The sequence below is a fragment of the Oryza glaberrima genome, chromosome 5 (assembly GCF_000147395.1).
Source record: "Oryza glaberrima chromosome 5, OglaRS2, whole genome shotgun sequence".
NCBI lineage: Eukaryota > Viridiplantae > Streptophyta > Magnoliopsida > Poales > Poaceae > Oryza > Oryza glaberrima.
The window spans coordinates 9158840-9300929 of NC_068330.1; the positions used below are offsets into that span (position 1 = coordinate 9158840).

Below are 142090 nucleotides of genomic sequence, written 5' to 3' on the forward strand. Positions count from 1 at the left end.
TCACCATTCAGTGCTCTCGATGAGGATCCCCTCCTCCTCCTCTCGTATTAGCCCTCACCCACGCCCTCCGCTTGCATCACCTCCGCTCGCTGCTAGTTATCCACCATCTACTTGGCCCAGCCGGTGAGTCGGCCCTCTTTTCCCGCAGCCGCCCGATCTCCTTCAGCGAGATTGTTGGTATTTCTTAACGATATTACTAGAAATATAATTCCCAGCAATGGCGCGGAAATACTCCTGGTATATTATGGTTACAGAGTTTATCCGCAAGCGCACGGATATAACATTGTAGCATTTCACCCGAGAGTATTCCAAGGGTATCGTATTTGTTTGATCCCGTGGGAAGATTATAGTAGAGAGAACCGTACTAATAATTTATATGTTACTTGTAATATTCATAGTCTAAGCAGGGGTTAATATAATCCATTGGGTAGAATGACACACAAGAATAAGTCTAATCATTCTCATATTAAATTATCTAAGCTAAGTGGAAAGAAAATAGAAAAGAATATATTCCTATACTTCTAGTATACATATTATACATACATCCTAGTTATAAGATTAACTAGCTAATATCCTCTTTCCGATGCCCTCCTGGTACTTCGAGAAGCCACCCCTGACTGTCGACTTCCTTATGACAACCCGTCATGAGCAGACAACTGGGGCTAAATACGGAGGAGTACCCTCTCTAGGAAATTAACTTAGGACTATATACACGCGCAGAAGAATACCCGTACTGAGCTGTCACCATCAGCGGTCCACCTCTCTTCCGCAGCATATAACCCCAAATAATGATACCCAATAATCTAGACACCACGTCTAAACTACCAGATACTACTCTAATATCATCGCCATGACATAGAGTAATTGCATAAGCAAACATTATACCCGTACCTATGCATCTCTTAGATAAGCTAGCAGTATAATCAATATAACTTGAATATGAAGTAAAGTTAGCATTCATGTACTCGGAAAGTATTTCTATACCAGAATTATATAAAGAAGAATATTCTAAATAAAGTACAAGTCTTACAAAAGAAGAAAGGAGAGCTACTAGAGCCATACCCGAACTCTTCCGAAGACTTCCGGACTCCGATTTCTATTCTATTCCTATTCCATTAGCTTGAGAATACTAAGCTAAGCTTGAGAGAATATGAGAGAACTTTACTTGAGGTGTGTAGAGAAAATTAGAAGAGGAGCTCCTTAAAAAGGCTGCCAATGACGGTTGTGGCAATTGGAATGGTCGGAATTGCCCTCCAACCATCATTGGGGAGTGATCCACACCGTACATCCAAACCCTGCATTGAACGGAGCCACGGTGGGTTCGGCCGAACCATGGGCTGGGCCGGCCTAGCCCAAATTCGGCAGGTGGCCTCCTCTATTGCTCCTCTTCGCAAACTTGTGAATTTTGGCCAAATTCGTCGTGTCAATTCTGAGTTCTTGGCCCATTCATGCATAAGTCTAGCTCTCAACATCGTCCGATTGATTGATCGTTTGATTTGATGTCGATTCTCCTCCATTTTATGGTTATTCTCTACAAAGAGCTTAGTATCCTAATACTAGTGGAATATTATTATTCTAACACAAATATGCATTGCAAGCATAACTAGTTCTCCTTGATTTTGGTAGTATTGACGGTCGAATCTGATCGCTAACGACCGTCAACAGAGATCTAGGCCCATCCATGTGGTACCCGCCATGGCCGCAAGTGGCTCTGCTACGTTGGCACCACGTTGGCGTGCCCGTTCCACGTGGCTGCCCTGGTGCTGACTCCCGTGGTAGACGATTGGTCTGGCCATGTGTAGACCCGGTCTACCGTGCACCCGTCTCCCTTGGGTCACTTATGGTGGGACCCGCTGATCGGCACTGCTTCCCTCCCCCCCTACCTTAATAATTGCGCAATAATTCGAGTTAGTTTATCAGAAATATATTTAAATGTTTTAAAACTTTTAAAATTCATAACTAATTCATATGGACTCCAAATTGAGCTATTCAACTTGCAAAATTCATCTAAAACTGAGCTCTACATGTTTGTTTACTTTCCATGTATTGTTTACTTGGTTTTTATTAGGGTTTTTCCTTGTTTTATGTGTGATTGCAAGGAGAAGAGTTTGGAAGATTGATTGAGAAAGCAAGGCAAGTCACACATTCATCCATGAGCATATTGAGTCTACTTAGAATGAGGACTACCTATATGCTTGCTTAGACCAAGTTCACTTGATATCTATTCTTTGTCAAACTTGGATGATAATTTGATTAGCTTGTGTCTCTTATGTGATCTAGCTAGAATTATGATATGCTTAGCCATACTTAATTAACACTAGCTCACTTAATTAGGCTGTGTTCTAAGTCATGGTTCCCAACTTCACCACCTTTGTTTTTTGCGTGCACGCTTCTCAGAACGTCAAATAGTGTATTTTGTGCAAATTTTTTCCATAGAAAAGTTTATGTGAGAAATCATATTTATCTATTTTTAAAGTTTTTTTAGCCAATACTTAATTAATCATGCTTTAATCCATCGCTTCGTTTTGCGTGCGGAGGGGAGGAGTTCCCAACCCCTAAAAAAACACAGCCTTAATGAGATAATCACACAATGCCAAAATTTAAAATTTTAAACCTTAATTTTAAGTTGATTATAAAAATATATTAATAAATTATTTTAGGTGCTTCATTTGTTTTTCTATGGTTTATGACTCATAGATCAAAACGAAGATCGATAACAACAATATAGGAGTATCATCCATTATCTTTCTTTAATTTTTTTGATTGGAATGATTTTTATTGCTTTTTTTCCATTTTATTGCTACAAATATTTCAATTACAATAAAGATTAACAAATCTAGGCTTCATTTTGTACTTTTGTAGGCGCATCGGGCATGGGCTTGCCCTGCAAGAAGTGCTTAAAGAGTATGAGCGCCTGGCGCGGCCGGTGTAGCGGCACTTCGTGCCCTGCGCCTCGGACGGTTACCAAGCTCAAGCCCTTGTACACTTGGCTCCACCCACCAACCTAATCACATCAGATCAACCATAGTGGCCATTAATTAGTTACTTAATCTCGTGAATTCTTCGAACAAACTTAATTTAGTTTGAGCTGGAACCTTAATTGGACAGATTAAGGTGATCACAAAACTGATATAAAATAGATTTTAAAGAAAAGGTTATATATTCAATTGAGGCGTAAAGGTTTTGCATGTTTGAGAGAGAGAGAGAGAGAGAGAGAGAGAGAGAGAGAGAGAGAGAGAAACATTAAAATGCATATATACTTGTTGACTGAAATGAGGCTGACCTTCATGGCATCATACCAAGGGTACCAACTAACAGTAGTTGGAAGGCCGAGAGCATCGATGGAGTATCTGGTTGCTGTCAAGGGGACGACAGCGTCCGTGTCTCCACTGCCAATAAACAATAACAAGATATATTCTTGTCAATCTTCTACATTATTAGAGTAACATCGTTGCATAGTTGGCAGGACGGATTTTGTAGAAATACATAGTAAGTTTTATTTATAAAAAAATATAAAACAAATGGAATATGTTTTTTATATAATTTGATTGGATGTCTGAGAACCATATATACTTATATAGTTGGTTGTCTTGAAAAACAATTTAATAATATCACAAGTTTATAGGGTATTGTATATATATTGCTATAGAAACCAGTGAAAGTTGTATACTGTCACGGTGATGACCAAAATAAAATATTCCTGTGAATACATAGATATAGAATCATCTTCAGTTGTAGCCTACATTTATCTCAGGACCTCCAACAATAACCCTCATTTCTCTTTATTTTTCCATTTCAACGTACACCAACTATACCGGCTACAAATATTAAATATTAAAGACAACAACAAAACCGATCTAATTTCATCTCCCTCACGTGTAATACAAAGATATAGGGTGTGTTTGGATGGTGCCTTGCCAGGCCTGAGGGCTCTCGACAGGCATGTGCATCTAACCACAGGCCACTAAAATTGGACGCTTCAGAATTATGCTTGTCTCAGACGTAATTCTTAAGGTGTGAACCAGGTCTATAGTCCATAATAACCTAGCAATCTGGTTCAACTCCCCGAAACAAGCAAAACCGCACCACAGCGACAACACTATTCCGATCCACAAGAACTTCAAAAAATAAAAAATAACATAAGAGTTCAATTTTCGGAATGGTGGCAGAATGGGGCTGAGTGGGCTCGGTGGTGGGCAGAGCGAGAGCGGAAATGCTACTGGGCGAAGAGCGATCGATTCCGCCCACCCCCCCCCCCCCCCCTCCTCCCCTTGGATTCCTTTTTTGACACCGTATTACTTTCCTATTTTAGTAAATTTATGCACCTAAAGTTTATACACCTCAAGTTTATACATCTAAAGTTTAGAGACCAAAAGTTTATAAGTTAAAAGTTATATATCCGATTCAAATTTGAATTTGAATTCAAATATTTTTTATATATAGTATTTCTATACATCTAAAGTTTATAGACCTAAAGTTTATATATCTGATTCAAATTTGAATTTGAATTCAAATATTTTTCATATATAGTATTTCTATACATCTAAAGTTTATACACCTAAAGTTTATAGACCTAAAGTTTATATACCCGATTCAAATTTGAATTTGAATTCAAATAATTCAAATATTTTCTATATATAGTATTTCTATACATCTAAAGTTTATACACCTAAAGTTTATAGATCTAAAGTTTATAAGTTAAAAGTTTACATACCCGATTCAAATTTGAATTTGAATTCAATTTTTTTATACATAAATTTTTCTAACTTTTTGTTTTTTAAAATTTTTTTGTGGTGTACTATAATAGGAAGAGAAGAAGGGGAGAAGGGACCGCGGGGGGGGGGGGGGGGGATATTTTACATAAAGGTTCATCAACCATCAACCATCAACCATTTATATTTATTTTCGAGAGAAATGGACCATATACATAGACTACGCGTTGCTTCGATTTTATGATGGATACTATTCGATCGTATCCTACCATAACAATGATTCTATCTAATCCTTGCCACATACTGATCTATAGTAATATTATCACTTCAGTTTAGGAGTTCAGTCCCATCAAGGGAAAACATATATCCCTAATTCACAAAAAAATGGTCCCTAGCGGGTATCCAAAGGTTTTGTTGTTTTCCTTGCATGACGACAAATTTGCAAATGTCAAGCTACTTACAAGAAATGAGGAAAAGACATCGATTCCTCGCCTGGTTGGCCGAATTATGTCGTTTTATGGCTATTTCTTTTGAAAATGATGGATCAACAAGGGAATATTTAGCACATGGACATACTTTATATGTCCCTTAATAATTCTTAAAGAGCACACAGAAGACCTCTTAACGGGTCGTTTAATCAAAACATTTCACGTGACGGATAATCTGGAATTTCCTCTTGCATGTTTACGACCAACAGTTTGTTATGTGCACCTTTCAGAGGATTAATCAATTTCATCCCGTCCAGGGCGGCAGAATTATCTTGACAAGTGTTTCTAGAAATTGTACAGTTGAAAATTGAAACAATAGCAACTAACATAAGTTGAAACATTCGGTTTATGTGAAAATGGCACTAACATATTTTTTTAACGAAAATGACACTAATATATTTCAAACTATTACAATCATAGAAATATTACTTTGAAAAGGTAATGATTGGATTTTACATTAAGAGACACTGTCAATCTTAAAGTAATATAAAACAGAGCCACTGTATTAACTCTCACGGCCTAAAATTCCCGCATTAATTAAAAAAGGAAAAAATAATCCATGGAAAAATAAAATTTAGCGAAAAAGAGAACTTGGATTAAAATTTAAATATAACTAATATAGAGATAATAGTCTAGGTAGAAATATAATTTAGAACAATCTACAATTCGATTAAAAATAAATAACATTAAGAGAAAGAGTTCAAATATAAATATAAATACCTCAACTTAAAATTAAAATATAAATATTACGGAGAAAAGATTTCACCTAGGACCACAATTTAGAAATATTATAAATTTAGAATAGAAATAAGCAATATTACTAGCTAAGAGGAAGAATCCATGTATTAATATAATTTTGAAATATTTTAAATCCAGGCTAAAATAAATATTACTAAGAATAGATTTCATGTATGAGTACAATTAGAAAAAAAAATAGTCCAAAGAAAAATAAAATTTGAAATATATGTATTTCAGAATAAGAAATGAAAAAAATTAAAAGAAGTGTCCATATAAATATGGAATTTATCAAACCTTAAATTCGGCTTAAAAGTTTAGAAATAAATAATAACGAGATAAGAATCCATGTAAAACACAGCTTAGGGACTATGAAATTGGGATTAAAATTTTGTTAGTATTGATAGAAGAGTCCATAGAGAAATACAATTTAGAAATGTATAAAAGTTATATATTGAAAAATAAATATTATAAATTAAAGAGTTGTTGAGAAGTATGATTTAGATATACTTTAAATTCAGGTTAAAACAACATAATATAAAGAGAAAGGGTCCACGTAGAAATAAAGTTTAGAAATATCTTTAGTTTGGGTTAAAATAAATGTATTATTTAGAAAAGTCACATATTAATTGAAAATTATAGTATTCACGCGTTAATAAATAAACAAAAATAGCTTGATTGTTCAAACTACATTAAAAATACAACTAACAGATGAGATTAAATCCTTAATTAGTCATGTCCTAACGTGACAACGGAGTTCCTAGAGTCTAAGCCATGAGCAACAATAACAAAATATAATAATATAAAACTAAAAAAATAAGGAACTGTCAATGACAATGGATATTTTATATTTGAAGCAGGTTATGGACTATGACAGATATATATGTACAATATGCCATTATTAGTAGGTGAAATTAATAACATAATTAAACATAATAGGAAGATCCTATTAATTAATAGGATAAAAATGTAGGGAAGAAGTGAAATAAATATGCCATAAAGAACAAAATTTAAAATTATGTTCACATTTCAATGTTTTTTCTAGTAAAATGCGAAATTATGTATGCTATTATGTGACAAAAGATTATAAAAATACTATAGTTGTGCAATCGGCATGGATTATCACGCTAGTTACTATATATGATAGGAGCAAGTTTAATAATATAGTCAGCTACTAGCTCCAAAAATTAAAATATCATCAATAGCATCTATAGCCAACCTAATAGCTTACTACTCATACAATAGTTAGATGTAGATAGATACTACGTCATTAATATCTAATTCACCCCCATCTCTCATATAGTTTATTGAACCCTTCTCTCTCTGTATAACCACAAATGTGTTGTGGCAATTTGTACAACCCGTTTACATCATTTTATACCCTAAGTAAAAAATAAAAGAAGGCAATGCGTTGAAACGGCTTACTGAAAAGTATGTTTAATTGAGGTAAGAACATGCCTAAAAACAAAGACGTCGTCACACGCGCGTTAATTAGCTATACCCAAATCTCACTGAACTTTGACGAATATTTACAGATACACCATGTATATTCTTCACGAATTCATTTATCTGTCAGCATGAAGAATAAATAAGTTAAGAAAGGGGCAGGAAACTGACCTGAAGACCCATATTCTTAGGCCAGCTGCAATAAGCTCATGGTAGATAGGAAGCACGGACCTTGGCGAATCTCTCCAGTTGTCGTTGAGGATGTCACTGCCATACACTCAACAGTTTTACAAGCCAAATGAGCAGAGCTATCCACATGAACCTGGTGTACTACTATGTACAAACACCATGTTCGTGAAAATTTTCTTTTAAATTTCAGACTGTCACAATCTTGTTACTATATTATGCTGGAGTAGTTAATTAGGAAGTGATTGCTTCCTGTGACGTGTTGTGCTATGGAAAAGGACCAATTAGAAGAATCCCTCCGTCTCACAAAGACTTCATTTTTCAATTTTTATACAACGTTTGACTTTTCATCTTATTTTAAAAAATTTTATAATTACTATTTTTATTGTTTTTAGATGATAAAACTTGAATAATACTTTATGTATAATTATTTTTTTAATTTTTCTTAAAAAAAATTAAATAAGACAGATAGTCAAACGTTGGACATAAAAATCCAAAAGTAAAGCCTTTGTGGGACCGAGTGGGTAAGAAAAATAAACAGAGACCAATCATTGGAAGTTTCAGTCAGAGTATTCCTATTGGAGATCAAAAAGTTTAATCAAAAAATCTATAATAGAAATAGGAGTAGATAAGTACTCAATAAAAGGCTAAAACTTCATCACTTCTTTGTTGTGTAGCTGTCATGGCCACGTGGATTCTTTGTTTCCAATTGCGGATGGTTTATTTCTTTTTTAGCTGGCAAGGTTTTTCACTTTTATTTGTGGGCTTTCTAAACCGACCCTAATTAATTTATTATACGAACGTGAATGATTACACGAACCCTATTTGACAAAGAGACTCAAAGTTATATTTTCGTTATCTTAAAAAAGCATTAAAAGGTACTGTTGCGTAAAACAGAGAAAGCCTAAAACTCCATGGTCTACAACTACACGTACAGTAAAAAACGGGAAAACCCCACAGATTTGTGGGACCATTTGAAAATGTAAGAAACTTTGGGAAAGCATCGATGATGTGGTGACAAAGTCACATATACACGACCTTTTGTCTATCAGGTTCAAAATTAGAACATGTGTGTTTTTAATAGTAGAATTTTAGACGAGGAATTTGTCGTTGGTCTTCGTCTCTACGAGTAATTAAAGCATGTGTGTTTTCTCGTGCGTGTGAATGTACGTGTCTTCCATGTGTCAATGTAAAGAAAAAAAGGTATGAAACTTTTTGGCAAGCAGGCATGCATGCATGCACAAACTAACCTGCACGTCGCCCATGTGTAGTTTATGCCAGTGACGTTGGCGTGGAGCGCCCTCTGCACTTCCGGCCGGTTGTAGTACTCCGTTGAGTATCTCTCCGTGCACGGATCATACGAACCTGTCATCCACGGCTGCATATACACACACAAAACATTTACATTTCACATAACAAAACTTTCCAGAAAAATAAAGTAGAAAACAACAACGCAAATCGAGGAAAAATAAGGCTGTGTGCATGAGAGACCGGTTTAATCCATTATATAAAAATTGAGAAAAAAAATTAAACGCACATAGTGGCCTTGCTTGAGCCGCCGCTGCCTCGCCGCCGCCGACGAGGTGGAGGTCTCGTTGCAGGTGGGCGTGTAGAGGCTGTACATGTCGATGTCGCCCTGCTCCACCGTGGAGGCGTTGAGCGCGGCGAGGCACGCCGGTGCCGGGTGCTCGCCGGAGTCGTGCACGCACGACGCGTTCAGCAGCCGGTACGTGCCGTCGGAGATGATCCCGTGGTTCCACCAGTACTCGAACGTGCCGATGTAGTCGTGGTAGTCGTCCGTCACGGCGTTCCCCACCTGAAATCGTACAATTATTCAATCAAAGGCCGAGTTTAGTTTTAAACTTTTTCTTCAAACTTTCAACTTTTTCTTCACATCAAAATTTTCCTACACACATAAACTTTTAACTTTTCCGTCACATCGTTTCAATTTTAACCAAATTTTCAATTTTAGCGTGAACTAAACACACCTAAAGTCGCCGTTTGTACTTCCATTTTTTTCTATTTCTCAAAGTATATAAGTGAATTTGTCGGTCTTTATTTATTGGTACGAGTGCATGCAATTCAATATAGCGAAGGATGGTAAGGGAAGGGAAGGTGTATGTAATGTGTACTACGTACCATGAAGCCTTTGAAGTTGATCAGGGGCTCCTTGACGCCTTTGTTGTTACGGTACACAAGCTGGGACAACTGAGGAACATAGTGCCCTGCAGCATTTAAATTGTTATTTATAGCCTAATCCATAAACAATTAAGCAGAAAAAAACAGAGTAAAAAAAAAAACAGAGTAATGAAATGCCTGCGTAGCTCTCCCCGGCGATGTAGAAATCTCGGTATTTATACTGCGGGAACTTCTCGAACCATTTCACCAGAAACTTATAGGAATCATGAGCTGCAAAAATTTTTAAAATAATATATAAAATCCAATAACTTTTGAGTGATTTCATAAACAGAATTGATTACTAGTTTATTGTTTTGCAATTCACCAGTTCTCTTGTCTCCGGAATCGTAGAGGTCGGAGGTGGTGTTGGTGTATGAGAATCCGACGCCGGCCGGCGAGTCCAAGAACAAGATGTTCGCCACTGGCAGCCATTGAAACAAATTTCACAAATTATTTCATCTACATACCATACAAGAAATGATTTCATCTCCTGAATTCTGAACAACTCTGAATACATATATTTGCTGACCTTTGTTCCACCGGTAGTCGTTGAGGAAGAGGGTGGCGCCGTCGGGGCGGATGCGGAAGGCGCCGAGCTCCTCCGACGCGCCGTACGCGACGGAGGAGCAGCCGGGCCCGCCGTTCAGCCACAGCACGAGCGGCGCCGGCTGCGCCGCCGCCGGCGCCTCCTGCAGCCAGTAGAACAGCGACCGCCCCGCCCGCTTGTCCACCGTGACGTAGCCGGAGTACATGTCGAAGTCCACCGGCGGCTGCCCGGGTAGATATGTAACCCGTTCACCGGCAAGGCCACTCGCCGCCGCCGCCGCCGCCGACGACGACCGGAGCCCGCAAGCCAAGCCGAGCAAGACAACGAGTTGAGCTACTAGTGGCAGAGGAAGACGACGACTGGCCATTCTTGGGAGCTCCATTGGTAGCAAAATTCTGGTGCACTACAGTTTGTGCGTAGAATTTGATATAGTAGAGATGTTTAGAACGAAGAGTATAAATAGCGGAGGTTTTTTTTTTTTTTTGCGGGGATAAACGGAGGAGTTTGATGTCATTTTTGGTTTGGATTACACGCTTTCCTGATGTAACCTCTTTCTTTTCCACCAAATTTCGGTTTGTTCGGCAAATCTGACCACGAAAGATGAGACCAAACCCCGTCAAGATTGTGACAATTATCAGGTCAGTTACTGTATGGACAGAGGAGAACCAAACGAGAGGAGAAGAAACCGTGCAGATTTCTTGGACGTCATCCTTGCCAGGCCGGCAGGTTTCTGTACAAACCTGGAGCTCTTCTCGAGATACTTTATCTAGAGCTATATGATAAATCTTGGCACTTTATTATTATGATTTTTTTAATCAAGACAAGATATATCTGACCTTAGTTAATACATCAGGGAAAAAGAGGAAATGATTATTACACATAATTGTCCTTTTTAAACTTATTTGGTGTGCAAGCAAGAAATAAGGCTTTACCAAATTGGCAGCATCCTAACACATTAAAATGGGCCAATCTACTGTGGCGTACCAAATAAATTCTGTAAATCAGAAAAGTATAGAAATATATCGGGACGAATAAGCTATGGTATTTTGAATCTAAATATAAAAATAAAAAGATAAAACAGAAAACGATGTTCTATATGTGAATTATTATGTTAAGTTAAATCTCTAAATTCAAATTAAAGGGCATATGATTGATACACCTAACACGTCGTATATCTTATAGAATGCCCTAGAATGACATTAGAGTAATTTATTTTAATCATCATGTATTTGAGTACTGAGCATATCCGCGAGTAAAATTTATTTTCATCTATGGTGTGTAATGTATCACAACTCGTTGATGCGCGTGGTCTAGCGCCACCAATTAATTTATTGCCTAAAAATGTCAAATCCATCATAACAAATCAAATTGAGAATTTGCTGGTGAGATGTGATATTATAATTTAGGCAAATTTTACTGCAAAACGTCCAAAATTTATATAATTTGCTACTAATAGACATCGAAAAACGTGCCACAGCTGAGAGGCATTAAAAAACTGATAATTTGCTAAATTTGGCTCAATAGGAGAAATATTTTTTTTAAAAAAAAGACAAGAATGCCCCTAAGACCAGATGCTTCAAATATAGCTTTAGAGTGAAAATTCAAAAATTATGCAACTCTAAATTTGACATTACCCCAAGTATATCACCAGCATACATCGTATTCCATCTTTACTTCAGCCTTAACTCAAAGGCCTTTGACACTATGGACATTCAGTCTTTTTGAAGAGTTTCTTTATCCAATTGAGCCGAAAGTGTTTTCTATGAAATTATCCTTTTTTTAGGTGTCTTTCAATCATGACACATTTTTGCGATGTCTACCAGGAAATTACACAAATGTTGAGTATCATATAGCAAATTTTGCCTATAATTTAAACTTTTTGTGATGTAGATATAGAAGCAACCAAAAATGTTAATACCTACAGTTATACTACCTCCGTTCCAAAAAAAGACAAACCCTGGGTTTCCATGTCCAATGTTTGACCATCCGTCTTATTTAAAAAAATTATGGAAAAAATTAAAAAAACAAAAGTCACGCATAAAGTATTAATCATGTTTTATCATCTCACAACAATGAAAATACTAATTTAAAAAAAATTCATATAAGACGAACAGTCAAACGTCGTTGAACACGGAAACGCGGGGTTTGTCTTTTTTTGGGACGGAGGCAGTACATCTTAATACAGTAGGTGAACCTATTTCACCAATTACTTGCCTTACATGGCAAATAGGTGAAATGAAATAATCTTTATTATAAGAATATTGCCTCCAATATTTCAGGGGTGTTCAAATGAGGCTAAAACTTTTTAGCACATGTCACATCGGATGTTTGGATGCTAATTTGGAGTATTAAACATAGACTAATAAAAACTAATTTCATAAATGAGAGCTAATCTGCTAGACGAATTTTTTAAGCCTAATTAATCCATAATTATGAAAAGTTTACTGTAGCATCACATTGTTAAATCATGGCGTAATTAGACTCAAAAGATTCATCTCGCGAATTAGGCTAAGGTTATGGAATAGGTTTTAAAATTAGTATATATTTAATACTCTAAATTAGTGTCCAAATATCTGATGTGACAAAGACTTGGATTAAATCCTTGTTTCCCAAACAGCCCCGAAGATAGCAGGAAAGAAAGCTGTTTGATCCATATCAAAACGATGTGTACACAAACTTGGAATACCGTAATAAAAAAATCATAAACCTTGGAGTTGGGTCTGCTAAGTAATCATAAGCAGATCCTTTTGCAATTGCGATTGATCTTTGTAATCAGATAGATCACGCACAGCGGCAGCTGACTTGGTGCCAGTGCTTCTTCAGAGAGATTGTTTGGAGCCTGGATGTGGTGGAGTGGTATTTTTTCTTTTTTTCCTGATTATGACCTTCTTCAGTTGTAATCTTGTTTTTTTCCTGCTATATCAATATGAATCTTCGCATTATCTTATACGGATCATTCGAAAAAAGTAATCTGATAGACTGATATGCTGCAACAACTTTTTATATTTTGGTGTTTGGTAAACGTAATTTATGTTGCAACTGATAATACAAAGTAGTTGTGTTCTAAAATCATAAAATAAACAAATTGGAGTGACCTAAAAGCTGGATAACATTGTTTATGGTCATAATTAAAATTGTAAAACAAACTGAAAAAATTGTAGTCCAATTTTGGATGATAACTACTCCCTCCGGGCTGATAATACATGTCGTTTTAGACAAAGATGATGTCAAACTTTAGAATATTTGATTATGAATTACTTTTAAAATATTTGTCTTTCAAATATGATGACTACATATATATATTAGTCTTAAAAAGTACTTTAACAAAATCATATATATTTGTTAACACTTTTATACATATTATAATGGAAAATAATGGTCAAAGTTATTTTTTTAGAGACACTGCCCTTCTACAAAAGGATAAGTATTATTAATCCGGAGAGAGTAGTATGGCTCTCAAAGTTTTACTAGGGGATCAATTTACTCCTTGATGTTTCTTATATCTAATCGAGTCCCAAAAATTTTGGATCTGACATAGTATATTTCTTAAACCTACCGAAAATCACAAGCAAGATGAATGTTTAAATATCCATTTTACCCTCACATATGAGGGATGAATGTTTAAATGTCCATTCTACCCTCGCATTTGAGGAATTTTACGGTCCTTGAAAAAATACCTTGAGAGTACCTTGAGCACTTAGTACCTTTAGGTACCAAATTTTACACTAGAAATCTAGATACATTTTTAAGTAAATAGTCTAAATTCTCATTTTAAATTAAGGATGATAAACTTACCCCTCACATATATACCATAGAAAAAGAAGGGAAAAAATAAAAGAAAACATTAACGGAAAGTATTTCCAGCCTTATTAGCATCCCTTCCTACGCACATATCATTTTTTTTCTATGTCTGGTTGAAGGGGCATTTAAACGTGATCCTGCATGCAAGAATGACGGGCATGTCCACCTTCCTTTTTTTCGAAGACTATATGTTAAGCTGCATGATAAATTTCAAGCACTTGTTTAAATAATTTGAAATATCTAATACTAAATTAATCTGGAGCAAAACTTAAAGGATTATATTGGCTATTGACCCAAAAAAAATTAATTTCCATAGCAACATAAAAACATAGGTATACAACACAGCACAAACAATCACAAACACAGTTTTAGTCTGCTCTTTTTGAGTATATCTTTCTTAAGTCTTAGAGGATCTACAGGTAGAATAAGTTCTTTGTCTGTGGTCCGTTTCATGGACTCGAATTAGAATAGGGTCCTGTCATCCTGCATCTGTAGCGTTAGCACTACACAATCAAAATTCTGGGAAGACGGCAACGTGACAAGGCAGCTGGACGATAGACAAATGCAAATACTCTCTGACCACTTTTCCGCCATGGCACGGTGCTTAGTTGCATTGGTTTTTCCAAGTTGTCTCTATCGATGATTAGATTTTCCTTCAAACGTTTCATGCTTGTTGATTCCCCTATCATTTCAAACTTTTCAAACCGTACTATATCGACATGTAGGCACCTCAAGAAATATTGAAGCGTACATTCTACTAGTCATAATTGAAAGTACATTTCAGAAAACCTGATGTATATGACCAATTGTAACATCGACTTAAACATTTAACCCAGAATAGCATGGAGATTTCAAGCAAAATTTTCAACTCTTCGAAGTTCTACGCTATATGCACTGTTGTTTTTAAAAAATATCTACGATATATATGTATCATTTATCTGTAATATAATAGAATGATAAACGATATGCACCCAAGAATTGAATCCGATACTTCAAATTGTTTTCCCTAATTCTATATCTATTGAATTGGATCTCATATGTGCCTTCTTGTGACTGGAATTACAAATCAGTACAGTTAAAAGACACAAATATTAGGGTAGGACCTAATATTAAATATTAATTAGAAGGGGTGAGGCTTCGAAACCAAATCGTTTAGCTCACCACCTTATGGAGCTAGCCGAAAAAACCCTGGGCGTTTCTCATAAATCAGTACAGTTTTAAGAGTTATCTCTCTATATCTGTGTGGGGTGGGGCAGGGACAAAAGTTGTATCACTACGAGTCTCTGCATCAATTAAAAATGCACAAAATGAACCCTACCGGATGAAATTATTCTGACAACTCAATAATTATTCTTCCCCAACAGTTCTCTCTTGTCTCTCTTAGTTCACCTTTTTGTTTTCTAGTTGAATCAGCATTTACTATACATGGACAGCATCCTTGCTCTGCATAGAAGAGGCGCGATGTAGAGTTTTACGTTTAGTTGCACTAGAATTATGGTAATTCAGGTCTCTTAGAATGACAACCTCAAAAGAAGCCAATTATCCGGCTGCTTCTTGCCATGACGATGTTCCAACCTCAAGTAGTTCACTCATTAGGTCAATAAAGGTTTAAATAAAAACTTTTCTTCTGTCTGCAGGCGACATCGCAACACCGCAAACATACAAGAGACATCTAAAAAGGCACTCCGCACTTTGATGCTGTTGGTCGCTTCGCCTGGGAGATATGGAACGAAAGGAATCGCAGAACCTTCCAACAGAAGGAGTTTTCAGCTACCTCCCTGCTAGCCAAGATCAAGGAAGAGGCAACGAACGGGTCGTAAAAGAGTACATTGGCGATGTTTGACTAGACAATCAACTCTAAAATCTACTGAGGTCTAATTTTAAAGTTCTAAAAAGAATGAATAGAAGTAGTGGTAGATCGAGTAAGCAAATAAAGGGATGATAGATGAGTGAGGTGTAGCGACTGGCGTGACTTTTAAAAACTATAAAATTAGAAACACAAGAATAATAATTTAAAATAAAATCATATGTAAAAAATAGATAATTTTATATTAGTGCTAGCCCCGCAATTACGCGGGCCACCCAACTAGTTCCAATTAATGCATATATGTGTACCAAGTGGGTACCGATAGGTACCCTTTGGAAAATCTAGGATAAAAAATCTGAATTACGATCAGGACGATCAAACCTAGTGCATACAGCAAGTCATACGAGCACTGCTAGGTTGTCCAGGTACAACACGCACAAGACAGCGCGATGTTTTGTATTGATAGAACATGAAAAACTTACAACCCTACAGCCCTGAAGGCTATAGTCAGGAAAAGAAAAAAAAATAGCATCCACGCCATGCATCTATGACCAAAACCTCCATTGGAGAACACACAAAACACAACAATCAGATGGAGATGAACTTCTAAACGATGCCTCCAAGAAGGATGCAACACTGAGTGCCACTGCCGCTCGTCCTGAGAAGCCATGACATGGTTTTCACCTGAAGAACTCCTTCGGAGAGAGCAGGAAAGTTCACGCAAACAACGCCCCAAGGTGAAAACGGTGTCCGCGGGCGTCGCCTTTGCTGGCCTGAGGGCTGGGCTTTCACCCTTAATCTTGTCGCCCTCCTGCGTCGAGGTTGGTTGCAAATCAGTGGCCACCACCAACTGCACACCTTCGATGAGTGGCCACCGCGCCAGCGCTTCGTCGCCGGCAGGCCATCAAGCAAGAGCTCGACATCTGGCCGTGCTCCCAATCCTTCCACGCAGTTGGGTTGCCGAGGGAGAGGGCCAGAGAGAAGAATAGATCCCCTCTCCCCCACACTAGCCCACCCAACATGGCCATCTTGTGGTGGCCAAGCGCCGCCACAAGAGGATTGTTGTCTAGATTATTGGAGCTCGTCGCAGGCCTGCAACACCCACTCACAGCTCCACCGTCATTGTCGCCTCGACGAATAGCCCGCATCACCACCACCTCAGGTCCGTCCGTATCGCCGTTGCTAATCCCAAAGCCCCCTGCCGCAATTGCATCACTGCCGGCCACCGGCTACCACTCACCAGGCCACATCGACCCACTGCCACCGACAGTCGCATGTCCGCTGTGTGTCGGCCACCAGCCACGCGTCGCAGCGCCAGCCTCCCACCGTTGCCAGCCGCCCACCATCGCTGTCATCAGCCACGCCTCTCCGCGCCACGCGGCCTCCCAGCGTCGCCGACCACGCCTCTCCACGTCGCACAACCTCCCGCCATCACTAGCCGCACGGCACGGTGCCGGATGTCCTCCCACCGCCGCTGGTCGCTGCTCCACACAGCGCTGAGCCACTCCTGGTCCCATCGCCGGTGGCTCGACGGCGGCCAGATCCCATCACGTGGGGTCAGATCCGGTTGTGCCGTCGTTGGATTCGCGGCTACCCACACCGGGGCACGCTGCCGCTGCATCAGCTTTGCTCCGTCTCCCCCGCGCTTGAGGCCGAGTGTCGCCGAGGTTATGGCCCCGCCACCGCCTTCCTAGCATGCCGCTCGGCTTTCCAGCGGCAGTGCGGCGGAGAAGAATGGGGAGGGTGGTGACTAGTGTTTCTCCCTATGTCGCCCACGCGTGGGCGACGCGGGGAGCAAGCGCGTGAATAGTTATTTGTGAGTTCATATCATGTAATATATCTGACTAGAAAAAATACCCGTGTGTAGCAATGGGTGAAAGTTGTTTTAATCTTATTATTGTTATACGTTTTAGTTAAAGTGAAATTTACTGTAAGAATTAGCTTGGATATATATTTTTCTAGAAAATGATGAGCTATAATTAAGACTCCGATCATGCGAGTTTTTTAAAGTGATTTCTTATTCGACTCCTATGTTTCCAAAAGCGAACGAAGTTAAAACCCGACTCACACACGGATGTCATACCAAAATACCGGCAAAAACATCCTCAATTTTATAATAGAAGAGATAATGGTAGTAAACCATTAACCTCCACCAACTAAAGGCTGCACACTGCCATTTGCTAAACTTTTATCACGAAAAGAAGATCAAAACAAAATTAAAAATTGAATGGTGAATAAAACAAGGTAGTCCTGCCAAGGATTATTTCGACATTTTCACACGAATAGAATAATTCTGCAGCAAAGAGTTGTTAAATTTGCAACAAAAAAAAGAAAGAGAAAAAAGAAAAAAAAAGAGAGAGTTGTCGAATTTGCATTCTTAATACAACAGCATTAGCTGAAGGGCACAGGCACAGCTGTACATGCCTTTTAAATTACAACCTTTAATAATGATTGTTAATCAATCATGTGCAATCTTATATAGAGAGATGAAAACAGTCAGAAATTATTAGAAACGGTTTTTTTTTATGAGAACGGTCGAAAATGATTGAGAAATTTCCATATTTATGAAAATTTCAATGCGATGCTGACAAGAATTAAAAAAACTAAATTTAAAAAAAAAATAACAGTCGATAAAGATATCATTTTTATTATATTAGTTTTACAAAAAGGGGAAATTATCGTTCCGTTTTCAGCCCTTGTGAGTTGTGACATTTCTTTCTCCCGTTTTCGCTGCTTCCTCTGTTTTTCTCCACTTCCCCTGCTTTTGCTCTGTTTTTGTTGAGCAGGAGCTGGTCGTCTACCCTAAAAAGTGTTTTTCTTTAAAAAAAAAGGGTACGAAGAGACCTGCAACGCAAATCTGTTCATCTTCTCTAATCTGCCATTTCGGTATTGTTATTGTGAGCTGTCTGCTGGTCTTCGACGCAAAATCGAGTATATCTGACAATGTTATACTCCCTCCGTTTTTCAATAGACGACGCCGTTGAATTTTTCTTACATGTTTGACCATTTGTCTTATTCAAAAATTTTATGCAAATGTATAAGATATAAATCACACTACTATAAATGATAAAACAACTCATAACAAAATAAATTATAATTACGTAAATTTTTTAAATAAGACGAAGGGTCAAACATGTGAGAAAAAGTCAACGGCATCATCTATTAAAAAACAGAGATAGTATTTACTTTGGATCTGGCCCCTTTGGATCAAACTGATATGCTAACTGGGTCTTTTGTCTGAGGAAGTGTTTCATTGCCTCATATACTCAACAGAGATGCCGCTTGGCCTATAGAACCTAAGCTCAAGAAAAGAGGTAGCTCATACATCAATCAATATAAATTGAACTTATGGTTCTGCGTTACAGATACCGAGATACGCAAAACCTAGGATATCTGAAATTTACCCTATTTCTAGTTTACCATAAGCAAAAAAGGATTAATTAGTCACTACTAGTAATTAGCCCGTGCTAACGCTACGGTGATATTTAAAAACGTAATCAAACAAAAAAAATACAAATATGTTTTGTGATAAGACTACAATGCACAATATAGTTTTAAAATCATGCAAGAAAATGAGAGCACTGAGAGCTGTATAAACATTTATCAGCCTTTTGTATATACATTATAAATGGGTCCAAAATAGACGTGTCCGACAATATATAATAAATACCCTACAGATAATTACTTATCACCATCTTTGACCAGTAGTGAAACTCATACTGTTTGATCAATTCAATAATAACCATCATACACCATCATACTTCGAGCATCATCAATTCATTCGAGCAGACATGGTCAGTGCAAGGCTAGTTTACTCAAGACATGTTGATATCTAAAATGAGTTTGCACAGCCTCAGAAATATAGGAGAAAACATATTCACAAATCTTAAAGTACAAAGAAGGTAAATGGAATTTAATGGTTTTATAAAAATAATCTGATATATACAACAGTGTGAGGATGGCATCCAAGCAAGTGATGTCTAAATGCTACAAACAGGTTGGTGCAGTGGTGCAAAAGCTGCTGCAGCTTAAAACTTGAAGCACTTGATGTTTCACACATTGGCTCTAGAAACTCTCTGGCTTGTCATCGTCTACTGAGATTGAAGAGTAGAATCACAACATTGTAGTATTACGCTTCGAAGGAAGTGAAAAAAAAATGTTTGCTCAAAGTTTTTCCATATCAATGCATACCCAGTATACTTACTTACCAACAAAGATTGTTTATTCTTTGAGTTCGCATTGACGAACAGATCCTTATGAAATAATGAATAAATCGTACGGGCAAAATATATAAAAGGTACAGAAAAATGTTCGTTAGAAGTTTCATGAAAAACAATTATTGATACGTTCATATTACACACCATAATTTTATAATTTCATATAGGCTCCTAAAACACAATTTAGATATCAAATTAATAAAACAGAGAGAACTTGCAAAAAACAAGTAGAGTTTTCATCAAAGAAAATAATGAGGTCAGTGATTAGGAATAGAGGAGAAAACCATGCTGAAAATGTGAATGTAAGTTGTGATCACGACCAACCTTGAGTAGGCTGAGCTGTTACAGACCCATGGAAGATGTGCTTCAACAGGGAAGACCATGTAGTTATGTGTTTTCCGTTCAATTTACTGAATCCCAATTGCAGTGAGTAAAATCCATCAGATAAGCAAGACAACAGGAAAAGGCTACAGAAAACAAGAAAATTTCTGAACCACGCACCTCTTGTCAACAAGATCAGTTTTGTTCCCAAGCAGAACAATGATAGAAATCCCTTGCCCCTCTCAGTTCTAATTTTCTCTATCATTTTGAAGTGTCCAGGAAATACTGCCTGCATACAACATGTAAAATAAATTTAAAGGGGGCATGACATCTGATGGCATCGATCATAGAAATATCCCATAACAGATTCCGTTAAAAGATTCATTTATTTATATTATAGTTATGGATATCATATTGTGAACATCTGAACCCGAAACAATTTAATGTGGTTCCAGTCATTCAAAAATGCATATATAAGGGACAGGTATTTACAAATCAATCAGTACTGAAGAGTGTAACGGATTAAACAACCCATGCAATTTACTCTCAAAATGAGCTATATAATATATATTTATCTGGTGCTCATTAAGGCTATTCCCATAGGATGACTATTTTAATCAGGCATGTTTTGTCTGACAGTTTCTCAAAGTTGAGAACAATAAAACATCTCTCACCCGCTTTCTTCTTGATCACCTTTTTCCCTCTAATGGACCAAAGCTGTAAATTGCCCTTGTTCTGCACATGTGAAAAACACTTAGCAATTCATGCACATGCAAATCCATACGAATGCGAGTATCAAACAGAACATGTTAGCAGGGTATTTATTATAGAAACTAAATACAAAAACTATGAACTCATTCTGAGGTGATAACTTGTGTTTCTCTATAAGTCTTGAAACACATTTCTGAATATAATTGAAGATGACAATGGTTTATGAGTAAATATACTCTATCCAAGTGAATTAAATTAATATCCATTTAAATTAAACTAATCTTTTTTCTACAACCAGAGGAGCAGCACAATCTGAAGTTACATTTGTTGAATCCTCTCAGAAATCTAGGCATCAAACAAGAGTACTATGCAGACTGGCAGAGGGAGATAACAAAGCTGTATGACAACTTTACGAACTCATTATGCTACCCCCTCACAAAAAACTTTTCAGTTCACTACTTCAGATTGCAGGACACTAACAAAACCATATTTGTCTTGCAAGAATTTTAAGGATGACAAACTGGTCAGATTTGTGAACAATTCTGCATTATTATCAATGATACTTTTAAGGGCGATGCTTAGTCGCTACATTACCAATTGTAAAGTTAAATTCAGATCAAATATCATTAGGATAACTTCAAATAAGATTTATCTGAAACAATGTAAAACAATATGATTTGTTCAGCTTAATAGGCTAACTGTTTTCCCTCACGGTTTTAATATGAAGAGCGATAGTTGAATAGTAATGGCCGTTTGAAAATATAGGAGATATACTGAATAAAATCATAAACATGTTTGGCAGTAACACGTGTATAATTTGCTGATATGTTCAAAAATAAATTAATCAGAGACATGAGATCTAACAAGAAGCTACAGTCTATAAACAGTAAAACCAGGTTATGTCGGGAAAGTGAACATTAGGGGTTATTTTACCTAGAAAGAATATATATAGAGGTGCTGCACAAAGAACACCCAGGATGGCTGTAGCCTGCAAGAAGATGGGATCAAGCAAATAAATTAGACATAAATGTTTTAAATTCAAAATATCGTGATTAACAGAGAGAGATGGGATCTTGCCTTGACCAGCTGCGCGATTTCCTCCTTGCCTGCATCCGCCGCACACACCGTTCCGTCATGGTCCACGGGTATACCTCCTCATTACAGCCCCGCCCTTGGATATCGAGCTCACACCGTTCGCGGTCATCCTCCCTGGTGCACTGTACATTGTCTATATTGTACAATAATAAATCAAAATGTACAAATGATTAAGTAGTGGATGCACATTATTGGATGAATGGAATAGTACAGTAAACTTTATAATAATAGCCACATGTTTGAGCGTCAGATTAATTATAGCCACATGTTTGCAACGCACTTGGATGCCTTCTCAAATTCTGAGATAAAACTACCAGGTAATAAATTATTCTAAATCCAAACAGAGTATAAATTATTCTGAATCATCTTAAGTAATGTTGACTGAATTTAAAATCTGTTACAAATGAGATCCTTCAAGGTTAAAAGAACAGGAACCCTACACTGATACTCACAAATAGAGTTCGGTTCTTCAGTAATTTATCTCCAAGATTTCAGTCTCCATGTATTTCCCAATATTGTAGCAGCAGAAACACTCTGTAATAATGCTGTGAAAAGAAACCCTTTTATTTAGTATATAGAGCATAAACTATGTATAGTGTGAAATTGGATCTTTGCTTTATAGTTACCCCACCTTTTATATATGCTACTCCTTTTCTTACTGAAGCCTCAAACTTCAAACTTCGAGTGATTTTAACTCATCACTGACACTTGATGCAAAGGATACAAAACAATGCTATAAAAATCAAATGATATAATTCATAATTTAGATGGAAATTTGCGAAGTAACTGCAACCGATGTACTCGAAAGGACTCAAAACTAACATAGGAAGGAAATACCTGATGAAATTTCCTCGTTGTTCATAGGTAGAATGAATGTGGCTTACCTGAGGGAAGCAATAGAGAGCCGAGGTACTTGCTGTGAGAACTGACCTCCAATCAAATGCTCTTGAAGACGACCTCGCTGACGTTGCTGCCGATGGCGCCATGGCGGAGGGCGGAGTCTTCTCCCTGGCGGCGGTGGCGGAGAAAGCGAAGAAGAACGGCGGTGTGGAACCGGCGCTTCGTGGTCTTGAGGAGGAGAGGCGACCGGCGATGCAGCTCCTTTTCCTCAGCGCGGCAGCGAGGGAGGAGATCGGTGCGAGGAGGCGAGGGAGGAGATCGGCGCGCGGAGGATGCAGACCGACGGCGCGGAGGCAAGGGAAGAGATCGGCGAGGGCGGCGCGGGATGGGGGTGCAACGGCGGCGCGGGATGGCGGAGGCGGCGGAGCGAATCGGCGAGGGGCGGCGGTGCGGTGTTGGGAGAGTAGGGTTGCGTGATGTGCGGCGAAACGGATGCCGTGACAGGCAGCACGCGCACGTGGAAAAGGGGACGCGGAAGAGAGGTGGACCTGATTTCGATCGTTCGATCGGGGCAGAGAAATATGAGCCTTCAACATGAGCCTTCGGATTTGATGAATGAGTAATGTAGATATAAGAATAAGTTAGTGAATTATAGGGTAGATGTATTTCTCGCACATTATTTATACATATCCAATTTCTTTCCTTGTTTTGGCACTTAGCCTAACCGTGAAATTTTCCAAGGGATTGATTGACCAATTCCGTGTAAACATAAGTCCCTGTGTGACACAGGACTTATGTTTTTGTGAGAGGGACAAGTTTAGCCCCACTTTAGTCCCTCCAACCAAACACCACCTTATTTGTATTTTAATACTAGAAACAGGTGTAAGTTTGCACAAAGCACAACAACCGCATCGCACCAGATTGAAACGGTTCTGATTTGAAATGGATGTAGTAGCTTAAGACAGTAACGATATAAACAAAATGCCTAGCCTTCGCAACACACAGAAAAACTTGACCAAAGTACATAGAACTTCAGTTAGCAAACAATTTCAGGTCAAATTTAGTCTTCATTTCGTTCAACAAAGAGGTGTTCAAACGATACATATGACGCTAAAAGGTTCAAACGATACATAAGTTTAGCTGAACTGATAAGGAAATGCAACAGAGCTGCAACACACTGCATATGAGATTTAAAAGAGATTAGGACCGCACATGATCAGTAGAGATACTTTTCAACTCATCAATGATAAAACCGATGACATGAACTCAATTTTCATTTTATCACGTCTTCGATTTCCTTCTCCTGCCATGATAAAACCGATGACATGAACTCAATTTTCATTTTATCACGTCTTCGATTTCCTTCTCCTGCCCTTCCCAGACTTTTGGGGCTTGTCACTGCTTCCTGCCTCCTGAGGATCACTGTTGCTTGCTTCTTTCCTTAAACCTGTTCAAATATATGCTAGAAATGTTACCATGTTTTTTTATATATATAAAAGAGCAAATCCTTCAAGCAGATTAACAAAATCAAGAGAGAGCTATTACATGACGGATAGGGAGACACCAAGTGCGGTAAAGGGGGCACCACGCAAGCAATTGGAGGAGAAGATCCAACCTCCCTCCCAGCATTAGTCTGTGTTGTACAATTAAGAATTTGCTTTGTCTTCAGATCGATGTTGAAGAGGCAGTCCTGAGAAATCACGTACACACTGTGCTCATTCAATGGGTCAACCAAGCCAACTAATGGAACCTCATCCTCATCCAGCGAATAATCATCATAGCTTTCATCTTCCCACAGATCTTCGAAATCCACTTTGTATTCCAACACCCACTCACCACTGTTCCCACCTAGTGCCCACAAGCTCATTGACCCAGATTCTCCATCATCCTCATCAATGTCAAAGAAGCACAACCGCCCAGCAGAGACACCAACATACCTCATGTGGATCCATTCATCCAGGCCACGGGTGGGTCTTCCACTGGCCTCTGGCAGGTTGATAAAAAGTACAGTTGGTTCTGATGCAAATGGGTCACAGGAGAGTATGCCACAGTTGAGATCAACCCAATGAAGCATCCCACCAGAGGAGAATACCATGTCACCCCTGGAGAATTGAGGGCATACGAGAGGCTTCTCCTCCCAACGGCCATTTACTGATGAGAAGGAACGTAGACAGGACATCATGAGTTCAGCAACCACATACTCACCATCCCGAGCAACAATGCCCAAGCTTTCAGCATTGCGGAGTTGGGGCTTCGGAACTGGTAGAAGGAAAGTATCTCCAGTGAATGGGTTGCAGACATAGTAGTTATTTTCATTGCCAGTGAGCAGGATGAGGCCACCACTGTAGCTGACAACCATGGGTAGCTGGTCATAGAAGGACTCTTTCCGGCGAATGGAACACATGCGAGAGGAGGTGATGATTGATGAAACTTTTGGTGGTTCAGAATTGCGAAGCAGTGCACGTATTGGGCCTCGGGGTGTGGGGGCAGTGTCAATAAAGATTGTTCGGTCCAGGAGGAACCAGTTTGAAGGGTTGGTGGTATGACGTTCAGCATAGGCAGAGAGGAAGGTGGACGATGTTGTCCGCTCTAGCCATAGTTTGCATACACAGCGTAGTTGGCAGAGGGACCAGGGTGGCAGCCGAAGGAGGACCTCGATGAGGATGTCAGTGTGGTCTCGAATGCCAGTGAAGAGGACTCGTGAAGCATCACCAGCACTGACAGGGAGTGGAGTTGTCATTGTGGACTGTTTCTGCTTACACCAATTCTGTTGCATCAAAAGGTGAATTAGAGTCAGTTATCAATCTTAATTCCACAATTTAAATTAAGCTTTGAAGAAGAAAAGCAACAATGACACAAGTAGTAATGTATGCATATCAGCTCAAATATAAACAAACTGGTAAAAGAATCATCATGGTAGCAACATAGTTACATAGCTTGTAACAACGTGATATAACACTAATCTCTCAGTCAGAGCAAAAGGAAATCGCAATAATCAGAATTCACAAGATCACTACCAAAAAACTTATCCAAGTAATCTCTTTCAACAAATCAACACACAAAAATACATATGTCGGAATATTTCCCATTCAATTAATGAGAGGCAGTGGAACTGATAGAAAACCAGCCAAACAAGAAAGAAAAAATATAATGGAATCAGAAGGCCTAGATGCACATGAGAGTGAAGGGCAATACTAGTAAGTCCTAGTTCAGTTATGTGATATCTTGACAATTTTAATTGTCCAAACATGGGAATCATATTCTATGATCTGCTAGTGTTGTAGTCATTCCAATCAGCTTAATTCTCCATATTCCATCGCTTGATTCTCCACATGATCAGTGTCAATGCAAATTCAGAACAGAACAGGATACAACTACTAGCGCTTGTATGATTGTATCTGTCAATCAGTGTATTCAGGTCTACAACAATAGAAATTCCTCTGAATTTATCTGAACGTGCAGTTGGCTGACAATAGAATTGGCAATATTCTATCTGAACGGCTGCTTGTTTGTTTAATAAAACCATAGTTTGAAAATTTCAGATAAAGGTTCAATGCACACTAGTCTGTACATCACTAAACAGGAAAAGGGATACTAGATAATTGGTCTCTACTTCTCAGGTCTGATATTTCACACACATAAAGGACAGGTTTCCAGATCTGATCATTTCACGTTTGAGCATTGCATAATAGCAACTAATCAACAGAAATATTCAATGAATCACACTGAAATCATGCAAATTTGAAGGGAAGAGGTGGGGGTGGAATTTTAGGGTTTTGGGGAGGGGAGCGGGGATACCGTGTGCTGTCGCTTGGGGTCTTCGTGCGGAGTCGTCAGCTACCTTGCGCGACGACGTGTGCCGACGCCCTCAGCCGCCGGTGCGTCTCCTTGCTCGCCCGCAGCCGCCTCCCTCAGTCCCCGTGTGCCGGCGGCGTTTGCTCGTAGGGATGGGGAAGGAGAAAGGAGGGGGGGGGCGATACAGAAAGGGGAAACCGGTGCGCCGCCACCTGTTTCCCGCCGGTGCACCGCAGCCGCCGCCGCTGACGACGACGACGACCGCTTCCCCCTCCGTTGCGCACTAGGTCGCGCGGGGTGTCGGGGTGAAGCGGCGATGCGGGGGCGTCGGGGGATGATGGAGTGAAGCGGTACGGGAGACTGGGAGAGGGAGGGACTGAAGTGGTAGTGCGGTGGCATTTACGGGTAATTTGGTCGAAAATTTACGGGCACTTATCATAGTTCCAGTATTGTGTAGTAAGCTGACATGTATAGTCGAATCTTATATTGTTATTATATTTTTTTTTATGGAGAGAGGAGATTGTGTTAGAATTAATGAATAGGTCGTAGCCCATGCGAAGATTAATTCTTTGGAAAATCATACAAATCCACCTCCTCATAGGATGGATGCATGGGGAGTTCTAGAAGAGGGATATCTACTTATTGGCGAGGATGCTATCCTAGTCACTTGAGGCATATAAGGTGGAGAGAATAAGGGGAACACATGCGCGCTCGCCTCGCCTGACATGGCGGCGTGCGTATACGACGTGCGCGTCGAATGGTCTGCTAAAATTGGTTCCTCACCCTTGCGCACATGCGGTCTCCTTTTGCAGTTTTGTTTTGCTGTAGAAAATTCGATTTTGTTTTTGGAAACACACCGAATAATTCAATGCATGGAACGGCGTGGAGTCCAGATAAGTTACGCGTGACTTACGCAGAGTGGAGATCATATAGGTGCACTGATCAAGCATTTTGATATCTCTATATAAATAAAGTCCCCTCCTCCACGCAACACATGCGGAATCAATCTAAGGCTTTGTGTCCTGTTCTGTACTGCGTCATCGCTCGTAGTATACTTTATTCCGCTCATCGGCGTGCATCGGTGATCGGGAGAGGAGGTCTCTAGAACCTTCATTTTCGACGTCTTACACGGGAGAAGACGGCAATAAGGTTTTTGGAAGCGCTTTGCACGACTGCTTGCTGTTCGTCACAACGGCTCGTCTAACTCTTTGCCCGGGTGTTGCGCGTCATCGTCAATGCCCGGTACAGCGAGTCCTTCCTGCTGTGCATTCAATATATTTTGCATATTCAATATGTTCATGGTTTACTGTCTAGTTTACATATATAAATCGTATGATGCGATTATACTAGTTTACATCTACAATGCCATGATTTATTTATGGAATAAATTAAATAAATATGTGCTTATATATTCAACTGAGTGAATCTATGCCATTATATTATGTTATATAGTTTTGCATAGTGATATAGGTGCATTCCATTCATAAGTTTTGGTTGGATCTATATTGTTTCTGATTGGGTTCAACACTATTCAACTAAACTGACCTTAAGTACCATACATGGATGGTAGGTAGAAAGAAAATAGGAATGCAAAACGTGGTCAGCTGATAATGTAGCATTGATCTCTAAATTCAGAGAACGGACATAAAAGAATCACAAGATAATTAGAACGCGGAAGGTTAGCAGCTAAGAGTAATCTTCTCTCATTAAATCAGCCCATTAAGAAATGATATAGTTGCTACTCGAAATATGATATACTACAATACATCATCACTAGGGCTCAAAATCAAGAAATTTTTCTGGTCTTTTAGTTTCTTGCAATAAAACGTGCACATAACGACTCAACAAGTGATAGGGCAGAGGGAATGGGCACACAAAAGTTTAGCTGGAAGAATTTTGGTGGAAGGCTTGGAGGGCCATCCTAGGAGGTAAGAGGCTAGAGATCAGAGGAGCTAGGGATGCATGATCACCGATGCTAATCAGGGAGGCAACAATCACCTTCCGTTGTAGGGTTCTGTGGTTGTGTCATGTCTTCTAACCTATATTGGGTTTGCGAATGTGGGTTTCTCAGTATATCTGCCTATTCCCATGGAACATACATACTCATATTTGTTTCCTTGGGTCAAGTGAAACAATGGTTTAATTTATAAATATGTCGGTTGGAGTAGTATGGTATCACCCAAGGTATTTTGTTTTTTCTGAAAGCTCAGAGAGTACCAGTAGAACACAATTTTAGGTTCTTGTATTCTTAGAATTTCCCTTGTTATCGAATCAAACAATTTTCAAAAATAAAGATAACATAGAAATTTAGAGCACGCATCTAAACATCATGTGCCAAATGATACAACAAAAATCGAGTGCCCTTCCTATATCCCGGTTTGCATGGGTTGGCTGCTGTTGCGCACTATATTGGTCAACCTTCCCTATCTCATATCTTTCCAGTCAAGTCTGAGCTATGCATCCAGTTAAAACGTTGTTTCTCCTAATCATTTTGATCTGCTATCTGATTGCACAATTGTATTGGTAGCAATTAAATTTTTACAATAGGATCTCACATGATTGCTGAAAAAAAATATATGATTGAACCATTGAAATTTGATGACTTGTGAGAATGGAATGCTCACATTGAAATTCTCTTTGTTGTACATTTTGTGTTATGATTATATGAATTTTCTCGATGTTTTGGTCGTTGGGACTCAATGTTTTAATGCTTAGTCCATTTGCAGATGTGTCTATACCATCACGTTAGGTGCCCGATGGAACAAAAAGATTAGGCAGGTCTGCTCTTCTCTTCCGTAGTCCACATCGTTCGCGCATGAGCTCCAAGGGCTGCAACTTCTGCCGCTATGCTGCACGGAGTCTACAAAATGGATTTAACGGAACATCTATATATGTACATATCTACACGCGGTAGAAGAACAACTTTAGTTGAGATATTATTTGGCTATACGTCTCTTACACCAACCTTTTTAAAATCGTACAGTGTACAGCATGAAAATCAAGTTACTGAAACATTATTCACTAACATGGAAATATGCAAAAAAAAAAAAAAGGAATAGAACACTGCTAAATCTTAATTAAAACATTTTTATATCAGACACAAAAATAGAACAATCGAGTTGTAACATCGAAACATCATAAAGACTTGCTAAAAATATCAAAATAACATCACGTGAAACATTTGCAAATGAACTAGTGACACATTAGAAAATATTTTTTTAATCATCCTGATAATACCTTGTGCAACATTAAAAAATATGCATTGCAGAAAAAACATAAATTATGCAACATATATAGTCGAATATATTCCGGCCAGTTGAAAGATTCATTTCTACGTACTGTATGTAACATCAAATATTAAAGGTCAAAATATATATGTTTTTCATCATAATATAATAATATGAGATATTTTTTAAAAGATTTAATTCCCATGAGACAACAACAATGGGATTGAATTGCATATTGGATAAGTAATTTGGAAGAAAACAATATTTGAAGATCAAATTTGAAGACTTCTCTCATGAATATATCTAAGATGAGAGGATTAATTTGCTCTGTTTATATCACCACACATTGTTATGTTTCATCCATACAAGTACATGCGTATTTCTTTTGGTTGCATACATGCATGTATCAGCGTCCGATGCTTTGATGCCTCCCGTCGTGAAGCATTTTTAAAATTAGATGAATACCCCGTCGCGTTGCTGCGGAAAATTAAGTTGTATAGTATGTACAAATAAGCTATATTATATTTTGTAAACCAAAATAAAATGAGTTCCGATGTTTTATATAGTTAACACATGATTGCAAATATAATGCAAGGTGAAAATATTTTATGTAATTGATACTTATGAATTTTAAATAAAAAACAATTGAGATTGTAGGGTTTTATGAGAGAAGAAGAGGAGACTATTTGCACCCTAGATTTATCATCCAAAGGCTAAAAAAAATTACGATGATGTGGTTTCATGAGAGAAGAGAGAAATAGCATTAACTACACTTAGTCCACTTAGTGGGGATGAACTATATAAGTTATATAAGTATGTAGGATTTGGATTCTCGTAATACTAATTGGAATTTACATTGTTATTAATATAAATCAGGGGATTTTTCAAAATAAAAATAAACAAAATCACTCTATGCTGATTCTGGCTTATTAATTAACCAGTGTTTCTCCACCGTTGCATAATTGTCACTCTGTTAATCTTTACACACACGAAGATACTATTGATCCTGTGAACGCATCCAAGGGCACCATCACTGACGACGATGCGCACGGCAATGGATCGTCGTCGCCGTGGGGGAGCAGGTCGCTTGTTCTGATGGCCGTGCACACCACGACGGCGACGGTGACGACGACGGAGAGCGCCGACAGCACGAGCACGAGCACGACGGCGGCGTGGTCCTCGACCTCCCTCGCGTACTCCACGGACGCGACGGCGAGCGCGGTGAGCGGGAACGGGAATGCCCACCACGCCACGCTGAAACGGCGCATGGCTCTCCTGAACAAGGTTGGCCTCGACACCTACGGGACCAAGCAGATGATTTGTGAGCGACAAAAAAATATGTGTAGGAGAATAAATTACAATGTGATGCTGATGCAAACTGAGTTATTTTGTCCTGAATTTCTACTGCAACAATTTCTTTAGCAGTGTTGAATAGGCATACGAAACACTTTATATTTTATTTGAAAAAAAATGGAAGGATTATATACATCTATCCTGAATTTCCAACTGTTTATTTGTCACTGAAAAATTCACACCATCCTACGAATTTTAACATTATATTGGTGTCTCAAGGGCATGTGGACGAGCATGCATGTAGGTGAGACAATGACTGCCAATTAAGGTATTTGGTGAAATTGTAGTGGCGTGCCGTGCAATTGGTTTATCTACAAAGTGGATAAATTGTTGTTTTAAACAATTGTGTTAATATATAATCAAGTTATCCCTCCCTTACTTAGTAGTTAGTACCTGATAATTAACGTAAAATTAAAACTGAAAACTGCAATCTTAAAAGCTGTAGTAATAAACATGCCAAAATGTGCATAGCAAGCATATTTTACCATGCACCTCAGACCTATCTAGGTTGAGAACTTGAGATGTCAAATTCAAGTCCCTGTGCACAGTCAAAAACACAGGTAAGTATATATACGAAAATAAAGCATCAGTTCTTTTCACATAACATCATAATTAGAAGTATCATAACAGACAAGAATTGAGCAATTTATTTTCCTATCATGGAAATTTGATTGCAACAGCAACAGAGAGAACCATCTCGCTTGGAATTGCTGCTGCATCGCTTAAAGAAAAAACATGTGAGCATAATGGTTAACATATACTACGAGAGAATTTTAAGATTGTGAAGTAAGACTGAATACAAATGTTATTTGTGTTTCTTCAGTTTGTAGTATGATGTGGCATGTATAGCCTCATCAAAACCTATGACATTCTAATTAACAATTTAACATGCACCAAAGAAAGTGTTTCTGATCAGAAAGTGAAACTAAATTTGGAATTTTGTGTTAGTGACATTTCTAAAGAAGGGAAATAAAAAAAAAACACTTTGTTTAAAAACTAGATGGATATATTCTATTCATAAAAATATATTTTTTGGGGGAAAAGAATAGTAGTTTGTTCATTACCAGTGAGGCAAATAGGAAGAGGGAAAGAAAGAATAGCATCTTGCAGGCGGTGTCAAAGGAGGAGGAGATTGCACCCCACGCGAGCGACGCCATGCTCGGCGCCGCGAAGAAGAGGAAGAACACTGGCCGGAGCATGGCCGGCAGCGCGTTCGCTCCGAGGAGCCTCTGGTACAGCGTGACGAACAGCACGGCGTAGTGCGCGACGGCGACGGCGAACACGGCGACGGCGCCCTCTCGCCACCCGAGCTCCGCCGCCGCCCTCGCCGTCACGAGGTTCGCCACCACCGTGATGTGGCCCGTCGGGTTGGCGGCCATGGACAGCGCCGTCCGGCCCTCGGTGAACCACTGCCCGTACACGGTGACGTCGAGCGCGAGGACCGGCGCCGCGAAGGCGCACCACAGGACGCGGCGCGGCGCGGCGCCCGGGCGCAGGAGCGACGACGGCGCCGACTGCAGCAGCAGCAGCCACGAAGCCCACGGCGCGAAGAGGTAGTTCACGGCGACGCGGTGCCGGAACTCGGCGCGCACGGCCGCGAACCGGAGCAGGCAGCGCGCCGCGTAGAGCGCGGTGAGCGCGACCAGCGAGAGCAGCGCGAGCGACCAGAGCAGCACGGACGCCGCGGGGGGAAGATGCCGAGCCAGCGCGCCCAGAGCGCGCGGCTGCACGTGTTCGTCGCCGTCGCCGTCGCCGCCGCCGCCGCAGAGCGTGCGCCAGAGCAGCGCCTGCCCGCACAGCGAGAGGCTGATGCGGAAGTAGCCCGCGTCGAAGTGCGTCAAGATCGACGAGAAGCCCTCGAACGCCGACGGCGGCGGCGGCGCGTCGGCCGGCGCCTGCGGCGGCAGGGCGTGGAAGAGCTCTAGCGGTTTATGGCTGGTTTCCATCGTGTGCTGCTGCTTTTGTGCTTTACTCCATTTATATAGAGCGACGACGTTGGGTTTGTTTCTTTTCATCGCTTAGATGTCCAAAAATGGACCCTTGCGAGTGAGGTGGAAACCGAGGTGGGAGATTAATGACGAATGCTGTATTCTTGCATGTTCTGATTTTGCTGACGTCGTTACCATAAACGTGTACAATATTTTACTGGTTTTACAATGTTATTTTCAACTTTTTCTTTGTATCTTTTGGAGGTAGTGTCATGGATTTCTTTTGGGGATTGTCTAGTTCTCATCTGACTGAAATGAGAATGAGAAATGCAAAAAGTATATGATCAAATGGTATGCATTGAATTATGATAAGAAACGTTGGAGCCACATTCTAACTAGGTAGGTTAGAAACGTTGGAGCCACCTACCTAGTTAGAATGGAATGCTACCTAGTTAGAATGTGGCTCCAACGTTTCTTATCATAATTCCTGCAAAATCAGAACATGCAAGAATACATCATTCGTTAGTAATACGGAATATTTTTTTGTACTTGTATAATACGGAATATTTTTTTGTTTCCTGGCATCTAAAAAATATTTCAAATTCCGATCTAAACCAGAAGTGGTAGTAGACCACAAATGATTTTTAAGCCGGTAGTAATAAACATATGGGTATCACTGCCGGATGGGTAGCTGTTGTGGTTAAGGGCTCCTTTGAAAAACAATTTTGAAAAATAAGTAGAGTAATAGAAAAAACATATGATTTTGATAGGAATACAAGTACTCCCACTAGAAGGGATACCCTCATCTCAATCGGGCACAACGTCCGTCACAGGCTATCTCAATCGGGCGGTAAGCCATCATCTGTGACGGGCATCAACTATAGCTCGTCACAGATGACACGTTCACTATAGCCCGTGCACCCACGCGGGAAATTCAAACTTCCCGGTCGGTCACCCATCCTGAAATTGTTCTAGACCAAGCACGCTTAACATCAAAGTTCTTTGGAGATTGGCTTCCGGAAGAGTAGTTGTAACTTGTTGGTATGGGTATTCTATTAATCTTATTAAGCCCTAGGTCAGGATATCAAATTGGGGTTACTAAATGATTTCAAATGGAAAAGTCACCAAAACCAAAGTTGTAGAACTCATCGAGGTGCAAAACTTTTATTTTGGTCATTTCTCCATCTGACTCTATTTAAACAATTTGAAATTTGAAATTCAAATTTTGAAAAGTTCAAATAGAATTTTAGATCAGTGAACGACTTCAACTGAAAAAGTCATCACCAACAAAGTTGTATAACTCATCAAGACCTACAGCTTTTATTTTGGTCATTTTTCTATATAATATTTTTTGAACCGTTTGAATTTGAATTTAAAAATATGACAACTTCAAACAATATTTTCAAATACTAAATGATATCAACTGAAAAAGTCATCAACAACAAAGTTGAATAACTCATCAAGATCTAAAACTTTTATTTTGGTCATTTCTTCATACGACAAAGTGATTGTAACACTGTTCACAAAATTGACATATCTCTTATCTGGTTTTCTAAACTATAACACATATACGTAAAATTTGTGAATGATATTACTAACATTTCGTCGAATGAAGAAATAACAAAAATAAAAGTTTTAGATCTTGATGAGTTATTCAACTTTGTTGTTGATGACTTTTTCAATTGAAATCATTTAGTATTTGAAAATGTTGTTTGAAGTTGTCATATTTTCAAATTCAAATTCAAACTGTTAAAAAAATGTTATATAGAAAAATGACCAAACTAAAAGTTGTAAATCTTGATAAGTTATACAACTTTGTTGTTGACATTTTTTCCATTTGAAATCATTTACTACACGTAAAATTGTTTTGACTCATAAAATGAATTATTATACTGCACTTAATTATTTTGCTATAGTCAAATTACAAATATAAACATTTCATATGAAAAATAGAAAAATAGTCATTGGTGACGGGCTTTAGTTAATGCCCGATAGAGATTAAGTATATAGCCCATCACTGATGAGTCATCTGTGACGGGCCTAGTTGTTATCTCAAACGGGCCTCAAGTTGTGGCCCGTCATGGCGTCATGGATGATGGTCATCTGTGACGTGCCACAACTTGAAGCCCGTTTGAGATATGGAATGTTATCTCAATCGGGCCTAAAGTTGGTGCCCGTCACAGATGATGGTCATCTGTGACGGGCCGCAACTTTAGGCCCGTTTGAGATATGGAATGTTATCTCACTCGGGCCTAAACTATGGCCCGTCACTAATAGGTGTCATCCGTGACGGGCTTAAGTTTTATGCCCATCTAACATGTCTGTGCGACCATATCTCAATCGGGCACTTTTAGGCCCGATTGAGATGACTTTCTTATGACGGCCCGCTATTTCTAAGCATATTAGAGCCCGTCACAGATAAAAGGATCTGTACTAGTGTCCCTCCGTTTCACAATGTAAGTCATTCTAGCATTTTCCACATTCATATTGATGTTAATGAATCTAGACATATATATCTATCTAGATTCATTACCATCAATATGAATATGAGAAATAATAGAATGACTTACATTGTGAAACGGAGGAAGTACAAAATAAAAATTGCAAAACAAAGAAAAAGAACAGGAATGATAGTTTGAGTAGACCACATGAAAAACGTATAAATTGAATGAGAGAAATTGAATAGACTTAGGCTGTGTTCGCTAGTCCATGTTCCCAACCGGGAACAGTACATGCGGAAAACGGAGCAGTCTATTAGCACGTGATTAATTAAGTATTAGCTAAACTTTTTTCAAAAATAGATTAATTTGATTTTTTTAAGCAACTTTCGTATAGAAATTTTTTATAAAGAAACACACCGTTTAGCAGTTTGAAAAGCGTGCGTGCAGAAAACGAGGGAGAGGGGTTGGGAAAAGGGGTGCCAAACACAGCCTTATGCGGTTACATACTTTACTTTGTGACACGATAATGGCAACAGTATTGAGATAAAGCAATCTTGAGACAATGTGCAATTAAAATTATGAGTGTTTGAGTTTCCACAGCTTTGTGCTGGTCTAGGTAACTACTGGAATATAAAAGACCCATTGTTAGTGTTACAATGTTGGGAGAGGTTGATAGCTACTAGTCAATTAGATTCTTTTTGTCCATTATACACAAATTCCATGGACATGAACTCAAAAGAAAGATATGTAATGTCAGTGCCTTGTCATCCCTGCATAATGATGCATGTACCACTCAGCATTGACACCTCGAGTTAGCCGAATGTTTCTTTTACACCATTTTTTTCAGCTGTCAAAAGGTTGTGCACTTGTGCATGAGACGCACGCTTTTTGGTCAGAGCATTTCGACGTCGATGCAACCACTATGGAACAAATTGACTCTCCTTTCGTAGGATTATAACTGAGATTAGACCACTTGCAAATAACCAGCACATCATTACTTTTTGAGTCTAATCAAACTTCTCCTGTACTTCAAAATAAACTTTTTTTTGGTCTAAAATGCGTGCATTTTGTGCATTGTTGATTGTATTAACAGGTCAGTCACACCCAGCATGTCTTTGCAACCCTGCGGATGAGTATAATTGACAAGTGAAGCACAGGCACTTGGCCAACTTGTGCCATGCCTGACGATATGCAGCCTTTTTTTTTATGCCAAATTGCATATGTTCAACCAGTATTATGAAACCAATACTGTTTGAGAAGATAGGATTAGGATGGATGCAAGTACTGCGTTCATACGCAGAAATGTTGTATGGGCAGACACAACCAGCTGTGTATCTAGGATTTTAGATTTAGGTGGTCCAACTTACAATTTTTCTTTAAATACCATAAATATAACAAAGTAATAGAAGTATAAATTTATCAAATGTATATCATAATATATTAATAAGAAATTTTTTCTTTTGTCAAGAACTTATTTTTACATAGTTAGCACTGCTAGAAATATTAAAAGTACTGTTAGTTTTGGAACTTATGAAAACTGGTTGAAGTGGACATTGAACTTCAACTGAAAATTCGGACAAAATTTAGGGTCTTTTGATCAAAGGCCCAACTCTCATATTGCCTGTCTGTGTCGCAGAATGTTTCTCAACTTTGCTCCATAGTCTTCTGACTTCTGAGCGTTTGTGTGTACTGTGTATTCTGAGTAAACATGTAGATTTTCCATCAAAATGCAATCATGTACTAGCTTGTCAGATAATGACCTTTGATATATGAAATACGGCTACCTTGCATACAAACAAGTGCGCGACATATTTGTAAAAGAGACAGAATTGAACTCCAGCTGTTGTTAAATTTCTGAAAGGCTGAAAGCTACTGGCCGGCAGTTCCGGTTCAATTGATCGAACAACATGTATCATTTATTTATCCTTGAACAAAGCCTCGCTTTCCAACCCACTCTAGTAGAGAGGGGCGTACTATTTGTTTACAACAATTAGTGAAAACCCTTTTTGTATGCGGGTGAGAAGGATCTTTGCATGCGGTTGTGCCAACCGCATGGGCGAGAAGGTCTGCAAAAATCACGCTTTTTGCATGCGGCCGGCGCAACCGCATGCGAAAATCGCTTATACTGGCCGCATGCGAAAATAAATTCAGCAAACAAAAAAAAATTAAAACCAAAAAACCTGAACCCTAGCCCGCTGCCGGAGCGTCATATCTCCTCCGCACACCGTCGCCGGCGCCGGATCTGTCGCCCCCCACCATCGTCGCCGTCACTGAATCGGCTGCCCCCGCCGCCCTCTGTCCATGCCGGCACCGGATCGGCTGCCCCACCACCCGCCATCGACACCGACACTGGATCCGTCGGCCCCACCGTTCGCGCAAGGGAGGAGCGCCCGTGGCGTCGGATCCGCGCGGGGCGGCGCCGCCCGAGACGGCCGAGCCACCCCCACCGCAGCGGCGGTGAGGAGGGGGGAGGGTCGCCTCATCGTCGTCGTCGGCGGTAGCGGTGAGGAGGGGATGGTGGTGGCGCCGCCACCCGCGTTGCCGCCCACTCGCCGGATCTGTCGCCCCCGCTGCTCGTCCGCCGTCGCCTAGTCGGAGCCGCTCCCTAGGGCAGCGGATCCGGCCCTCCTGAGGGCGGCGACGCCGGATCCGCCACCCGGCAACGCCATCACGGCCACTAGCGCCCGCTCTCGGAGAGGGAGAGAGAGAGAGGGAGAGGGAGAGGACAGAATAAAAAGAGAGAGAGGAGAGGAGAGAAAGAGAGAGAGGGGGGAGAGTAAAATAATAGAAGGGGAAAGAGAGAGGAGATGGGTTGGAAAAAATTGAAGTGGTGGGAGGGAAAAGAGAGTGGAGGGAGATTGTAAGGGTTACGGATAAGACATACCTCATATCCTACGACTTATAGAATATACTGATACGGTATACCTTCACGTATACGGATTGTTTCCGTATACGTTGTAGGGATTTGTTCCAAATTACGGAAATATCTTTACGAGATAAGTGATTTACCAAAGTCCTACTCGAAAGGGATAGAGATTATTTTATATCATACCAGATCAAATATCTCCAGGCCTTATTTGGGAATCAAGATGATCCACGGTATAAAAGGGACCCCCAGGGAGGGGTGCAAGGCATCGAATTTTATCGCCTACACACCCACCATAGTTCACGAAGCCAGAGTACACGGAGCCAAGTCGCCCAGAGATCTCGTCGGGTACACCGACTACGATCTTGTCGGTATTATCTATTTCGTCTACTTCCTTTGTAATCTGTGGTTCTCCATCTTCAATCTCATATAAACTGGACTAGGGATATTACCTGATAAGGGACCTGAACCAGTATAATCCTTGTCTTTTGTCTGCTTGATGTCGTACTATGTAGATCCTCGTTCCAACGTACCCCAATACTCAACTCATCCGGTCCACGAGAACCACTCATCGACAGAGATGAAAAAATTGGGGTGGCATTTTTGCATGCGGACCTCTTAAGGGCCCGCATGCAAAATATGAGAAATTCGAATCAAATTTTTATGGTACTAAATCAACTCAAGTAAAAACGTTGTCAAAAACAAAGTTGTGAACTCATTGAGATCTACCATTTTTCTTTTGGTCATTTCTCCATTCGAGTTTGATCGAACTATCTAAAATTTGAATTTTAAAATATAAGAAATTCAAATAATTTTTCGGGTAGTAAATGATTTCAAATGAAAAAAATTTCAATAACAAAGTTGTATAACTTATCAAGATCTGCAACTTTTGTTTCGGTCATTTTTCCATATGACTTTGTTTCAACAATTTGAATTTGAATTTCAAATTATGACAACTTCAAACAACATTTTGAAATGCTAAATGATTTCAGCTGAAAAAGTCATCAACAACAAAGTTGTATAACTCGTCAATATCTATAACTTTTATTTTAGTCATTTCTTCATCCGATAAAATGATGATAGTAACATTGTTCACAAAATTTACATATCTTATATGGTTTTATAAACTATAAGAGAGATATGTAATTTTTTTGAAAATGTTACTATCACTTTATCGGATGAAGAAATGACCAAAATAAAAGTTATAGATCTTGATGAGTTATACAACTTTGTTATTGATGACTTTTTCAGCTGAAATTATTTATTGCTTCAAAATATTATTTGAAGTTTTGAAATTCAAATTTTTAATTGATAAAACGAAGTCACAAGAAAAAATGGCCAAAATAATAGCAGCAATAACATAATAACATGATAGAGCATGATTTTAGAAACATTTAGGAAAAATAATCATCCAATTTGGAGTTCATATGAGTGAGATAAACTAATTTCAAATTTTTAAATTTTTATTTACGCATATGGCTCCTTAAGATGTCCGTATGGAAAAATCGATTTTTCCATGCGGGCTCTTAAGTGGCCCGTATGGGAAAATCGATTTTTCCATCTGGACGTCTTAAGGAGCCGTATGCAAAAATGCCGCTCAATTTTTCTAGACGCGACAAGTTATGGCCCATTTGCAAAAATCATGGGGTCTCGTATATAAAAAATCGTTTGTGTAGTAATGAATGCAGAGTTTGATGGGGATCAAATGGTTGTTCATCTACCTTTATCCTTGGAAGCTCAGGCAGAAGCTCGTTTACTTATGTTTTCTGATGTGAATCGCCTATCTCCTGCTATTAGGGATCCTATCTGCGAACCAACCCAAGATATACTTATCAGACTATGTATTAATGATTGGGAACCATCCAGGTATTTGTGCAAATAGATATAATAGTTGCAAAAACTATCCAAACCAAAAAGTAAATTACAATAATAATAATTCTAAGTATACTAAAGATAAAAAATCTAGTTCCTATGATGCAGTGGGAGCTTATAGACAGAAATAAATGTTTAGACAGTCACTTGTGGCTCCAATGGAAACTAGATTAGCGTGTTATTGGGTTAAGAGAAATTCCGATTGAAGTTCAGTATGAATCTTTGGGACTTATCGTGAGATTTATGCCCACTATCTAGTAGTGGGAAATAGAAAAAAGGAAATCAGCAAATTGCATCAAAACCGTATATGCCATATCGAACAGCATAGAAACAAATGGTACTAACATAAGCATAGCAGGTCTTGCGGACGACGCGGCCGGCCTCATATTCCTGATGTAGTGTAAAATGATCTGATTTATCATTTCAAAAGTCCACGTTGACTTTTGTACAAGGCAAACGTCAACGTCTAGAACGGACTGAAAAGTCCACCACGAGATCGCTGGTGAATAATCAAATGTCAATCCTACGTACACTAGATGCGTCAGACTGTCAGAGCCATCCCTTACACAGACGGGGAGTAGTGGGCTAGTGGCCGTCGCGGTGCCCGTGCCCGCCGTGCCTCTCGTGGCGGCTCCTCCGCTCCCTGTACTCCACCACGGCGTCGACCTCCGTCTGGCCCGGCCGGCTCGCCCTGTCCAAACGCAGCGGCGCCGCGGCCACGGCCACCACCTCGCCGTAGCCACGGCGGTGGTTGCGCCCCGCTTCGTGGCTGTGCTGCTGCCTGTCGTGGTGGTGGCCTTCCACATCCCACGCTGGTGGGTGGTGGTGCCTGCGCCTCTGGTGGTGCCCGCCGTGGTGGTGGTGGTGGTGGTCGCCGTGGCCGTGGCCGTGGCCGTGAAGGTGCCGGTGGTCGTGATGGTGCCGGTGGTGCCGCCCTTTCTGGTGCCGTCGGCGCGCGCGGTAGTCGTCGTCCGGCTCCAGCCCCCACCAGTCGTACAGCGGGTCGAACAAGCCTTCCTGATGCAGAAGCCACAGGAAAACCACAGCTGCAAAAATGACAGATTGAGGTAAGAAAAAACAATGATGAGCAATGGCAGCTTGATGATCGATCTGGCGATGAAACGAACGGTACTGAAAGGCTAACGAACGTACCTGCGGGTATCAGGAGAAGCAGTAGGATCCAGCCGATGCATACGTACTGAATATGGCAGCCGAAGTCGAACAATCTCGGGCATTTGGTCCTGAACCGAGATGATATATGGTAAGAAGCAGAAAACGGAACAAAAATACTTATGCTGTATCAACAATGATCAGAGCTAGCACAAACAATTACTATCTAGTAATGATGAACACCCAGCAAATATAAAACCATGTTATGATCACACTAGAAAGAATTGAAGTACCAGCACAATCTGCCAGTAAGGAAATCGATCAGGTTACGCCACAAAGCTTTGATGGAATCCCAGAAGCCGCCTTTCTTGTGGTCATTCGTTGGACCGATCTACAGAGTTTTCAAGGCAAGTTAAGCATCGGAACTTCGCGGCAAAAACGAATGGATTTAATTGTTCAGAGAATACATAATAATCGTGGCTGAGTTCATTATTTATACTCATAATAATTTTACACGAGATGATAATGTATGACTTGGTTATAAAAGCATCTAATAGTTTTACACGAGATGATAATGTATCTCTATTTTGCCAAAGGAGAATAACGACTGACATTTGATATTGTATCCAAATTCGACAAAGTTTTAATAGTTCTCTTTTCAGCCCAAGGAGCATAGAGATTGACATTTGGTATTGAATCCAAATTTGATATAGTTTTTTCTGCACTAATCAGTTCAATCAGAATCATTAAGAAAGCGCAAATATTCAGAACCTGTGCTCCATTGTTATAAACCGTAGCTGCGGTAGAGAAACGGTATCCTTCTCTGTCAAGTTCACTAAAGTCTGATGCCTTCAGAATAGCTGAAATGGAACTTAGAGGCATGCCTGCCATGTGAGTCCTAACACGGGATCATTGACAGCACAACTGATGCTAAGCTCTATTACCTTCACATTGATGCATTGCTGCTTGATCTGTCGTTGAACGCAACTCAAATGATCGGGCAATCACTTCATCAGGTTTCATGGTATAGAGCTGCTCCTGAAAACCACGCCAGGAAAACTTCAAGAGACTGAATCCAGTGAGAACATAAAGCAGGAAAGTTTGATGATGGATAATAAACAGTAAAATGAGGCATAAAACATGATAGAGTTGGAACAAATGTCCCAAATATTCCACTTAAAAGGAAAATAGACTGTCCAAAATAGCCAGGCAGCTTTACTGATTACATGGAATGAAACTATACGTTTACTTGACCAATAAAATGTTGAAAAAGGTTTAAATCTACCGAAGCAGGTCTTCAAGTAAAATTTGGAATGCATAAAAAGAGGACAAGTAGAAACAAACAATGCATACCGAAGCACTAAACATGTACTAGATGATACTAGTAATATTACCTCCACAGGACTGATACCACTTGAGCATTTAAACTACAAAAGGAGCAAACCACTGGTTAAATTTCAAGAAAATCAAAGTCAGCCTTAATTTGCAGGTCAGCTCGTACTACTTTGACCTCGGACTACATTAAAGAAAAAAATACACACGGCAAGGAAAATTCTATAAGAGATACATACCGTCAAGCTATATGAAGACTCCAGTTTACCAATATTTTTAGTAGTGACATTTGCTATACCAACTTGGCTTAAGGCTTCAAATGTTGGAACGCGAATGTCAATTATCTTTGCTGGACTCCTGATAAGGAAGTGCAACACATTAGACACTCTACTAATTTAAAAGACAGAGAAATGTACAAGAGCAAGACTTCGGAGATGAAAACTAGAGCAGAGATGATTGTTTCCATACTGTTTGTCAAACATGGCAGAAATTTAGAGAAAAGTATGGTTTAGAGAAATTTTATTGATAGCATCTGCTTTGAAAAGTATGATTTAGTCTACCAATATAAATCTAAGTGGTTATTGTTACATCAAAATGATTAAACATCATTATTACCTCTGATAGACGTATTCTATATCATCAGCCATCAACTCTATCAGTAAATTGGTATTAAGATCTTCTGTGACACCCACAGAAAATGTATGAGCACCTGCATTCTATAGGGGCATGCATCAGAAGCTTTATCCAACATTAGCAACGAGAGCAATGTAAGAGAGGTGATGGAAATGTACTGGATGTTGATTAATCCTCTGAAATCTTCCTTCCACAATATATAGGGGCAGTTGGCTGTTGTCGATCCGTCTTTTGTCATACTGAAACAAACCGTGACATCTTTCAAGACTCAATAGGCACCAAACACTTTTTATCTTGTGGTGATCTCACCGGAATGAAAACTAAAAGAAGTGCTTCAGTATTAAATTAGTAACAGCAAGAGCTAAAATTTACAATATGACTTAGGATGAAAAGAAAAAAAAAAGAAGATGGCCCATTCGTGACACTTAATTTTCCATAACCAGTGGTAGCCAAGAAAGGCAATATTTCTCTGTTGTGCTCTTTTGTTGGCAACATGATTTCCTATCTTGGTGAAAAGGAAAAGAATAAAATAATAGGGCTAGGCACATCTATACTATCTATATAGTTGACTCCCACTAACTTCTAAATCTCAAGATGCAAGTGTGTCACATCATCACCCACTAGCAATTATTATTTAGAGTATTTTAAATCACATGCGAGTATGCCACATCAGCACCCACTACCAATTATTAACTAGAGTATTTTAAATATCATGCAAACATGATGTATCATTTATAATTTTGTTGTATTTTTAGAACTCAATATGCAGATAATGTCAAATCATTATCTCCACATCATTTTCACATTATTTAAACATATACATCTATCATTTCTATAATGTATAACATGCATTCATCCACACATCCCGTAACAAAGCACAGGGAATCAACTAATTAATTCTATAATTACCTCCCAGAAGTTCCAAAGCTGGTTTCCCAGGCAGCTCCCATATGGTGCTGAACAGAAATTAGGTTGGTTTCGATAAGCCTCATAACCAACACCAATCTTGTCACATTCAAGCCCGTCTAGTGTAAAACGAACTCTGTCCAATATCATCCATTTGGAATGTTCATTACCAAGGTCTTGTGGCTGACTACTACCAGTACCCTTCAGCACATATAGCACATTTCAATTATGTTTTAAAGTCACATAACAGAAATTACAAATATATTGATAGTGTCAGGATGACTATCATAATTTGATGATGCACCTTCCGTGGAGTCACAAGATAGTTGTCCTCAAATGATGGGATACTTGTATAACCAGTATAATCACCAACAACTTTTACTCTCAGAAAGTTATCTCCAGAAACAACAGTTTTATTCTCTGGACCAACAACAACATCCTGCAGTAAAATTGGAAAAGAAAAATTGTAAAAACACTTCTGAGGCTTGGCATACCCAAAAACATAAACATTCAAAATTTTAGTTCCTAAAAAAAGCAAGATAATCTCGAATTTAACAACACAAATATAAATACAATTCAACAAGGCTGCTAAACTTCATCAGTTCATATCATGGCTATTTATGCTTAAGGCTTTGAAGAATTGCCAAGACGGTTCATCTGATAATTTATTCAGGAGTCCTCAGTGATAATAGCTTGATGGAACTCTTAATGAAGTATTTCAAATCATACCCATACAGAAGATCCTTTCTTCACTTGTACTCTGATACTGAACCGAAGTGACCATGCTCCAATTCCGAATACATGGAACCTGCTCATAAGAAAACAAAGGGATGCATTTACTCAATTTGATCATAAACAAATAATAAAGGATACCCTGGAATTATAGAAGAGTGCCTTGGAAAGTGTCCCCTACTTCAGAAGAAGTACACTAGGTTTTGGAATATGAAAAAAAATACTTCTGTGATGGATGCCCAGCTGGCCAAAAACAAATAAAATCATGCCTGATCAACAAAACACATTATAAATCATGCCACTAGTCAAGTTTAGACAATTAACATTCCGATCAAGAAGTATAGCCAAGACATTAACCTTTATTTTCAGTTAAGTCAGTACACCAAGTCAAGGAATCACTAAGTTAATGATTATTGATTACAAAAGCAATATACAAAAAAAGTACATCACAAGTAATTCCATACCAGTCGCCTGGAAATCGTACACAGTGAGCCGTATTAGCTTTTCCTTTGGTCAGTTTAGACCCTATAAAGTAGATGAGTGTGATGGTGTGTTAGGTAGTGTGCAGAAAAACATCCAGAAGAATAACATAATTTATGGACTTACATATGTCTCCACATTTCGATTGTACACGGTGAGGCCCACATGGACAGCAAATAGGCTAGTACAAGCCAACGTAGAGGAAAAAGTGAGCGTCATAACAAGATTATAAATTATATCCATGTGTATAGAAGTAAAAGCACAAACAAAGGCCTTCCCTGAAATATATGTGCCATTAATACTAGCATATTGCCTTCACTTTCCTGCGAGGTCACTTAAATGATTCCTACTGCCAACAAACAATTATAGACTAAAAATTTCTGAAGGAGAGGCATGAAACATGTCTTGTGAGTTACCTTTTCAAGAAAATATACTCTCTCCGTTTCATATTATAAATCGTTTTGATTTTTTTTCTAGTCAAACTATTTTTAAATTTGATCAAGTTTATAGGAAAACACAGTAACATTTTTAACACAAAACAAACATATTATCAAAATATATTTATTTTTAGATTTAATGAAACTAATTTGGTGTTTCAGATGTTGATAATTTTTTCTATAAACTAAAATTAAGGTCAAAAGCGATTTAAAATATGAAATAGAGGGGTTACTTATATTTCAACTAAATTCTACCATTTCAACCAAAATGTGGCTAACTAAAACATCTATTTAAGATCCGATGGTTAGCATGGGAACATGGCATTCCATGAACGCTAAATTGGGAGACGATTTTTCAGTAAAGAAGGTTAGACTCAACCATGCAGAATAAGAAAATTAATATTATTGTATATCAATATACCAGGTAACAATAAGCATATAAGTATGATGTTACTCACCTCTGTTTGCTTGATTACATTGCCTTTCTCATCCCATAACCTAACCGTAGTCATGGAAATTAAAAGGCACCATTACGTTGGTATAACATAAACATCATTTTTTTTTTAGGGATAATGGCAGGAGCTCTGCCTATTCATTAAAGGAGAAAGAAGCAGTTTCACGTACAGGAACACCTCCAAGAGGTGTCTTCAGATTTAGACATTCTCTATGATGTCAACATAAACATCATAGAGAATGCCAAATAAGAATGTTTATAGTTGTGAACCCAAAGCACAAGGATCTACGAAAAGGTTAGTCACGTCTTTTTTTTCAAATAAAGAGGCCATCAAACACATTTGAAATTACTCTACAAACACTACTCCCTCTGTCCCAGAATATAGCAACCTAGGACCGGATGGGACGTATCCTAGTACTACGAATCTGGACATGTACTAGGATACGTCCCATCCGGTCCTAGGTTGCTATATTCTGGGAGGGAGGGAGCACTAAAGAACGATTTGCCTAGACACTTTGGGTTTACTTTGTACTGGCGGACTATAAAAAAATCCTCTTATAATAATGATGAGACGGTCATGTAATTATGTAAAAATTGATTTTGACAGGCCGTTAATTAATGATGCATCAACAAGAAGCATGGAAATGTGTTACCTTTCACACTCTCCAACAACTTTAGCACCGGCATATGGTTCACATTTGTGTGTTTTGACATACTTCTCGTCAGGCCTGTAAGCAACATCCTGAAGAGAGAAAGCAAAGGAGAAATTAAAGGGATTGAGTAACAGAGCATTAAGAAGTACACACTTGATTTGATGAAACAGTCACTAAGTAAATACCCTGTCGAGGTAGGTGAGGGCGTAGAGCGCGTAGGTGGCGGACTTGCTGACGGTGATGACGGGGGGATCCCGGATGCTCTTCGTCGCCAATGGCGTGTCGTTCTCTTCCTCCACCCCGGCCACCCGCGCCACCAGCGACGCCTCGCCGCCGCTCTGCGAGAAAGAAGAAGAAGAAGAATCTGATCAGAACGCACAATCTGATCTGATTGTGGTGGAATCTGAAATGCAGAAAGACGGGAAGGAGTAGAGGGCGCTGCTTGCTTACGGCGCCGCTGGGGACGGCCAGGTCGACGACGAGCTTCCGGTCGCACTTGAGGCGGCCGCCGGCATCCGAGTCGTGGGAGCAGCTCTCGAGGCGGGACTTGGAGAGGATCTCCGTTCCGCATGCGCCGCCGACGAACGCGAGGAGGAGGAGGATAGTAGGGAGAGGGGTTCCTCGACGACGAGGCATGGCGGTTTGCCGCCAGCGACGGCGGCGAAGCAAACAGTAGTTGAGAGAAGCCGAAGCGGCGTGTGAGCGAGGCGAGCAACTTTAACGACACCGCGTCAGTTGTTCGAGCCCAAGCGTGGAAGGAAACCGCACCCAACTGGTGATCGCCTCTCCACACGACCCAAATCCACGCTCAAGTCTTAACCTCTCCTATCCCACATTTCCCACGATCGGAAAACGTCCACTCCCTCATCTATCGATCCTCATTTCCTAAAATCAATGTAAATTAATGTAGTTTCAAGGTAGTATTAAAATCTTATTAGCTCACGTGGCATATAGTATTCGTCCGCCCTGACATTTACAATCAGAAAAATAAAATGTAGAATCCACGTGAGACCCATATGTGATGAGTTTTTGTTGGGAAATTTAACTATTTTGCTATTATTAGGTCGACAATTATCCAGATCTTCTCATCGAATTTAGATTCGAAATTAGTTTTAACCGATCATAAAACTGTTGGATAGTATAGAAAGAGAGGATACTGCGAATATTGGACCATTGTATTAAGCCTCAGGGGGCCGATATATATAGGAGTACATGGGGAAGAGATAAAGAAGGATTACAGATATGGAAAAAATCCAAACAAACCAATCCTATCCTAATATGACTCTAACTACCATATACTCTAACATCCCCCCGCAGTCCAAGCGTGAGCAGTGCGGACACTTGGACTAGAGAAGAAACTGGCAAGAGTGCTCAATACGGATGATAGCCCTTTGTGCCATAGTCGACGTAGCCAAAGCGAAGGTTGCAAGGGAGCCGTGGTCGAGGTAGCCGTGCGTAGAGTAGCCGTGGTCAATGTAGCCGAAGTCGGGAAGCTGATGTCGAAGTAGCGGAGCCGCGGGACGCGCATGGGGCGCCGCAGAGTGGTCGTGGACGCACGGGAGGGGCGTCGTGGACTAAGGTGCGCGAGGACGCGCTGGAGACGAAGACGATGACACAATCGCGGTAGTCGTTGAGGAAGATGACGCTGAAGAGCCGATGTAGTCGAACCGTGAAGGACGAGACGTTACACAGGGTTTGCCAGACCCGGGGACAACTCGGGATGAACGCACACAACAGTGTTGCCAATACCGCGCGGGCGAGACAGAGGACCACCATGAATCATACGCCAATGTCGGAGGAGACTAGCAGGGAAGGCCTCCGAGACGGTCGCGGCGCGAGAACGGCGTAGAGGAAGAATTGCCGGAGCAGTACGCAGTTGCTGGAGAAGAGCGAAGTGTAGTTGAGGAAGATACGGCGACGCTGGCGATGAATCATGTTGGACGAAGTAGAAGGTGATGTAGTGGGACCAACGGCCTGGAGGGCGATGTTGGTAGCCATGTAGAGGTAGCTGGACCACCGGCCTAGAGTGGCGATAGTGGCAGCTTGGAGATGCGGCGGCGATGCTCGAAGTCGAGGAAGAAGACCCTGAGCGGCTGACGATGACCAGTGCGGACGACGAGGTTGTCGATGCGCGAACAGTGATGAAGACGACGAAAGTGGCGAAGCTGCGGTCCGAGAGAACAACACAGCTGCAGCTCCATGTCGATGCAGCGGCAAGAAGTCCACCGGTGATGTAGAAATGCTGAGGAGGGCACCTCTCAGCACTGCAACAACCAGTGGAGGTGTGGACCACAGGCAGCGGCACTGTGACCCGAGGGGGGCGAACGCAGCGGCACCCCAAAGCTTGATGGCATAGATGCGTGCTCGATGACGATCGGTTGCAGAAGTCGTTGTAGCCGGGCGCTTGAACGGGTGATCAAGCCGAATATGCGCGAGGCGGAACGATGAAGTTGAAGTAGAGTCGACGCCGATGTCAGAGACGCGTGGATGTCGACGAGGCGGTGGGCGACGCAAAGCCATTTTTTGAAACGGGAAAAAAAAACAAGGATACATGTAGCAGCAGAACAGCATCAGTAGCAAGCTCACCCGTGCAGCTCATCCTCTCACACATGGTCCATAGACCAAGTCCACGCCACCTTGTGCACCACAGTAGGGACCAAAGTCATCAAGTAGCAACCCTTTGACCGGTCCATCCAATGCCTTTCCCTGTCCCCAATCCTATCCATCCACACACGCGTAGACAGATAGAAAAGTGAGACATGAAGCAGCAGATTGATGGCGAGGCAGACAGAAAAGGTCGACGATGACTCGGTCGGCCGACGAGGAGACGGCGATAGCCGCAACCCTCCAGGCGGGGACGGGGTGGCGCCGGGTGGAGGGGACCCAGTGGCCGGCGAGCGCCGGTGCCGGCACCGGCGGCCTCAGATCCTAGTGGTCCCGAGCGGCGGACGTCCGGTGAGCCGGCGGAGGATGGTCTCGGCAGGACAGGCGAGGTGGTAGGCGAGGACCGGCGGCGGAGAAGCAGCGCCGGGAGCTCGTCCCCCCGGTCGACGGTGGTGTTGGAGACGAAGGAGTTGGGGGTTGCAGGGGGAGACCGGTGCCGGAGGTGGAGCAGCCGAGCTGCGTCGTCCGCCTGTCCATCGGGGCGCAATCGTCGGCCAATGGAGGCGACGACGATGGCAGGGCCCGTCGGTGAGGCCGGTGGAGCAGAACGGACACTGAAGATGAAGCCGACAACGGGCGGCCTGACGGCGATACAAGAGCGCCGCGCACGAAGGTCGGCAGAGGAGATGCAATCTGTTGCTGCTGCTTGACGACGACTAGACTCGACGAAGAACAGCCGTGGAGATCGATCTCTCCAAGATGACGACGACAGCGACGAGGAAGAAAAAATAAAAAAACGGGTGGCCGCCCCCAGGAGATCGCTACTCCCAGGGGCAGCGGCGGCGGAAGCGTGAGAGCGGCGCTAGATCGCCCGCTCTGATACCATGTTGGATAGTATAGGAAGAGAGGATACTGCGAATATTGGACCACTGTATTGAGCCTCAGGGGGCCGATATATATATAGGAGTACATGGGGAAGAGATAAGGAAGGATTACAGATATTGAAGGAATCCAAACAAACCAATCATATCCTAATATGACTCTAACTATAAATATTAAACGTTTGGATGGGACTAAAACTTTTTAGTCCCTATCAGATCGGATGTTTGGATACTAATTATAAATATTAAACGTGGACTATTGATAAACCCAGTCTATAACCCTAGACTAATTCGCGAGACGAATCTATTGAGCATAATTAATCCATGATTAGACTATGTGATGCTACAGTAAACATGCGCTAATTATAGATTAATTAGGCTTAAAAAATTTGTCACGCGAATTAGCTCTCATTTATATAATTAGTTTTATAAGTAGTCTATGTTTAATACTCCTAATTCATCCGATATGAAAGGGACTAAAGTTTAGTCCCTGGATCCAAACGCCCCTAAGTTGCTAACATCTGGGGTCTATATGGGTTTCACATTTATTGGGTTGATCACAATAAACTTATCATGCCAGTTAAAACCGAGCACTGTCTTATGACCTCAAGTATAACCTCAGTACTATGGTATTGTTAGTTAGAGGGCTTAGGGTGCGTTCGTTTGTGTTAGATAGGGTGAGAAAGCAGCTCGTTTTCCACGCGCACGCTTCCCAAACTACTAAACGGTGTGTTTTTTACAAAAATTTTCTATAGGAAAGTTGCTTTAAAAAATTATATTAATCCATTTTTGAAATTTAAAATAGTTAATTCAATTAATCATGCGCTAATGGCTCACCTTGTTTTGCGTATCTCCCCAATCTCCCCAATCTCCTCCTCCTCAAACACACCCTTAGGCCACTTAAAAGGACAAAAAGGTTAATTTTAGCTCCCTCAACTATAGACCGAGTAAATAAAAGCAGATTAAGGCTGAGTTCGGCACTCCATCTTTCCAACCCACCTCTCTCGTTTTCCGCGTGCACGCTTTTCAAACTACTAAACGGTGAGTTTTTTCAAAAAAAAATTCTATGCGAAAGTTGCTTTAAAAGTCATATTGATCTATTTTTTTTAAAAAAAATAGTTAATACTTAATTAATCACATGTTAAGAGGCCGCTCCGTTTTACGTGCAGGAGGATGGGTTCCCATCCTGCACTGCCGAACACAGCCTAATTCGGCCAAGACTTGAGGGAGTCCAATTGGACTTCTTCCAAACTAAAATTGGGGCTTAGCACCACATATGGGCCTCTACGTGAACCACCATAACGGGTAAGGAAAAAGTACACCGATGGGCCCTCAACTTGTCATCGAGTTACAAAATCATCCTCAAACCGCAAAACCGAATATATGTCATCCTCAATTTATAAAACTGAATCACTTTGGATCCTCGACGATTTTTACCCCGATTTTATCCGACGTGCCTGACCCACGCGGGTACGATGGCGAATGTGGGTGCGGAGGCTGACGCAGGCTAGTGCCTGCCGCCGCCCCTTCTCTGCTCGGCCTCGGGCGTGTGTGTCATCGGGTGCGGCCGGCCGGCCTCGACGCGCCCCGCCTCGCCCTGCCCTGCTGGCCGGCCTGCGAGAAGACTGAGAGAGAGTAGGAAGGGAGAGAAGAAGGGAAAAGAGAGGTTACGACGACGAGGACGCACAAGCGCAAGGCCGGTGCGGAGAAGGAGCGGCGGCGAGCACCAGCCACAGCGTCAGCCTCCGCCTCCACCTACGCCGCTGCTCCTGATGACGACGTCACCGTCGTTGTATCCAAAGCGTGTGCTGCTGCTGGTGCCCATGTCGGCGTCCTACCTTAGCGTCGCGTCGTCACCGTTGCTGCTGGTGCCCGTATCGGCGTCCTACCTCAGCCGCCGCGCGCGTTACCGTGACGCGCCGCTGTTCCTCACGCCGCGTTGCGTGCTGCTGGCGGGCGTGCGACTCGGCGTCTTCACCGGCGCTGACGACTTCGTCTAGAAGTTGTGATCTGAGAATGCTTAGAGCCCGTTTAGTTCTCCAAAAGTTTTTCCTAAAAACATCACATCGAATCTTTGAACACATGCATGGAGTATTAAATATAAATAAAAAAACTAATTGCACAGTTATGGGAGAAATAGCGAGACGAATCTTTTGAGCCTAATTAGTCCGTGATTAGCCATAAGTGTTACAGTAACCCACATGTGCTAATGACGGCTTAATTAGGCTCAAAAGATTCATCTCGCGGTTTCCCGGCGAGTTCTGAAATTAGTTTTTTCATTCATGTTCGAAAACCCCTTCCGACATCCGGTCAAACGTTCGATGTGACACCCAAAAATTCTCTTTTCCCCAACTAAACACGCCCTTAGCCGAAAAGTTCTTTTTGAAATTCTTGGGGTCATCAGGGTCCTCAAAGGGGTAAGCACCAACAAGCATCACATAGAGTCACTCCACAAGACCACACATTGGCTGTCTGAAGCATCAATCATCCAATCCAAAATTGTTAGGAGAGAAGATAGACAAGTAAATGAATTCATGAAATAAGATAGAGAAACAAATGAAGAGATAAATACAGGCAAGAACAGGATGTAAGAAAGTACGCTTCTTTCTAGTAGAATATTAAGGCAGAACAGAGTGTAGAATATTAATCGTGCTTGTTTTTATCATCAAAACATTTCAAAAAAATCTCTGTAATCCAAAATAGTCCAAGAAACAGAAATCAAGGCTCTATTACACTATTTAGCTCATCTATTTGATCGGCTCCTTTTGCTTTCTGCACGACACATGCACAGCATGCTGTCATATGCTCGGATGCCCCCTTTCCCAACCCTTCTCTCTCGTTTTCCGCACGCACGCTTTTCAAACTGTTAAATGGTGTGTTTTTTTTAAAAAGTTTATATACGAAAGTTGCTTAAAAAAATCAAATTAATTCATTTTTTTAAAAAAATTAATAAATATTTAATTAATTATGTGCTAATGGATCGCTCCATTTTCCATGTGCAGTGTTTGGGTTAGGAACTACCTCCTGCGAACACAGTCTCACCGGGAAGTACTGGACGGGCTCTTCCTCACCCTCGGTGCCGTCGCTCTGTACGGGGTCATCCTGCCGCTTGTCGAGCTCGCCTACAAGCACGCCGCCACCGGCGGCCGTGCCGTCATGTATGCGCTGGTGATAGAGATGCAGCTGGTCATGGGCTTCTTCGCCACCGCGTTCTGTACCGTCGGCATGGTCATGGGCTCGCCGGCGTGCTGTGGGACCCGAAGCCGTCGCCGCCGCACCCAAGCCTCTCCGCCGCCTCGGCAGCCCCGAGCCCGCGCGCCGCCACCTGGGTGAAGCTAAGACCCCTGGGAGCCGCCGTCGACGGCCACGCACACCACCGTGGCCGCCAGCCCTAGCGCCAGCATCCCCATGCCCGTGCATGCAAGAGCAGAGAGCGAGAGGGAGGAAGGAGAGAGAGAATGAAAGTGGGGCCTACGTGGGTCCTACGCTGACTCAGCCGCCACATCAGATAAAACCGGCTCAAAACCATTGAAGGATCTAAAGTAAACGGTTTTATAAGTTTAGAGATATCATATATCTGGTTTTGTGGTTGTGGGACGATTTTGTATCACAATGACAAGTTGAGGGACCTCCGGCATACTTTTTCCTTCTCACTTCCGAACCATGAAGTTTTCAGGCCCAAACACTTGCAGCCATCAGCCCATACACCCAAACCCTCACAGCCCAGTAGCCCACGGCCCACCCCACCTCCCAAAACGGCAAAACCCTATACCCGCGAGGCCGCGAGTGAAAAAAAAAAAAAAAAACTTACAACCGCGACGGCCGCCATGGCCATGCTACTCCGGCGACCCCTCCGGGCCCTCACCCTCCCGCTCCTCCGCCCCCACCTCTCCACCGCCGCCGCGGCGGAGGTGTTCCCCGCGGATCACCACCCGGACCTCCTGTCGCCGCCGTTCGGCTACCTCCCGGGCCACCCGCGGCCGGACGCGAAGCACGACGAGCTGATCCTCGCCGTGCCGCGGGCCTCCCCGGGACGCCACGTGGCGGCCAAGGAGCGGAAGGCCGGGCGGGTGCCGGCCATCGTGTTCGAGCAGGAGAACGGCCAGGAGGGGGGCAACAAGCGCCTCGTCTCCGTCCAGTCGAAGCAGATCCGCAAGCTCGTCGACCACCTCGGCCGGTCCTTCTTCCTCTCCCGCCTCTTCCGCCTCCAGGTCTGGTCCGAGCACGCCGGGCAGGGGGAGCTCATCGAGAGCGTCCGCGTCCTGCCGCGTAAGGTGGGTTCACTGTTATGTTGGCGCTGGCAAATGATTCCTTTTTTTTTTTCTGATAGGAATAGAGATTTCACGATAATGTAGTTTGTAAAATTTGCTTTCTTGAGTAATGGTTATACTGTGCATCATGATGAAGCCGTAAATCTTTCAGGTTTACATAGTTTAGATGTTTGTGATTTGAGTCAATAAGTTTATTTAGGATCATCGTTGCTCCATTTCTAGGTGAATTTGTTGAGTTTTGTTTATGAAGCAAGTTGTTGCCGGATATAAGATTGGGTTGGTGACAATATAACGGTGTATTCATTTGAGAAATTGACATTACTCTGTAGTATAATAAGCTACTCCTACTTGGTTTGTAATTGTTTACTCTGTTCAACAATATTTTACCTCTGCATTTCCTCGAAAGTTGGTCAATATCCACTTGTATCCTTTGGCCTGGTTCAATTTATATAGCCCAACCTAGTATGCAGAAAGTGTATAATGTTTAGGCTTAAATATTTACACAATATCAATCATGTTTTATTGGCATGTCTTTTTCCTTAAAAAAAAATATGGCATAACTCTCGCAAGTAAATGCTGCCAATTGGGATGTATATAGAGATAGAAGTATATTCTAGTGTTAAGGAGGTATTTAGATAAAACATAAGAGGATACACCTCTACCTGTCGATACCTTCCAAGGACCAAAAGAAAAAAAAAACTCAATTTTCATGATAAAACATTGTAAGGAGTGCTGGACCCCCAAATAATATCTATCCAGCTTGTCTAATGCCAACAAGAGTGCCCTTGTACCTATGGTTCTAAATTCTAATAATATCTCAATGCAGAAGCAGTTTTTTTTTCATGAATAGTGCAGTTCAGGACATGTAGAAATCTATATTCTCTCTCTCTCTCTCATTTTTGGGTGATTAGTCTGTATCTATGTTTTCAGGTACACTTACATGCAGGCACTGATGAGCCTCTGAATGTGACATTCATGAGAGCCCCTTCGTCGGCACTGCTCAAAATTGATGTTCCTTTGATGTTCATTGGGGACGATGCATCACCTGGTCTTAGGAAAGGTATGTAGCATGCTTGGTGATTATGCATCTATCTTGTTTAAAATTTAAATCAAGTGTTAACCAGAAAATTCCTCAGTTCTCTTGAGCGGCACCTACCGATTCAGTGTTCTTCAATGGTTTGTTATGTGTTCCATGTATGTTCATTTCTCTCACAGATCACTAATTCACTGTAATACTGAACTTTGCATTCCCATAGTGGCATGTACAGTGTTCAATCATTACCTGCATTAGATGACACCCCAAATATTGCTATGGAAAAATTGCACAGAGCAAAAGGAGCGATTTGAGCAAAATGCGGACTTCACAAAACAAATACTCGAGACTTAATCAACATGAACAACTTAAACGTAATTCAACATGATAAACAACTTAAAAATTGTGCCATCGTCTAGAAATGGTAATTAAGAAAAAGAAGCTGCCTGTGATTTTTAGGATCTGATGCTCAGTTATTATGCAAGTATAGGAAACAACTAATTAGGAGGTTCATACAGCAGAGTTTTTTCGGTCTCTAGGATGCTTATGTATTAAAGTAGAATAGGCTAGTTCGGTATATGTGTATAATGAAATCGATTCATGAACTGAAAAAACAGCTAAAACTTTTTTAAAAAAAGTGGAGGAATATTACATTTATAGCTATGCACAATGTGCACACGACTGGTGAGCTTGTTCCTGATGCCCTGAAGCAACAGTTGTGGTACCTGAAAACGCAAGAGAAAAATGCATACCTCTATTTTCTATTCCCTCTGTATTAAGCATTGAAGCATACTAAAAATCATCCATTCACTGTGCTAAATCTAAGGTAGTAAAGTTACCACCGATTTGAGTGGTATACCGTTGTGAATTTGTCTTCAATCTCTGTAAAAGCAAGCATCCTAGAACCATAGCTGCAACCAATTTGGCAATCTGCCATGCAGTAAATGAAATAAGAAAAAGCCTAGAACAAAATATATGCGATTGACTCTTTAGTAGGTTAAGAAAAGAGAGAATCTTTGGATCGGAGACCATGTATATATGGGGTATCTCTATCTGCTACTTCCCTCTATTTCACATTATAAGATGTTTTGGGTTTTGAATAGATTCATGCATGGATCCATGTATGTGCTTTATACATGTGTCCAAATTCATATGGATGTTAGTGAATTTAGAAGAGCGATGGAGAGGCTAAAACGTCTTACAATGTGGAACTGAGGGAGTGCCTTGGTACCTTGCTCTGCTGCATGGTTCTTAGCAAAAGGAAAGAACATTGGACTAAAAGCCATGCACAGGCAATCTAGATTGAGCAATGAACAATGGGAGTGGGGGTTACAAATTTTAATTGGTGTTGACTCATATTCATTGTAGTTAAGGCAAGACCGTTACAAATCCAGGCAGGGAAGGTGTGGAGGCAGGTGTTGGAGAAGGGTGAATAGCACCTAGGAGAATGGCGCCAACCAAGGGAAATCGCGAGGGAGGTGTGGAAATGAAGCAAACGGGAAAGGAGCATTGATCTGAGTCGTCTGTGGGCGTTGTCCACCACGTGCCATTGCTAGTATAGTTGATGTCTACCTGTGCTGGTAGCATGTGAGTAGCCATGTAGGGGAGTAGCGATAGGCTGACAAGGGGAGAGGAAATGTGATTTTGGGCCTGATACCGGATTGGCAAGTTGATCAAATGGCTGATTTGTGGATAGCCATGTTCATCTAACGGTTCAGACAATCTTGATAATGTGGCAAAATGTGGGTGCTTCTTTGTTAGCCGTAAATACGGTTAGTGCGCGACAATTATATAGTAGTAATATAGGATTGCCAATTTTTTCTTAAGCTAGGATCCTGCATTTTACTCAAGCTGTTTGTTATGTGTTCGCCTGCTGTTTGATGATAATACTTCGTTTCAATAGCTTTCCGGGCTAATGTGATTAAATATCTCTGGAATTGCAGGAGCCTACTTCAATACCATAAAACGAACTGTGAAGTATCTCTGCCCTGCTGACATAGTGCCACCCTACATTGAGGTGGATTTAAGCGAGTTGGACGTGGGCCAAAAACTGTTGATGCGTGATCTAAAAGTCCATCCAGCTCTGAAGTTACTTCAGTCACCAGAACAACCCATCTGTAGTATTATAGGGTCAAGAGCACCTGAACAGAAGAAGTCAAAATAACTTTGTTCGATGTATTAACTGTTTTCACATAATAAGATCCTCGTTTTACATTCATGCTTGGGTTATTTGAGTCTTTATTGTCCTCCAAGAGTGAATACTAGGATGATTTGTAGCCTAGAGACCACTATTTTGCCTGAGGAATGAATTGGAAGCCAGATGCTGCAACTACAGTGTAACTGTTTGATTGTTTGCCGCTTGCAATCAAGAGTGTTGGTGGACTACTGTGCACAAAAAAACAGGAGACCAAGAGATTGGAAGGAAATTTCGAAGAGCACTGCATGGTCATACAGATCTGGAACAATGCTTCATGCACTGCTCCTTTTTTTCCCCCAAAGGATTAGGTAATTAGACGCGTGGATATCATTGAGATGTGGATCGCCGAAGGATTTGTGCAAGATGAAGGGAGATCTATAATGCTAGAAGACATAGGAAACCAAATATTTCTGTACTTCATGCCTATCAGGAACTTGGAATTTCTGAACGAGTCGCATGAATATGCCAACCCAAACCTCGAAATACTTTGCTAACCTCCATAAATTACGCAGGCTTGTTATGATCCAATGCCCCAAAGTGAACGTTCTAGACTCTTAGAGGAACTGACAGGGCTCCAGAGCATTACATTGCAAGACTATGGTGAAGTATTTCCACAGTACTTGGAAGAGCACATCCAGCATGTGGAAGTCTACGCTTCTGAAGAGAATGAGGTCCCGTTCTTTTCTCCAACAAGAGTTGGATTAAGATTAAGATTTTCATGACACTCTTCTCAAACTGCTAAACGGTGCATCTCATGCGAAAACTTTCTATATGAAAGTTGCTCTAAAATATCATATTAATCTATTTTTTAAGTTTGTAATAATTAAAACCCAATCAATCATACGTTAATACCACCTCGTTTTGTGTAAAAAAAAATTAATCTTCAGGAGAAAAGAACACCGAAAATGGTATATTGGTATGTAATATACACCACGGAACCATTTTAGATTGGTCACAAACATCAATGGGTGTGAAATATCTCCAACCATGGAGGCCTAAAAAGTGTATAGTTTATCCATGTCTTCATTTCATCAAACAGATTTGAAAAGAGTAGGTATGCCACTTATCTCCTCTCTAGCTTATTTTTTCTAATTTGTTCATTAGGATTTTCCTATATATCTTACTAGCTGTTTACAGGAGATAAGGAGGGCACAACACCATCTGCACCATCCAAAAGCAAGGACAAAAACAAGGGTTGAGATGACTGGACACGACTATGTTCAAAAATCGGTTTAGTTGAATGGAGGATCATGATTTACACTGGTAAAAGAATATATAGATCACCTTTGCTCTTCTCAAAGAGGAAAGTTGATACTCCCTCCATCCCATAATATAAGGGATTTTGTGTTTTTGCTTGCACTGTTTAACCACTCGTCTTATTCAAAAAATTTAGGAGTTATTATTTATTTTTTTTGACTTACTTTATTATCTAAAATATTTTAAGCACAACTTTTCGTTTTTTATATTTGCACAAATTTTTTGAATAAGACGAGTGATTAAACATTGTAAGCAAAAACTCAAAATCCCTTATATTATGGGACGGAGGGAGTAACTGTTTTGGACTTGGCAGTGTACCCAGAAATAGGGGTGAAAACGGTACGGAAACTTTCCGGATTCCGGATCTATTTTCGAAAGCGGAATCTATCGGTCGGAATTTTTCAGAAACGGAAACGAATCTGGAAATATTTTCTTGGAAACGGAATCGGAAATGATAAGGGCAGTTTCCGTCGGAACTCGGAATCGGTCGGAAACTTTATGGAAATTTTCTCGAAATTTCTGGAAATTTTCTCAGAATTAACAGAAATTTTGTGACTGAAATACCCTGGATTCTTTTTTTAAGCACTAAATAGTGAACACCATGGTGTTTGGCTGTTATTTTTTTAAAAAATATTTGTTATGCAAATCTAAAATTACATAAGAATATTTTTTTTTGTCCTACATTGAAATTTATCAAAACATTACTCTTTTAAATATAGATAATTTATTCAATTAGATTAGTTTGAGGGGTTTTTTATTCCGATAAATTTTCGTTACCGTATTCGCGCCGGTTCGTTTTCGCTCCGTTTTCGGTTTCGATAATATTCGATTCCGTTTTCGTATCCAGGGTTTCCGATTCCAAAAAGAATATAAAAACGAAAACGATAAAAATAGTTTCCATCCGTTTCCGAACTGTTTTCACCCCTACTCAGAAAGATCATAGGAGGTCTTGACGTTCCAATTCCTGGTGATTAAGAGGTGACAAGTAAACTGTCAAACTTTGTACAGTTTTTTTTGGCTTCCGTCTATGTTTTTCTTAGCTTCAGCCATTGGCAGCTTGTATCAACTGAGAAATCATTTACTACATCCTTTTTTAATAGATGACACCATTAATTTTTTCTCACATGTTTGACCATTCGTTTTATTCAAAAATTTTATGCAAATATATAAGATATAAATCACACTTAAAGTATTATGAGTGATAAAACAACTCATAACAAAATAAATTATAATTACGTAAATTTTTTAAATAAGATGAATGATCAAACATGTGAGAAAAAGTCAACGGCGTCATTAGTAAAAAAACGGAGGGAGTATTTTCAGTGCACTGTTACACATAAACTCCCCAAGACAGCATACAGATTATATGACAATAGAAATACATATACATGCTGACATGCCGCAATGCGTTCCAAAGAATATACATATTCATACAAAAATTTGATTAGCCAATTATGTAGAATTATCATCTCTTACTGCTCTCTCCGTCTATAAATATTTGATATTTAGGTAAAATTCAGACAAACTAGGAAACTTCAGCTCTCAATTTTATATTAAAGCAAAATATATAATCTAACAAGTCGTTTTGAAGGTAAATCTGGGCATACCATACATATTTCGAACTAAACATTTGAAATATTAAAGGCAGACAAAGTTCTAAAAGTTTAACCAAATCTTATACTCCCTCCTACGATTCATAGTACTAGATATTTCCTATTCGGTATAGCTATATTTTGGGCCAGTACAACTACATTTTGGAACGGAGAGTATATTAAAACTTTAAATATTTATACCAGAGTACTTGTTAAATTAAATAAAAAATCATGCAAACACGTTAACTTAGTGCAATTTGTTGTTCTTGATACCTGTTCTCTCTAATACAGCTAAACACCGTGCCGAAAGCTTTGGTTAACGTCAGACAACGTGTTGGAAAACATAAATTACCTCCATGCCCACGAGTCACCGAATGAATACACCCCAATAAACTAAAGTTGTAAATAACAGGATAGCTACCAATTACAATACAACCATACCAAAGAGCAATCAGACTATCAGAGTGAGCAGATACAAACAAGTGTGACATCTAGCTAGCAGAACTGCGAGTCAGCATATTTTCATGGCATTATGATACAGAGTAAAATCAACCTGAGTCAGATGGAGCCGCACCACACTTCTATCTTCTAACAGTCAATCCAGTGGACTAGAATCATTGTCTTACTGGGTATATTGAAGCCTGAGGATGTTGTCAAGCTCAGGCATGCAGCTCTCAGATCAGGCTTTCACTGCAGCAGCTTAAGGAGAGCCAGGTTCTCTACCATGCATCCTGAAGCGATAGATGCATGTCAGTTCTGAATTTCCATGGTTTGAGGAGAAGTCAAGCCGAACCATGTTGATGACTCGTGAATCTGCGGTTCTCTCCAGTTGGAAGGTCTGTACATTGTTCTTCTCAAGGTCATAAGAAAACTCTCCTAGATTTGTCACCACACGTGATTCCTTGTCTGAATCATCCTCTGGTCCTTCATACCATCCACTGACCTGGAAATCCTTCGGAGCACTAGATCGATCATAAGCTACACTCTGCACCCAGACAAGTCATAAGTTAGCATAGGACAGAAGTCTTCATAAGTTAGCATAGGAAAAAGGAGCAGAAGTCAGACTCAAGAAAATAAAGGACATAAGAATATAAGATTACGGAGCAAACAAACACAGATTGTTCAAGAATATAATGTTCTGGATTAACAAACAGAAGGGAATAACCAGTTATGTCTACCAAAAGAAGACAAAAAGGATTTCTGTCCCATGGCTTGAAAATCATTACTAATGAAGAGGACTCACAATTTTACTAGCGGAATCAAATACTGATGCTTTACGTAATACATTGATGCAACTGGACAATAATTGAGATATCATTGCATTTTTTTTCATCCATTGAAGGTAGGATGCAGACTAGCAGAGTCGATGTGTCATATCTTAGCATGCAGGAGTTAACCTCAAGGACCTTGACATAATACAATTAAACTACTTCTCAACACATAAGGAGAAATACTGATCCAATGATTTGGTAATTTGCCTGTATTTCAGTCAGGATTGTTCCACCAATTTGATTTTGCCTCCAAAACATAGGAAAATTTCCATTCCAGCAATAAATAGTTATCACAGAGTGGTGATCTTTTTGGTTTTAAACATTTTACAGAAATAATTGTGTTCCTTTGACAAGTTGTGGCATAACTCTAAGATCACCCAGCAAAAGATATTACATATTTGGGTTCTGCTTCAGTGCCATATATAAGATATACTATCTTAGCAGGGGTATGTTACAAATAACCTGTTTTGAGGTGGTATTTCTACAAATGTAATGTTATTTGATGCACAAATTAAAAAAAAAATTCTGGAAGTTTTCAATTGATGCACCAGCATTATAAGCAGAATGAGAGTAGAGAGCGCACAAAATAAGATGAATTATGCAATGCAAGGTAGGACAGAGTGATGTTAAATTGAATTAAGACAATATGACGCAATAACCTTACCTTGTCCACATGCTCTAGACTTACTGCTTCAGGAATTATTCCTGTCCTCAGCTTGATCTCCACATAACCACTACTTCCTTGTAGTGCAAAGCACTCTCCAGGCTGGCCAAAACTTGGCTCCAGCATTTTCTTAGCTGGTTCAAGCAAACTATTACGACTAGGCATAAAGCTCTTAGCTTTCCTGAAAGCTTCCGAATGCTTAACCACTTTACCCCCACCAGATGCTAATGCATAATCCACCATTCCAAGGCCATCTGCTGCATGCCTCTCTATCTCCATCTCAACTATCTCCTTGGCAAATAACCTAATATCATCCAAGCTTATGTCGCCAACAGTACCATCCAAACCCTTCTTTTTCTTCAACTGTTCCACAATCTCATCAAATTCTTTTTTAGAAACAAAACCCATGTCCCTAAGCTCAGCAAGTGATTTATCTAATTTGTCAGTCTTGCCTTCTAGTGCCTTCATCTTAATCTCCAGCTTATTACCCTTGTCTTCGAATTGCTTCGTGATGTCCCTCCTTGTTTTGTCAATCTCATTTCCTAGCTTCTTGTCTAAAATATCCAGCTGTACCTGAAGCATCTTGGTTGTCTTCTTGAACCCTTCCACCTTGGACAGCCTGCTCTCCATATCCAGTGTTGTAAATGATAAATCACCATTTTGCCATCTCCAGAACAGCTGCCCCATCCAAGCGACAGCCGAAATGAGAAGGCAAAGTTTCATCAACACACTTAGAGCGATTTCCCACTTGGCCTTTTCTTGCTTAGCACCACTCTTCTTTCGACGGTCAGCAGCAGCTGCAGAGGCAATTGCATCTTTTCTTGCCTCCAATGGATACTTTGATTTGCCAAGAACTGACTCTCCACGGATAGTATGACTAAGATCCTTCTTGTCAGTGATCTTATCAACTGATGAGGTACCATTGAATCCACCATCAGCAAGGAGCTCAGGTGAGGCTTTCTTCCTTGCAACAACTACCGTCCGCCGCCTAACATCTTGGCTGGAGTGTGAGTCCATACTCAACGCGTGGTTCCCATTTGTATTTGCGGTTGGAACCGCAGCAGTTGAGACTGACATTGTTGTCCCCTCAAGGTACAAACGGGAGAACTAGATGATATAAGCTGGAAGCAATGATGCACCTGAAATTTGAAACCATAGCGAATTACTACACATTCTTCCCCGCAAAAAAAAAAAAAAATTACTACACATTCTAGCACGAAGAGAACTGGTAAATCTATTATCCGCGCAGAGTAACATGGGAGACAAAGCATAAATCAAACAGAACTATTTTATTCTCATAGCGTGCTAGGGGCGGATCTAACGTGGCGTCGGACATCAGGACATAGGGGGTTCAGTCGATCGAACCTCCCCCCAAAAGTGTAACTGCTGTTAGTACTAGGGTGAAGGCAAATTAAAGAGAAACGCTTCCAGATCTAGAAGAGAAGATTAGGGTTAAGGCAGAGATGGATGGGAAAGGGGATGTGCGTAGGTACCTCACCGCCACCGGCGGCGGAAGCAGTGGGACCGCTGCTCGCGGGTTGTAGATCGGCGCAGGCGACGGGCGGCCGCCGGCCGGGCGAGGAGACGGGAGTCGAGGCGGCGAGGCCCAAGGGCCAAGGGAACGGGATTTACGCTGTTACTATACTGGAGTAGTACTCTTTTTTCTTCTCCTCTCTTTTTACACGATTCACGCGAGGGAGAGGAAACGGGAAGGAAGGGGAGAGACGGCCTGACAAGGTGGGTTGGCCCCACATGTAAGATACCAGGGGACATAGGAGGTGTTTAGATACCCAAAATTTTAGGCTCTGTCACATTGAACGCTTGAGCACTTATTAAATATAGGCGAAAAAAACTAATTGCACAGATTGCGACTAATTTGTGAGACAAATCTTTTAAGCCTAATTGCTCTATGATTTAACAATGTCGTGCAACATTAAACATTTGCCATGGCGGATTAATTAGGCTTAATAAATTCGCCTCGCGGTTTACTGTCGGATTTTGTAATTAGTTTTTTTTTATTATTCTACGTTTAATACATCAAATTTGTGTCCGTATATCCAATGTGACATGCCAAAATTTTTTACCCCTGGATATAAACACAGCCATAGGCCTGTTTAGTTGGGAAAAAAATTTGGCCTTGCAGATTCCGTCTAGAAACTACGAGACGAATTTATTAAACCTAATTAATCCGTCATTACTAAATGTTTACTGTAGCATCACATTATCAAGTAGCATCATATTATCAAATCATGGCACAATTAGGCTTAAAAGATTGGTCTCGTAATTTACACGCAATCTGTGTAATTGGTTTTTTTTTGTCTATATTTAATACTCTATACATGTGTACAAATATTCGATGTGATAGCGTAAAAAGTTTTTGCGTGGTAACTAAACATGCCCATATTCAGAGTCCACGAAATCGATTGGATTTTGAAAAAAAAAAACGATGTTTCGACGTTGCTCGACAGTAGCTCTCCTCTAAAATTTTGATGGTTCTATGCAAATTTAAATTTGAATAGATAAAAACGAAAAAACAAAAGAAATCCTATAAATATATATATGGTATTATTAGAACCTGTTGGTATGTAACTTTTTTTAAAAAAATGAATTTCGCTGATGTAAACATTCTCCAAAAAATGTTAAAAAAAACTATGGAGGTGTTCGTATGCTAGAAGCTAGAATAAAAACCCAGTATTAACTATAGACCTTGTGTATTGGACTATAAACTTGTAATATTAGACTATAATTTATATGGTAGGCATTCCATTTGGCCAATGGTTAATGAGTGATGCCGAGATATATATTGAATTGTGCATGATATGTCATATGTGATCTAAATTATTGTCTTTTATGAATATGTGTATATGTCAATGTGAAGTTATCAAATTTATAAGAAAGGGAATGCCAAAATTTTTATTTTTTTTCAAAATTTTAGCATTTTTGTTCTAGTATTTTCTACGTTTTTAGGAAACAAAATAAAATTGAATTTTCTCGTTGATTTCTCGACAAAATCGACCTGTTTTCCTTACAAACCAATTGGTGTTTTTACTTTGCTTGCACTTCCAATTGCCGATCGGAATTTCAAAGTTTCCATTTGAAATTTTGATAAAGTTGATCAGTTTTCAACACAAGACTAACCGAAATGGGAATTTGAATTCAATTTTTCCCAACAAAATTTGTTCAGAATCTATCGGTTTTCTATCAGATTCCACGAAAATCGATGTGCCTCCAGTGTCAGGCATGGAAGGTAGTATCAGAATTGGAAACATCGGATATATTCAGTTAAAGCCAATGAATAAATAAAAACCTTTGAAAACAAGACCTGAAAGTTTTGTAAAGAAAGAAAAATAATTAGAAGAAAGAAGAAAAATAGCATCATAATAGCCGTTTGCAAATATTTAAATAATTCAAATTTAAATATCTAAAATCTAGTTACGTACTCATTTTAATTTCAAATCGAGTGAAACTTGAATTAAAATTCATCCATGAGCTAAGCGTAGCATAATTGGTTATGTTTTTTTTAATAGAAAGTCCTATACTTTAACGTATTTATGGCTAATATAGTATAGGCTGTATAGCTATACAAGTCATCCCACTAAGTGAAATAGAAAAAGTATACTTTGACTCCCTCAACTATGGTCTGAGTATGATTCATGACCTCCAACCATAAAATCGGGTATATTGACTCCTCCAACTATTAAAACCGATGTAAACTATATCCTTGGGTGGTTTTGAAAGCGGTTTTGGCTGACGTGGCGCTCACGTGGCATTGTTGACCTAGTCTTCGTCCCGTGTGTCGTCGACGTGTCGCTTATCTGGCACTTGTAATAAAAAAATTGTGGGACCGACATGTCATTCACACAAAAACGAAAATAGTGGGACCCACAGACATGTGGGCCCACATGTCATCCTCACCTCTCCCCCCTCTCTCTTTCATCTTTTCCACTCCTCTTACCTTCCAACAGTAGAAGCGGGGCGACACGACAGCGACGACGCACGGGGGAGGAGCTCGCCGGCTGTCCACACTCGGGGGAGGAGCCCGCCGGCCGTCCCGCGAGCTCGCCGGCCATCCGTGCGCAGGGGGAGGAGCTCGCCGGCGTCCGAGCGCGGGGGAGGAGCCCGCCGGCCGTCCGCTTGCCGGGTGAGGAGCTCGCGGGCGTCCGTGCGCGGGGGAGGAGCTCGCCGGCCGTCCTCCTGCCGGGTGAAGAGCTCGCCGGCCGTCCACGCACGGGGGAGGAGCCCGCTGGCCGTCCCGCGAGCTCGCCGGCGTCCGCGCGCGGGGGAGGAGCTCGCCTGTCGTCCGCGCGTCGGGGAGGAGCTCGCCAGCATCGGCGCGCGGGTGTGGAGCTCGCTTGTCGTCCGCGCGCCGGGGGAGGAGCTCGCCGGCCGTCTGCGCGCCTGGGGTGGAGCTCGCCGGCCGTCCGCGCGCGTGGGGTGGAGCTCGCTGGCCGTTCGCATGCCGGGGGAGGAGCTAGCCGTGCTTTAATTTAGGCATACGTATATCTCGATCGATCGATGCATATGCATGCTTGCATATGCTTTCACTGTTCTGGATATGGTTTCAGTCTTTCAGATAAGCTAAGTAGCTCGCCGACTGTCCACGCGCCACCGCCTTCTTCCTCCTCCCTCCCCTGACTACGGCTTCGGGGAGGAGCTCATGCTTCGTGCTTCCGCCGGCTGATGGAAGGTGAGAGAGGAAAAAATGTGAGAGAGAGAAGAGGGAGGTGAGGATGAAATGTGGGGCCCACATGTGGGTGGGTTCTACTATTTTTTTTTGTGTGAATGACATGTCGGTCCACAATTTTTTTTACTCTAATGCCACATAAGCGACACGTCGACGACACGCGGGACGATGACCGGGTCAACACCGCCACGTGGATGCCATGTCAGCCAAAACCGCTTCCAAAACCACCTAGGGATATAGTTTGCACAGTTTTGATAGTTGGAGAAGTCGATATACCTAGTTTTGTGGTTAGAGGTCATGAATCATATTCGGGTCATAGTTGAGGGAGTCGAAGTATACTTTTTCCAAGTGAAATTAAAACTAATTTCATGTTTTGACAGTAAGCCACATCACCTCGATTCGTTCAAGCCATCGGATTGTACATAATAAACATTTGGGTAGCTATCAATCAACACGTAGCAATCAACATTAAACGTTTTACCATCTCAGCTAAGGCAACGACTAATCAAAGAGGCCCACCTTGCCATCTCTGAGTTTTGAAACATAAAGTTGGAATACAACAGCAACGCATGTAGCAATTAAGCTCTTAATCTTCCACTAAAGCTATTTTATCTCCTGTAACATGCGAATCAGATGAACAGTCAGCCTTGGTTCCTTTATGCGCTGTTCCATTCACTGGGAAAGTGGGAATGCTGTTCCTCATTCATCAATATACCCATTTATAGACCGAATGTAACATTCGTTGTTCACCATCAGCGCTCGGCAGTTCTGCTGTGCATATATCGAGTGAAGATCTTCTATCATAATGTCACTACCATTACAGTCACTGGTATGTGGGTCTCACCTTTCTATTGATACACATGTCAGTGTCTATAATGATAGTGTCGTTATGATAGAGGATGTTAACTTATTGCATCCAGTTGATGCATCTCAGTATATACCCCCTCCACTTCTTAGGTTGATGCTTCGACGGAGCAACGTGCACAATTCACTTTGGTCATCTCTCTTGCTTGCTTGCGCATGGCTTTCTTTTTCCTTTTCTTTTTCTTACTAATCTTACTAATTTCATTTGTTGTTTAGTTGTAGAATCTGAGAAAAAGGAAGGATAAAGTAGCAGTTTCAATTTCTTAACTTTCTATTGTTTGTGAAGGTTGCAGGTATCTTATAAAGAGAATTAAAGGGTTGGTGCATTACTATTTTCACGGACCGGTTAAAATAAATAAGGATACTTTTTTTTTGTCAGTAGGTTATAGACATCTTCACCTGAACTTTAGGAAGTTTCTACTTCACAAAGACTATAGTTTGGAATAAGCAACTACATATATAGCATCGTTGAGTGATCACCATGCCGTATATTGTCTACCAATTTTATTTCTTGCTACATGCTACCATTCTATTTGTTGTCTCTGTGTTCAACTGAGCTTGGTTCCACGTAAATAGGAAATGATCTTTCACTAAACAACCAAGTAGAATACAAGATTAAACTGTATTCCATTATGATTCAAATTTCAGTTGCTTATTATTATAACATTGTCAAAGTGTTCAATGCATAAAAGTACAACGGGTGCACATCGTCTGCCGTTCGTTGTTTCAACGGCATTGTGCCGTTGGTCAGTCCCAACCGTTGGTTTGAAATGGACGGATAAGATCAAAATAACCCACAAATCTATCATATTCATAAATCATTACGCATATTTCTCTCCAGGGAATACGGATTACTCCATTCAAGAAGTGAAGAACACTCCTAATTTACGTTGAATTTGTTGTTCTGTAACTTCCACCTTGACATCAATTGATGACAAATTAACCTATCAAAAATTTAGCTTTGTTGCATGAGGCGACAAGCTAACAGAAAAAAATCTTTTTTTTTCATTTTTTTTGAAACCGATATTTTTTTCACTTTTACCTGTGTCACCTGGCCATTTTGTTTCCGTTTACTCAATGATGGAAACATTTTAGCGGTGATGCCGCTCTTTCCTTTTATTCAATCGGGACAGGTCAGAAGAAGAAGAAAAGAGGAAAGCATCGATCCTTTAGCCCGTGGGTTCGCACATCCTGATCATCCATTCAAAGTAACGGTTGGGATTGATCAACGGCACAGTGCCGTAGAAACAGAGAATGGCAGACGATGCGCACCCAACAACGCGCGGGGTATCCTCTAGTTATTATCGTAATGGTGTGTATCGATAGTGAGTTACTTGATGTAACCATGTGTCGCACCTAGAAATATAGCCCAAATTTTCATACTATTTTATGTAATAAATCTCTATCTAGGATTAGCCAGGGTACACAAAATGATAAATTTAATATACAGATCCAAACGTAAATAAAGCGTAAATACTTACAGAAGAGGCATTTAGTCCTCGCACCGAAAAGAAAACAGCAACAGCGGAAAAGATGATCCTAGCGGGGCTTCAGCTCCACTCCACAAGCAAAAACTCAACTGGGGTATGAGCTTTATTCTTTTAACATCGTCTTCAGCTTAGAAGCGCTACACTCTGAAAAGTGGGAACAATAACAAGGCTAAGTACAACCACCGTACTTAGCAAGTCACACTAATGATGCAGACATGCAAGGGGATATAAGGATGGCTTGTAGCTATTTGCATAAAGGCAGTTGTAAAGCATTTTATTGAGCAAAACAGTAAAATAGTTGAGTAATTAAGGTAATATTAAATCTCCACTGATCAATGCTACACCACGTTGAACAAGCCCAACCATCCTACCTGAACTACACCAGTTCATTAACTAATTATTAAGGATGTGACTAATCACGGTGAATCTGGCCGATCGCCCATAACCGCGGGCACAGCTATTTGAATAGTTTTACTCTGGCCAGAGGTGCACAACTGTACCCACAAGACACAATCCATCGGCATGTCACCGTGCCTGCGCAGACACGTCACCATGTCGAGTGATTATGACAAGACCCTTCATATAACTCCCTATGACCAATCGATGCCACACCACAGGTTTCGTTCCTGCCCCCAGCAGGCAGCGGGCAGCGGGCAGCCTCCCCTCGTGCCACGGTGAATCCGCAAGCCGATCAACCAAACACCCTGGTCGACCCAACTCCATCACGCCCACCCTAGCCTGGGTACATCAGCCAGAGGAAAAGCTATACTACAAGTCAAGCAGTTACCCATTCCTGCTTGTGGCAAGCGCTGTATGTCTTACAGGGTTTCCCGTGAACCGGTCCTTAACTGCCATGGGCGCGACTAGCAAAACCATGCACCCACAGCTTACCTTTCACTCGCATTTTAGTTGGATAATTACGACCAATGGATCATGGCCGGATGTCTCGAGCACGCAGCTCGTCAAGATACTAGATGTCTAATAATGTAACTATCCCATTATGTGAGCTAGTGGTAATTAAGCATGGCTAAGCATATATAATTCTAGCTAGATCAACATAAGTATCACGAGATAGATAAATTATCATCCAAGGTTGACAAAGGACAGATATCAAGTAAACATGGCACAAATGAGCAGATAGGTAAACCCTATTCCCAATGTAATTAGCAAAAGATGCAATTTATTTGCAAATAGTAAATATTTATAAAGTGGGCTAAATATGCTCAAGGGGAATGTGTGACTTGCCTTGCTTCTTCACTTTGATCTTTTGAACTCTTTTCGTCGCGATCGCGGACTTCCGAAACGATGGATTCTCACGCTGGCACGCAAAACAAGGAAAAACACTAATAAAAACCAAGGAAACAGTACATGAAAAGTAAACAAACATGTATATCTCAATTTTAAATGAATTTTGCAAGTTGAATGGCTCAATTAGTAGTTCGTATGAATTAGATATAAATTTTAGAAGTTTTGAGCCATTTAAATGAATTTCTAGAATTAAACTGAATTATTGCGCAAATAATAATTAATTTTGCAAAGGAAAAGGGACTGCTGACATCAGCAAGGGAGAGGGGCGCCGCAGGCAAGCGGGCCCCACTGGTCAGCAGCACAAGGGCGCCGGTCCACTGTGGACCGGGACCATCGAGGTGGTCCACCACCGGTCCATGGGAACCAACGGCCCATATCAGCTCGAGCTGATCGGGCGGCCACAAGGCGGTGCGGCTGGGACACGGGCACAACACAAAGCCGGCCCGTCCAAGCGGCAGTGCTGGGTGGCGCGGCCATGGCCGGCTACGCGGGGAGCGATGACACGCGACGCGAGAGGTGGCGAGAAGAAGAGGAGGCGGCAGAGCTCACCGAGCGGCCAACTGCGACGGTGGGAGGCGGCGGCGGAATCCTCAGGAAGGCGGTGCGGATGGTGGTCCGACGGCTTCCGGCGCAGGCAGAGGGGTGGGTGTAGAGCGGGACAACCTAGGGAGGGCAGTGGGAGAGTTAGGAGAAAGGGAGGAGGCGCGAGGTGGCGGGAAAGAGCGGCCGGAGGCCGGCGACGGGGAAGGAGCTCACCTATCACAGCGGGGAATGGATTCCGGCAACAAAGAGCTTGGATGAGGGGATGCCGGGCTTCCCCTCGGGATTGCGAAGCTGAGGAAGAGGGGCCCGAGGCCTAAGGCGGCCTGGAACGGCGACGTGCGGCCGCCAAAGTTGGAGGGCGACGACGACGCTCGGGTGGTATGGTGAGGAGGGGGTTTTGGTGGTGGTTTGAGGGAGTGGAGTGATGGCCGGGACGTGGCACGGCACGACGAACCGATGGAGGCGGTGGCATGGCTCGGCAATGGCAGGAGCAGCGATGACGCACGGCTGGAGCATGGCGGCGAATTGCGGTGCACAGGCTCGGCGATGCGGGCGCGATAGGGGGTGTGGCGAGCTTGGGCGAGAGAGGGAAAATGGGAGAGGGAGTTCGGGGGATGGATTTTATAGGGCTCGGGGCGAGATTGAGGCTGGGAGAGGCGAGAATGGCAGGCAGATGGAGGTGGTGACATGGGGGTGGATCATGGCTCGATTGGGCACCGAAATTTGGGGAAAAGTAGGGGAAATAGTGGAGTGGATGGCAGCCACTTCCACGTGGTCGGGCATGAGCGCAAGATATGGGAGGTGGCGGATTTAGCGGCGACGTGGGCCGCAATGGCGGCCGGAGGTAGGGGATGGAGCTGACAGGTGGGGCCGCCGGGTCCAGCTGTTGGCGAAGGAGGGATAAAGGAGGCCGGTTGGGGGAGGAAAAGAAGACTTGGGGTGAAAGGGGAGCCGAGGCGAGCTGGGCCGGGAGAGAAAAGGGAAGGCCAGCCGAAGAGAGAGAAAAGGGGCGCGCGGGCCGCTGGATGGGAGAAGGCTAGGGCCGAAAACAGCCAAGGAACAAGGGGGAGGTTTTACTTTGTTATTCAATTTATTTAATTGATGATATGAACTTTGCATCATTAAAATTAGATATTGAGCTCTAAACATTCACGAGAAATTTCAGAGAGTTCATTAGGGCACAGAGAATATTACAAAATATTTCCGGCCATGATTTTTAAAGGAAAATTTTATTTTCCTCCACAATTTCACTTGATTAAATTGCTTTAACTTTTATTTAATTTCTAGAAAATGAATTATTAAATGATTTTTAATCCCGAATGAAAATCGGGGCGTTACACCATGGTTGCTATTGATACAACCGTTGCTCACATCAAAGATAAAATTGTCTAAGTTCTGGAATCCAATTCAGTCGCTTGCAACAATGATTTCAAACGACTGCCAAATGTGCATACGACCCCCGTTCTGGATTCATGAGTACTTGATGGAAAGCTTTTGAAGTCCTCTTTCCAATGAATCCAACCTTGTCCCCAAATTCCATCTCAGTCGACGACAACCAAAGAAACAAGGTGTTGTGTCACCAGTAATGGGCCTATGGACCTTTAACTTTGTCTGGGACCTCAGCCCAAGTAGGGTGCGCGCCAATCTGGTGGAGCACGACCCTAGGACCCTCTTGGTCGTCCAACCACCTCTTTAAATTGCTTGGTACCCCTTCAGGGTTTCTTGGGTTTTGTTTAGATTAAAGTTTAGCCATTTCTACTTGCTTGCAGCGCGCGTCGGCTAGACCGCACGTCTGTTTGTCTTCAAAACCCTAATTTATCATTTGTATTCAATTTCTATTTGCAATATCAGATTGATTTTATCTCGTTCTCTTGTTTGTTTGATTTTCTTGCAAGAATAAGGTTGATCTACACCAGCTAGATTAACAACCAACGAAGAGGTGTATCGATCGCTAAGGCGCAACACAACAACGTCTTGGACAGTTGTGGTCGGATCGTTAACGTTTCTTCCAAATCATAATTATCATTAACTCACTGAAAGATCGGGCTAATCATAGCCGTGAGTACCTCAAGTGGAACTCAGGGTTTATCATTACTTGTTATGATTTCATCAATCGCCACATATAACGTCCTAGTGTCTCGGACTAGTGCTCATAAGGGGAGGATTTGATTGTATGTTGCAGGAAGATGCTTAATGTGACTTCGTCAAGATATGTCAATCCAGATTCCAGACTCAAAGATGCTAGTAGAAGTAGCACATATAAGCATCCTCATTTGTGCTATGTTCAAGAAAAACTATCTAACAACAATGGCTTTTTTTAAATAAAACATGAATGGATTTTTTTTCTAGCATAAATGGTAACCCTGTACTGCCTTTTTTTCCCCTAGAGCTCGGTACTCTGAGCACTTAAATGTCAATATATTTCTCAATTCGAAAATGACTTGAGTGATTGGTTTGAATGTCTTGGATCTTATTAGGAAACTGGACATCTGTAACAAGAAATTTAGATATGTGTATGAGGTGTTGCTCGTCAACTAGAACAAAATGCGCAATGGCTATGAAATAGACCCTCCGCCAGCCTCTGGCTTTACTCCTCCAAATGCATGAAGCAACATATAAATTATTTTTCTCCAATAAAGGCTGCAGTGATATTGCTTGCTGATCCATAATGATTGATGAACTAATTTTCTTGTCATAAACTCAATAATATTATTGTTTTACGGGTAGTATAAGGTTTGCTCATCTCCTCACCATAAACTCAGTATTATTGTTTTACGGGGTAGTATAAGGTTTGCTCAGTATTATTGAATTTGTACGCTGATGGCCCCTCTCGCTAAACCGTGGTGCCTGTTCGCCTGGGAGTCCTCCTCGTCCGCCAACCTCGCCATCTACAAAAGGTACAAATCCCCTCATCCTCCCTCCCCACCACCATTTGCCCCTTTGCCACCTGATGCGCTCACTAGTTGGAGGCATAGTTATATTGCTCTTATTTTTCTTATAGAAATCGATGTCTTTTGCATCACGGATTCTTCTTTATGTCACGTATTGCATGCCCCTCTTATTAGTGTGCCCAATCTTGGAGGTACTTGCCAATTTTTGTTATTGTGGGATATAGACAAGGAAAACACTACATTAGGATTGTTGCTCATGATCTGCTTGGCAAAATGCCTCTAAGGTTATTACTTATTACTTCTGAAATTTTGAGTACCTTACTTTGTATATTTTTTTGACAGTATGTTAATTTGTATTTCCTAGTAACATAAGATTTTAATTTGACTATGTTAATTTGAAGATGGTGACATTTTAACTTTATTAGATTTCCTTGTATAAAGAAATAATTTTTGTTTAACACTATCATTGGTTCATTAATTTAATTTGTACTCCCTCTGCCCCAAAATATAAGCATTTTTAAAACATTTTTACTTTGACTATTAATTAAAAAAATAAAAAATATCTATCATGTAAAATTGATGTTACTATATTTGTCATTAAACATACTATCTACTGCTTCCGTCCCATATTACTTGTCATTTTAAGTTTTTGTTTGTCAATGTTTGATCATTCGTCTTATTAAAAAAATTTGAAATTATTATTTATTTTGTTTATCATTTGCTTTATTATCAAAAGTACTTTACATATGACTTATCTTTTTTTTATATTTGCACTAATTTTTCAAATAAAACGAATGGTCAAACATTACAAATAAAAAGTCAAAAACGTCACCTATTATGAGACGAAGGGAGTAATATGCATTTCTTTTTATTTAAAATAGATATTGTTAGTTAAAGTAGTATCTCGAATACTGTGTTAAAGTAAAAAAATAGGTATATTTTGGGACAGAGGGAGTACTTGGTATGTGTAGCGTTAGCAAGAGCGGATTATAGTTGGGTTTAATTTGATGAGATATCCTCCTCGTAACACCACCGCTGATTAAAAAGGGCGAAAAAGGCTAAAAGAAAGAGGGCAAGAAACGCAAGAGGGATCCAAGAAACGGGAGGAGGCGTCGACCAAGATTCGCCGCCCATGGCAACGCGCGCGCCGGCGACCGGATCCACGACCGTGACGGTGGACCCCTCCCCGTCCTCCTCCTCCTCCGCGCCGGCCTCGTCGGCTCCCCCGCCGGCGGCGGAGTCGGTGGTGCTGCGGCTGAAGCGGCGGCCGAAGAAGAAGGTGACCTGGAAGGAGGGGACGGTGGACAACGAGTCCCTCGGCCGCAAGAGCTCCAAGAAGTGCTGCATCTTCCACAAGGAGGTCCCCTTCGACGAGGATTGCAGCGACGACGAGCCCGACGGCGGCGGCGGCCGCCGGAGCCCTCCCGGGGACGCCGGCGAGGGGACAAGCGGCGGCGGCGGATGCTGCTCCTCGTCCTCCCATGGTCACGGCCACGGCCACGACCATTGATCTTTTTGATTGAATAGGTACGAATTGGTGAGTCTTGATGCTTATCTTTACTGATTAATTTGGTGAGGTAGATTTGGGGAAAACATATTTCTAGGTTGTGTTGCAATTTGCGGTTAAACATGTTTCAATCGGCAAATCAAATTTGTCGACACATTTCAGCTGCCATACATTTGATTTGTTCTCTGGTATTAATAGCTGTAATTATTCTAATATGAAGGTATAAGGACTGATTTGATGTTCAGTATTCTAGAAATTTTGAAGCCTCAATGATCAAACTCTTCTAACCTGCATGTGCAACTACTCCATATATATGTAAACATATTTTCACTAGTGAATTTGTTATGCTTGTGTTATTCCGTTACTGATCTTTATATGCTTGGTTGCAGTCAACTTATCGTGGAACTACGCATCAATGCGTGAAGTTATAACTTGAAGGGGAAAATTGCTTCTCTGTGCTGAAACAGTAGGTGAAATGATACTGCTTTGTTTTGTGTTGCGATTGTGGATGCTGTACTAGCTTTATTTTTGTGTGGCATTTGCAAGAGAGAAACGTTGTACCGTATAGCTGACTTTATTGTTGGTCATGTGCAATTCTCTTGAGATGTATGAAGTATTGCTCCTGTTGTTATTGTTACCATTCCATCGCATCAAATATCCTCTTGTTCTTTATTTTAATATGGTGAGTTGGTAGTTGTATTGTATTCACATTAATAGCAGTGTATTATGTGATGATGATGAAATACCTTGCCCCAAATTACTAAATTAGCACCCTTTTATCAACAGGTTGAGGTTTATTAGTTAACAAAATCATTTTGTCGAATTCAATTATTACTCACTATCAATCTCATCTTTTGGCTTATGCTTATGCTTATAAGCCAAATTTTAAATTTTCAACCTTAAATTTGTAGTTGATGTTGGGGGTTTTTTTTCATCGTAGTTTATTTTCCAGCCTTTGCTTTTGGATTGCTAAGAACACGTATATGAAAGTTTTATTTACAAATTATTTTCCGTTTGCAAATATGCCATTTCGCTTACTCTGTCAATAAGCGAAACGATGGAGTCCTATGCCAGAAATCAAAATTCAGACATTTGTGGAATCAATTATTAAGTGCAAATGCAGCCATACAAATCATTTTTGTTCATTGACAACATCATAATACTAAACAATTCACAGATAGCTCTGAAGTTAGTTGTCACTTATCAGTTTAGTCGACAACAGTATGGAATTTGAAGGTTGCCTGTATTCAGTCTTAGCAGAGAGTGGATTCTGGTTGTGTTAGCGGAAGCAGATAAGGCCGTGAAGCTATTTTGTCTATTTACTAAAGGATGATTAGCTGTTTATCTTTGTCAGTATAAAACAATACATGGTATCAGTTTGATAAGTATTGTCAGTATAAAAGAATACATGGTATCAGGATGTTTAGTATGACTTGGAACTTGTCTGCGCCGGTGCTCCCGGTAAGCCGAAACATTTTTGATTGTCAAGCTTCGATCTGGTGGTATTGTGGTGACAATGGCTGCTATATTTTCAAGGGGGAATGTCTATCTTTCTATCGGCTGCTAAGATATTCTGGAGATTGCATGAATTGTGTTTCAGTATGTTTGTTTAACTGGATGTAACAGAAGGTGTAAAGAGAAAAAAAATGACCAGTTAGCAAGCCACGCAGGGCTTGTGGTCGAGAATGACAACTGCACATGAATGTTAGAGTTTACCCTTATTTACTTGCAGCCTGTGCCGTTTTGTTGGTAATGACAATTGCACCTTGAGCTGTGACTTTTGATTACAGGTTTTTACTTTGTCTCTTGCTTGATCTGAGGATGCAACCTGCGTTGTCTTAAATCTGATGCTCGATGTTGTATTGCAATCAGGGGTTCTATACTTCTGTTTCATATAATGAACGAAACTGGCACTCCAGCAGCTTGTGGTTTTGTTTGCCAAGTACTGAAACCGAAGGATTCGAGATGAAGAAAATCTCTTTGAATGACGATGAGTAACAAGCTCTTTGAATCAATATGCATCATTTGAGAAAAACAAGCTCAATGACGATGAGTAACAGATCAGACGAAACAAAATTAGTCTACCTGATTCCCTACAGTTTAATCCCTGGGTCTGAATCTTCTAAACTGACAGGAAATGATGAATACATATATGATACATGAGAATCCATTAGCTCTCTAATCCTTTAATCTTTGTTAAAACAGCTCTCCATGGTCTCCACGAACTTGGGCGTGATACGATCACCAGCAGCCAGCTTGTAATACTCAAACTTTGCTTCTTCACACTCCAACGCAGCCTTCTTGCAAGCCCTGATACTTCCTGAATGAAGCAAATGATATTGATGATTAGCTATGCTCCCAGGTCCCCATGGCCTATGGCTTTGCAAACATTTAGCTTGGAGAATGCAACAAACAAGAATAATGGCGGAAAAGTAGAGCCTCGATCATGCTAGAGTTAAAATGCTGGAAAACACAAGTAGTTTTGACAAACTGTAGTGTTCATGTCATCGTAAATTAAGAGAATGCATTTAGCAATGCTGGTAGCGTATGAACTTCACCTTACACTGAAAATCAGGAATGGCCTGAATTCAGAAAATCAGGACTAGATTCATGTCTCACATGTTGCCACAATCCATTCTCCACCCACTACTAATCAAAATTTGTACTAAGATGTGCAGACAAAGTTTTTGTTGAAATATCTAAAAGCCCACTAATTCACTAATTCAAGGCACACACTAGGAATAAGTGGTTTATGGTGCGAAAACACATGTGAAGGAATTTGGCAATGATATTCTCTAGTTCCACTTCAAAAAAACTCTATACTGACACAGTGAGATGAGTATGAAATTGTTGCTGAAATATTGAATTTCTTTTTGTTACAATGGTCATTGGTAGCAATTGAACAACAGAACCATGTGGAAGAACCAAATGGCATGAAACAATCAGCTGTAGACACTACAAACAATACAAATGTGGTTCAGTCACCCATAATCCACTCGCTGTTCAAATCCATTTTGATACAGAGATGCGCATATGAAGTTGTTGCTATAGTAGTACAATACAATGTGCAATTCAAAATCTTCTTTAAGTTGGTAGAATCAAAGAAAGGAACCAGGATCACATCATATTTAAGTTGCATGAATTCAGGTCTGACAGACAATAGGGTGGAGTAAATAAAGCAACACAGAATGGTCAGATAGACAGTTTTATAGCTGGGAATTGATTTCGCAAACTCAGGTAGCAGATCAGACGGTGAAATAAACTTATTCCAGAAATAAAACTAAGACTAAGACTACTTTCTTCGACCATGTATATAGGAAGTGATCTACTCACCACTCACATCCCGCAGATTGAATGAAACTGGGATTTTCCCAATGCTCCTCACCATGGTGATAGCAGCCCACACTTTCTGGTGATCTTCACGGGAAACTCGGATCACGCAAAGCTTCGTTATCGGATTTACATACTTCACTATAGATGAATAGAGCTCATAAATACCTCTAAATAAAGAAAAAAAATGCAAGCATCTATGACGTTGTCGGAAAACTGTAAGGAGGTTTTCGATGTAACAAGCACCAACCTTGCAACGACCCAAGACAAGCTGCTAGGCCACACTCCCCAAAGTTGATCTGGATGCTGTCTCTGATAGCTTTAGTACTATTGAGCTGGGTGAGAATGAGAGGGTCGGACTGGCCCTTGCCTGCCGTATCGATGAATGCCTCCATCACCATGTACCTATTCTTGAAATGAACCATAGCATAGACCAAGGCTCACTGCAGGCAGGGGTGGGCTTAGGATTTACAACTTGTGTATTCAAAATGAGAAGGGGTAAAAAAAAAAAAATCTACACCCTAAAGCCTAATCATTGGCTTGTATATAATCACACAATAGTAATTGCATAATACATTCATATATTGATAGAACTAGACATGTTGGCGCACTTGTGCGCCCTATCAAAGATTATAGTCATGCAGACTAATAAATACAGATGATAAATCCAACTCGATACCAGAAAAAAACTGACAAAATGACCATACCAAAATTATTGCACAAGTGTTTGTTCATATGGCATCAAATCAATCAAGCCAGTGATGATCAAGTATTGCCTTGACGACTAAAACAGAGCCAAAAGACCAGTGGCATGGGACATGGGGGTTCAGTTGAACCCCCCCAAATCTTTTTGGGAACCATCAAACTGTTACTAGTATTAAGGTTTAAGGCAAATTTCTAGAACAGAAGCTAGGGTTAACGCAAATTCGAGAAAAAGTGTGTGGGTAGAGAGAGAGAGAGAGAGAGAGAGGTAGGTGAAAGAGGATGTGCGAGATGAATGCGGCGGAAGCAGCAGGACGAGCGACGGCGACCCAGCTCGCTCGCTCACGCGATGGATGGGGATCAGCACAAGCGGTGGTGGTGGAGGATGTGCTCACCAGGATGGATGCGGCGGAAGCAGCAGGACGAACGACGAAGCCCTACTCGCTCGCGGGATGGATAGGGATTGGCGGAGGCCGAGGGCAAACTCAGGAATCAGGATGACTTGCACATCCCACCCAGATTGCTCGCACATCCCACCTCACCCTATACAAACGGTGGTAATATGAAAATAGAACTAATAATGCAAAATTTGCTACAGGACACCAAAAGATTATGATCTTTGCTATGAGACACCCGAAGATCGTGTATTTGCTCGTGCACACTGTAAAAAAGTGGTAATGAGCTGCTGAACACTCCTCTCATTATTTTATTATTTTCTGTCAAAATGGAGAGAGAAACTTTGGTTAAAGACAAATTTGCCCATGGGCTCACTTGTCAATTTCTCTTTCTCTGATGTTCTTCTTCCTCTCTTTCTCTCTGTTCATCTCTTCCTCTCTTTCTCTGTCGCAGGCTCGCGGCACACCGGGCAGAGCTCCACGGCGAAGGTGTGCCAGCAAGGACGACGAGGCGGCAACGTGCTTGGACGCGACGACCTGCAGTGGGTGACGGACTGCACGATGGCGCGGGCGCGGCGCGCGGGGTCGCCGCTCTTGAAGATGCCCGAGGCGACGAAGACGCCGTCGCAGCCGAGCTGCATCATGAGGGCGGCATCGGCGGGTGTGGCGACGCCGCCGGCCGCGAACTGCACGACGGGGAGGCGGCCCAGCTGCTTGGTCTGCATGACGAGGTTGTAGGGCGCGGCGATGCGCTTGGCGTAGGCGAAGACCTCGTCGTCGTCCATGTTGCGGAGCGCGTGGATTTCGCCCATGACGGAGCGCACGTGGCCGACGGCCTCGACGACGTTGCCAGTGCCTCACAGACGCGGTGCGCGGCTTCCTCGATGACGCCGATGACGTGCTGTTCGGGCAGCTCGCCGCGGAGCACGCGACGAGGCGGCGGCGTGCTTGGACGCGATGACACGGGCGGGCCACGGCGAGGTGACGAGGTCAACGAGGCGGGTGGCGTGGGAGGCTGGGAGCGCGACGTGAAGAAGTCGAGCCCGCCGCCGCCGCCGCGCACCGCGCCGACGCGGAGAGCGTCGCCGGCGGCACCGTGGGCGATGCGCCGCCGCCGCAGCCCCGCCGTGGCTGAGCCGTCCCGGCTCGGGCCGGCTGCCGTCGCCTTCTGCTCAGTGTGAAGAAGAAGAAGAAGAAGAAGGGGAAAATAAAAGGAGAGGAAGAACACTGTACAGGGGCATTTTAGTACTTACACAACTTTTTCTCTCTTCATTTCAACAAGAAATAATAAAATAATGGGAGGAGTGTCCAGCAGCTAATTACCACTTTTTTACAGTGTCCACGAGCAAATACACGATCTTCGGGTGTCTCACAGCAAAGACTGCAATCTTTCGGTGTCCTGTAGCAAATTTTACCTTATAATATCTAGCACTGCTATTCTAATCCTGTCCTATTCATATCCTATATAGTTATATAGTTTATCCTTACTTTAATGCTATTTATCTCTTCTCTCATTAAGCCACATCACTCTAATTATTTCTAACCTTTGGATGATAGATCTATGGTTCAATTTGTCTCTTCTTTCTTCTCTCATAATATCATGCAATCTCAATTATTTTAGGCTCAAAATTCATAAGTATCAAATTATTTTAGTTTTAATAATCATGTTGCATATTATTTGTACATATTTAATTTCCCGCAGCAATACGACGAGGTATTTATCTAGTTTTCCAAATAAAGCCCCCTAGGTTGGACCTTTGAGATGGTGGATTTTTATTTCTCTTTTTCGTATAAGGTTAAGATGATAGATAAATAATAGGTATGTTTGGGCATAGGCTGTGCCGTGTCGGCCTACGTGCTGAGGTTGGAACCCATGCACGACCCAGTGAGATATCGGGTCATGTCGTGTTGGCCTGGCAAGATTTGGCTACGTGGGCTGTGTGGAGGCCGGTTAGCCCAAATTTGTTATATACCAAGAAAAAAATGCGAATAGCATGTTGCATCCTGTTGCACAAACTTTAGTGAAGCTTTAGTGAGGTCCTCCGCTCACTGATAGCACATTCCATATCCTCCTCATCAAGCAGCATCGTAGCCCTTCACTTCCTACTTCCTTCGTCTTGAGCCGGTGAGCCCACAATGACCAAAATGCTTAGTGGTTGTCCTCATGAATAGGGTGAGTAGTTGGCCACACTACAACGCTACCGTGCATACCTACATCGACGAGCGTCCTCCATCGCTTCCTCTGCCCCTGAGCCCCTGGCTTCCTTGATTCTTCCGTTCTTCTTTCCTTCTGGCTCCTGCTCAGATGGCAGTTGCTCGAGTCATCGGTCGTCATCATGCCGCATGGAGCAAATTGTGTGCTATTCCTGGGCCATGTTGTGCTGGCTCGCTACATGCACTTGTCATGTTGGCATGTTGGGTGGTAGCAACCCAAACATGGCGTGGCTAGACGGGCCATGCCAGCACGATCCACAGCCAAATAGATCATGTTTTTCCTGAGCTGTGAGCTGCACATGCGTACTCGGACAGACACGGAAGGACCCAACCCATTTGACAACCTATAGGAGAATTTGGCAAATTCATAGGCATTATTATGTTTGTACAGATGGGATCAATTAAGACACCTCAATCGCAACTAATTAATTTGTTTAGTGTCAAATTAAAGCTGTAATAGTGATTACACTCCAGCCAACCAGAAAAATAACACACCATTTTCCCAAAATAACATGTAAGCACGATATAATCTAGAAAACATATCCATTTTATTCTTGTTTTTATTAGCTCAATTTCAAGTTGTGTTGTCTAAGACAAAATTTATTTCAATATGCAAAATGAGGATAAACCGATCTCATGGGGATATACACATTTTCGTTGCTTATCTCATTGGTGAAAAGGAAAATATTTTCTCACTAAATCAACACTTGTTAAGAGTTGATACGTCATAAAAAAATTAAGGGCCATCCGATTTCTGCTCTTGAAGTTTTAGGCCATTGGATTCTCTGAATGGTGAAATATCTTTTTCGCCCCTAAGGAAACTGCTATCAATTTCTAATGTAAGAAATGAAATGAGTTCACTATAACAATTATAATAAAATCGGTATATGATTCCTGTAACTTGCTATAGATTCTCCTATATAGTACATTAGATTCCTGTATACCTCGTTCATTCATAAGAAACACATGCATGCTAGTAGAAAAACAGATATAATCCCTTCATTCCAAAAATAAAAAAAGGCAATCTAGGAGGGGATGTGACCCATTCAGAGGATTAAAGAACCAGTGGCATTTTTACCCTTTTTCTGCATCCAACCAGATATATACGGCTATCAAAATAGGGAACTTAGCCCCACAAACAATCAAATCTGAAATTTGTTCCTATGGAGATTTGAACTCAAGACCTTGGGGTATTACTTAGGTCACTGTAACCACTAGGCTACGTTCCCTTTCCTGGCAGCCCTCTATGCACGCCTCAGAAGGCCATTGAAATGCTTCGCTCACAAGAACACCTGCAGAGGCAACTTCTGCTATTCAAACACTCTTTTAAGATCATCAAGAATGTGATAGAGCACCCACATGATATCAAGTACAGGAGACTGCGTAAGGTATGCTTGGCTGTTCTTATGCTCTTTTTATTAGGTTCCTTTGGTCCACTAAAATAAATTCTTACTGATCCTAATTTTTCAAATATGCCAGTTCCAAAGGAGTGTGGCGAGCTACAAAGGTCTCTATCTCTTATTCCTAGATACTCCCTCCATCCACAACAAAAGTTACACCTATTTCACATTTGAGTTTTTCCAAATAAATTGTTCCTATTTGTAGTTTTTATACATTTAAGACTTAAATGAAAAGATAAATTAAATGTTTTATTAGAATTCAAGAAGTTATCTAAATACTCATCCTTGATTGATTTTGTAACATCCAAGGTGATTTAATTTCTCCTTAGTCTTGGTGTGAAAAATAATATGTGTAACTTTTATAGATAGAGGGAGTAGTTGATACCCACTTCAGAGCATTAACACTATAAAGCTGTAAAATCGTGAGGCCACGTCATCTGAAATGGTGAGCCGTCCGATCTGAACGTTCCACGCCATTCGATCTGAACGTTCCAAATTCTAAGCTCCATGTTCAGTTGCCGATCAAGCCTGGCCCAAATTACCCGGCTAGAACAGCCCATCCAGTCCCCATTAGCTGCCATCCTCTCACCGAGCATTGCACGGCCGAGTAACCGTGCATGGTGGTGGCAAGAGCAATTGATTCTAATGGATGCCATCATTTTCTTTTTTAAAACCGATGTTATCATGATGGGGCAGATAAGGGGTTACTCCTGATGGATTATTAATTTCCCCTATTCTCTTCGTATCCCCTCTTTCGATACTGCCTATAAATTTACATAATCCTTAGAGCAAGTTTAATAGTTTAATAGTATAGCCAACTACTAACTCCAATCATCTATAGCCAATCTAATAGCTTATTTGTACAATAGTTACATACTACACTATTAATACTTGATCTCACCTGTCATACACATATTGTGTCTTGGAGTCCGTGCTATAGCTGGCTATAAATCTATAGCCCGCTGCTCTTCTCTGTCCTTATTTATCTTCTTAAAATATGTTTGTAGCTGGCTTATAGCTTGCTACTGTACTGCTCTTATGCGTCAATATAATAGGGCCAATGGTGTTCCATTTCTGTTGCTGGAGTTTGCTCGCTGGAATCATAAGCATCCCTACGCCATCATCTTCTTTAATCACTCCAGCAAGCTAGCATAGGCTATATTAGCCATCAACTTCCTCTTTCCTTTTGGTAAATTGAGCTGATTTTTTTTCTGACCACATTTCAGTTCTTACATTATTTCAATGTGTAAGCATGCTCCATACATAACTGTAATTGCATTAGTTTTCCAGTTTGGCTATCTCGCATTTTGTTACACCAGTTTTACCATATCAATTCCTTCTTTTTACTCTGCATCCCCATTCGTTTTCACATGATTTTAGATACTAGGTTACTGACTTGGTTAATTTTCTTTTGGTTGTCCCGAATCACACATCATTTTTCATTACTGCAGTTGAAGCATGTAGGAAACAATATCATCTAGACCTACATATTCAGATCTAATATGTATTTCAATTATGACCTTTACCTGGTGAAGTTATCTTAATTAGTATATATACGGTAATTAATATGATTTCCTGAAACTCCATATCAGGAATAAGGGCCAGCATAGATACGCTGGATTGGCTCCTGTCGCAGTATATTATGTTGGTTCATTTCACTGTCCGAGCATCAACTACCTCTTATCATCAGTAAAATTAAATAAACAAGGCACCACACATCAAAGTCACTTTCACGAAAAATAGTACCAGCAACAAATATTAAAATTAATATCCACTCCTACTCTACTATTGATTTACCTCCTTTTGATTTACATCTTGCTACTTCCTTTTGATTAACATTACTTCATGTGGTTATATGTATTTAATATAGTTAATATACAAGTATATTATATATAGCAAATAGTACTAAGCATGCCTTCCAATTTATCCTAAATTAAGAATTTCCTCAGTAACAAGAAAAATTGATCTCCAGTCATCATTCTTAATCATTGTTCTACAATTTTACGCACATAACATAATTTTATTTATGATTTTATAAAGTCCTGCAGCAACGCGTGGGATATCACCTAGCTTGCTTTATAAACTCCCCTCTTCTTTTTTCCTTCAGGTCTTTGAAAATCTACTGTAACTAACTTCCTCATTTTTTTGCCTCCCTGAAAACAGCTGCAATGGAGTTCCTTGAATTGTTTGGTTTCTGTGAGGATGTTGTCTCGGATGAGATTGGTCGTGCAGAGACTTACTTGGTATTGAAAAGGAACGATCCTGGCTTGCCGTGGCTTGCAAAGTCCTCTCTTGAAGTTTCCACAATTGTTTCACCAAGTAATCTCCTATTGCTTCCGTATACCTGTAAATCATTTTCATTACTGTTGTGTGGATGCTCATAGGCAACTGATGTAGTATGGTCTTCCTACACGAAGATTGTTTGTACATGGAAACACCAAATGGTCTGTACTATCTGTCCAAGCTTCATGATTTTACATCAAATATACATACTGCAGATAAATTTCCTGACAAAAATACAAAATGGACACATTTTCCCTTTTGTGTGGACTCCGATAGAAATTGATTCCAGATGCTCACAAATGCCAACCGTATCCACGAATAAAGTCTAGACTAGACGGTGCAATCCATTATCATCACGAAGATGTCAATTGAAACTGAAGTATATAAAACCAAATTTAATCACAAGGTCTCATGTTTGGGAACTGAAATTAAAAAAAAAGGGGACTATAGAAAACCGTCACAAGTTTTATAAGGGAAAAACTTTCTAATCTAAAGTATTGAAAGAACTAATCTTTCTTGTCACCGGAATGTGCCATGTCATCGAGATTGCAAGGGCCGTCAGATGAAGTATAAGTTCAATATCCACCGTTAAATCTTGGACGAGCCTCTCAGTAAAGAACTAATGAAAGCCTCCAGAGTCTTTAATAGGAAGCCTCACGAATCTGACGTATCCACGCGTCACAGTAGAACGAAAAAAAAACAAACGAGGAAAGGAAAAGAGAGAGAAGCGTACCCATCCTTTCCTCCTCACGAGTCACAACCGCCGCATCCTTCCCTCCCTCCTCCTTCCCATCCCCATCTTCGGCGCTGCCGGATCTTCTCAGCACGGCGCTAGATCAAACTTGAGACGATGGATTGAAGTAGGCAACGAAGAAACAAAGCGGGGCTTCGAGGAGAGGAATTCGAGCAGGACAATGCCGCCACCTCGTCTTCCCTCCAGCCACCACCTCCGTACGTCCACTGCATCAGCACCCAAGGAATTCTTCTCCTAGTCCACCCCAACTCCCCAAGCGTCGAATCAGCGGTAAGTTACATACTTATATTCTCAACTCAATGACCATCCCCTCCTGACCTCTCCTCTATTGTATCCGCCGCCATGCCACACCTACATTATGGGGACACAATCACACAACAGTAGGAGGTAGTGAGATCATCCCAAACAAGGATTTAGTCATAGCTGATGATAATTTGGCTGCTTGCAGAATGATAAGCTGAAACTGATTAGTGGCATACTAATTGATATCATCTGCATTGTCAAATTTTGTGAGCATGGTGTAACTGCCTACTCTTGTGCACTGAAATCTTTAGACTACTTACATTGCACCTGTTCAGCCTCACTGCATGACTGCATGTGCATGACTTTAGGGCAGTCCCAACCCATAACACTAGACATGGTTTTCATAAACTTCACATCATCAAGAAACTAGTACTAGACACTACTCTTCCAATGCAAACACCACTATTCCATACTTTAATTTAATGCTACTTATCTCATATGATATCTTGGATGTTGTGTAGAAACCATGTCTCATGCAAGACATGGTTTCCTTCTCTTTCCTCATTTATTCACTTGCCATATCATTTTTGTCCTAAGTGGCAACTTATTTAATGCTATGGACACCATCCTAGTCATTGGGTTGGGAATGCCCTTAATACACTGTGCCTAGCTGAAATCTTGTGATCGTATTCTAGAGGGGTATGGCTGTTTAATTTCATAAGTAATACAATTTTATTTGTATCGATGTCATAGTTAGATGCAGGTACTTCAAGCAGACTGTTAAAAAAGGGAAAAAAAATATATTGCTCAATCTAACGACTGAATGATTAGCTGATGAGCCTGTGGCAAGCATGGAACAAGATGGAGCCTGAAACAAAATTCTCAAAACACCTGTTGAAGTCAATTTCAGGGCCATCTTTTTATGGGAACTTGGAGCAGGCTTCTAAAGATGCGAGACATGAAAATACAGGAGAAATTGGATATCCTGATTGAGGGAAAGGACAATTTCATGATATTTCTATCTATATGTCTAATACTCCCTCTGTTTCAAAATGTTTGACACCGTTGACTTTTTAACACATATTTGACCGTTCGTCTTATTAAAAAAATTTATGAAATATGTAAAACTATATGTGTACATGAAAGTATATTTAACATTGAATCAAATGATATGAAAAGAATAAATAATTACTTAAATTTTTTTGAATAAGACGAATGGTCAAACACGTACTAAAAAGTCAATATTGTCAAATATTTTGAAATGGAGGGAGTAAAACATAGTTCATTATACGATATATTATGACCCATAAATATAGAGCTTTTCTACATGTATCTAAAGTCGTGCAACGCACGACCAAATGGCTAGTTTAACTATAGTATTGTTGTGTATTGGGCCTTTCCAACCTCGAACATAATTCCGGGCTGTAAATTTGGTGGGCTTGGTGTCTAACAACAGCAGAAGGCCCACATGCGTCCCATCGCAATATCCCCTCGGCCGCTCGCTTCGATGCGTAGCGGCAGTAACACACTCTCCCACTTCGCGCTCGTCGTCGGCGGCCGGCGGCGCTAGGGTTCTTCGGGTTCCGCAGGATAGACGTGCGCGGTGCGGCGGCGGTGGCGTGCGGCAGTGCGGCGGCGGCGACTGCAGCGGTTGCGTCGGCGGCTGCCGGCGCCGAGGCGGGTAGGCGGCGCGTCGGGCGTGCGGCGGCGACTGCAGTCCAGTCTGCAGCGTGCTCGTCGGCGGCTGCGGCGTGCGGCGTCGGGGCTCGGACCGTCAGGCGTCGGCGCGTCGCCGGCGTGCAGGCCGCCAGTCCGCCAGGCCACTACACAGGTACGCGATGCGGCGGCCGAACGACCACAGCTTGATTCATTGCATTGATTTGTCCTAGGTAGTTCAATAGTAGTTATGTTTTCTGGCGGCGACGGCTTGATTTATTGATTTGTTCTTTAGTACTCCAGTTCAATAGTTCACTAGCACCGAAGGATTCAACTTCCTTAGTTCCTATCTTCTTTATTTTTCAGAAGTCTATATTTATTGACAGATTGATAGTATAAGGCTGTAAATATTAGGAATTTAGATAACTTAGAACCATAATATTTAATTTTCAGAGTGTTAAATTTATATATATGAGCTGCTGTTAGGAATTTAGAGAATTTAGAGAGGGTGTTTTCTTCTATGAACTATATAAAAACAAGAGGCAAGATGAGCAACAATCTACATTCATTGGAAGAGAATTCTTTTTACAAGTTAAAGGATGAGGACATCATCGCTCATTTTTAAAATATCAAGCATCGAAAAGTTCTCCTCTAAATTTTAAGATTTTTTTAATCATTTTACCATTTTCTATCCTTTACATGTTTTATATGTTGCCACTTTCATATGTCGAACAATTAGTACTTATATATGTTAAAGAATTTGGACTTATGATCAATTCTATCAATTTATAAAGTTATGGCCAATTTTGTGTTCTATATGCTATAATATTATACGATTAGTAATGTGTGATATTATACCAATTAATTATTGGACTTCTGGAGGTAAAAAGAATTTTGTTTTACCCCTACCTATTTTGAATACCCAACCTCTAAATCCTGGGCCCGCCCCTCTTGCGTAGGCGAGGTGCGGGGGAATCTCGCGATGGAGGCGGCCGTCGCTTCTACTGGCTCCGGCCTGCGCTGCTCCCCCAATCCGATGCCTAAGCAGCAGCACGAGCGGCGAAGTTCTTGGGTGGGCTTCGTCTCCCAGCCGCGACCTCGCGCTGTCCGCTGCAGGCGGCCGCCCCATCCGGATGCTCGCGCCTACGCGGCGGTGGGGGCGGGGGCGAAGGGGGGGTGAGGCTAGGGGTGTCGGGGTGGAGAGGAAGAGGCTCGTGGTGTTCGTGTCCGGTGGGGGATCCAACCTCCGGGCGATCCACGATGCCGCTCTGGGTGGGGACGTGAATGGCGTTGTGGTTGCGTTGGTTACCGATAAACCAGGTGATGACAATGACAACGACGATGCTTTGCTTCCTTGAGCTCTTTGGGTGGCGATTTGGGTGGAATTGTTGGGATTTATTGGGTATTTTGATGTGGCTTGCAGGCTGTGGAGGAGCGGAGCATGCGAGGGGTAATGACATACCGGTCGTTGTGTTCCCTAAGTCGAAGTCTGCTCCAGAGGGGGGTATCTACTGATGAGCTGTTGAATGGTCTGAGGTTGGTTGCGTTGATCTCAGGCTTGGGCATTCGATTTTCTAGCTTTATAGTTCATCTGTTAGGTGTTAAATAAGTCCATTTGCAGAAAAAAATGATCGACACAAGGCAACATATGAGATTCTTCACACTTGCTTTTAGTCTTGTTTGCAAAATGCATACATTGTTGTGTGCTGACAAAAAAAAATCTAATACATTTGTCTTGTGTGCTGACAAAAAAATTCTAATCAATTTGTCTGTTTTTAAGTATGGAGTACCATGGTTCGAAGCTGTCAAATGAAGATGAATTGATCAGTACTTCAAAGATTTTAGTGTTTACTTACTGAATGTGTGTCACTACCCTGTTGGAGCGTGTTCTTCATTTGTATGGCGTGTCCACTCAGTTGGTCAGATTAGCTTCTACTGTTGGAGTGTTTTGTTATTTCCTGGCTGATATGCTTTAATGTCCCACTTGATTTTTTTTACCAATAGCCACTCCATCTTTACTTCTTTACTGCGTGTTTGTAGTTCCCAATTCACTTAAATCCTCTTCTATAAGACTGGCTTGTCTACTTCTGATATTTTTTGTTGTCACATGCAACAGGTCTCAAGATTCTCAGCCCATCCTTATTTCTTCTGTGAAACAGGGAACTCAGGGTAGACTTCATTCTACTTGCTGGCTACCTGAAGCTTATACCGGTTGAGCTAGTTCAGGCATATCCAAAATCCATTTTGAATATTCACCCTTCACTACTCCCGGCATTTGGAGGCAAAGGTTATTATGGTTTGAAGGTGCATAAAGCAGTCATCGCATCAGGAGCCAGGTACTTCACAATTGCTCTGTCACCTACCAGTATCTTCTGTGCAGTTTGCACATCTACTCAATGCTATTTCCATGGAAAGCAATATCTTGGCAGTTAGGTCTGTCTGATATCTCACATTGAAGAAAATAAATAAATAAATCTGAGTATAAGGTTAGTTGGAGAATGATCTTTGTATGTACACTAACTGTCTAAGTGTCAACTATACACAGGTACTCGGGTCCAACTGTGCACTTTGTGGATGAGCACTATGACATAGGAAGGACTCTAGCCCAAAGGGTTGTACCTGTGCAAGCCAATGATACTCCAGAGCAATTGGCTACAAGAGTCCTTCATGAGGTACATATCTTATGCTGAACTGAAATTCCTTCGATGATACATGGCTATGACATCTTCACTTAGCTGCAATTGATGCTATATGTTCTTTTGCTAATTTATTAACCTTATTTTACAGGAACATCAGGTTTATGTTGAGGCAGTTACTGCCCTATGTGAGGACCGAATTGTGTGGAGAGAAGATGGTATCCCACTTATTAGAAGCCAGACAAATCCCGATGAGTACACTTAACTCATTGGTATTATCTCAAGGATTGCTGCGCAGCGCAGTGCTTACGTAATGAGGCTTCTAGAATGCCTGCATTATTTTTCCCAAAGCATAAAGGCCACTCATACTAATTGAGATAAATAACATGTCTGGTGTTGTTACTGAAACAAAATATCTTGTTCCGTTTAATGTTTGGTGGTACGATTTGCGGAAGCATACTGGTTGCTGCATACACAAGTGTTTTTCTTTCTTTCTTTGTTTTTTTTTTTGGGGGGGGGGGGGGGGGGGGTGGTTCTGTTCTATTCTTCAACTTCTTCGTTTTCCGTTAGCACGCTTTTCAAATTGTTAAATGGTGTGTTCTTTTCAAAAAAGTTTCTAAATAAAAGTTGTTTTTTTTAAAAAAGCAAATAAATCCACTTTTCAAATTTATAATAGTTAATACTTAATTGATCATGTGCTAATGAGGTTTGAGGTTTCTCATTTTGCGTGCAACAAAAATCCATCTCCAACACGAGAGATTGAACAGGGCCTTAGGCCAAGCCGATCAAAGAGGGAATAAAAACTGGTCAGATCACACAGGTTTTCAATGTGTAATTTGATTGCCATGCTTCCCATATATTCCATTCTTGTTTGGTCTGTTAATGTTTCATGCAACTGAAGTTTTCTTAGAGATTTTAAAAGTTCTCTTGCAAAATTTCAGTATGCGAGAGGGATAGAAGAAGGGGATGGTCGAAATGATAGCCATTCTTAGAGAACCCTCTCGGACAGAAAGGTTCCTGCCAACTCTTCCTCCATTTTGTTTTTTAAATACTACATTTTTGTATTGAGTTTGGGTTGTTATATGATTCTTGAATTAACTAAGGTTGTTTCTTGTGTTGGTTTCCCCTCTCAATTCGCTCTATGTTCAGAGGAAGATGGGCGGGTGGTTAATATACCGTCAAGCTGCATTTCTTTCCTATATGTGCAGATTGCGGTTGTGGATACCTACATTTTAGCGTTCCCAATTTAAGACGGCTACATTTTAGAGTCACCATCCGTGACTATACACAACCATGAGGTCCATGACTGGAGAGAACAATGCAGTTGCATTATTGCATTAGAACAGTGACACTGTAATGCTCAGCTGTAATTCCTAATATCCCTTAACACCATGATTCAGTAAATCAATCACATTAATTAGATAACGAAACAGGACGAAGCTAAGTAGTCGGTTATGTAAAGCAAACTCAATAAGCCCAAACCGATTGCAATTTCTTGAGTTATGACTTGCAATTTTCTTATGCATTATTGTCTCAAAGCAAAATATCTTAGGAATTACTTATAACAGAACAAGAGAAATATACGACAGTACATAAGTTATTGGGTCATTTGCAAGCTTGCTAGTGTCCTAGCTGAAGCCAGAGCATAATTATCGAGGAAACAATAGCATTTCCTCTTCCATAGATTGTCTACTTGCTTCTGTGGCAACTCCTTCAATTGACATGTAGAGAGCTGATATTTAATTTTTACTGGGTCTACTTGATTCCCTATTTCCCTTATGGAAGGGGCCCTTTTTTGATAATATGTTTTCCAGTGCCATCTCTACTTCTCTCGTTGAAGGCCACTCTTCTCCTTTCAATTTAGTACACAGTGCCGCTAGTGCAGCTACTTCATGGACTTCTCCACCTTCCTCCTCCTTGACTTGAGGATTTATTATGTCAATAAGGTTTCCCTCTAATAACAGTGAAACAAAATGTGAAACAAGGCTATCTCCATCAAATGTATCAGCAACAGGTTTCTTTCGAGTAAGCAACTCCACAAGAAGAACTCCAAAACTAAAAACATCGTTCTTGTCAGTTAATCAGCCAGTATAATAGTACATGGGATCTAAGCAACCAATTGTTCCCTGAACAACTGTAGTTATTTCAGATCGATCTATTCCCCAAAATCCGATACCTTTGCTGTTAAACTATCATCAAGAAGTAGATTGGAGGACTTAATATCTCTGATAAATTGGCATTGAAGAAGCTGAGTGTAGATAGGACAAAGCTCTAGCAACCTCAAGTGAAATTCTTAATCGATCATCCCATGACAGTGAGATTGGACCATCGATATGAAGATGATGTTAAAGGGTCCCATGTGAAATGAATTCATAAACCAACAATGGGACTTCTGTCTCAAGGCAACACCTTAGGAGCTTCACCACGTTTCTATGGTTAATTTGAGAAAGTATTGCGACTTCATTTATGAATTCTCCGATTTCTCTTTGAACTATAATCTTTGATTTTTTTTTATGGCCACAACGTTTAGGTCCAGAATCCCCTTAAACATGACTCCATGCCCTCCATCTCCGACCTGACGAGATCTATCAAAATTGTTTGTGGCCTTCTGGAGCTCCTCTAAGGTAATTATCATTCGCTCACCAAAATTTGTGTTTTTTGATATTAGTTGCTGCAATAGCAATCCATGATTTTGCTTAAAGAACTTCTCTTTCAGTTTTTTAACCCTGCGTTGCTTGACCGTGCTACTAGGGGAGTAGCAAGTACCAGAATAAGAACAATTGATCCACCAGAAATTATTAGAGCTATGCTTAACCCTGAAAAGGAAGATCCATGAAGAGACAAATCTAGTGGATAAAGTTTTGAGATATGTTAGACTAAGAAAGACCTAAGCTATAAATTTTGGAATGATGATCAAACTACCATAGACTCGTATATATACTGAGTCTGTATAACCATGCAAAGACACAAATACATAAATATGGTAAGATATCTGCTCTTGAGTGAATTGTCACATGTCAAAAAATTCTTGGATGTGATGCATCCCCTTTTTAAAGGGATCCCCATTTGCTCCATCTTGACATTGACAATGAAATGACCCAAGTGTATTTTTGCCTAAAATGATGTTTGTTTGACAACAAGCAATGCCCGAGCACGCACTTGTCCTGAAAATTCCTAAGAAGCGTCCTTGTGAGGGCAATGATGGGCAGATGACACTGCAAGAGGCAACCAATTAGTTTCCTCTTAGCTCCCAGACAACGACCTAGGAGTTGCAGCCCATCAACACTAGTCTGCTCTCCGACTCCGACAGAAAGAACCAATTGGGGGGCCACCGCCCCCATGTCCCGTTTGTGCTTCCAAGGCCATTGTCCTCGAGATTGGCTCGGCCGCTGTTGATTCGCACGGTTCCATCGGGGATGGAGATGTTGAGCACTTGCACCGTGCCATCGTCGAGGAACAGCCTGGGCAGCTGGTACGAGTGGTTGCAGGTCAGGTTGAAACCGACTGCATGGTAGCAGCCGGGCTCCACGCCGAACGGGTACTCGATGCTGATGTTGCCGCAACTCCTCATGCAGCCGCCACGGCCACTCCTTGACGTGGCTACATGTTACCGCACACTCATCAATGTCTACACAAACTATAGAACTTACTCCTGAAGGTACACACCTAGGAAGGAGATCTAAAACAATGTTGAGAAATCAAGGGATAAATTATCTAGTTGTGCGGTTCTCTGGTAGTGTGGATTATATATAAAATTTTAAAAATATAAATTTTAATTTTTTTGAACTATTAATAAATTAAATTGTTTTGTTCTTGAGTGCTTAAAACAAATTTATAAAACTTTTAAATAAAAAGTGGGTGCAAAAGTATGTAAAATAAATTGTTTGTGCGAATATATTAGGGTTACCGATTAGCTAGTATAGTCGATTATGTATCAATCTAAGCAAGTACTTGTTTTGTTATACATGTCGTTAAGTTGAAACACTCATATAATTATCTACATACCATCGCATCCTTTTGGCTGAGTAGCGTTGCTCTTTAAGCCATCTAGGCACCAATAGTTATATCCTCCTTGTGTGTTATTGCATTCGCCGAAACATGGCTATATATTGGGAGAATTACACTCATCGATATCTAGACATGCAAAATTGTAATGGTCAGTAGAGGGGAAAAATCTTCTTTTTAGATAATGAAGAAGTCTAGGATGGAAAATATAATTGTGATTAGAACTATAGGTATCTTTGCAAAACGATCATAGAACCATACTTTGAAGAAAATATGTAAGGAAATGCCCAAAATTTACCCTTTTTTAAAAAATATCCACGTATATGGGACCACTTCTGGCATCATCGGTCACTTCTAGAAATTTCTTTTGTATGTTGGTAATTATGGCCTTGTTTAGTTCACGAAAAGAAAATTTTTAGGTGTCACATCGGATATTTGATTGGATGTCAGAAAGGGTTTTCAGACACGAATGAAAAAAATAATTTCATAACTCGCCTGGAAACCGCGAGATGAATCTTTTGAGCCTAATTAATCCGTCATTAGCACATGTGGGTTACTATAGCACTTATGGCTAATCATGGACTAATTAGGCTCAAAAGATTCGTCTCGCGATTTCCATCATAACTGTGCAATTAGTTTCTTTTTTATCTATATTTAATAATGCTCTATGCATGTGTCCAAAGATTCAATGTGATGTTTTTGGAAAAAAAATTGGAAACTAAACCAGGCCTATAAATCTGATAGTTCATTTGTGTAAAAGTATGTATGAAAAATAAAATCACTTGATGGTTGACTGCACATGATTTTCAATATGATTCTTATATAAATCAATGATCCATGTGAATGCAAAGTTTAATTAAGGACCTATGTTCATAACATATACAATGTAAATACCTATGCATCCATCATACATGATGTATGGATTGCCTTGATAACCATCAGAGCACTCGCATCGATACCCCCGTGCCTTAGCATCCGTGTCTTGGCAAGAGCTGTGGGCACTGCGACACTCGGGGCAGATAAATTTCTAGGACAATTACTTGTCAGAGTAATGATTACCCACTTCAGCAAGGCTGGCAATGCTCGAGGAGGATACTCGGTGGAATTAGAATAGAATGTATCGGTAGTATAGTTGAATCCTTGGTCGACCATGTAGATATCCGCAAGCAGATCCATCCCCAATTGATCCATCCCGTGAATCTGGATGAGATAGGACGAGTAGCCTAAAACGATGTTTATTTGACAACAACCAATGCTCGAGCATGCACCTTTCCTTGAAATTCCTAAGAAGCGTCCTCCTGTTGTGAGGGCCATGACAATAGGCAGATGGCACTGCAAGAGGCAACCAATGTGTTGTCCCCTCCCAGCTCCCGGACAAGGACCTGGGAGTCGCAGCCCATCAACACTAGGCTGCTCTCCGACTCTGACAGGAAGAATGGCCCGCCTTTGGGAGGCCGCCACCCCATGTCCGGTTCGCGCCACGGCCATTATTCTCGAGGCGCCTCATTCTGATGCTGTTGATGCGCACTGTTCTAGTGGGGATGGAGATATCGAGCACCCACCGAGGAACAGCCTGGGTGGGTGGTACGAGTGTCGCAGGTGAGGTTGAAGCCGACCACGTGGTAGCAGCCGGGCTCCATACCGAACTGGTACTCGATACTGATGTTACCGCAGCTCCGCGTGCAGCCGCCACGGCCACTCCCCGATGTGGCTACAGCATCTGCCGTTGCTACGCCGGGGGCGCCCAGCAGCAGCAGCAACGCGGCAAGTACCACGCACAGTTTCGCCTCTCTTCCAACTAAAAGTGCCGAGTGCGTGTATGCAAATATAATACCCATTCCTGAGGAGTGAGGTACATATATAGAGACATTTCAGGCTGCACCTTAGGTCTTGCCAAGGCGCCGGCCGGGATGTTTAGCCGTCATATTCATTCACACACAATCAAATGCCAAGTAATTTCCGGAGCCATTTGTTTAAAATTAAAGAGTAAATTTCACTTCAAAGTTTTACAATAGATTAAGAGTAAAGCCAACTTTCCACTTAACACCACATATCATTACCAGTTTTGTACTTTAGACAAAAGTGTGAGCTAAAAGGTCGGTAGGACAGGAAAAAAAACCCCCACAAATGTGCAATGATTTGTTATTGCAACAGTGTATTTCACAGAAGTGTGAGTAAAAAAAAATCAATATTTTGGTCTTTAGTGACAAGGCCTTTTTTATTGAGAAAGAGAAAATGAAACTTGCATTACACCAATGGAACACCTAAAAATGTTGTTCAACAGGTTACAAATAAAACCATGTAATTTCCCTGACCAAATTGCTGGTGCAGAGGAATCCAAAGCAGCGTCCCACCTTGCTGTTTCATGCGCAACATTATTACAAGCTCTATGACAATACTCCTTTGTCCGAAATGTTGGCAATTTGAACCTTCTAAAAAAACTTATTTAAAAAATATGTCGTGTCAAAAGGTTATTTTAAAACTAAACCATCACGTCAATGCCAAGGTCCGTGATGCTGAGGTATAACATCTCGTTGCTACAGACCATGGTGGTAACATCTTATCCGAGGTGGCACTATTTACCAAGTCATTGAATGGAACCGTATGCATTTACTACCAAGGCCCTGTTCTTTTCCCCAACAAAAGTTAGATAAACTTTTAAGATACTCGTGGTACGCTTTTCAAACTGTTAAATGGTGCGTTTCGTGCGAAAATTTTCTATATAAAAGTTATTCTAAAATATCAGATTAATCCATTTTTCAAGTTTGTAATTATTAAAATATCAGATTAATCACACGTTATTACCACCTCATTTTGTGTGAAACGCTTAATCTTTATCTTCATCTTTCATCTTTAGGAGATTAAAAACCACAAGTCATTTACCGGACACACCTTGTCACAGTTTGCCATATCAAAGATTATACAAGTTTAATCAACCTGAGTGTAGGACTTGTCACAGTTTGAACCCAACACATCCTGAGTCTGAGTGTTGGGTTCAAGTCCTAGTCATTGCATCATTTTGTGTTTAAGAAGAGGAGAATAGAGAAGATTGAGAAGATACGCAATATGCAAACGTGATTAATTAAGTATTAATTATTTTAAACTTGAAAAATAGATTAATATGATTTTTTAAAATAACTTTTCTATAGAAAGTTTTTTCAAAAAATGCACCGTTTCTCTCTCTCTTGACTACTTACTCTGCTGATACCTTTTATTGACATGTCTTGTTTGTAAAATTGTTTCTTTTTTGAATTTGGAAAAGATGTGAAAAGAAGTATAATATATGTGTTTTTCGTATTTTTATGTTCTTTTCAGATGAAAAATACAATATACTTTTTTTTCATATATAATATACTTCTTTTGATACGAAAAGAACATAATTTTGACCAAAAAACATATAACATACTTTCATTTTCAGTTTATTTTATCAAATTGAAAAGAAAACAAATTATTACAAACAAGGTACGTGCTTTTGTGAAGAAAAAGGAGAGAGTAAGTAGTCACGAGGGAAAAAACCCTTTAAAGATGTCACATTTTTAATATGCTTCTTTCCTTGATGAAAATTTTAAAAGAGCACATAATATACATCTTTTAATATGAAAAGAACACAAATTTTAAATAATATATTATTCTTCGTTTCACCTTTTTTCAAATCTAAAATAAAACAAATTAACAAACGTGACATGACAATTTTGAAAGGAACAAAAAAGAGTAAGCAATCATTGGGAAAAAAAAACTAAAAAAAGATGCAGAGTGGGGAGTTGAACTTATACGTTCCATGTTGTTATAAAAGGCCTACGCTTTGTTTTAGTTCAGTAGCTCAATGCCAATGGTATTGGAACTCTAATGACTTGACAACCCGAAACGATTTTTGTGAGCGAGACCCTCGATAGGTTGCAAAAGGACCATGACTTGTCACGTTTGGAAAAAAATCAAGAGGTATTTTCTCATACGGCTACATAAGACGCCCATATAGAAAAATCGATTTTTTCCCATGTAGACCTCTTAAGTGGTCCATTGCGTTGATGAACTCCCTCGACCATTTTTTAAGATAATAGAATAAAACATCCTCAACAAAGTAAAAACCAAACAAGGTAAACTCCCTCAACCATGCCCAAAGCCATATCATTATCGAAGAAGTGGCTAGATATGGATAGATAAGGGAATTGAGTTGGTCCAAAGTATACGAGAGTAAAATTAACTAGTTCGAAAGATGATCTAAGATAAAACTTTGATAATTTTACTCGTTTTATTACAGTGATACTGATAGCATACGACAGTGAGTACACTCGTTTTAAATTTGTCATGCTAGCGGTAGCGGGGGCAAAGGTCCACACACCCATGGCCTAGCTACATGCAGGTCCACATCCATGGCCCAGGCAGAAGAGCATGTGCGGCCCAGCTATACATGCGGGAGGATACCCACACTGTTGTGCCATAGGGTGTACCACTTCCTGTCACGTCAAAAATCAACTCGTAAGTACTAACGTACTAATGCATATTTAGTTGAGTTGAAATGACTAAAATATCTCATATTAATAGAAAAATAGTATTAGTTGGTGGATAGATTATTAAGTTGATAAAATTTCTCGATTATTGGATGAAGGGCAATAAAAAGGTAAGTTTATTTATTTTAGATAAAGTTTGAACTCTAACAAAGAGTTGATTTATTTATATTGTCCGACGGTCTACCATGGCTGGCCCCTCTCTCATTAAAGAGGAGGAAACTTCAGCCAAAATGATGAGCTTCTGAACAAAACTGACTACTACGCTGAATTACACATGGCCTAACTCAGGCCAATTAAATTGTGCACTGCAAAACGACCTAGACTTGTCCTGCACAATATTAAAAGTCTTGACCTAAACATTTGATACTTCAAGTCTGTTAAAAAGCTAGTCGATATAGCGGAACGATGATTAAACTTCTTGATCTCTTCAGTCATTAATCACCCAAGATATACCAGATGACGACACAGGAAGACACGATATTTATTAACGAGGTTCAGCTGAAGCCTATATCCATGGGGCTCTGATTATGGGCGCTCCTCTCTAACCAATATATAGCTCCTGGCCGCTACTGAGTCCATGGCCTCGTTGTGATCATCTCCTTGCGTGTCTATGCTACATTGTAGTCGCTATAGTTACATTGTGGTGCCCCCTCTCTATTTAAAAGAGTTACCGGGTTACAGAGTCCGACTCTAACTCCACCCCCTTATCACCTATTACAACTCTAAGTTCAACTGTAACCAAATAGAACTAGTATATTCGACAACTATTCTAACAAACTCCACCTTAGCGAATATACGCCACCCAGAAGTAATAGAATCACCTTACCGATCCACTTGTCCTTCAGATTTAGGTTGTCTTCTTTTGCAGCTTCACCACAAGCCGCCCGACGAGCCTACACCAGACTCACCATCTCATCAGAGACTCTGTTATCCATGTAACTTCATCCATGTAACTTCTTCCTCTGGACTCCACCTGTAACAATGCTCCACCTTCGCTCCTATCTTCATAGTCGTCTTACCAAGTGAAATTGAACTCCTCCTTAGCTGTTGCATCATAGACTCCTCGAAAACCATGTTCACCTTCATCTCTTGTCTTAAATTTGATTTTATCTAATTCATGGCCAGATAACTCGCGTCATTACCAAATAACAAATCAAACTCATCAGACATGAAGAGAACCCTTTCTTCCTTATCATCTTATGAACCGAGCTAATAAATCCAACATCCACGCTTTTCGCATCTGTTGACTGAACCCCATGATACTTTGAAAAAATCACTGTTGTCTTGAATCACCTAAAGAAGTTACCACCTGTTAACAGCGGAATTTGGCATCAGATACGGAGAAGAAGGAAGAAGATTGAAATAAATTTGGTGTTGAATCGAATTGGACTCAGAGTCGGATTCGCGCATCGGTTGGAGATCGTATCGGCTGGAATACATAAGTTGATGATGATCAGGGTTGATAAGGCTGATGGCCGATGCAGCCGATATGGTATTATTTGGGATCGGCATGGGCCTAGATTGGACTAACCGTCATTGCCAATCAGAGATAAAGCTCAATTAAGGCAATGGTATATATTAATATGTCGGTTTTGATAGTTTTGGTAAGAGACCGCTGTATATGGTCTTGTTCGTATCTTAGCTTTAGGAAGGTTTGAGTCGTGTCCATAATGGACTAAGTTTGTACTCGGGGTATAAATATGAATCCCATAGCATTGTAATAGAGGACGCACTCCAATTTAATTTCGGCGTATCGCCACCCTTTTCTTTTACTTTTTTTTTGGTGAGTTCTCTTTGCAGAGGTAACCCGTCTCGATAGCTTGTGCTATCGGGGCTATTATGTCATTTTAGATATTTTAGTCCTTGTTTCATGACCATTGCTATCATTCTGTTAATCTAGTCTCAGCATATCGATTTAGCTCTATCGGTTGCTTCTCCCTTTATGGTTTCTACCGGTATCGGCTAAATCCTCTTGCTAGATTAGATTAGTTTAGACATCCACCACCCTGAAAAGTTAGTCAACGGCTTGATTGTCTAGATATTGTGTTTTTTTTCATACTTAGTGTTGCATCAATACATTCAACCTACTAAGTCGTGTTTAGAACCATAATATCTAGCCTATTTTGACTAATAATATGGGCAATATCGGGGTTTCAGCCGAACTTACCTAATATGCATGTTTCCTTATCTGTTCCATGTATATTTGCCATCTATATAGACGGATCACTTAATAGTAATATCTCAAGTTTAGGTCATATCGGCTGGGCTATCAATATTGACTATTGATCTCTACTTGATATATTATTATAGATTGATTTGCCTATATAGATCTGTACAAGAGTATTAGCTGGACATTATCTTTTATGCTTTGAATATTGTTATATCAGCTCTTTTCATAATATTGTCTTAAATTCCTTTATTAATCTTGCTAGACAGTATTACAGCCGATAAGGCATATTTAAGATTTTATATTCTCTGATCTATCCAGCCCATAGCCAATTCAGTCTAACTCCATCAGCTAAGACTACTAAATATACGCTATCGGCCTTTTGGCCGATCGGCTATCGGCTGACTAATCCTGCTTGTTGTTTCCTTGCTGATTGCATGATCAAACTAGCTGGAACGCCATTAGAACTCGAGGCAAGCTTTGGACTTGTACTGGAGTTAAGCAGATCTCCCAAGCTGCTGTGTTTTCACAGTAACACCACCATAGCGCTTGCTCTTCCTCTTCAGTGACGCAGATTCTATATATCCCCATCACCCAGACCTTGCAAATTCTAGATATATTCTATACTGCCAAGAAGACCGTTGACACCCTCAACGATTTCCCCCACTGTGGTCCAGGATCATTTCTTCGGTTCTGGTCTAACTTCATATATCTCAACTCCTCGTCAAGTCCCTGATATATCATGTCTCCGCCAGATAATTTTATAAGCGACCTGGCTAACCTGTCGTCACCAGTCTACTTGCCCTTCACATTTGTGAACTATCCAAACCGTAGAACCTTCTTGTCCTTCTCTTGAACCCATCCACAAGTTCCTGCAATAACCATCCGTCTGTTGAACCACCTGGGCAGGTCAGGCGACCGCCCACGCTCCATCGTTGCCGTCTCCACTACCAATAGCCATCGACACCTATAAAAATAATCGATTATTGGAAAACATTATTAGTCGCCCGGGCTTAAGGATGCCGCTGGCTCTACCATTGCTAAATGTCCAAGCTCTATGGTCTACCGTCGGTTCGACCACCCTGCCGGCCCGGCCCAACCATCTTGCACTCCTCGCGCCTCTTCTTCCCAATAGCACCGTCGAGCTGTTCTTAATGTTTTAAATCTTTGTGCACCTACTACTATTGATGACTTGGGGAACTCTACCGATTACCCAAGATTTAACTAGATGAGTTAAATCTTTGTGCTATTGCAAAAATTTATAAAAACCCCAGGAGTCTGATAGAAGGAGTAAGAAGGACAGGAATCAAGACACTTCCATTTATCAATTACCCAAGATGGTAAGTTAGCCATTGCTAAAGTTCACAGGTACAGGTATAGTTTTGAATAATTTATGCGCTCGAATTATATCTTGGAAGATTTCATTCTACAGTTAGGCTCCGTTCAACAGCGGCAGTTGGGAACCTGGGGTTGGGGTTGGGAACCAGTGGCACTGTTCATGTACTGTAGATTGACGTGAGGACGCATGCACGTGACAGCACTGTTTCGACCGAAAACTGTTTCCCACGTTGCCGTTTTGGAGGCCCACGATTTCCGTCAATATCCATCACCCCCTACCTCGCGTTTTTCATCCGAGAGAATGCCACCCCCAACCAGTCTCTCGACTCCCTTCGATCCCCTTTCTTCCTCCCCCTGAATCAGCGGTCGTCGAGGTGAGCAGAGGAATCCAAGGCGGCAGGAATCGATTCCCCTCGCCTGCAACCCCTCCTGCCCCTAAACGAATCTCCCCTAGGGCTAGAGCGGGTACTCTTCCGAGTAGTTGCATGCCTAAAGCTGCCGGAAGCGTCGTGTCCTCCCTCGATTCGGTCGAGCTGCATCGGAGCAGTGCACAGTGCTCTTGATCTGTCGCGTCATCCTCCAAGATGGTACAAGCTGGCCGGCGTCCTCGCTGCACGCATCGTCCTTGGCGCGCGTGGTCATACATCCCGTGTGGCACAGAAGTGGCGAGATTCGTTGCAAGAAGGAGGCAAAGCTGGTGGTGTGCTCAGCTGCCCTCTATTTGAGGCCGAGCCTGTGGGTGCGCCGATGGAGACAAGGGGGAAGAAGCGGAAGCGAGAGCGCGAGCTGTTGGCCATCCCATCCTCTCCGGCTCGTGTTCAATCCCCTTGGATACACCTCCCACCCTGTATCCGGGCACACAAGCTGGAGTCGGGTGAGGATTCTTGCGACTCCTACACCTCCAACGCCAGCACCGCCAAGGTTGCGACGACGATGTCCTAAATGCTGCCAATGCCCTAACCATGGTGTGCGCCAAATCTCCAGAAACGGTCATCGATTTCGTTTGCCGAGTGAGCCCTGCAACCGCCGTTCGTTCGCTGAATTGGGACATCGTCCGCGACGGTGATTCCACCAAGGTAATGCTAGCTTGTAGCTTATGTTTTTGTTGCATCAATTTTCATTTCCTTCGATTGGTAGATGTCTGTCCCCCGATCCCGCTAGACCGATTTGGAGACACGCGTGTTCCTTAAAGCTGCTTGGAGGAGATTTAAGCTTACGCCATCACCTTCAACACCCCCAAGGCCTAGGCTTACGACAACTTGGCCAAGAAAATGTATGAGAAGTGCCGCAAAAGGGTAACCGGGGATCAAGTTAAGTATTTTTGGGGCGAGTGTCGCAAGCGGTTGAACATGTGGGTGTGGCTAGAAGGACAGGCTACTGGCCTCGGTCGTGATCCGGTAACATCGGCCATTGTTGCCGACGCCTACTGGTGGAAATCAACAAACGCAGTATGTGACTTCTTGAACATTTTTTCATAATGCAACAAATAGCATAACTTCTCCGTAATTCATACTAATGCCAACACATATGTGTGCCAATAGTTCCATTTTTTATGAACTGCAGCAGTTATGAAATATTAGAAGAGGGCTTTATCTATGTATGTTAAACCAATCCAGAAACCAATCAAGCAATTTGGTAGAAAGGATCAAGGCCAGCATCATGTTCTGTGATTCATAGTTGATAGTTATCCTTGTATAAGATAGAAAGTGACTCATAAATTTTCAAGCAATGGATAACCAGAGCTAAATATTAGTAGTGCTAAATTGATGGATTCTGAATGGCACTTGTTTTAAAAACCTGGGTGAAAAGATGCCCTTTGCTGGTACCTTAGTATCATGTCAGATTCAGTAAGCCTGAGTGAAAACTAGTTGTATTCCTTATGTCATTAGGTTGTAGTAAGCGCTAGCATAATTGGTTTCTTGTGTTTTGCATTTGCATCCATTAGAATATGAACAAGAGCATCTCAGATTCAGTAAACAATGAATCCTATTACTAGTTTTGGCTTCACAACAGTATGTGCAACTAGTACGATATAAATTTATGTGTCTATACGATAAGTAGAAGATTAGTTTTTGTTCAGATTACTTATGTCATCAAGATGACCATTAGAGCAGATCCACCATTATCACACACAAAGATTGGAGCATCACAACGACTGTGCCAATAGTTCAATTTAATTTTCTTGTTTTATTTTGAATACTGATTACTGATTTTACAAATGCATCACAACATATACTTAACTTTGCCTTTTATTTTTTGGTAATATGTTTCGGAACACCTCTAATGTACAGCCCATACTTGATTAATTTTGGCAGGTGTATAAAGGCGTTGCCTGCTTTAGAAATGATCCTCTAAAATACATTGATCCTTACCACGCGGTTTTTAAAGGATGTAGTGTTGTTGGGAACCACTCCGATGTCGCCGGAGCAGTACCAGCCCCTACACAGGATCAACAGCAGTGAGAAACCATTGACATTGCTCAGCTCACAGCAGCGTACAGTCCACCATTGCCACCTCCATCCGCACCAGCGAGTGCAGTGAGGGGTAAGGGAAAAAGGGCTGCCACTTCTACTGCTGCCTCAGAGGGGTGTTCAAAGAAGTCCCGCGGCAACTCCGCCGGGGAAGCCCTTGAAAGGCTTGTATCACTATGGATGGAGTCGATGGAGCGCCTGGCTAGGGCGAAGGTTGAGGCGAAGTCTAAAGGTTCAGAGGCTTGCATGGAGTTGGTGGAAGCTGATGGTCACCCTGTTCCCGGACCGGTTTGGCACGCTGCGGTTCGAGTGTTCACCTATCCGCACTACTGCTCATGCTTCATGAAACTCCCGACCGCTGAAGCTCGTTCTGAGTACATGTTGATGATGGCCCAATCATTGCCAGCAGTACCATGGTCACAGGGCACAACTGGGTTTGGAGGTTGGCATGGTGGTGCTGGTTCTAGTGCTCCAGGACTTGGTTCGTTAGGTGGTGGCATGTAGTGCTCATGGCAGTGGACATTTAATTTCAATGTGTTGAGTGTAATAATGTTGCATGTTGAGTGTTTACTTTAAATGAGCATGTGTTCAGTAAGTTCAACTTTGCATGCTACCATTTCGTAAGTAGTGAGTGCACGTGAGTATGTGCTACTATTAACTTTGTATGAATTAAATACAATTTTCTAGGTAATTAAATATGTTTGATTTAATCTAATATTTGTGCATGCTTCAATGTATTGTTATCTTTGCTGTTGATAATAAGGCCAACGGCGATGAGTAACGATGATTGGGATTCACACGGCACGGGAGAGCAAGATTGGAGCGAGGAGGATGATGCCATAATCAACGTGCTAGCCTGCAGTCTTGAGCTCAATCAGAGAGCTGCACGACGAGTTCCGGTTCAGACTGGTATTAGTTGGATGCTGGAGACGATGGCGAATCCGAGGCAATGCAAGGCCATGTTCCGATTGAAGGCTGAGCAGATACACAGTTTACATGATCTCCTGAGTAGTAAATACCACCTTCACGGATCATGGGAAGTATGTGGTATTGAGGCACTTGGGATGTTCTTGTATACTATGGCAGGAAATCGTCCAAACAGAGGCACCAACAACCGGTGGGTCCGCTCGAGCTCAACAGTCTCGCTCTATTTTAACCGAGTGTTGAACGCTATGCACGCGTTGGCTGGGAATATATTGAAGCCTGTTGATCCCAACTTCATGTACACTCATCCTAGGCTGCTTGAAGGGAACAAATTCCGACCATTCTATGAGTCAGTTGGTGCTGTGGATGGCACGCATGTGTCCATCGTGGCATCAGTAGCCACATCTATCGACAACAGGAACCGACACCACTTGACGATGAGAAATGTTCTAGTTGTATGTGATCACGACGGTCGAGTTATGTTCCTTGATGCTGGATGGCCAGGCTCAGTGCACGATCAAAGGGTTTTGAATCAAGCAATACAATATTATCTAGACAATTTCCCCAGGTTATCGCAAAGTGAGTATCCAAAATTTTGAAATAAGAGAGCATTTATTTCCACTCCTAATAATTGAGCATTTATGCGATCATGTTTATCATATGTTTTGCAGAAAAGTATTTACTTGCGGACTCTGGATTTCCTAGTAGAATGGGTTTTTTGACACCGTATCCACATGTACGGTACCACAGGGATGTTCTTGGTGGAGTCCGTGCACCGTAACCAGTTGGACAGGAAGAGACATTTAACCATCGACACTCCTCATTGTGAAGTATTATTGAAACAACATTTGGGATCATTAAAAAACAATGGAAAATCCTTAAAGAAATACCACAAAACGACGACGATCTAGTTCACACACGCATCATACAAGCAGCTTTTGCTTTACACAATTTCAAGAAGGATAGTCGCGATGTGAACTACCGGCATAATCATCCTCTGTACAAACCATTGTACAGGAGCATCCATACTTCAGTCATATGTACTACGCAACAAATAGCGAGCAAGCTATGAGCGCATTGCGTGACTGCATTGCTGATGCTGTCTACAATCACTATCGGTAGGTGATATGAGCCGCGCATGTCATCTCCATTCAGACCAGTATCTGTTATTTATTAAATTAGAGTGTTTGTATTTCTTTTATCGTTATCTGTTTATGTACAATCATGTTACAACTGAGTCATCTCCATTATGTGCTATGTTTTTCCCCACGTGTTATCGGAATATGTTGAAAGCGATTTGGCATGTGTCCGGAATGAATTAATTAAATTGAACAACTAAAAGAAATATGTGGCCATTCAAATACAACAAGAGTTACCCGGTTGAACTATAATAATTCCCGGTTCACAATAAAAATGAAATACATGTGCCTTGTACAAATTTAATAAACATGCTTACACGTGCCATATAAAATAAAAAAGCATAGTGGAAAGATGTAAAAAATGTAGTCAAATATAATCACCAAATATTTTTCAGTTTATTTACCAGATCGACGAACGTTAAAAAAGCCTTGCACAAGCTGATGCTCTATTTTAATTTTCCAATATTACTGCTCATATGTTTTTTTTCTTCAAAACATGTAACAAAATATCACCCTAAACTACTGCCACATGACGGATTGCACAAGCTGATTTTTTTTCCCATCTCAGAGTCCGAGCAGGACTCACGACGGCAATGTCTCACGATGCGTTTGACAGAAATTGTCAGTGGTCGAAACGGTGCCATCACGTGCGTGCGTCCTCACATCAATCTACAGTATATGCTACGGTATATGAACAGTGCCACTGGTTCCCTACCCCAACCCCAGGTTCCGAACTGCCGCTGTCAAACGGAGCCTTATTCTTAACCTTTACTTAGGGATGAGTAAAGAGCTAAGTGTAGGGGTTTTGTTGGCAGCTGTTAAATGCTAATTTTATACCGCCAACATCTGCATAAAACTTAGATAATAAAACAACCAACATAGTGATAGGGTTTATTTTTAAAATATTCTACAAATGTTGGTGTTTATTTGATGTAGGTCATAGACCACCGAAGTTGGGAGGAAATTCAGATTAAAGTGAAGAGGGAATCCATCCATTCAAGAATGGGCTCTTAAACTTCCAAAAAATCAGCCCAAAACTCATAGAATTAGATGAGGCAGAACAGGAGGAGACCACTGGCCAAAGCTGGGGGCCAAGTGGGCTAGCCCAGGTTTGGCCGAACCAGGATCTCCACCGTTGATCCTGTGGTTTGGCATGGACATCCCAGATGCATTCCTGATGGCGGTTGGAGGGCACTTCGGACATTTCCCATTCCACAACCGTCATTACCTGCCTATTTAAGATCTCCACTCCTTCACTCTCAACACACACTTCCAAACTTGAGCTGAATTATAAGAGGCTATATTGTACCACTTTGTATACTAGAAATATGAAGAGAGTAGAGTAGAAGAAGTCAGAGGAATTCCATAGTTGTCGGTAATTATGTCATATTTCTTTTATTCTGTTAATTACTCTGTTTTCAATAGAAATATCTTTCTGAGTAATTTAGATTTACTTGTGAGAATTACCTCTTGGTTAGTTCCTAATCAGCATACGTGATTATTGTTCACTATAATCAACTAAAATATTGTGATTACTTTAGTGAGTTATAAATACTATAGTAGTTATTATTAATTGATTAGACGTGGTGTTTAGGTAATTAATATTCAGTAATTGTTGCGTATTCCACATTACGTTTGAGGTGGATGTAGAGGTGGTGACAGCCCTTAAGAGTACTTAAGTCCTCCATGTCCGGGTATGTAGTAGAATGACATCTGGGAACAGCGGGTTCTCAGTGCCTGAAGTATCGCGTAAGGGGTTATTGGCTATATAATTATATAGTAGATAATATTGACTAAAGTGTATGTATGTATATTAGAAGTATAGGAATTGATTCTTTTTTCATTCTTTCCACTTAGCCTAGAATTAGTATGTATGATAATAGTGAATGCTTCAGCTTTGTGTCACCCTACCCTTTGAATTGAACTAACCCCTACTTAGAATTTGATTATTACAAGTAACATATAAATATTAGCTTGGTTCTCTCTATGATCTTCCCACGGTATTAAACAAATACGATACCCTTGGAATACTCTCAGGTGAAATGATATAATGGTATATCCGTATGCTTGAGGATGGAATCTGTAACCATATGTTTCTACGCTATTGCTGAGAATTATATTCTAGTAATATCGTTAAGAAATACCAACAATGGCCTCAATTTTCTCAGGGTTGGCTTCGATTCCTCGTCCGGAGACTAGAAAACCGAGTAGCTTCCTGAGGGTACTCCAAACGTGCAATTCTCCGGCTTTAGCTTCAGCTGATGTCGTCGGAGATTGTTGAACATTTTCTCTAGGTCATCCATCAGTGTGTCTCCCGTCTTTGTCTTGACGACAACATCGTCGATGTATGCCTCAACGTTTTGTCCGATCTGATCACCAAGAGCTCCCTGGATCTCGCGCTAATATGTATTGCCCGCGCTGATCAATCTGAACGGCATCTTGGTATAGCAGAATACACCGGAGGGCGTGATTAATGTTGTCTTTTCTCGTCCTCTTTAGCCATACTGATCTGGTGGTAGCCGGAGTAAGCATCGAGGAAACTCAACAACTCGCAACCGTCTGTTGAGTCCACCAGTTGGTCTATTCGGGCTAGAGGAAAGTGATCCTTAGGGAACACCTTGTTGAGATCAGTGAAGTCCACACACATTCTCCACTTTTCCATTGGCTTTGCACACCATGACTGGGTTAGCGAGCCACTCTGGATGGAGAACTTCTTTGATGAAGCCAGCTTTGAGAAGTTTGTTGAGCTCTTCTCGTATGGCCTGTTTTCGATCGAGTGCGAATCTCCGTAGTTTTTGCTTAATTGGCTTGGCATCGGGTCGCACCATGAGTTTGTGCTCAATCACCTCCCTGGGGACTCCCGGTATGTCTGACCGTTGCCAAGCGAACATGTCTGCATTGTCTTAGAGGAATGTGATGAGCTTGATTCCTATTTGCTGCCTAGCATTGCCCCGATCTTGACGGTCTTGTCAAGGTAGAAGCTGGTTAGAGGGACGATCTTGACTGCGCCGTCAAGATCAACCCTCTAATCCTCACAGTTTTTTCCTCGCATGTTTTTTTTAAAATATTTTACCGACGATGGAAATATTTTTTCCTGCGTGGTTTTTAGTTTTTTATTGAAGATGGAAAACGTTTTTAGCATGTTTTTTGCGCTTTTTTCTAACTTTTGCCTCACGCGTTTTTTTGAACCGTTTTATTTTCTCATGTATTTTAATTTTTTAAATAGTTAGATTAGATTAGAGATAGAGAAGAGATATATACTGGTTAGTGTCAGGGTTATGGATACCACATACCTAATAGTAGTTGACTAAATCTCTGTAGGACCCACCACATACCATGTCCTATACGGAAATAACCTATGGATATAGGAGGAGTTCCGGATAAGGAAAGACAACTAGAGTTCTACATGAAAACGACAAGGACTACTCGGATTGTATCCATATTGGTTTCCCTAGTTCTACTTGGATAAGGGGATACCTATGGGTATAAATACAAGGCCTCCTAGGAGGATCAAGACAGAAGATCAACATACAAGCCAATATACGCCAAGACAAGCCGCCGGATATTGACTTCAGGGATAAGCACAGCTAGTCCCCTACGGTGTCTCCGGATACTGTCAGGAGAGACGAAAGCCTTATCTTTGATCTCGCCGGGCACAGATTCGAGGAGGAAGGCTACCCTGTTGTCGACTACGAGTCAGACCTTCGGACCACCATGTCGACAACAGTTAGATAGGCTACCCCAAATATTGTACTGGTGTGATTATGATGAATAAGAGCAACGACCGGCTTCGGCCAACAGGATGTAGGGTATAAAAATCCTCGCCTCCGTCTCTTTTACCTCAGTCTCACATATATCCTAGTACCAATGATCCCCATACTATGCAAATACCGGAATCGCGACATCAAACGTCGACAGTTAGAATCGGATTTTGTTTCACCACTTTCTTAAGGAATCGAACGAACTTTTTTAGATGTTTTTTCAGATTTTTTTCGCCTTTATAGGAATCAGACTTTTTTTCCCGTTTTTAAAGGAATCGGATCTAGCTTTTTTTTTCATCACTTTTTTTTTTGCCTTTTATATGAATCAGATTTTTTTTCCGTTCGGATCTACATTTTTTTTCGCCACTTAGGGGAAAAAGACTTTTGTTGTTGTTGTTTTTCTTTATTTTCTTTTTTGTGCGGCTTTTCTTTTTCTTTTTATGCACCTTTCTACCTTTGTTCTCTCTCTTATATTATTTTTTAACAAAAACAACCTCAAATACCTTATTGCAAGATTTTAGGGACTCAAATGTAAATATAAAAATTACAGGAACTCAAATGCAAAAGTACAAACTTGAAAATTAAAAACATATAAAAATGGAATGCTCTCGACCTGGAGGTTCCGTTTTTGCAAACAGATCTTCAATCCGGCGCATCAATTTTTTTCACCAATCTAGAGTTGGACTTTTTTTTTTTGTTTGTAAGAGGGAATCGGATATATGAGTTGGACTTTTTTATTTTATGTTTTTCGCTATCTTTTTTTACGGATGAAGGAAGCATCTTTTTTTTTTTTAAAAAAAAGTAGTAGAGTAGATAGAGATAGAGAATCGGACAGATTTTTTTTAATTTTTTTCGCCTTTTTTTTACCGCATTGACGAAGTCGGATTCATTTTTCTTTTCCCTTATTTTCGCCTTTTTTTTTTTGAATCGGACAGATTTGGGTTTTCTTTTCTTTTTCTGGTTTTTTTTTGCCCGGGTTTTTTTATCGGACATATTTATTTTTTTTCTTTTTTTCGCCTGTTTTTTTATCTTTTGGTTTTCCTTTTCTTTTTCCCTTTTTTTTCGTCCGGTTTTTTTGATGGTTAATGGAAACACCTCTTATTTTTTAAGAGTTTTTTTTTTTGCCCGGGTTTTTTTATCGGACATATTTGTTTTTTTTTCCTTTTTTTATGTTTGTTTTTTCTTTTCTTATTCCGGTTTTTTTCACCTGGTTTTTTTTCGTCTGGTTTTTTTGACGGATGATGCAAACATCTCTTATTTTTTAAGTAGTAGAGATAAAGATGGAGATAAAGATAAAGATATATATATATATATATACATATATATACATATATACATAAATATATATATATATACATATATATATACATACATACATATATATATATATACATATATAGGACACTCATATGGGGCACCATGGTGCCCGGGCACCATGGTATCAAATGCACAAAATCACTTAAATTTTTCAAAATTTTCAAATTGTGAGTATATACCTAGTTATAATAATTCGATTCATACCTATACCTATCAACAAAACAACTCAAATTTAACTTTGTTTCACAATCCATGATTACATACCTAACTAATTATATGTATGGATGCTATATACCTAAAATCAAAATCTAACAAAAACAAGTTCAAATTCAGTTCAAACTTGCTTTGAACTAGTTAGTAAAGTAGTTAATGTTAATATCTAAGTAATTGAAAAAGTTTCATACTCATTTGAATTGGGTATATACTCAATTTCAACAATGGTGCCCGGGCACCATGGAGCACCAAACAAATTTACTACATATATATATATATATACATACATATATATATATATATACATACATATATATATATATATACATACATATATATATATATATACATACATATATATATATATATATATATATATATATATATATATGTTGTCGAAACGACAACCACATTCGTCGAAAGACGTGGTCACTCAACAGTGGTTGGAAAAGAAGTAAAGTGTACTAATTTGAGAATATTTCTTCCGATCCCCCTATTACATGACCCTATGAGACTATTTATAGCCGCCATTACAGATTCTTACTACTAGGGTTTTGGTTATACAGGGGGAATTTACATGGTTGCCCATAGAAAGGGACATTTACATGGGTACACAGTGTAATTGTGGTTCATGGGCCCCTGATGGGCCATCGGGTGATCGTCGGCCCAATAGCCCCTAGGCTTGATGGGCCGGAAAGGCTTCTTCGGTTCTCGCGAGGGCGAACTTGCTATGGCGAAGTCGTCTCCCTTCGGCATATACTCTTCGCCCTGCATCCTTCGCCTCTCCTTGTTCCATAGTCTTCGCTTTGGGGGGACTTCGCCCTGACTAACCTTGACGTCTCGGGCTTGAATCCCCACTCTTCGCATGGTTTCGGTAGGTTTGGTCGAAGGGCGTCATGCCATACAGCCAACAAGCCCCTCACGGGCAAGGGTGAGATTGGAGCTTCGGCCGAGACCGTGCAAATCATGTGGTATGGTATGTGGCACCCCCTTTCGACCGATGCTCCTGCCGAAATCTAGATTGTTCCTGCAAATAGAGTTTGTTGTCTGTGTGGCTGGTATTGTTTTGCCGCTCTTCGCCTCCTGCGGACGGTGGTATATTATTTTTATTTTTCCCGGGCCGAAAGGAATAGTAATGGGCCCTCCCTTTGTGGGCTTTTTACTGTGCAACTCGGTCGATGGGAATTTACCGTTTCGTCTACCCTCGTGACACGTGGCGCTTTATTACTTGTGGGTAGGCGAAACGTCGCCTGGGTGGTCTATATATTCTCCCCCCGTTCCCTTTTCACCGCCAGACTTGTCACTTTCACCGCTCACGCGCTCTTCCTCCGTTCTTGCTTTTATGGCACCCCTTGGCCCTTTAGACCCTTCGCTCGCCCCCTTCGTTCGCCACTGCACACACCCTTCGCCACTGCATATATCCTTCGTCACTGCATATATCCTTCGTCATGGCTCCCCGCAAGCCTAACCCTTCTTCGGCGAAAGGGCCCGACCCCGGCCGGATTGACGACGACACCACCGCCTACTTAGGGATTTCACCCATAGACGACGGCGAGTTGGCGAAGTTGGTTAGCTCTGGGGCATTAGTCGAAGGGCAGGCTTTCGCCCCGGGGAAAGCTGTTGTGCCGAATCCTGTCGACAACTAGAAAGTGGTGTTCGCCGTGTTTTTTGAGGCGGGGCTCCGGTTTCTGTGCAACGCGTTGTTGCCAGAGATCCTTCGCCTTTTCTAGGTGGAATTGCCACAGTTGAGCCCATCGGCGCTGGTCCAGATCGCTATCTTCGACTAGGCGTGCCGGACTTCTGGGTTTGAGCCTAGTGCCGAACTCTTCGGTGCCATATTTTTCGCCACCGTGAATTCAAAGACGGTGATTACCCCGGCTGGAACGAAGAAAACAGTGTTTGGGAGTGTGAACTTTAATGTTCGCACCGAGCGGTCCGACCTCTGACCGGTGAACGCCGCCATGTCGAAGTGGGACCGCCATTGGATGGCGAGGTGGTTTTGCCACACCATCCCCTTCGAGGCTGGTTCTGACTCAGGGAAGGCCCTCCGGTGCCGGCGCAGGGCGATTGCGCCGAACCGAAAACCCAACATCGCCGTGGACGGCGCTATGGAGGCGCGGTTCGCTCTGCTGCGTAAGGTTTGCTCTCGCCTTAGCTGTCGCGACTTGGTGGAGGAATTCTGCATGCTTCGCATCTTTCCCCTCTCCCAGTCATGGCAAGTCGTAGTTGATCATGGCGAAGAGGTTGACGGTTTGCCGAGTTGGTTCTCCCTAAGGGAACGAACGGTAAGACTGCTTTTTCGCTATGCACTCCTGCGCTTTGTTATTTTGCTTTGTTTGACGCTTAATGTGGCTACACCCTTTATTTTTGCAGTGTTGACCCTCGACCAGGCTGACGCCGAAGCCCGCAGGATGATCGGCGACGTGTCAGTCGTCGAGTACAGCCAGTTGCTGACACGACAAGCAGCTGGCCGGGCGAACCGGGTTTACAACGGCGAATTGCCTCCCCGGGCGAACCCCCACAAAGCCGACGACGATGCAGGGCCTTCGAGAAAGCGAACACGCGGACAAGTGAAGCTTGTCCCTAGGAAGCGAAGGGTTCCTTCTTCCTCCGATTCCGACGCCGATGACGAGGACGATGTCGAAGAGCGTGACGGTGAGGAGGAAGGAGAGGAAGAAGAGGGGCGGAGGTCATGGCCGAAAAGGCCGCGGACGAGGCTGTTGAAAACTGCGTCGACACCCCTGGCTATACTCCTACTCCAAGTCCAGGTCACAACGAGACCGGGGTGGAGTCGAACAGCTCCCCCCTTCGTCGAAAGGATTTGGAGGGGGCGAAGCTGCTAGTTGCGTTTTCGGCAGGCAAGGCAGCGAAGAGAGGTCCGGTCAAAAAGATCTCCAAAAAGAAAGGACTCGTCGATGCCGCTCGCGTTTTCAGCGATGACGAGTCCTCTGACGAGACTCCGACTTCGCCCGCTGGCCGCAGCCTGGACCTTTCCACCGCCCCCATTCTTTCACTCGGCGCTGATGGGGCAGGCAGTAGCGCCGCCGCCGGGGCTTCAGCCTCCGCAGAGCGTATCGTGACAGCTGCGGCGAGGGTCTTCGGTAGCTGTCACGCCCGGAATTTCTATCCAAAATTCCAAACGCTTACATGTGTGTTAAACCCTCGTCCAGGAATCAACCGAGGCACACAATAACAAATTGATAATAGAGTACAAATAAATAACTATTTAATATTCGCAAATAATAAATTATTACAGAGGTAGATAGTTCCTCTCAAAGAATAACCTTCTACGCAGCGGAAAAATAAAACTATAACAAACTACGGAACAGCTATGGCGACTCCACTCCACAGGCATCTTAACCAGAACAAGCTCAACCCTTCAGATCATCACCTTCGCTGAAATACTCCTCTTCTGATGATTGAATATTACAAGAATGAGCATATGACATACTCAACAAGCCACACAGCAAATATGCAAGTGCACAGGATAACAAAGGATGGCATAATATAGCTCATTTGCATAACAGCATTTAACAAATATTTAAGAGAATAGTAAAACAGTTGTATAATTAATCAATATTAAATAAACACCATACAACACACCCGTGTTGCATAGGCCCAACCTCATTTGAACAACCAACCCCAGTTGAACAAATTAAACCTCCAAACTAGGAATATACCACCCCAAACCAGGAGTTACATTAACTAACACCGTTACCATTTAATGTGTAATATGAGACTAATCACGAAAAACATTGCTCAACTCACCCATAACCGCGGGTACGGCTATTCGAATAGATTAAACTCTGATCAGAGGTGTACCACTGTACCCACAAGACACAATCCCACAACATGTTACCATGCGCCTTAGTACCACCACGGTACCTCGGAAAAGAACTGTGACAATACCCCTCGCACAACACTACTCACCACAGTGCACCGTTCCTGGATCATAATCCCCCCCCTCAAAACCAGAGGCAATGGACTCCCCAGCGACCCCCACGGACTTCTCGCCGCTTCACAGTCTGGCACACTATAATGAATCATGCTATACAAAAGATAAAGCCGTTGCCCACACTGGCTTGTGGTTGGCACGGTAAATGTTTCACAACAGTAGCTCGCGAACCGGTCCTTAATTGTCATGAGCACAACCATCAAAACCATATGCTCACAACCCACCTTAACCAGGTTTTAATTAGCAATTTTTTACCATCACACACTTAACCATCGTGAGCTACCATTGAATATAACCATAATTAACAAGGATAATATAATATAATTTATATTTAACCCCTTTAGTTAGCTAATGTTTCTAAGCATGGCTAAGCAAACATACATATGGCATTTAGCTGAACCAATCCAATATATAAGGTTCATGCTAATCACATTATAACCCATAGGAAAATAAGATCATCTTCGGCCATTAATTAATTGGGAAAAGGTTCACCACCCGATGACATTCGAAAATAATGCATAAGTTGAAATAAAACATTAGCTTTAAACGGGTTCAACATGCTCAAAGGGTTGTTTGTGATCTGTGTGACTTGCCTTGGGCTTCCGCAAACGCTTCGGAACCTTCCTCAACGGAAACGCTCTCCTCCGGAACGTCGGAAACTAAAGCAATTAAACAAAAATCAACAAAACAGTACAAAAACAAGCATAAACAGTATATGTGGATATTTTTAACATGTAGATCTTGATTTTAGAAAAATTTAGCAACTTGAACCACCTGAAACGGATCTACGATTATTTAGTTATGATTTTCCGAAGATTTACTCTATTAGAAAAAGGGAAAAGGAAAAGATGATGATGTCATGATGACGTCATCAATGGTGGCCGGCTCGGATGGCGACCTCGCCGGAGCTAGGGTGGTCGGCCGGGATTTTGGAGGACATCTATACATAGAGAACGACGAGACGAACCCGTTGGTACTCACCAACGTGCCAAACGACGACCGACGGTGGCCGGCGACGAACGGGCGGCGGCGGTGGTTCGGTTGACCGGCGGCGACGGGGCTCCGACGGCCGGCGGCGAAGGCGGAGGTGCGGCCGGGCTTCTCGTCGCTCCCACGCACCTAATGGCGGTGGCGGCAAGCGGCGGCGACGGCGGAGACGGCTGCGCGGCGGCGCCGGAGATGGCCGGCGGCGGCGGCGAGGCTAAGCAGCGGCGGCGCGGCGGCTAGGAGGCACGGGAGAGGACGGGAGTTGGGGCAAACGAAAGAGGAGGACTAGGGGGTCCTATTTATAGCCTTGGATTGAAGAGATCGGACTCCTCCCGCAAGAAATCGATCTGGGAAAAACGAAACTCGGTTTTGGAGATAAACTCAAAAACGAGTTCGATTCGGGCAATATACTCAACCATTTGCTCCAATTCTTGAGGGGAAAGATAGAGGAGGATGTGGGGATAAAAACCCCTCAAAAGTCCGGACTCGGGGATGAGGGATCGGGGCGGAATCGGAGGCGGAATGCGGCACGGACGGGCAGCTCGGCCGGCTTGGGCTCGGCCGGAGGTAGGGGACACACCTGACAGGTGGGCCCCACCTGTCGGTGCCCACGTGAGGGAGGGCGGCGGCGGGGTTTGGGCCGGATGGGCCGGCTCGGCCGCGGGAGAGGGGAAGGATGTTGGGCCAAAAACGGCCCAACGGCTTTAGGGAGGGGTTTTGGAACTTTTTAATTAAAAATAATTTGTGAAATGTTGTTTCATTTATTAAAAATACTTCCCTTGCTCAAATAATTCCCAGAAAAATCTAGAAAATAGAGGAGCAAGTGTAGTATTTAATAAAATTTTATCTAGCTCATTTTTATGTTGAAAATTTTCCTAAATTTTTAGAGTTTAGCTTGTAGGCTTTTAATTTAATTTCTAAAAATGATTTAAACAATGCATTTTTAATTTAGGCGATTTTTAGGGCGTGACAGTAGCCCTCGACGTCAGCCGGTTGTTTCGCCGCTAGTCAATGCGAAGGGGAAGGGTGCGGCCGTCGAAACTTCTGCCTCGGAATATTCCCTTGCGGCGCCCCACTTCGCCCCTAGCGATTTCGAGACTCGGGTGGACCTTATTCCCTTTGTCGAGGGAGTAAGCAATCTTGCCTTACCTGCCAGCACCCTGAGCCTATTCACCGAATTGAATGAGTTCGATGAGGGGTGTTCTGCTATTAAAAGCTTGGCGGTTCTGGTATGCTTTTTCTCTCTTCCTGATTTTCCTCTTCTTTTTTTTCATGTCCCATAACTAACATTTGGTCTCTCCGCCTGCTCCTATCTTGTATCCAGATCCTTGCGGGCCCGTCTTGACGGATTTAAGAACCGTCTTCGGGCCAAGGACGACAAAATAGGCCGCAAGAACTTGGAGATGGAAGCCCTCGCCAACACCTTGAAAGAGGCGAAAGCCGAAAACAAGCGGCTTTAATCCGAGTTGGAGAAAGGAAAAGAGGCGAGGGCTGAGGTTGATCGCCTCAAGGCCGAGCTGGAGAAAGAAAAGGCTCATTCCGCCGTGCTGACCGATTATTATAACCTCACTGAGCCGAAGATGGAGGCTCTTCGCCTGAAGGTCAGCAAGGCTAAAGCGAGCGCTGTGGAGGAGTCACAGCGGTTTTTGCGGGAGATGGCGAAAACCACCGAATCCGCGAGAACGGCGTGCCAAACTCTCCGCCTCGCCCTTACTGACATGGGTACAAAGGTGCGAGGGATCCCTGTCGAAGATGCCTCGGCCTTTGACTTCTCCAAGTGGACCCAGCAGGCTGGTGGTTCTGTTTCGAACTGCGCCACTGCGTACGGTGATTGTTGTGCGCGCGTATTGGCGGCCTTTACCATGGGCCTTATGCAACAGTTCGACTGCGAGCACGTCGACGAGTTCCCTAACTATGCGAAGGGGGATTGGGAGATCAGTGCGCAGAACATTTCGCCCGCGCTTCGCGCGTGGTGAAAACAGTTCTGGCAGAAGGACAGCCGGTCCACTGCCAAGGCGCGCCTTTTGGAGCAACTGGCGAAGGCAGAGACAGCAGACCGGTGCGAAGAAGAGGACGCGGCAGCCGAAGCGGGTGGAGGCGATGCCCAGGATCACCCAGAGGTGTGAGGCCCTCCGTCCTTTCCTTAGATTTTTGTAGTTTCCCTTCTTCTTTTGTGTTTGCCGGGAGTGGCGAACGATGTATATTCGGCAAACCGCCGCTAAGCCCCCTTATTGTAGCCGAAAAAGGGCCCCTTGGATATTTGGAATGTACGACTCACTTTTAGCCACCTTTTTTTTGTGGTTGAAGTCTTTGGTGTATTATGATTACGCCCATTTCACATTATGCAATACTTTCTCTTTTTTTCGCCTATTCTTACTATGAAAATTGTCTTTTGCCCTTTTTGCATTGTCTGTCAGGGTGTTTGCCGAAAGTTGTGCATTCGGCCCCCTTCTGGGAGTTGGCGAAGCCAAAACGAGAAATTTGTGGCACTGAAGGATTTGCCGAAGGTGCGATGCCCATTTCGGCCTGTTTATCGCGAAATGGTGATAAACGGCCGCAGCTATAAGGTTTTTAAGGTTGCCGGGTGGCTGTGGGCGCACCCCAGGCGAACCTTAGAAGACTAAGATCTTGTTCATTCAAGACGTTTGGAGGATATGGCTCGCTTTGGGCGAAACTATCGGAAGATTGATCGGCAGGAGGCAATCTCCCAGCATCGTTACAATCTAGTCTGTGCTTCGCCCCCTTCTCCTCTTATGGTTGTGTATGATATTAGTAGCGATGACGAACCTAGTTCGCCTGATCATTCCTTAGTGAGAAAGAATGATCGCAGGGGCAAAGATGTAATTTATCTGTAAGCTGGGCTGTAACGCTATTGCTCTTTTCTTTTCACTTGTACCATTGTGACGGGTTTGTATTCTTCGATACATTTTTATTCAAAATCAATAAAGGTGCGTTTTATTTCCTTTTCGCTATTTTTGCATTGTCACTTCGCGTGCTTTTCGTTGGGTCGGAACATGTCGGCCCCTTGGCGAACAGCGAGAGAAGGTGGTTCGGCAACCTGAGATTGTGCTTGGGCTTGGGCGGCGGCGACGGAAGCCTTATCATACTCAGCTTGTATTGCTTGGCGCCGCTTGGAATCCTCTTTGCCCCTTGCGAACCCGTCAATGATGCGAAGTAGATGCTCAAGCGTCTGTGTCTCCTTGTTGACGATTTTTCTTGTGAGTTCGCCCTCAAGTAGCCCGGCCGAAGCGACGTTTATGACAGACACCTCGGTTATGTCTTGCACTTGGCACCGAGCTTGCGAGAAGCGACGCATGTACTCCCTTATCGACTCCCTCGGCCTCTGGTGAATGCCTAGTAGATGTTGTTGCGTCTTCGGCTCCTCATAGGTGCCTCAAAAGTTAAGAATAAAGACGTCGCGCAATTGCTCCCATGAGTAAATGCAATTGGCTGGCAAATTGAAATACCAAGAACGGGCGATGCCGTCTAGAGCGAGATGTATTACCTTTGTCTTGGTATTTTCGTCGCCGTGAGCCGCTTCGATCGCGGACTCATAAATGGAGAGGAATTCCTTTAGGTTAGTTTCGCCTGAGTAGCGTGGGACGGGCGGGAACTTGAACTGGGGCGGGATTGGACGGGTCTTGATTCCCACACTCAGGGGTAGCCCCTTTTCACCCCCTGCCCTGTTCACGGCACCTTGCTGTGGGTACGGCGTGGCGAAGGGCGAAATCACGACTTGCGCGTGAGGTTGGGCCATGGCATTCGGCTGCCCGGCTCCGATTGGTGATGCTAGCTGAGCTGCCATGGATGGGTCGAACGTTGGCTGTGACCATGTCATGGCGACCTGGTTTGGTGCTTGGTTTAATCCGAAGCCTGGTGTTGGTGCTTGCGGCCGAACGGCTGGTGCTTGAGCAGCATTGATGAAGTCGAACTGCGGTCCTTGACTCCACGGTGAAGCCCCCAGACCTGGCTGATTCGACGGCAACCAACTAGGCGCACCTTGACTTGTATTCCCCTCCGGGTGGGCCGAAGGGGCTGTACCTGAAATGCTGTGGGGTTGGCTGAGTTGCTGAAGGAAAGCTTGGAGCTGCGCCTGCAGAGCCGAAGCCCCTTCTGCCATTGTTTGTGGCACTTGGCCAGGCGGTTGAGGATGTACTTGGGTAGCGACCGGTTGAGCTTGCAGTTGCACGTGAGGGGCCGGATGCACTGCTGCGGTCGAAGGCTGTCTGGCGAAGTACATTGGCGCTTGTGCAACTAGTGGCGGAAGGGGCTAGGTCGGTGCTTGTGGATAGACTTGGGGTGGGACATAGCCTGCCGAATACTGTAGGATTGGGGCCCAAGTGACCTTGGACCGCCTTGCCGCCTCGTATGCTTGCTGCTGTTCTTGCATTTAGCGAAGCATGTCTTGGAGTTGTGTCATGTTCTGTCGCATGGCTTCCATGTTGGCTTCGGTTTGTGTTTCGGGGTCAGGATTGACTTGAGCTTGCACTGCGGCGAGCACAGTTGAGGCCGCTGCCGGCTGCGACGGAGCGGCTTAGGGCACCAGCAGTTGGCTTGTCGAAAGGATCTCTGCTCTGGTTTGGAGTGCCCTTTCCGCCGCAGCCGCCTTCGCCATGTCAGCCACGTTCAGCACCTGCGCAGAGGCGGCAGGGGCCGAAGGCGGTAGTGGTGGCGTAGGTGCGGAAGCAGATGGCGCTCCTCTATCTTCGGCGACAGGCGCCGAAGGCTCTGCTCCCTATTCGGCGGCCATATCTCCCCTGGCTTCGCTTTCCTTTCGCCTCGTAACCTTCTCCTTCACGACCTTCTTCGGTGGCATTCGCTCTCAATGGTTTCGCTCGGAGATCCCCACGGTCGGCGCTAGCTGTTGTCGAAACGACAACCGTATTCGTCCAAAGACGTGGTTACTCAACAGTGGTTGGAAAAGAAGTAAACTGTACTAATTTGAGAATTTTTCTTCGGATCCCCCTATTACATGACCCTACGAGACTATTTATAGCCGCCATTACAGATTCTTACTATTAGGGTTTTGGTTATACAGGGGGAATTTACATGGTTGCCCTTAGAAAGGGACATTTACATGGGTACACAGTGTAATTGTGGTTCATGGGCCCCTGATGGGCCGTCGGGCGATCGTCGGCCCAATAGCCCCTGGGCTTGATGGGCCGTCGGCCGGAAAGGCTTCTTCGGTCCTCGTGAAGGCGAACTTGCTATGGCGAAGTCGTCTCCCTTCGGCATATACTCTTCGCCCTGCATCCTTCGCCTCTCCTTGTTCCATAGTCTTCGCCATGGGGGGACTTCGCCCTAACTAATTTTGACGTCTTGGGCTTGAATCCCTACTCTTCGCATGGTTTTGGCAGGTTTGGTCGAATGGCGTCATGCCATACCGCCAACAATATATATAGATATAGATATAGATATTAGTGCATAGTAAAAACGTGTCTTGCACAGCATTATTACTGTTTTTTAGAAAATCCGAACGGTCCCCGCATGGAGACTTCCAGAAACTAGGCAAAATAACATTTTGGAAATTTCAAAAATATTTTCGAAAAATCTGAAAATCTCCCGAGAGCAAACTGCGCTGTTTCGGAAAATTTTATATATCAGCACTTGAAATTCTCCGGATTTCACGCCGTCCCAAAACCCCTAAGACCCTAAACCGCTCGACGGCATGGCGCCGCCACCGGCGATGAAGCCTGCCTCCCGGAAGCGCGGGCCGCCGGCGCCGGACCCGGTGGAGCTTCCCCCGCCGGGCTTCGTGGCGGACCGCGCGGAGGCGGCGGCCCGCGTCGAGCGGCTGCTGCGCTACCAGTTCCGCGACGGGCGCCTGCTGGAGGAGGCGCTCACGCACCAGTCCTTCGCCGACGACGCCGTCTCCTACCAGCGGCTCGAGTTCGTCGGGGACTCGGCGCTCGGCCTCGCCTTCTCCAACTTCCTCTACCTCACCAACCCCACCCTCGGCCCCGGCCCGCTCTCCACGCTCCGCGCCGCCAACATCTCCACCGAGAAGCTCGCGCGCGTCGCCGTGCGCCACGACCTCTACCCGCTTCTCCGCCGCAACTGCCCCCGCCTCGATCTCCTCGTACGTGCCGAGACAATCCATCTCTTCTCTTATTGGAGAATCATGCAATTTCGATTTTTGATTTGATGCTCGCTCAATCGGTTGGCCTTGGGATAGTAAAGTACTAGTTAAACTCTGTTGACATACTTTTGTAGATTCTATGTTTTCCAATCTGTATACTGCCATGGTAAGTAAGATTGGGGTCACACAAATGCTATGGTTGTGCCTTTCACTTTGCTTAGACCATTGCGTCATAAGTAAGTTCACGGTTTATATCAAGGAAGGGATAAACTGGTGTGCTCAATCGCCCATTGGAAAATTTTTAATTCCTGTCTCCCGGCTTGACACTCGGAATTGATTTTAAACGTCAAGACCAGTTTTCATGTACTATATGTTTCTCTTAAACTTTATAGACCACATGGACGCCATTCTCTTTCTTATGGTTTTAGAAATTTCCTTCCTTTGTACTGTTTATATGCAATTTGGTGGTGTTTAGCATTTATAGAAAGAAAAAGAAGCAAGTAATGGCATTAATATATCTTTTGAATGTACTAAGTGCTATTCTTCCAAACCTGTGAAAACCATAGAAGATTTTTTGTGTCCATTCCAATGCTTAGTATACTGCTATAACTGGATGTTTTATCTCCTTGAGCAATAAAAAGAGAAGGGGACACCGTAGGTGTAGTGGTAGTTCAAAGTTCAACCTCTCAACTTTGAAATTAAGCCCATGTCTTTATTCTTGACTATGTAGTTAAAAGGAAGCAATGTTGATTCTGGACAACAGCTGGTTTCTACCTGAAATGAAAAAAAAATGCTGACTCAAATTCCATTGTCTTTGACCTCTTATTCATAACAGGAATTTGATATGCAAATTTTAATCTTTTCGAATGAATTGCATCATTTTGTATCAATTGTTTGTTGACACTATAGAAATGCTTTTGAATAGGTGCTCTGAACTGTTAGTGTTTTTCTGCTATTACATCTACATTATATTTTTATGAGGTAGATATTGGACTTAATGTTTTAATTATCATTCTTCTGTAATTGGCTATACTACTAATAATGCAGGTAGGTCAGTTTATTGAAACAGTGAAGCAAGAGCCAGAGGATGATCTTGGTACTGTACCTTATGGTGGTAGTGTTGTCAAGGCTCCCAAGGTGCTCGCTGATATTGTTGAGGCCATTGCTGCTGCTGTCTATGTTGATTGCAAATTTGATCTTGAGAAGCTCTGGAAGGTTCTTAGCTTTTACTTTATGGTGTACTACTGCTAACAATTCTTTACATTCTTCAGAGACTCACATGGTTACATGGCCTCCAAGAAATAAGGTGGACTGTTAATACAAATAACATAAAAGATTGGATAAACAATTTTATTTATGGGAAGCGTCTGGTATTTTTTTTATCATATGACTAATATCATATTGATGTACCTACAATTGTGCAGTTAGGAAATTTTGATGGTCCCTTGAGGAAAAGGAGAAATTTAACTGCATGATATCTAAGCCAACATTTATGATCACATACACATACACGGAGATAGATAGAGTAGATGGATTTACTGGTGGTGATAATAATAGCTGTGTTGTATATGATTTAGGTCACAAGGTGGCTGTTTGAGCCAATTATTACAGCAGAAACAATAGACGAGCAACCTGTGACTATGTTGCATGAACTATGCCAGAAACACGGGAAGATGGCACAATTCAAGACATGGCAAAAAGGTGGGATGACAGTGGTCAATGTATTTGTTGCTGGGGAGCTAGTTGGTATTGGTTCCTCGGAGCAGAAGGTAATTGCTAAGCTTAATGCTGCACGGGATGCAACAAGGAAGCTTGCAGGTGCAAAGAAGCAAGTGTTAACAACTGGGGTTGGCAACGGATTGGGGGATGAGATTGGAGAGCTTAGGGAGTGCAAACAGAAGCTTAATGAGCAATGCAGCAGGCAGAATTGGCCAAAACCTATCTTTAAGTAAGATACCTCCTTTAACCATTTCATGTAGTTCTGTTTACCAGTATTTTACATGAATTTTGTTCATATAGCACTACTCTTGCCATGCTTGCACAATGTAGGGTGATAGTAAGCCTTCCAAAATAGAAGTGCTATTTGAATTTCAAACTTTACATTGCTGATTGATTGTAGATAATAAACTTTCAACTTAAATCAATGTTTTTGTCACTGAAATAGGCCCACTTTTTAACTCTGTAATTTCTGCAAATAGTCCATTTTATGCCTTGAATTTTAAAACCTGTTACCACCCTAAGCCCACAAACCTGGATCAGTTTACACCCTAAGAACTTGTTTGGCAATATGAAAGCCTCTTAACTCCTTTCAGATTGGTTATTTCAGTATAATTTCTCTTCCAGTCCTAAAGATTGTAGATATCCCTACTTATCCAAACAAACCTTAAGGCGGTTTTGGAGGTTTTGTTAGCAGTGAGCGAACTCCAGTTTATTTTGTCATGTTGGCTACATTAACATTGATTATTTGCTGTTGGGAATTAAGGTAAGATGATGGAGGATTAAAAGAGTAAAAACAGAGCGCATAATTAAACGGATAGATGAAACAGGTCAACTATGTTGATGAAAACATTCTTGAGGTGGACCACATAGAAAAAGGCAAAATTTGCTACATTCTTAAATTGTGGTCTTTGCCAAAAGACACCGGAAAATGTGGCTTTGCTAAAAAACACACTTAAGTTTGTGGTAATTTGCTGGTGGACACTTCTCCAATCAAAATAATGTATGATTAGGAGAGAGAAACTTTGAAAAATGATGTCACTACCTTTTGTTTTCTCCATCTAGTCCGAATCTGTTTCTCCCCTCTCTATTTATTTAGCTTTTCAAAATGGGCCCAGGCACCGCACCACTATGTAAAGCAAAAAGGAATTAATAATACATGTTCCAAGGGCAAATAGACATTTTGCAAGTGTTCTTTCTCCTCACTTGAGTAAAAACAATAAATTATGTGAGCAGCATCCACCAGCAAATAACTGTAATTTCAGAGTGTCTTCCAGCAAACCCACATTTTTGTGGTGTCTTGTGGCAAAGACCATTATTTTGGAATGTCCAGTAGCTGAATTTTCTAATACGGGCAAAATTTGGTTTCTTGTATGGCAAAACAACCATGATTTTGGTCCTGTTATCGAAACGATCATCTAACCCTAACTATAGGGTGTAAATCTGATCCAATTAAATAATTTTATGGTCTTAAATAAGAGAAGATTGCTCCTTCGCAATGCAGTTGAGGGCGTACTTATATTTACCACAAAGTTTGTGGGCTTTGCAAAAATGCCTAGTCAAGTTAATCCCTCCTTTGCCACAGTGCCGTGTGAAGCACCAAATCTGCTCTAATCTCTTCCATCTTCTCCTGCTGTCACCTTGTGTCACCTCCCATTCGGACCTGAGCAGCTATGGCTGTCGTGCCCAAGCAGCCAAGCTCCACCAGACTACCACTAGCCTCATGCACACCCGAGCTGCGGAGCACCCACGTGTCCTTAGTCAGGATCACTCCTTTCTCAATATACCACAAGAAAATCTTAATCTTAGTTGGAATTCTTAGTTTCCAGATTATCGACTTTCTTGGCACAACATTCCTGTACATTAAAGATCTGTACATGGAATTTACTGAAAAATGCTCTATTTCCACATGCTTTCCATCTGAATCGGTCTGGGTCGTTCGAGAGCTTTATCAAAGCCACCTTAGCCACTACCTTATACCAATCTAGAAGGTTTTCCCCCACCAAAGCCCTTCTAAAGGACACCTTTAGAGGGGTGCTACCCAACACTTCACTCAATCTAGCGTTCTTACTCTTTGTTAACTAATACAAAGAAGGGAACAACTTATCAAAAGATTGAAGCGTTTAACTACTTATTTATTTCATACTTAGACAACCGAACAATTATTTCATATATTTAAAACAAAGGGACAATTGATTAATCAATTGCTATTGTTCAAGTCCTGCACTCAGTAGTAACTGCTAGTAGTATTAAGAGAAAATTCCCTACATGCCCCTGAAAAGTTTCGCCATCTGATTTTCTCTAATATTAGAGAAAATTCCCTACATGCCCTTGAGTTTTCATTTTGATCTCCTCTATCCCTATTCCATTAGTTGACCGTGAGTTGACTGTTAAATTTTTCTAAAATGACCATATTGCCCATTTCCCATACTTACAGTTACATGCTATCTACTCTACTTCATAATTCACAATGTGAAAAATTGTAATTCATGATAAAATCAAATGGAGCATAATTATTTATTGAAATGAAAATATAAATTGTTGAACAAATTTATTTTTTTTGGACAAAATCCATATAAGAGTTTTAGCTAGAAATTATGAACCAAAATTATTTATTTGTTGGGTTCAAATTTTGATGAAAACAATGTATGAATTTCATAAAAGTTAATTTAAAATTTATTTAATTTTTTTATTTATTTTTAAAATTTGTTGTCAAATAATTATATTCCCTTAGTTTATTTACAAATAGTTCTTTTTTCATATAAGAATTGTGTTTTATCATTAAACTAGCACATAAGTATAAGTGAGGGCTAATATAGACAATTTCAAAAACATTTAACGGTCAACTAACGGAATGGGCATAGAGGAGATCAAAATGAAGACTCAGGGGTATATAAGGGATGAGGCAAAATTCAGGGGTACATAAGGGATTGAACGAATTCTCAAGGGTACATAGGGGAGAGAAAATTCTTAGTTTACAATTTATACTTTGGATGGCAAAAGTATTGTCAAACTGCATACTTGACATTGCATTTCTCAGAGTTATATGTTTACCTCAGAGTTGTCAAGTAACTCCATATCCATTGTGGTTGTTGGGATTCTGACAAGGCAGGCCAGCTCATTTGAAGGAATGCCATGACACTGATACATGGCTTGTCTTGTCAAAACCTGTTCCATGTGATGGGGTGTAATTTCTTCACAATCCTACACTTGGTCTATGGTTCTGTAAAATAAAATCTTAGGCTACGTTCGTTGGAGTGAGTTGGGGAACTAATCCATTCGACACGCAAAACGGAGTGACTCATTAGCGCACAATTAATTATTAGCTAACTTTTGATTTGAAAAATGGATTGATTTGATTTTAAAAGCAACTTTTGTATAGATTTATTTATTTATTTATTTATTTTTTGCAAAAAACACACCGTTTAGCAGTTTGGAAAGTGTGCGCGCGGAAAACGATGGGATTGAGTTGGGAAAGTCAGCAAAAGAACACAGCCTTAATTGTCTTGTTCCCTATTAGTTATGCGGACTGTGTAATTTTGTAAATTTATCTTTTTGATGACCAAAGAGTTGTATTAGATTTACGGGAAGTGTTAGGTCTTATTATTTTCAGATGGAGGGGATGGTGTATATAGAGATGTATTAAATATTAGATATTATAAAGCTGAAAAATGTGAACCTAGATTTCTTGCTCTTGCATTCATTTCTGTTGTTCTTACTATGATACCTGGATAATAGGTTGCTTTAGTGGCAGGTCTTCGATTTAAGTAAAAAACATTTGGAGTGTGCATGATGCTTCTTTCATCTTGGTCCACTGCAAACATTTTTTGTCTTTTCTTCAAATGCCTTTAAATGTGACTTGTCAACAGAATGCCATTTATGTTTTTTCTAATAAAAAGTTTGGGAAAAATTTGCTCTAGGACACTCTAAATTCATGGCATTTGCTCTAGGATACTCTAGTTTTGGTTTTGCTATAGGAGATACTAGTTTTTTGGTTTTTTGCCAAAAGACACTCTGGCCATTATTTTAGGGCAAATTTTGCTGTAGGACACCTTGACTTTGTGGTTTTAGCTCCAGGACACGATAAAAAGTTGATCTTTGGAGGAAGACGCTCTCAAAACGTAGTTATTTGCTTCTGGATACTACACGCACTAAAATATTATTTCCTGATTGAATAGGAGTGATAAACAACGTGAAAGGTCAAAAATGCCCCTGGACCCACTTGTTATATTCTTCTTCTTCCTCTTTGTTTGGCCCATTTGCAATACCCCGCTGCTCTCTTCGAGTGGAGTCAGGGTAGGGTCTGGTAGGGATTGGGGTCCAATGCCAGTGGCAGGTGAAGCTCCGGTGATGGCACCATCCTGCTCGCAGTGGCGTCGACAACATTGTCCATGAGCACAACACGTCACTGTGACGGATCTGGGGTCACCGCCCATAGGTCGAGCGCATCTCCCCCACGGCTTCACCCCCACACTGCTCACTATGCTAAAGCAAAACATATTTGATTCTCTCAGAGGCAAGCATGTATAGGCGAATCCAATTAAAGCAAGCAGAGATGAGTAATGTGCCAATCCATGGCAAAGCTGAGAAGAACAAACAAAATCCCTTGCGCTGCCACCTACACCACCAGTTCACCACTCACCGTGCGGCTGCCCGCGGCGACGACGCCACAACTCCTCTTATGTGCTGCCACTCGCCATGCGTCCACCAGCTCCTCTGCTCGCCGCAGCTACCCCCTTGCACTACCGTGCGTCTATGCCGCTGCTTGCCGAAGAGAGATGGGAGAGGTGGTCCCTGACATTTGTGCCACTGCTTGATGAAGAGAGATAGGAAGAGAAATAATATGACAAGTGGGCTCAGGGGCATTTTTGATCTTTCGTTTTGTTTATCTCCTATTCAACCGGAAATTAATATTTTAATGACTACGGTGTCCAACAGCAAATAACGTTTGAGAGTATCTTCCACCAAAGATCGACTTTTACCGTCTCCTGGAGCTAAAACCACGAAGTTACTATGTCCTTAAGCAAAATTTGCCTTTGTTTTAATATATCCTCTTCCAGTGAAGAGATAAAACTCTGCAAATTTTACCCTTGGGACACCTTGCAAAGTTTAAATTTGAACAAATTTTGGCTAACTATAAACATTTTGCACAATTTAAAAGTTATCCAAAACTAATTTTTTTTTTTTTACAAAAAGTTGTTTAGTTTTTTTTTATTTCTGTTATTTGTAACAAGTTTTGATTTTTGCAAAATATTTTAAAGTTCAGCCAAATGTGTTCAAATTTTAATTTTGCAAGGTGTTCCAAGGCTAAAATCATCTTTTGCAAAGTTCTATCTCTTAATTGGAAGATGATATATTAAAATAATGGCTTGAAAGTCTTTTGGCAAAGCCACAAAACTAGAGTGTCCTATAGTAAATCCACAAAACTAGAGTGTCGTAGAGCAAATGCCATAAATTTAGAGTGTCCTGGAGCAAATCTAGTTTTTTTTGTGTTCAAAACAGAAAATTTGCTTTGTTTTCTTTTTCATGAATTCCTTTGAGATTATTAAATCAGAAACCATGGCATACTGTATTTTTACTCTGTGGAGTTGCTTGTTACTCTCTTTCACTTGTATTTAGTGGTATTTTATATTTATCTATTTAAGAAGCTGGTGAAACTATGTAGCTATAGTTTGATTGCATATGATAGTTCTTCCATCACGATGAGGAATTATTGTTTGCGATGTGGGGCTGCTGTGTGGCAGCATGAGCTGAAGGAGATGGCTTGAGTGTGGGTTTCCAGGAGTAGCACATGTTAAAAAGGAGAAATGAAAAGGGACTTGGGGGGAGTTTCCTTGATGAGTGGTGAGGGCTTGGGCTAGGGTCTGAAGACCAGGGGTGTTTCTCTCATGTAGCCACTAGTAGGCTTCTCCCTGAGTGGGAGAGAGGGTATGATTGTTAGACTAATTATCGATGTTTCATTTTTTAATGAAAAGAGATGCCAACATATCCTTCCACAGATATGATAAATTGACCCCTAAGAAACCTCTCTCCAATACTATGGAAATAGATGATATACTAATGTAATGTCATCTCTAAAATTTAAAATTCACCGTGGTGTTACAGTAACCACATGAGCAATACATGGTGTGAGCCTAGACCTTGCGCCCATAAGTCCATAACAAATAGTTATTTGGCTACCATATGTTCGTTACAAAAAGATTCACTATTTGAATAAGGATTATTCCTAAGAATGATTCCAGGAGGAACAGCTAAATCCCTCCTGTAAACCTCTGCACCAGTATCGGTGCATCTTTCTTCATTGGCCTACCACACTCTGGCCCAGGGCTCTGCATACAGCCCATGTGTCTTCCACCAGGCCATAACACTGAGGGAGGAAAACTAGTGCTTGGTTTGATTTGCATTATCACTGTTCACATTGTGCTGTTAAGATGGAATGCCAGCTAAATGTTGAACTGTGACTTCCTTTAGTGGAAGCATTGGTGAAATTTTGATGTGGGTAAGGTAGCAAGCGGCTTTTAGTTAATCCATGCTACTTGGTTTGGAGTTTCATTTGTGAGAAAGATTTATATGTTACCATAGGGAGTTTTTCTAGATTTCATTGTAACAGGTGCAATATCATGCCATATTTTTAAGATTCAAACCCCCCAGATTATGATGTTTGCTTCACTAAACCTCATGTTTTGACTTTTGAGGCAACAAGCATCACAGAACCCAGCCCTGTCATCCTTACATTCCTCTTCTTTCTTCCCCTTTCCCATTCTGAGCAAAGCAGAGCAATGTACTGGGCGCAAGCTCGGTGATTGGGTTATTGAAACAAAAAGTTGGCAGCTTGAGCTTGAGAGGTGGGGAGGGGCAGCAGCTGTGAGCTCTGTCGCTGGGGAGCAGTGGGGATGCAAGCTTGATCAGCGGGGAGCAGCAATGGCACGGGCTTAGTCTCTGGGGAGTGGTGGTGATGCAAGCATGCTCTTCAAGATTGGGGCATTGGTGGCGGGAGCTCCGTTTTCAGGGTGGGGCAGTGCCTCAAGCTTGGGACTGGGAAGGTTGGTGGTGCGAGATCATGCTTTAGGAGAAGGGGTGGCAGTGTGAGCTGGGGTGCTGGGAGAATTGGTGGAGAGCAGGGTTGGTGGTGTGATCTCAGGATCCAATAGAAACGGTGGTGTGAGCTCAAGGGCAAGAAAAAGGTGGCGGGTGGTCAGATTAGTTGCCCCAACCTTGCATCCTGTCTTTCCTCTGCACCAGGTGGAAGAGGTGGAATTATATTAGCATGGAGAGGTGGACGTTAAGGGAGAGGAGAAGCAGCGCCTGGTTTTCATCTGATCTGTGCAACAGGAGGGTGAAGGGGAAAAGGAAGAAGAAGAAAAACTTTGACTGACAACCTGGGCCCACCTGTCACCTGACTGAAGTGGTGGAATGAGCAACTTTACTGGGGTTTTGCGACCTATAGTGCCATTTATGTAAATAATAGCAAATGTTTCGTGTGTATAAAGTGCTAACCAATTGTTGCAGAATTTTTGTTCTTTACAAATATTGTAAGTACATGTGTATATACATTTTCCATGGATCACCTGTACATCTTAATGAACGGGTAGTTCAATGGGTTATTTCTCCAGGTTAGAGAAGGAAGATGGCCCTGCACATGAAAGGAAGTTCGTTTGCTCTGTTCAGGTAGAAACTGCAAAAGGTAATTTTGTAACAATAGGCGATCCAATGTCGAGGGTAAAAGATTCGGAGAATTCCGCTGCACAGAAGATGTTGGAAGTTATACTGAAATTTTGATTCCATTTTTGTACATGTCTGGTCTGTATATCTTGACATCTTGTGATCTTTTTGACTTGAGTACACCAACAACCGAGGTTTTGTGGACTATTGCTAATTAATGTCATCATTTGTTATACCTGAGCAATTGCCTGGAGCCATGATCCATGGAAGATGGATTTTGGCCAAAATGGTCCCAAGCCACCTGTGAGCCATGGATGAACCATAAAACAAAGAGCGTTGACTACTTGGCAGTTTTCTTGTGTTCTACTTTTCCTTCGGTCGATTCCTGTATTCTTAATCATCAGCTGACTTCTGATTAGAGAAGTCACAAAAACTGAACTAGCTTGTGACACACTTTACTTTTCCTTTGCTCGTGCACTGTTGTTACAAGAATGAATCTTGATGAATGTCCTGAATATAAGTTTTGAGTACTACGAATCGGAACACAAGTGCTTGAGGCTGTTTGACATGAGGCAGCCACTGATAACTAATTTGGATATATGATCTGTCTCCTCGTTTTGGGGTGTTTGGAGATGAAGGCACGTCCCAGGGCATTCCACGCAGGGATGGATAGAGTAGTTTTGGGTTCATCCTTGCCTTTTGTCAGGTTCATGCCCTTGTGTATCTCCTCCCATGTGAGATCGTACTTCACAGTATCTGATCAGTAACTTCAACTTATTTCAAAAGGAATTTTTTTTTGTCAAATAACTTGTTGATATGAAGTGTTGTAAAAGGCGTCCTTGTAGTCCTCCTAGGCACAGAATCCATCATAGCGTAGAGCATATGTTGCAGGGTTATGTTGTATTGTTGTTGTCTGTGTTCTGCAAGCACATACGATGCAGAGAACATTTTTTTTTAGAACAACATTAGGGGAGAGGGATTGGTAGAAGTCCACTCATTTATTATATGCTAACTAAATAATTATAAGAAAAACTGACAAGATAAATTAATATGTAAATATATTACTCCACATACACCATATACATACAAGTTCAAATTTGAATTTCACTAATTCTAATAAAATAATAATTTGTAGAAGTCAAAATTTGAACTTGCATATTTACGAAGTCACATGTTCTATATTGATATATCTTGTCAGCTTTTTATTTTTTTTTCATAACCTTTGATTTGATATGCAATAAAGGAGTAAATATCCATCCGGGTGATTAAAAGAGTTTCTCCGATATGAGATTAGATATGCATAAAAAAAGTCACCTACAATCCTCAAGGTGCTTTACCCTCGTAAAATCATTCCCAAGTATAGTTCCCACCAGGGGGCGGAGCCATAAATGAAAATATTCAAGACTAGGGCTCAACTGCTTAGACATCATGTATCTTCAAATTTTTTACTACTTTTTAATAAACTTTAATAGGAATTTAGGAGACAGTCTCTCCGCCCCTGGTTCCGACATATCAAGGCTCACAATTTTCAACCGTATTTTTTCAAAATTTTGGGTTTAATATATAATGGGAGAGCCTATAGGATCGGCCCGGGCCAAGAATTGTCATTTTTCAATAAAAAATGCTTAAATTTTCAGAAAAAAAATTGTTCAAACCTTAAAAATATACCCCGATATGGTTTTTCATTACAAAATAGCGGACATAACGTAAAATATGTTTAAAGTCATGTCAAACGAATTAATCAAGTGCTTACCGGGCTTATACGGTGCAATGGACGCGAAGGACGGTGCCACACCGCACCTGTTGATCCGACCATACTCCATGCACAGCATACTTACTTTCTCATGCATCCTCTCTTTGCTTTCAAACTCCATTACTCAACCGCCACCATTCATTCTGCCTGCCGCTGACATTCCTGCTTCCTGCATTGCAAATGCATGCATTCTCTTCTCTATATAAGCTTCTCTCTTCTCTCTCCAGCCTCCACAGACACACAAGAACAACACAAACTTCGTCTGTCTCCACAAAAGAATCAGGAGCTCGAGCTAAGCTAGCCAAGCTAAATTAAACTACTTGCTAAAGTTCGCGTGCCATGGCAAAGATCACCGTGTTCCTCTTCCTCCTGGTGGCGCTCGTCGTCGTCTCCGCCGCCGAGGCCAGCCCAGAGCCGCTCCCGGCGAGGAGGAGCAGGTTCTTGCTCACCAGCAGTTCATTCTACAGCTGCACCAAGAAATCGTCGGCCGTCTGCCTCGCGGCGGGGAGCCCCGGCGCGACGTGCTGCGGCGGGCGGTGCGTGGACACCGGCGCCAGCGGCGAACACTGCGGCGGCTGCAACAAGGCGTGCAAGCACGGGCGGAGCTGCTGCGGCGGGCGGTGCGTGGACCTGCTGTCCGACAGGGACAACTGCGGCAGCTGCTCCAACCAGTGCAGCAACAAGTGCACCTACGGCTTCTGCGACTACGCCTAGTAGATGATCCTCTGAATCTGTCAAAAATCTATCATCTATCCATCATCTATAGATGAATCGGAATAGAGTATATGAGAGCTAGCCCTTTAGAGGCAGGATTAATTTCCATTATTAAAGAAAAATACGAGTGCATTCCCGGTCACCTGAACAAGTGGCATATATGTATGTGAGTGACACAACATGTGCATAGACGACGCATTAAAACTCAAGAGATTCAAAGCTATAGTAGATAGATTTGCAATCTGCAGTGCGGAAAGAGTCAGGGCCTCAGGGTGTGAAGGGGATGTATGCAGAGAAATCCGTGGTCAAAACGAAATTGAAGAGAACTTAGTTACACTTGTAATTGTCACTAGATTGAAATTGTACTAAATATATATAACGAATTGTTGTTGCAATATTGGCGAATGTTATTTTTAATCAGGAATCATTAATTTTTCTTCTAGGCAGCTTCTGTCCCAAAATGGTATACTTGATGGGTGTGCAATCATATCAGCAATGGGAATTAATCATGGAAATGTGAAAATGTGGAAATTTCTAGGTCTTCCTCTCAATTATCATATTCTTTTTTAATATATCCAAGAATCCTTCACAAGTTTTTTAGCTAAAAAAACTTTCAGATGCACTACAATGTATACATTGTTAGTAGTATATATTAAATTGCATAATTTGTCTAGCTTGGTGGTAGCACGTTCCTTCCTTTGGTACAGAGGTCCTAGATTCGATTTTTTTTTGTTATGGGTGAGGCTAACGAATGTTTTTGGTGATTAGCTCCACACTACTCATTAATTATAATAACTTGATGATGATAACTGGTTAGCTCCTCGTGACTACTCATTAACTATTATTTGATGATGATAACTGGTTAGCCTCCTCTTGTGGAGATGTTGGATCTGTGCAACCAGATTTTGGTTATTCAGAGTTGTTTTGAGCCTATGCAGCATTGGTGTGATATTCAGTGTTAAATAATATTGTTATTTAATTACTCTACTGTTTTACTACTCTTAAATGTTTTTGAAATGTTGCTTTTGCAAATGAATTCTATTATGCCATCCTTTGTTGCCCCGTGCATCTTTATTTGTTGTGTGTCTTGTGGAGTATTACTTAGTTGAAGATCGATTTTAAAGAAGAAGACTCTTGGCATATACTCTAGGTGAGCTGCCTGTGAGAGTGGAGCTGAAGCGCCTTTGCTAGTTCTTTCTTTTCCGATGCAGTTATCTTCATGGTAAGGACTGAGGATGTGTTTTTCAGTGTGGGTTAGGAACTAATCCTCTCTTCACGTAAAACAGAGCGACATATTAGCACATGATTAATTAAGTATTAGTTAAAAAAGCTTTTTAAAAATAGATCAATATGATTTTCTAAAGCAACTTTCCTATATATATGTTTTACAAAAAGTTCATCGTTTAGCAGTATAGGAAGCATGTGCGTGCAAAAAAAAAAAGAGGAACTAGAAGTTGGGAAAGGGGAGAAAAGAACACACCTTAAGTTCCTCTTTTGTAAGTATTATTGTATTAGTTTTGTTGGTACTATATAATCAAATTGTTAGTTTGTGTATCTTACCTGATTTTTAGATAAGGATTTAATGCACAAATTTGTTTGGAAGTTATTTCTGAATTTTTGAGTGTGACACGAATTTACTCCATTACACTTTTCTGCAAATTGGTGTATAAGTCAGTTACTTTACCAAAAGCACAATGTATTATTGTGAGGCCCCTAAGATCATGTTGTATCGGGGAGAGGAAGTCAATGGCATCATCTGCAAAGAATGAGTTTTGCGTTCTTGTAGTACGCCCATTAATTGAGGTATGTCAGGACTCCTAGCTCGCCAAAGGTTGTGCATGCTAATAAGGGTTGAGGGTTGAGTGGGGGGAGGAGGTGGTGGTATTGGGACGGGGGTAGAGCGATTTTTGCAACAAAGATTGTGTTGATAATTTTAATATTGATAGGTTGCGAATAATGTTTTTTATCTGATATTGCATTAGTATTGGCAAAAGTGCACACACCATCCCTGGCACCTAAGTAAGCACATGTATGGAGTTAATCCTAGATATATTTTGCTTCACACAATAAGAAACTTTGCAGTCAGTTAGACCTCTATAGAGTGTGGCATTAGCTTACACAAATCAAAGAGCTACTCATAGCATGAGTTGTTCCTAAATAATATTCATTGCATCATCATGTATATACATACTATTTACTTATTTAACACACCACTAAATGAAAAGTCACTGGTGGAGAAAGCGTTTTTGCTCCCGGTTCATAACTCTCTATACTCCCGGTTTTACAACCAGGAGTACAAATCCGGGACTAAAGATACCCATCTTTAGTCCAGGGTAAAATACCCGGAGCTAAAGATCGATTTTTAGTCCCCGTTGGTATCACCAACTGGGACTAAAGATGTAGTCCCCAACCGGGACTAAAACTTTTTTTTCTTTTTTTTTTCCTTTTTCCCTGCTTACATCTATTGATTTCGAGCTACCACAAATCTTTCATAAAATCATCCACAAATCACTCATAAAATCATCCACAAATCTTTCAAGTACAACAAATCATTTATAAAATCATCCACAAATCTTTCACAAAATCCCCAAAATACATCAAGATGCATTTGCTTCATATCCCATTCACTTTACTAGACCATCATTACATCATAAAAGCATAAACAAAAGACATGAACAAGAAAGAAAAAAGAACGAGTCTTCATATCCAGTTCCAGCGCCACAGCCTCATCTAACAACCCGTTGACTTCTGCAGCAACTCCTTTAGCTCTTTCTTCCACCTTATCAGAGAAATCTTGCAGCCACTTCAAGACCTGAACAGGAAACGCGACAACTCATGAAGAGAGAAGTGAGATACTAGATGTACAGTTGCAATCAGAGCGAGACAACGAAAACGAGCATCACATTCCGTCGCCGCGGCTGCTTCCGCCCGCCGCCCGGCCGCCGCACAGGCCGCCGCGCCGGCCGCCATCGCCCGTGGGAGGGGAACCGGAGGGGAGGGGAGGGTGCCGGAGGAGGAGAGGGGAAGAGTGGGGTGGGAGAATGAGGGGAGGAGGAGGAGAAAGAGATGAGGTTGAGAGGATGAGGTCGAGAATAGATCGGCACTTAGTCGATTTTTCTAGGGCGCGGCGCGGCGCGGGGCAGTTTGCTCATTTATTTTCCTGGTAAAATAGATCTTTAGTCTTGGTTTGTAATACAAACCAGGACTAAAAATGGTAAAGGGGTCTCACACTGTCTGTTATTTTTTGAATCGGGACTAAAAATAAACTTTAGTCCCGGTTGGTGGACCAACCGGGACTAAAAATCAAAAAGTTTTGAATCGGGACGAAAGATCATCTTTAGTCCCGGTTTAAGAGAATCGGGACTATTGTGAAATTTGGCGGACTGATCAAAGATCGTTTCTCCAGTAGTCTAGCAACAAAGCAAAGTCCCAGGGCCTAGCTCTACTGAAGAGTAAGCCATTATGTAAAGAACCTCCATACTCTAAATGAACTTTACTAGAACATTGAACTATGATTTGCAAGGTAGATAACTTGAGGAGAGTAGTAATCTAATCATGCCAACATGTAGGGAAGTAGATTTGTTGCATGAAATTCAAAAGGGTAATCCCATCACATAGTGTCGAAGGCTTTCTCGATGCCAAAGTTTGATCAAGAGAGTGAATGTGTTGGTTCGGTGAAATTTAATGGCAAGGTTCAATATGAGCAAACATGAAGTTGTTGTGGGTGCTGCACTTTTGCAAATAAGCACTTTGGACAGTTGAGATGATAGAGCCTATAACTGGTTGCAACTCAAGGGGAAAAATCTTTCAAATAATCTTTGCAAAGACATGCACTTTTAGGTAAAAGATTTATGATGATATATACAAGCTCCTTTTTTTTCGAATCAATTCAATATTCACTAAGTTTAAGAGGTCAAACTGTACTCTGAAAATTACAAAAGAAGTTGATTGAGCTTTAGGATTTGCCGATATGAATGGCAAAATTCTCATGTGAAGCCATCGGGCGCTGGGGCTGCCTTGTGGCATTCTACAGATGGGTTTATCCTATGAAGTCATGCAAAACATGCACATGTAGCCAAAGCAATCGAAGATCCACCTTGTGAGATCCAAGGGAGTTTAGGATTACTGTGAAAGTGCTGGTCGATAGTTGTTCCTTTTCATCATGGGCTACTATCCAACCATGTTGTTATCGCAAGCATTGTACGTGGTTCCTTGTTTGTCATGCATTCACTTTCAAGTGGAAATATCATGTATAGAACCACTTTTCTTTATCCATGTGATGCGTGATGATTGACCCTTCCTTGACTTATCTATTATGTCAAAATCCATACTATTTGCTTAAGTTGCCTAAATAGCAGTTGCTCATACGCTGTTAGCAGCTATTTCTTGGGCAATGTCTAGACATATGATGACTTCTAGGGCCATATGGAGCTGAGCTTAATTCTAGCTGTGTACTGTTGGAATTGCTCACTCACAGCTACAAGTGTTAATCACAAACACTTTTGTCTCTCTCTGGTGCGAAATCACTTCCTCTCTCTCTACTGTGTTTTTGCCACAAACACACACGCACAAAGGCTTCTCAGGTGGACACACACAAGCAGCACAAGACGCAACTTTCTGTTGATTCAACCACACCCGGCCTCATCATTTTTTCTCATTATTTATAGACTCAAATTACATGCAAAGGATAACAACCAGCCAACTCACTTGGCCTAAACTCACGCCATGATCCTAAAATAATGCAACGTGCAAACCATGCAAATTAAACTGGACCTATTCACAAGCCTCAACTTCACATCGTGGCTTGACCCAAACTAACAGAGCACCATGCACTCCTAACGTGCTCATCTCATGCAGATCACATCGCATGCCTCAGATATTTGGAGCCTCCGGCCGGCCACTTCACACGCCAGCTGAAACTATCATGCTTGTGCGCTTCACACGCATCACCGTTACGATTCTTTCGGCACCACTCACTGCTGCAATGCAAATTTCTACACTCGTACACGATGTTATTGATCTACATGCAAGTACTACTTTTCTACGTGCAAACTACACAACAAACATGCACATGCTAAAAGCAAATCAAGATTAGTTCACTGGTGGAGAAACCATCTTTCGTCGGTCGGCCGAATTCCACAATAGTCCCGGTTAAAAAGGGTAACGGGCATATTTGATCTATCTTTAGTCTCGGTTCAAATGCTGTCAGGGCCTGTTAGGCCCCCCCAGGAATACCAACCGGGACTAAAGATCCCGGGGATCTTTAGCCCCGGTTGGTAACACTAACCGGGACTAAAGTCCCACCCCTATATATATATATGTCTTCTTCCTCCTCCAGTTGGCTGAGCAAGCTTTAAAATTTCTTCAAAAAAGAGGGGAGGTCATGCCAAAATTTCTATGAATTTATT

The 142090-nt window shown here is 41.6% G+C and overlaps 12 protein-coding genes, 2 long non-coding RNA genes and 3 pseudogenes across 17 annotated transcripts; 6 read left to right on the plus strand and 11 right to left on the minus strand.

Moving 5' to 3' along the window:
- Positions 1 to 2723: 2723 nt before the first annotated feature.
- On the minus strand, positions 2724 to 10774 carry LOC127774753 (serine carboxypeptidase 2-like). Its single transcript, XM_052301045.1, has 9 exons — positions 10275 to 10774; positions 10071 to 10166; positions 9884 to 9976; positions 9707 to 9792; positions 9105 to 9383; positions 8818 to 8945; positions 7553 to 7648; positions 3284 to 3389; positions 2724 to 3004 (listed from the first exon to the last, which is right to left on the minus strand). The coding sequence occupies exons 1-9, from the start codon at positions 10672 to 10674 to the stop codon at positions 2837 to 2839; spliced, it is 1452 nt and encodes a 483-aa protein (XP_052157005.1). The 5' UTR covers positions 10675 to 10774; the 3' UTR covers positions 2724 to 2836.
- A 9029-nt stretch (positions 10775 to 19803) lies between these two features.
- On the minus strand, positions 19804 to 22140 carry LOC127772525 (uncharacterized). Of its 2 annotated transcripts, none has more exons than XR_008017422.1 (5): positions 22083 to 22140; positions 21113 to 21173; positions 20619 to 20727; positions 20442 to 20527; positions 19804 to 19994 (listed from the first exon to the last, which is right to left on the minus strand). It is a non-coding gene; the product is annotated as an uncharacterized LOC127772525 (long non-coding RNA). The 2 variants fall into 2 exon arrangements; XR_008017423.1 differs by having other exon boundaries at positions 19804 to 19991; positions 22083 to 22133.
- An 89-nt stretch (positions 22141 to 22229) lies between these two features.
- LOC127772524 (uncharacterized) lies at positions 22230 to 23601 on the minus strand. Its single transcript, XR_008017421.1, has 3 exons — positions 22876 to 23601; positions 22697 to 22789; positions 22230 to 22377 (listed from the first exon to the last, which is right to left on the minus strand). It is a non-coding gene; the product is annotated as an uncharacterized LOC127772524 (long non-coding RNA).
- A 519-nt stretch (positions 23602 to 24120) lies between these two features.
- LOC127775055 (uncharacterized) lies at positions 24121 to 27230 on the minus strand. The gene is made up of 3 exons (XM_052301367.1): positions 26883 to 27230; positions 24630 to 25851; positions 24121 to 24531 (listed from the first exon to the last, which is right to left on the minus strand). Exons 2-3 carry the CDS (start codon positions 25822 to 25824, stop codon positions 24431 to 24433), a joined length of 1296 nt encoding a protein of 431 aa, XP_052157327.1. The 5' UTR covers positions 25825 to 25851; positions 26883 to 27230; the 3' UTR covers positions 24121 to 24430.
- A 3713-nt stretch (positions 27231 to 30943) lies between these two features.
- LOC127774624 (S-type anion channel SLAH4-like) lies at positions 30944 to 33405 on the minus strand. 2 transcript variants are annotated; one of them, XM_052300904.1, is made up of 2 exons: positions 32524 to 33405; positions 30944 to 31404 (listed from the first exon to the last, which is right to left on the minus strand). In XM_052300904.1, exons 1-2 carry the CDS (start codon positions 33403 to 33405, stop codon positions 31087 to 31089), a joined length of 1200 nt encoding a protein of 399 aa, XP_052156864.1. In that variant the 3' UTR covers positions 30944 to 31086. The 2 variants fall into 2 exon arrangements, 1 of the variants encoding a protein (XP_052156864.1); XR_008017793.1 differs by having other exon boundaries at positions 31287 to 31404; positions 31945 to 32629.
- A 7527-nt stretch (positions 33406 to 40932) lies between these two features.
- Positions 40933 to 48099, minus strand: LOC127774354 (protein HAPLESS 2-A). Its single transcript, XM_052300581.1, has 18 exons — positions 47754 to 48099; positions 47489 to 47641; positions 47304 to 47392; positions 46655 to 46694; positions 45886 to 45940; positions 45744 to 45804; positions 45277 to 45355; positions 44852 to 44986; positions 44551 to 44748; positions 43800 to 43880; positions 43624 to 43724; positions 43248 to 43365; positions 43071 to 43103; positions 42621 to 42714; positions 42448 to 42536; positions 41970 to 42067; positions 41719 to 41807; positions 40933 to 41612 (listed from the first exon to the last, which is right to left on the minus strand). The coding sequence occupies exons 1-18, from the start codon at positions 47937 to 47939 to the stop codon at positions 41152 to 41154; spliced, it is 2160 nt and encodes a 719-aa protein (XP_052156541.1). The 5' UTR covers positions 47940 to 48099; the 3' UTR covers positions 40933 to 41151.
- Positions 48100 to 54592: 6493 nt separating this feature from the next.
- Positions 54593 to 58738, plus strand: LOC127773113 (uncharacterized). The gene is made up of 3 exons (XM_052299132.1): positions 54593 to 55062; positions 55990 to 56119; positions 58036 to 58738. The coding sequence occupies exons 1-3, from the start codon at positions 54616 to 54618 to the stop codon at positions 58254 to 58256; spliced, it is 798 nt and encodes a 265-aa protein (XP_052155092.1). The 5' UTR covers positions 54593 to 54615; the 3' UTR covers positions 58257 to 58738.
- A 2748-nt stretch (positions 58739 to 61486) lies between these two features.
- Positions 61487 to 64751, minus strand: LOC127774556 (SUN domain-containing protein 1-like). Its single transcript, XM_052300817.1, has 3 exons — positions 64567 to 64751; positions 63074 to 64212; positions 61487 to 62123 (listed from the first exon to the last, which is right to left on the minus strand). The coding sequence occupies exons 2-3, from the start codon at positions 64148 to 64150 to the stop codon at positions 61839 to 61841; spliced, it is 1362 nt and encodes a 453-aa protein (XP_052156777.1). The 5' UTR covers positions 64151 to 64212; positions 64567 to 64751; the 3' UTR covers positions 61487 to 61838.
- Positions 64752 to 75865: 11114 nt separating this feature from the next.
- LOC127772974 (protein phosphatase 1 regulatory subunit INH3-like) lies at positions 75866 to 77046 on the plus strand. Of its 2 annotated transcripts, none has more exons than XM_052298976.1 (2): positions 75866 to 76390; positions 76750 to 77046. In XM_052298976.1, the coding sequence occupies exon 1, from the start codon at positions 75986 to 75988 to the stop codon at positions 76361 to 76363; it is 378 nt and encodes a 125-aa protein (XP_052154936.1). In that variant the 5' UTR covers positions 75866 to 75985; the 3' UTR covers positions 76364 to 76390; positions 76750 to 77046. The 2 variants fall into 2 exon arrangements, with proteins under 2 accessions (XP_052154936.1, XP_052154935.1); XM_052298975.1 differs by having other exon boundaries at positions 75868 to 76380.
- Positions 77047 to 78062: 1016 nt separating this feature from the next.
- Positions 78063 to 80156, minus strand: LOC127772975 (probable ribonuclease P/MRP protein subunit POP5). Its single transcript, XM_052298977.1, has 3 exons — positions 79941 to 80156; positions 79694 to 79831; positions 78063 to 78680 (listed from the first exon to the last, which is right to left on the minus strand). The coding sequence occupies exons 1-3, from the start codon at positions 80113 to 80115 to the stop codon at positions 78547 to 78549; spliced, it is 447 nt and encodes a 148-aa protein (XP_052154937.1). The 5' UTR covers positions 80116 to 80156; the 3' UTR covers positions 78063 to 78546.
- Positions 80157 to 81000: 844 nt separating this feature from the next.
- Positions 81001 to 81937, minus strand: LOC127774996 (probable pyridoxal 5'-phosphate synthase subunit PDX1.1). The gene has a single exon (XM_052301292.1). It carries the CDS (start codon positions 81597 to 81599, stop codon positions 81213 to 81215), a length of 387 nt encoding a protein of 128 aa, XP_052157252.1. The 5' UTR covers positions 81600 to 81937; the 3' UTR covers positions 81001 to 81212.
- On the plus strand, positions 81672 to 86793 carry LOC127773498 (uncharacterized). Its single transcript, XM_052299583.1, has 5 exons — positions 81672 to 81962; positions 84333 to 84389; positions 84481 to 84508; positions 86565 to 86720; positions 86786 to 86793. The coding sequence occupies exons 1-5, from the start codon at positions 81672 to 81674 to the stop codon at positions 86791 to 86793; spliced, it is 540 nt and encodes a 179-aa protein (XP_052155543.1).
- A 2418-nt stretch (positions 86794 to 89211) lies between these two features.
- Positions 89212 to 92427, plus strand: LOC127772587 (phosphoribosylglycinamide formyltransferase, chloroplastic-like; annotated as a pseudogene).
- Positions 92428 to 93347: 920 nt separating this feature from the next.
- On the minus strand, positions 93348 to 95544 carry LOC127773499 (wall-associated receptor kinase 2-like; annotated as a pseudogene).
- Positions 95545 to 95839: 295 nt separating this feature from the next.
- On the minus strand, positions 95840 to 97816 carry LOC127773500 (wall-associated receptor kinase 2-like; annotated as a pseudogene).
- A 26580-nt stretch (positions 97817 to 124396) lies between these two features.
- Positions 124397 to 134450, plus strand: LOC127773790 (ribonuclease 3-like protein 2). The gene is made up of 4 exons (XM_052299966.1): positions 124397 to 124837; positions 125885 to 126052; positions 126415 to 126785; positions 134167 to 134450. Exons 1-4 carry the CDS (start codon positions 124427 to 124429, stop codon positions 134330 to 134332), a joined length of 1116 nt encoding a protein of 371 aa, XP_052155926.1. The 5' UTR covers positions 124397 to 124426; the 3' UTR covers positions 134333 to 134450.
- Positions 134451 to 136307: 1857 nt separating this feature from the next.
- On the plus strand, positions 136308 to 136783 carry LOC127772581 (protein STIG1-like). The gene has a single exon (XM_052298519.1). It carries the CDS (start codon positions 136308 to 136310, stop codon positions 136680 to 136682), a length of 375 nt encoding a protein of 124 aa, XP_052154479.1. The 3' UTR covers positions 136683 to 136783.
- Positions 136784 to 142090: the final 5307 nt, after the last annotated feature.

What these genes read in the sequence shown, in the direction of transcription:
- LOC127774753 (XM_052301045.1), bottom strand. Translation starts at nt 10,674, where the DNA reads ATGGAGCTCCCAAGAATGGCCAGTCGTCGTCTTCCTCTGCCACTAGTA. An exon ending in TTCCGGAGACAAGAGAACTG is followed by an intron (nt 9,977 to 10,070) that starts GTGAATTGCAAA and finishes AAATTTTTGCAG; the next exon opens with CTCATGATTCCTATAAGTTT. An exon ending in TCAACTTCAAAGGCTTCATG is followed by an intron (nt 9,384 to 9,706) that starts GTACGTAGTACA and finishes GTACGATTTCAG; the next exon opens with GTGGGGAACGCCGTGACGGA.
- LOC127775055 (XM_052301367.1), bottom strand. Translation starts at nt 25,824, where the DNA reads ATGACAACTCCACTCCCTGTCAGTGCTGGTGATGCTTCACGAGTCCTC. An exon ending in GGTGTCTCCCTATCCGTCAT is followed by an intron (nt 24,532 to 24,629) that starts GTAATAGCTCTC and finishes ATATTTGAACAG; the next exon opens with GTTTAAGGAAAGAAGCAAGC.
- LOC127774624 (XM_052300904.1), bottom strand. Translation starts at nt 33,405, where the DNA reads ATGGAAACCAGCCATAAACCGCTAGAGCTCTTCCACGCCCTGCCGCCG. An exon ending in TCTTCCTATTTGCCTCACTG is followed by an intron (nt 31,405 to 32,523) that starts GTAATGAACAAA and finishes TTGGTCCCGTAG; the next exon opens with GTGTCGAGGCCAACCTTGTT.
- LOC127774354 (XM_052300581.1), bottom strand. Translation starts at nt 47,939, where the DNA reads ATGCCTCGTCGTCGAGGAACCCCTCTCCCTACTATCCTCCTCCTCCTC. An exon ending in ATGTAATCAAGCAAACAGAG is followed by an intron (nt 45,941 to 46,654) that starts GTGAGTAACATC and finishes GGCTTGTACTAG; the next exon opens with CCTATTTGCTGTCCATGTGG. An exon ending in GCTTCTCCTGATACCCGCAG is followed by an intron (nt 41,613 to 41,718) that starts GTACGTTCGTTA and finishes TCATTTTTGCAG; the next exon opens with CTGTGGTTTTCCTGTGGCTT.
- LOC127773113 (XM_052299132.1), top strand. Translation starts at nt 54,616, where the DNA reads ATGGCCATGCTACTCCGGCGACCCCTCCGGGCCCTCACCCTCCCGCTC. An exon ending in TCCGCGTCCTGCCGCGTAAG is followed by an intron (nt 55,063 to 55,989) that starts GTGGGTTCACTG and finishes CTATGTTTTCAG; the next exon opens with GTACACTTACATGCAGGCAC. An exon ending in ATCACCTGGTCTTAGGAAAG is followed by an intron (nt 56,120 to 58,035) that starts GTATGTAGCATG and finishes CTGGAATTGCAG; the next exon opens with GAGCCTACTTCAATACCATA.
- LOC127774556 (XM_052300817.1), bottom strand. Translation starts at nt 64,150, where the DNA reads ATGTCAGTCTCAACTGCTGCGGTTCCAACCGCAAATACAAATGGGAAC. An exon ending in GTCTAGAGCATGTGGACAAG is followed by an intron (nt 62,124 to 63,073) that starts GTAAGGTTATTG and finishes GTCTGGGTGCAG; the next exon opens with AGTGTAGCTTATGATCGATC.
- LOC127772974 (XM_052298976.1), top strand. Translation starts at nt 75,986, where the DNA reads ATGGCAACGCGCGCGCCGGCGACCGGATCCACGACCGTGACGGTGGAC.
- LOC127772975 (XM_052298977.1), bottom strand. Translation starts at nt 80,115, where the DNA reads ATGGTTCATTTCAAGAATAGGTACATGGTGATGGAGGCATTCATCGAT. An exon ending in TTGTCTTGGGTCGTTGCAAG is followed by an intron (nt 79,832 to 79,940) that starts GTTGGTGCTTGT and finishes ATTCATCTATAG; the next exon opens with TGAAGTATGTAAATCCGATA. An exon ending in CAATCTGCGGGATGTGAGTG is followed by an intron (nt 78,681 to 79,693) that starts GTGAGTAGATCA and finishes TGCTTCATTCAG; the next exon opens with GAAGTATCAGGGCTTGCAAG.
- LOC127774996 (XM_052301292.1), bottom strand. Translation starts at nt 81,599, where the DNA reads ATGGGCGAAATCCACGCGCTCCGCAACATGGACGACGACGAGGTCTTC.
- LOC127773498 (XM_052299583.1), top strand. Translation starts at nt 81,672, where the DNA reads ATGACGCCGATGACGTGCTGTTCGGGCAGCTCGCCGCGGAGCACGCGA. An exon ending in AGTACAGGAGACTGCGTAAG is followed by an intron (nt 84,390 to 84,480) that starts GTATGCTTGGCT and finishes CAAATATGCCAG; the next exon opens with TTCCAAAGGAGTGTGGCGAG. An exon ending in GAGTGTGGCGAGCTACAAAG is followed by an intron (nt 84,509 to 86,564) that starts GTCTCTATCTCT and finishes CCCTGAAAACAG; the next exon opens with CTGCAATGGAGTTCCTTGAA.
- LOC127773790 (XM_052299966.1), top strand. Translation starts at nt 124,427, where the DNA reads ATGGCGCCGCCACCGGCGATGAAGCCTGCCTCCCGGAAGCGCGGGCCG. An exon ending in GCCCCCGCCTCGATCTCCTC is followed by an intron (nt 124,838 to 125,884) that starts GTACGTGCCGAG and finishes CTAATAATGCAG; the next exon opens with GTAGGTCAGTTTATTGAAAC. An exon ending in TGGCCAAAACCTATCTTTAA is followed by an intron (nt 126,786 to 134,166) that starts GTAAGATACCTC and finishes TTATTTCTCCAG; the next exon opens with GTTAGAGAAGGAAGATGGCC.
- LOC127772581 (XM_052298519.1), top strand. Translation starts at nt 136,308, where the DNA reads ATGGCAAAGATCACCGTGTTCCTCTTCCTCCTGGTGGCGCTCGTCGTC.